Source organism: Nyctibius grandis, chromosome 10, assembly GCF_013368605.1.
Source record: "Nyctibius grandis isolate bNycGra1 chromosome 10, bNycGra1.pri, whole genome shotgun sequence".
Taxonomy (NCBI): Eukaryota; Metazoa; Chordata; class Aves; order Nyctibiiformes; family Nyctibiidae; genus Nyctibius; species Nyctibius grandis.
The window spans coordinates 10825717-10967507 of record NC_090667.1 but is presented as its reverse complement, the minus strand read 5'-3'; the positions used below and the strand labels follow the sequence as shown (position 1 = coordinate 10967507).

At 43.0% G+C, this 141791-nt stretch overlaps 5 protein-coding genes across 11 annotated transcripts; all 5 read left to right on the top strand.

The window, feature by feature from the left end:
- Positions 1–26205: 26205 nt before the first annotated feature.
- On the top strand, positions 26206–87378 carry ERGIC1 (endoplasmic reticulum-golgi intermediate compartment 1). The gene is made up of 10 exons (XM_068409444.1): positions 26206–26299; positions 48899–48960; positions 55729–55801; positions 65855–65949; positions 66980–67104; positions 69642–69746; positions 73720–73780; positions 74895–74995; positions 77720–77842; positions 83594–87378. Exons 1-10 carry the CDS (start codon positions 26280–26282, stop codon positions 83699–83701), a joined length of 873 nt encoding a protein of 290 aa, XP_068265545.1. The 5' UTR covers positions 26206–26279; the 3' UTR covers positions 83702–87378.
- A 1333-nt stretch (positions 87379–88711) lies between these two features.
- RPL26L1 (ribosomal protein L26 like 1) lies at positions 88712–93056 on the top strand. Its single transcript, XM_068408938.1, has 4 exons — positions 88712–88816; positions 89971–90143; positions 90892–91032; positions 92885–93056. Exons 2-4 carry the CDS (start codon positions 89976–89978, stop codon positions 93011–93013), a joined length of 438 nt encoding a protein of 145 aa, XP_068265039.1. The 5' UTR covers positions 88712–88816; positions 89971–89975; the 3' UTR covers positions 93014–93056.
- Positions 93057–94355: 1299 nt separating this feature from the next.
- On the top strand, positions 94356–105306 carry ATP6V0E1 (ATPase H+ transporting V0 subunit e1). Its single transcript, XM_068408859.1, has 4 exons — positions 94356–94558; positions 96738–96785; positions 102079–102206; positions 104810–105306. The coding sequence occupies exons 1-3, from the start codon at positions 94455–94457 to the stop codon at positions 102170–102172; spliced, it is 246 nt and encodes an 81-aa protein (XP_068264960.1). The 5' UTR covers positions 94356–94454; the 3' UTR covers positions 102173–102206; positions 104810–105306.
- Positions 105307–108009: 2703 nt separating this feature from the next.
- CREBRF (CREB3 regulatory factor) lies at positions 108010–134185 on the top strand. Of its 7 annotated transcripts, none has more exons than XM_068409078.1 (10): positions 108010–108099; positions 117134–117311; positions 118289–118414; positions 119258–120341; positions 120870–120968; positions 124671–124865; positions 126778–126967; positions 127414–127487; positions 127893–128015; positions 128254–134185. In XM_068409078.1, exons 2-10 carry the CDS (start codon positions 117303–117305, stop codon positions 128367–128369), a joined length of 2016 nt encoding a protein of 671 aa, XP_068265179.1. In that variant the 5' UTR covers positions 108010–108099; positions 117134–117302; the 3' UTR covers positions 128370–134185. The 7 variants fall into 7 exon arrangements, with proteins under 7 accessions (XP_068265179.1, XP_068265175.1, XP_068265180.1 ...); XM_068409074.1 differs by having other exon boundaries at positions 120867–120968; XM_068409075.1 differs by lacking the exon at positions 108010–108099 and adding an exon at positions 108266–108651 and having other exon boundaries at positions 120867–120968.
- Positions 134186–135173: 988 nt separating this feature from the next.
- Positions 135174–141328, top strand: BNIP1 (BCL2 interacting protein 1). The gene is made up of 6 exons (XM_068409032.1): positions 135174–135266; positions 135409–135501; positions 135712–135803; positions 136301–136402; positions 137131–137249; positions 139347–141328. The coding sequence occupies exons 1-6, from the start codon at positions 135183–135185 to the stop codon at positions 139541–139543; spliced, it is 687 nt and encodes a 228-aa protein (XP_068265133.1). The 5' UTR covers positions 135174–135182; the 3' UTR covers positions 139544–141328.
- Positions 141329–141791: the final 463 nt, after the last annotated feature.

Here is a 141791-nt window from a genome sequence, read left to right as displayed (position 1 = left end):
TGGCTGCTCTGAGACAGTGCAGGGAAGACATCCAGCTGAGGCCTTTGCGCAAAGGGAATTTACCTCCACAACAATGATAATTGCTCTTCGATGGACTTATGTAATTAGGAGACTTTTGAATCTGGTCTTGTTTACACCCAGTGCAAATCAGGAAGAAAAGAATTAATCATATGTGGCAGTGTGTACTTAATCACTTACAATCCTGGACTAGCTATTTCCTTGCTTTACTCTATTTTTGTTTTCTTTTCTTAAATAAACCTGCCATAAGAATGAAAGAAAGGAAAATACAAAACAGGGCTGAGGTGGCTTTTCGGAGCTCACTCTGACCTGAATGACTTTCTTAAGGGTTAGATTTCCTGCTTTAACAAAAGCCAGGAAATACAAAATTAACCCCTTCCTCCAAAACAATCCATGTTTGCACTCGGGCCACAATGTCATTGTAAAGGTAATAATAGAAACAAGAGCACGATGTGTGGGGGTGGGAGGTGATGCTTTGATTTGAGCAGATGGGACCCACTGCCGGCATTCGGTCCCCTTTATCCCCTGTGCTTTAACAGTTCCCATGTTGCTCTGCCAAAACATGTACAAGTCCATAACAACACGAGAGCCCCAAGAGTGTGAGCCCTCACTCGTGGCATCAGGGACTTCTTGGGAAAATGACTGTACAGCAATTTCATCATGTCACAGCTGAGCGTGCTGGCTTTGTCTCAGTGGAACCGGAGACCTGGCTCGCTTTCTCCAGAGGCCGCGGGTCTCCCAGTGTAACCTGGTTGATGTTTATCTCAGGGGGTAATAGAGGGCTGCAGACAGCTTCTGCATTGACTGACACTGATGCCAATTTGTTAGCAACTTGGTGACAAGTGTAGATAACCCCTGGCCTGGAACTGGCCCATTGCACAAACCAGTTACCCAGTAATCCTGGTTATTCAGGCTTTTTAACTAGTCACTCATGGCCAAAATCAGTGCTGAACTGTTCCAGCGAAGCCAGAATTACAGCACCATTGGACCTGACGTGAGCCTGGGTCTCGCTGCCCTTGATACAAGTTTTGTCTGAATAAAGATATGAAGGATCAAGCCTCAACACTTGAGACACAGAACAAAAATGCATGTGGGAACATTTGGAAACCGTGCTGGATGCATTTCTTCAGCATGTGTAACATTTTCTCCGAATTCAGTTTCACAACCCAGCATTTCCTTTTGTAAATATTTGGACAGATTTTACAGAGACAGAGATTCACAAGAAACAGAAGGAAAAAGAAAGGAAAGATTGGGGGGGAGGGAGACAAAGAAAAAGGAAGGAAGGAAGGAAGGAAGGAAGGAAGGAAGGAAGGAAGGAAGGAAGGAAGGAAAATAAAAGACAGGAGAGTGAGAAAGAGAGAGAGCAAGAGAGAAAGAGAGAAAGAAAAAAGAGAGAAAAAGATAAAGAGAGAAAGAGCAAAAGAAAGAAAAAAGAAAGAAGGAAGAAAGAGAAAGAACGAAAGGAAGGAGACAAAGAAAAGGATTCAGATGAAAGGTTACAATAAACAGAATACAAACAATATAGAATTACTGATGACTCATACTACCATGAAAACATTATTTTTTATGCATTTAAATCCTGAGATTTAACCCTTTTGCCAGGTTTTGGCTGAGCTCAGACTGCCTCAGATTCTTCATGTTGGAGTTGATGAGGTGGGGGAATGGGGAGGCAGAAGAGTCGGTCCCAACAGCACGAAAACCAGCTCTGGGCTGGGGTCTCAGTCCTGGAGAGACAGGCTGAGAAACCTGGTATGGCCTGTTTCTGTATGCCCCGTCCAATGCATCACTGTTTCTTGCTGAGTGGAAAACAGCTGGTGTAGCAGCTTGGGTATTTCGACTGAGGACACATCCTGGATACAGATGGACACTGAGGAATCAGGAAAGCCCCTTTCTCCCAGCCCTGCCTAAGGAAATCTCAGCTCACTGCTTGCCTGCCCACCCCGGGCTGCTCGCTGCCTCCTGCTCCCCGGGCTGTGGGCAGGGGTGGAGGGACAGCAGGCGCTGGCAGCAGTGGGTGCCTTTCCTGCACACGCGTGGACCCTCATAGTCACTCCCTGGACTCCAGGCTCCTCACCACGAGCCTTTCTCTGCTGTACTTTCATTGCAGAGCCATGAGCCCCCCATCGCTTCGTGATGCCGCAGGAGGCAAGGCACGCGCTGCCAGCTCCAAAATGTGACAGCCCCCGGAGCCAGACCCACGCTGCAGCTGGGGGCTCGCGTCAGCTCCGCATCTGCCGCTCGGTGACACGACCCGAGGCGCCCAGGCAGCACGCCTGGCACCATATGACCCCGTACATGTGTGTGTGCCTGTCACAGGGCCCGACACATGGCATCTCATGGCCTGAAACTCAAGATATTTGAGAAGCCTGCAGCACGGACAGTCCCCCATCGTAATTTTGCAAGTGGCTCCATGTCTGCTTGAGCAGCTAATGCAAGTCAGGAGTTCTGCTTTCTCTTCCAGTGACTCACCGAGCTGCCTCAGGCAAGTTGCTTAGTGCTGCGTTTTAACATGATTATAGGCATTAGACAGCCAGTCTGGGATACCATAGATTTGATATTCAAAATCATTAAATACCTGCCTCCAAAGGAAAATCTCTGGGAATTAGTGGCACTGATACAGTTCACAGCACTAGGATCATCTTAGTAGGGCAAATGGTTTAGGCAATTTAATCTTACATTTAATTGCCTCTATTAATCTGCTATGAATCATGCCATGCACTAGGCATAAGGGTATTTATTCAATAAAATCACTGTATTTGTGAAGTTCTCATATTTCAAGATGAAAGGTATTAGATATATAATAAAATATACTTATGGGAAATTATTCTTCCTACTGCTTGAACGTGTATTTTCTCAATTACATCCTCTAATGGCTAGTACGGCAAGGCAAGGCTTCTGTGGGAGGAGGATGAATTTGAATAGAAAACAAGTGACGTATCTCACACTAAGAAGCAGGGAGAGGCGTGCTCTCCTATCCAGAAATATGAGAGCTGGGTTTATTGCTAGTCATGTGATGTTTTGTGGGCGCAGTGACTATGTATGAGCTTCACATTCCCAGAACCGTCACCTTTCATAAAGATTGAGATAAGAGCTGCTGAGGCATGGCCATTTGCAAGTTTTTCTTCTGTTCCTCTAATCTATGGTATCTTTACAGAGACATGAAGGCTTCATAAACGTACATGGCACACAGTAATCAACAGAAGGGCAGAGGTGCTGATTTTGAGCCTGGGATTACTCTGGCTTGTGCCCATTAGGATGGAGCAGAGCTGCGAGGGATACAGCTGGAGTCTGGCACCTTGTTACCTGTCCTGGAGGGAGCGCAAACCTGTTCTCCATTACCTATAGCTACATCTCTTCCCACCAGCTCATGGGTGTGAGGGTCTGTAAAGCCAGTGCAACCAGCTACCGTGGGATTTCCCCAGCGTAAAGACCCTGTCTGGGAGAGTTTCATGCTTGGAGTCCCCGCACATACTAACTGCTCCCAACTCAAGAATAACTTTAGGCGGATGTAGGCAGCTTGGAATAATTCAGGACTGTCAGGGCTGAAAGCTGCAGAGGTGATGGAAAGGTACTTCTGCCTCCTCCTGCAGTCCTGTGCTACATGCAGGAATCAAGGACACAGGAGGCAGGTCCCCCCCCGGTGTACTCACGCTGCTCATCTGTCCCATTTCTGCCATCCACCAGGTCTAAATTTGTCTCACCATCTAATGGCATTGAAAGGGGTTGTTTGCTGAGGCGACAGAAGGGGAGGATGTAACAGCAAAAGCAACTGTAAACGGTCTGAAATAATGTGAGGTTTCTGTTAGCAAAAGCCATGATTCCCACATTTTTGGACTATGGAGTAACTCAGTGTGGAGACCCAAGAGTGACACTTCATAAGAGGAGATGCAAAAAAATAAAGAAACTTCTAAGGGAAGCAAAGCACAAATAAATTCCAGTGGATATTACACTGCACATGCTGCATCTGAGTCCCTTTGTTATGGATGTACCTTTTTCTGTGCTTTCTTAGTATGAGCTTCCAAGGTGTTTACAGCCAATCTTTGTACTTCATTTGTAACTGTTCAAAAATACCCCCATATCGGTAAATACAGAACCGCTTATTCATTTTCTGCTATGTAGTTTGTTAAAATATTTGCAATATGACAGGATTCTCTCATGTGATAGAGTGAGGTGATGTTTGTGTGTAATAGCGGTTAGTGAAAACACAGTATTACTCATAGGAGAGAATAACACTTGACTGTTTTGAATATGAAAAGCTTTAGGCTGTGGAAAAAGCCAAACTTTGGCCCACTGTGGTGTTTTTAGAAGTATATGAGAACATACGGGGCAGAGTGACTCACAGTGTAGTGTCCTCTGAGTGTCACCTTGAGTGGGACAGGGTGTAATATCCAGGAGAGGGATCTAACCACCCATTTCTTTGTCCATGAAATGCCTTGTCATGGCCACCCGTGACTTGCCAGCGTTGCTCATGCCCCATTTGACTTGATAAAACTCAGCGTTGAGCTGATTTCATTGCCTTGCTGTGAAAACTTCAGGTGAGTCTAGCAAGCGTTCGTGCTGTCCTTCTCCAAAGCGTTGGACAAACTGTTTCTTGACAGAGATGAATGAAGAGTGAAGTCATACAGCAGCGTTGGCTCCAACGAATTTGCCCAAACATGGGACGTTTCTCCTGGGGGGTGGCCACACGCGTGGCCAGACGCCCTGCGGCTCTTGGAGCCCGTCACAAGCCATGATTTCACCTCGGCCGCCAAACAAAATGCTGAGCTCTGTTTAGGTAGAGGCCCAGCCAAAGGGATGCTCGCATGAATACACTTCTTAGAGAGTATTTTTTTACATCTGCTGTGGTGTAAAAAAATCCCTTCCCAATATAGGGAGAAGGCATCCCATAAAAGCAGCAGGCTGAGGGGAGACCTAAAATGGAAGGGGTTGAAAGCTGGAGGAGACATTTCTTCAAGTGTGGCAGCTCCTGGACGGCATGAGCAGCCAGAGAGCCCCACGATGGTCACAGCTTTGTGTGGACGGGGACCCTGCCGAGCCCCGACCTGGGGCAGCAGCCACAGAGCCCTGGGTCTGGCAAGGGGCTGCACTGGCAGCAATAGAGGGAAGGCAGAGACGCTCTCCGATTTTAAAACTGATCTGATTACCCCAAGGTTACGCTGAGAAGCACAGTGTCTCAGATGGAAAGCGGGGACAAGAGTCCAGGTGTTTTCCCAAGGCCTGCCATAAAGGTTTCCTTATCTTCTTATATATCTTATGGTCATCTCCGAGAACAAAGAGCTCTCCGTGTAATCAGGTAAATCAATACTTAACCCCACCCACCAGTTAATTGGTTGAGCCAGTCACAACCATAGTCAGGCTTCAGAGAAAACAAATTAGAATTGAATAACTAAATAAAATAAGGGACTTCTTTCAAATAAGCAAAAATAAGATCATTATACTGGGTTACATTTGAACACAACCCCCTACTTGAACATCCAGAATTTCAAAAACATGAGAAATGTAAGCCAGGGGCTGAATTTCACAGTTTGAGCTCTGATCAATTTAGTAATTCAAGGTGTTTTTTCCCCTCTTTTTCCTCTCTGTCCAGTTCAGGTTTAGGTCACATGCCAGGTCCACCGGTGGGATATGTCACATCGATCAGCAATCACTTTGCTTTCCTCAGCACTCCTTTTTTTTTCCTTGAAAAAGAGGAAGAAGAAGTGAAATTAGCTAAAGAAATCGGGCACATTCTCAGATGGTAAATACAAGAGGAGCATGAATCATCTTATAGAAATGATGAGAAAGGATGGAAAAGGTAGCGGTTTGGAAGAAGCAAGTTGTGTTCTACATGGCTGATTCAGCTCTCTGGACTGAAAATGAATCATCAGAATATTTAAATCATATTACCAGTATTAACACACACAAAACCCCCAAGCTGAGGAAGCCTTTGTTATGAAACAAATTTGATAACGGGTAACAAAAGAACAAAGGGACGGCTTCCTAAAAACCCTGTACTCGCTCAGCTCTGCTGCATGTCCCAGCCTGCAGAACCCTTGGAGAACTGGAGTTCGCTGCGATGCAATCGCAATGCCCTAGCCACAGCAGAGCACTGCGGAGCCTTACAACCCCAAATCCTTCAAAAACCAAAAGACACTCTCCTTTACCTTCTAGAGCTTTTACACTTCAGCAGTGACATGAAGTTTTTAAAACAAAGGAATTGCCCACTGGAGAGTACCCGTTAAAGGGTTCGTTACTCCCGAGTAGAATACCATTAGCTGATGATACAAACATCTCACTGGAGACCTGAGTAGGAGGTTTGACACTGGAAGCATGGCTTTTCTCATCTAATTGTACCTGAGCCTAAGTTACAGCATTAGTGAAGCCGTAACACATCAGATTTCAGGCAGGCTCTAGGCAGAGATAGCAGAAAGGTTAAAGGCTGGTTTAAAATCCCCTTATTTTCCTTCCACCATTCTGGCTAAGCTTAGCTCAGCTGGGGTAAAAAAAGTGACCCATGTGTCCAGGGATGTTTTCCTTCGCATAGGAAAGGCAGCACCAGGATATAGCACAGCAGAAGCAGCAGAGCAAACCACAAGACTCTCTTATATAATGAGTTGCAAAGGTTTTGTAGGGAAGTATCTTGTTCCTATAAAGTACATCTGTATATTCCATACAAGTTTATCACATTAAAAACTCTCAATACCAACATAAATGTGTTTGTTCAATAGCTGGAATCCTCAGAGGGATCAAAATGAGGTAGAAATACATCTCCAACTAGGTTTTTTGTGTGTTTTTTTGTCTAAATCTTTTAGCTTCCTTCTCAAATCTCCAGTTTAGCCTTTCAGCACTAACGCTAAGGAATGAAAGCTTTCATTCTCCACTAGCAAGCAAGAATCATAATGAAGATTAGCCAAAATCCTGACAAGCTATTTTTAACAAAAGCTGTTTCAATAAAAGAATGTATATTCCTGCAGTAAACATGGACAGGAAAGGCAGAAAGGGAGAGTGACAGGCAGGGAGACAAACTCTTCTTCGCAAAGAAGCCTTTGAAACATCTGGAATGTGGCAGCGAAAGGTTATTTACCAGGAACGTCAGCCAGTCCCAGCGCAGATGGTTCCCATTAGTGTAAGATCAAGAGACCAGCAAGGCTAAAAATATGTGTTTGCTTTTTTAGAAACTGGACTTCGTTTTCTGTACTTTAAAAATAATAATCACTCTTATGCAATTTCTGTAACTTAGAAATATTTTCTTGGAATATTGTTTGGCATGCTGGTTGGGCTGCAGGCGCTGTGCCCGTTGCTGTTACTCACAGCCTTTCCCCCTGAGGACTTCGTGATGTATCTTTTACTTAGAAATAGGAGGATGGCACATTACGCTGAAACCGATGACTTTTGTTTATAAAGTGTCAGTGACAAAATATCTGAATTACTGCTTGGGGCTTGTCTCTTGCGTGGTGTAAACATGTGGAGCTCCCCCGGCATCCATCAGAGCACTGTACAGAGCCATCACGGGACTGCAGGGACCACAGAGCCAGCTGTGGCCCCCGCAGCACCAGACCAGCAGCATGTGCCGTGCCAAGCAGTGCACCTGGGGAAGGTTGGGAGTGGAGCGCTTGTAGTCTTCCTGGTAAATCTGTTTGGGAATAGTGGGTTAGAGTCAATCGAAAAATGTTGATTTACACCAGGCAGGAGTCAGGCTCGGTGAAAAGGAGAGCAGGCAGCTATGGGAACAGATACTTGCCTCTGTAACTCTAAGTAGAGATGAGAGGTTCTGATTTCCGCTGGCATTGCTTACGAGGCACATGGTCACCTACCCAGAAGTACACCAGCCTTGGAGGCATTTGGGTCTTAAATAAGAAAAGCAGATCTAGCATTACCCATCATAACATATTTTATGTTGAAAGCCCTGATGGTCAGCTAGCGGTCTTCAGCTCCGTCCAGAGCACAGGGAGAGAAAAATTTCATTCCATAGGGAAAGGTTCAAAGGTTCTCATTGTCACCTAAGGTTTTGCACCTTCAGTTCAGACTTTGAAAACAAGTCTGTCTTCTCCCTGTTAGGGTGACAGTGGCACCTGCCATCTCCGAACCTAATGCATGGTACAGCGAGAAGCATGGCTCAGTGGTAGATGGCAGAGGCACCGCGGGCCACAATGATAACGCAAGTAGTACAAGCAGAGAAACGTTGCCTTGACTGCACCCATTTGAAGGTCCTGAGCACATTCCTCACTGCTGGCTTAGCTCTGCTATTGGGGGCATGCAGCTTACTGCACGGTCTGCAAAGCAAGCGGAGGTGGGCTCCATGTGGACTCCAGGTCCACTCCTCACCCTCCTCTCTCCCCCTGACAGCTCTGTGCTGAATGACCCACTAGTACATGGAATTGAGGTGCCTGAATCTATAGGCAATGGAGCTGAAAAAGCCCGATCAACACTGCAGCCCCCTAAGCTGTGAACAGCAGTAATACATGATTTGGGGTTTGATCACAATCCCTTCTCTCTGCAGAAGATCAAAGTGGGCACATCCAGGACAACAGTAGCTGCTATGCGTTTCCTAACTGCTGACCTCCCCCCGGGGTGGAAATGAAAGGAAAATCTTTCCAGTCGGCCATACTACTTCTTTAAGAAAATGTCAGTATTTACTCTCACAGAGGGAAACCTCACTGAATAGATGGATTTGATTTCCTTTTACACACTTTTCTTTTCTTGTCAGTGTATTGCCTTTCCTGTAGTAAAATACGTTTCTGCTTTGCTTTCTCAGCATGGGTTTAGCCCAATGCAAGGAAGAAGGAAAAGGAAGGGAAGGGGAAGGGGAAGGGAAAAGGAAAGGGAAATGTGAATGTGGTCTAATGAACAATTCTTAACTAAAAGATTTGAGCTCTCAGTGGAAATACTGAAGAAAATTGTTCACATCTTTCCTATGGACACCAACTGAAAAACAGGTTTTGAAAGAATGCATTTGATAAAACGGTTCCCACTGTCATTGGTCTTCCAGTAGTAACTAATCCTAAGCAGAAGAAAGCAACAGGAATGAGTTCAGCTTACTGGAACTTGTTACTAAAGTCAATGTTTTCAGTTGGGAAAGAGCATTTGGGAGGGGGCCTGAGCATGGAGCACCAGCAGAGCCTGTCCACCAGCCCTGGCTTTGCCAGCTGTATTGTGTCCTGTCCATGACTGGCAGCAGACCCTCAGGAGCCTGGACACCTGGGCTGTGACTTGATGGCTCAGAAAGCTTCTCCCATAAGCCAGCAACTTTCAGACTCTGCACACTGCGGGCAGCTCACAAAGCATCACCTGCCAATGGCATTTTTGGCTGAGTTAGGGTATCGCCGTACAAACACACGAGCCAGTAAAACACAGTCATTGCCCAAAGACCTTGACTTTTAAGCCAGAGTAGAGCAAAGTAGTGTGACAATCAGCAAGAAAGCTAATCAGATGATTAGATGAGTGCACTCTGTCAGTTAGTTTTGAATCATTTCCTTTTTTCGTTTGTTTTTTACGGTCAGCACTAACAGAAAAAATAATGTTTCAAAGGGGAAATATGTGATCAGTAGTTCTCTCATTGAAACTTTTATATGTGGAAGACGATTTCTCAGAGAGGCTAGCTGCTACGGGACATGCTGTTCAGGTCTTTCCTCTCGGACAGGTGATCTACAAAAATGAGTTTGTGAGTCTTTATTAGTCTTTTTTTTCTGAGCAGTGTAGTGGAAAAAGCACCTGCTGGTGTCTTTGTGTCAGTGAAGAAACCTAGTTCAAGTAGGCTACAATGAGAGCAGGGAACTCTCTTGTCTCCCTAAGACAAAACAGAGGCAGCCTTAGCAGGCAGAGCAAGGGAAATCTGCCACTGCCCACACTGCACCTCCTGTACAGAGGGAGCATTTGAACATGTAGGGATGATTTATGGCACATATCAACAGCATCAAATTCACCCCAGGAAAAGAACAGAAGCAAATGCAAAAAACCTGAAAGTCAGAGCTAGCAGGAGAGTGGTGCAGAATGAGTAAATAACCCCCCAGAGTATTCAGTGACAAATTCCAAGTCCTCTCATACATAGAGCTGTTTCTTTTTGAACCCAACCCTAACCATTTCTTGAAATAACATCAGCCCTCCTCCCTCAGCCCCCATCTAGGCCTAGGCACGGTTCAGCAGGGCTGTCAGCTTGGCAAGTGGGCGACCTCCTGTGTAATGTATAATTCAAGTATCCAATACACAAACGATTGCAGCAGAGTCAGAGAACATGCAAATGATGTCCCACATCCTGCTGTTAGTCATCCTCTTGGGGGAACTCACCCCTACAAAGCCAGTATCCCAGAACACACTGTATGTTTGCTAATCCTCACTTTCTAAATGTTTCAACAGCAGCAGAAATCTCACAGCTCTTTCTTAAAAATGACTGTAACCTAAAACTGCCGGAGTAAAATACTCAGTTCTTTCCCTAAAAATAGCAAATGAATTATCTGTATTTCATTTTCCTGCTGCATAACAATTAGAAGTATTACTTTAAAATATGATAGCAAATTACATAGAATCTTTCATCAAAGGGGATCAAAGCACTTTGCATATTAATTAAATCCCAAAATAAGACTCTGAGCTAAGCTTTATTATAGAGATACTGAGTTCTAGGGATTCATATGGGTGAAAGGAAATCAGGACACCTGGTGATTTACTGCCTGTGACTTGCTACATAACTTGCTACATAACCTTGTACAAGCCCTTCAGATTCTCTGTGCCTCAGTTTCTCTGTCTGTTGGAGAAGGATAGTTATATTTAACTTCATATTTAAAGGCTGAAAAAACAAATCCTCTGGCAAAAGTCATGCCTGACGGTTTATGTGGCAATTACAGTACCAGGGCGTTATACGTAGGTAGCTAGAGAGATGAGCTGGCAGATGTACCCAGTGCAGTCCCAAAGCTGCTGTCTGCCAGGCAGTTTCCCACTGCGTGAGAGGGCTACCTGAGAGGTGCCACCAACACTCCTTCCCCCTCGCTCTTTCGAATGCTCCTGAAGGCAGAACAGAGGGCTCTGCCCCAGGCCACCTGAGCAGCACTCACTGTCACAGTCCCAAGCATCTCACAGGCTTGGGAAGCTGCCACTTTCACTGTGACTTTCCAAGATATCATCTGCTGTTTCCATTTGACAGTTAAACACAGTCTAGGGATGAGATTGTCAAGGTTTTCAGGGGCTATCAACAGGAATTAGGTAACAGATCTCCTTTAAAATTTCATTTGAGAGTGATGTACCAATCCAGGCTTCAACCATGCTGCCCTGCTAGTGCTCTCTGCGCTCAAGAAACCTTCTTCCCTTCTAGGAGAGACTGGAGGGGCAAGTCCTGCTCGTTTCTTAGAGTAGCTGGGACAGAGCAATTCATAGGGAATGGATCTAGAATCAATCATCTCCTTCATTAATGTAATGAAAAATCATCCCATTTTACAACACTGATTAACAGCGGCTTATGAAAAAAAGAATGAATACCAAATGCCTTGAGGAAAGGTTACTTTCAGTTGGACATTATTTAAACAAGCCTTGTAGAATGATAAATGCACCTATGACTAAACCTGAACTGCTCAATGTCACGAGACCAATGATAAAATTATGAAAATCAGCAACAGAAAATCAGCCTGAGAGTCAGGGAGGATGGGCCAAGCAGCATTTTTTTCTTTGTTATCAAATATGTGAAGAATAAACCAAAACAAACATTCAGTCCAGTACATGATTAGACAGGAGTGAGCAGAAGTATATTCTAATCCCAAATTACAGCAAATACCAACTTCCATTTGCTTTTTAGCAGATAAAGAAATATTTTTGAGTGATACCTGAGTGCACTGAGATGTGTTGAATTTTATTTGCTCTCACACACCAGTGTTATAGGTCCATGCATTGGGGGAAGGGCTGCCCTGGTATTGCCAAAGCCTATTTATCTTGTTTAATGACTTACTGGAATTAAATTAGGTTTCCCCTGCAACAGCGAAGGCGGCATTCCTCTGGACATGCCAGTGCACTGAGATGCTTTTTAGTCTTCTCTTAGAAACCAGAATGGCCCATTCCGCACCTGGGAGGAAGGGGAGTGCAGCTGGTCCCTTTTTACTGGGGGAGAAACAGAGGCAGCAGAAGCTGATCGACTGGGGAGGAGAGCAGCGGTCTGGGGTGAGACCAGCCTTTTTTCAACCAAAGCAGTGCTCCCCCGCAGGGCTGCCCTTCCTCTTTTCTACCTGAAGCAACGTGGCATGGCAGGCAACGCGGCCAACAGAAAAGCCACAAACGTCGCTGCGGCCTTGCTTAAGTCACGTTTGGCAATTGGCAGAAAGCCACTTCCCCAGACAAGGGTTGTGCACAGTTTGGGGCAAACGCTTTCTGCAATCAGCCCTTGGTAACATGCTCTTGCAGACTCCCAGTCCCTACGGGAAGCAAAGGAGATATATTCAGTGACCCCATCTATTACTAGCATGATGTGACAGGGGCCTCTCCCCCTCTCGTCTCATCCTCATGCAAACAAGGCACAGCATGACTGGCAAAAGCAAAAGCCTCCAGGCTTCTGGGTTGCCATTGCCACCACTGTCAGCACTTGACAGAGCTGCTCTGAGATTTGGCTTGCTAATGTCTGAGAAGTTGAGATGAGAACGATTATGGAAATCAGAGACAGAAGTCTGGGACAAATGCTCCTGGATTGCTTCTTATGGTGCATGTTCTCATCTGCAGTCCTTTGTAATTGCAAAAAATGGTGCCTTGCAGATACCTTGAAGAGACTGGAGACAGACATGCATCTCATCATCAGGAAGTCTGTCTTGATAGTCAGCAAAGATCCAAGGGGAGCGTGCATTATTTATTATTATCATCATCGCTGCCACTAACCTAATTTCCCTAGAGATTTGACTCCAGTATAAATGCATGAAGCCATATCCTGGGGTTGTTACTCCATTTTTATTAACCATACTGTCATCCAAGTCCCCTCGGTCTTCTCTCGGAACTTTCTGCATAAACAATGAGTTACACACTGGCAAAAGTCCTCCGGACACTGCTCTATCATTTTATTGCAAGCTGCGCTTGAAAGCCATATGATAGGAAAGCAAAAAACTGGATGTACTGCAAAAGGTCTGCAGAGACTGAGTGACTACCTGGCTCCCCACAGACATCAGCTTTATTGGAGAAAAGCAGAACAGCAGAAAATCAATAGCAACGAGAAAAAATTGTTTATTTGTGCCAACACTGAATTAGGAACCCTGAGCTTTTTGCATATTGCATGTGCAGGAACATGATCTCAACACCACCATGCTGCAAGAGGAAGTGACAGATAAGACTTGGTGAACCATCAGCTCTTCCTGAGCACTGGCCCGTCGCTATGTTTTTGTTTATGTTATGCTTTAGGAAGTAGAGGTTACCAATACAAATGATCTTTTTGGCAACTTTAGCCTTTCTTTTGTTTCACAAACTGTTTTAAGCTATTGCCAATACATCTTTTATTTCTAAATACTTGCCTAATTTTTAGCAAGAGGCATGTATACAAATGCTACGCTAGCTGCGCTTTGTGGTGTATGGTCACAATGTAGAACTACTGTCCCTTGACTGGATGAGAAAAAGAAACAAATCAGAAAATGATGTGCTAGTCATAATCAGCAGGCGTTTCACAATATACTGCTGGAGAAGTTATTTGTCCTAAATATGCGTACGCCTTCTTTATAATTGTCAGATGACTATGCAAATATTAGCAGTGACGTGACAAGAAATGACTTTACCCCACATATGGAAATGAAGCAAAATCTAAATTTACAAACTCTTCATTTTCATTATTCATCTAAGCCTAATCACAAACACTGGGAAATATTACTGTAAAATCCAGTGAGTACTTGTGTTTTCTTTTTTCCTAAACCGAAAATCAGGGGGCTGTCTCCTTATTCTGAGAGCATACTGAATTTAGCACATGCCACTGGTGGTATTCTCTCATCCATGGCAGCTGAACTGAGACGTCTGAGTTTCTGGGGTACTGATGCTTCACAGCACAGGGAGCGATGCCCCATTACGAGTATGGCAAGGTCCTCTGTACTGCTCATTGGAAGGAACAGCAGCCGGCACAATGGAGCCACTGATTAAGGAGGACAATCATGGAGGATTTCCTATTATGCCAAGCTTCAGAGGGAAACAGTAAGCAACGTAAAGGAAATGAGTGCATTTGCTCAAAATGAAAAGGTCAGCCAGCCACAAATTTTCAGCTTTGATACACATGTAACATTTTAACTCCCATTTTTATCACAAATTATAGCTTCCCAAGGTCTTCAGGAAGTTGACAGAGAGATTGTAAGGTTATTGGGTGGTGTGAGAACGGAACTGACTATGATTTACAAACTTGTCATTGCAGCATATCCACTTTTGTGTAATGAAGAACAAAGCAACCACCCTAACAGCGTCCCTTTTGCACCTTCATCACACAGTTTTAAATAACAGTTCCTGTCAGTATCAGAGAGATTCAGACCTCCCCCCTCAAAATACCCTGCAAAGCTAGTTTAAGAGAATACAACATGGATAGGCAAAAGCTGGTACCCTCCTATGAACTGCAGACTATGTTGCGACTCGACACAGATTCTGCCAGATGCTCATTCATATTGATATCACTCAAAGTAAAATAGCAGTGACGACTGTAAATACAGCAAAATCTTTGATACAAAATATTGTTGCATTGAAAAAAAAAAGGTACAGGACTCCTGGGTTCCACCCACAATACTTCCATTGCCTCCCTACCACCACTTAAATCTCCCCCAACCTTAATTCCCTAGTTTATAAAATAGAAATAATAGCATTCAGCTTTCTGTCATGGGCCATCGTGAGAACTGGTGAATCTTCACTGAATGTCTGAAAGATCACCACATTAGGGTTGCCCGAAGAAAAGAACTGTTTCTATTAATGCAATACCAGTGGGATTCATATTATTTCAGTTACGTCCCAGCCTCCTCAGCTTTCACACAGCTCTGAAAAACAACTGTAAACTTTTTGTGTTGGGTGAAAACAGATGCTGAACATGTCATGATGCAGGTGTAAAGGGAGTTTTATAGGGTTTTAGCTAGGGAAGATCACAACACACAAAGAGTAAACCATGGCACTATTGAAGTTAATGGGAATACTGACAGCATATAATATGAAACAGCTACTTGTACAGCATCTATTGTATCTCACGAAGCCTCACTGAGACATAGCTAAAATACCAAATCAAAAAGACTTCCAAACACTACCTCAGGACTAGACTGGTAAGACAAAATTTCAGTCTATGGTACTTGAATGTATAATGAAAAATCCATTAGTGACTCACTTTTTCTAAAGATAGAAGGCAGCATACCTTATGAGTCAGCTTTCTGCTCAGAAAAAAGTCCTACCTTCAATGGACCAGGAGATACACCATTGAAAAGAGCGTAATTATCAGCCATTACATTGTGGGACAGAGTGGAGAACAGGCAATGAAAAGAGCAAAAATATATGAAGGACTTAGCTCATGGAGGAACTCTTAGCATCATAAGACTGACCTTTAAACTCAGTGAGAAATGAGAGTTGAATCAATTCATCACCTGTCTGGGAAGCTTACTGCAGACTTCTCTGGAAGTTAAAGCACACATTAATTCTGTAGCTGCAATACTAAGAGTAGGGTTAAAATAGGTAGGACAGGTTGCCACAGAAGGATGTCTGAATCAATTAGAAAAGGAAAAAATGAGACAAAGGTAAATAAACTAAATGTACTGAACATTATCAAATTAGGATGACTGTAACGGATGAGAAAAATTTTGTATAGTGTTTCAGTCAGATAATATCTACAGATAAAGAAACAGATTCATACATAAGTAGAAACGTGAGAAAAAGCGATATGGACTCTGAAACGATTTGAGGGAAGTTACTTGCATCTGTCCAAACAGAATTACATAGAGTAAAGGCAAGCAGTCACTCTTCTGTGTGCTCTGGGCTAGCAAGGTAGATTTTTTTTTTTCAACTCTCATTTCAGCTCCTAAGTCCTTACTCAAGCAAAACTCCCACTAGAGTAAATTAAATCTTCCTTCTGATTTTAAACAACATATCTAATGCAAGACAAATCCATTCTAGTTTGTCAACTTTTTCATACCTTTTGGCTCTCTGCAGTCATCTGCAGTAGTCGGGCTATGCTATATCTGCCAGCAATATACATACACATGAGTCATGGCACCCTAGAAATAGGACAGCTAAGGAGGTCAACATTTTGGAGGTTGGCATTCTTTTCTCTCATATTAGTTTTACACTAGATTAATTCCATTGTCTTCAGTAAACTTCAGCATGATTTTTGTGTGGGTGAGTCAGAGAATTTGGCCCTCCACCTGGAATAATATTATCTGTGGCTTTGGATAGATGCAATTCAACCGCACTGCTTTTTCACGCTTCCACTCCTCCTCATTCCTCATGCCTAGGACATGCTGCCTACATGAGGCCATTAGGAGAGGCCGTGCAGTATTATGCCACTTAGCAGCAGGACTTTTTCTCGTGCTTTGGATAAGCTAAATGAGTTTATTAGCTATGTCACAGATGACCCATAAATCTTACTAAAAGTGATTAATTCCCAGGGAGAGAACACTTTGCCTAAATTCACTACTTCCCCCTTATCTGGTTCCCCCTCACAATTTACAGTCAGTGGCAACAGGCTCAATCACTTTTGCAATTGACAGCAAAAAGCAACTTTCTCCAGGCATTGCTGCTGGGAAAGAATCTTTAGCCTGATGTTCCAGGGGTTTCACATTCAGGTTCATTACCGGTTTTGAGCTATTGGCCTCTCTGGGGGAACCACACCTATCTTACCCCATTTCCCTGCTCTGCCTCAAAGGCAGAGGGGACATGGGAATGCGACGTCACTGACGTGAACTTTACGTGGCCTCATTGGTACAACAGGACGCAACAGAAGAGGTTCCTCATTTACATAAAGCCCCAGTCATGAGTCATCTCTATCTTCTACAGCTCCAACTTGTTACTCTGACGAGTCTCCGGATGGCAAATGAACGTACTGTACCATTCGTCAGTCATATGCTCACAAACGTCTGCCTGGCTGTTTCAGCGTCTGCAGTGGGGAAATTGAAATATATAAAATGGGCACAAAATTTCCCTGCAGTGTGGGAAAGTTTTGTGTCTAACTTCTCATGCAGTGGAAGGGAGCTATTCATTAATTGCTAACCCATGTTATCACAAACCAATGTCTCAACTTTAAGCCTTTGCTAGCTATAGTTGAATGCCCATCAGCTGTCCATCAAATCTCTACCCTCCTGGAGAAGTCTGATATAAATTAACATAACGACTTACATCATTTCCCATGCAGAAAATCTAAGGCCAGAGTCAGCTGCAGAACTGGGAAGAGAACTGAGGGATGTTATCCTGTACAATAAACCAGAGGTTACCCAACTGAGAACATCTTTCTCCATGTCAGCACAAAACTCCAACACATCTACAATAGCATGACTGGGTATATGTCTGCTGTAACTCCCCGGAGGACAAGAATGGATTGCAATCTTTTTAAGCTGTTAAATTTTAGGCTCAAGGAGTTAATCTCTCTGGATGCCCTACGCTCTCCATGGAATGAGATTACTGCTCTGAACTGCCTCTGGAGGAAACCTTTCCCTGCGCATAGGCTTGAGAGGAAATCTAGGAAAATTAGTTTCATTAGCCTAATGTTAGCCTTTGCGAATGCCCTTGTAATGAGGTTTTTCATCTTCCTGACGCTGTTCACACTACTGTCACTAGCAAAAAACATCCAGTGATATGGAAAAAGGGCAGCAGGGAAATTCCATTGAAGTAAGTAGAATTGGAAATTTCTCTCTTTTTTTGCATAAGGTTGTTCCCATGACAATTTCAGGGAAGAGAGTGCGTGAGTAAGAAGATAAAGAAGGGTCAGGGAAACACCAAATACTTTGAGCATACACCCTCAAAGACAGGATAAAATTTGAAAATAGTTACCATAGAATGGAAACATTTGGGAGAGAAAATGGAAGAAAGTGAAACACAAATGATGAGAGACTCATGTTTCAGTGCTGGAAAAATCATGATGAACCAGACAGTCATATTTGTTTATGTGTTTGTTATACCCATACTACGAAGCCAACGAAAAGGAAAGGGGCTAAATATTGTACCACTGAACCCAATCTAATACACCAAGGTGTATTATCTTGGGGGCAATACTGTGATAACCAAAAGCTGTATATAGATTTCAGAGCCAGCACAGGCCAAAGAATTACCCTGGACATTATAATTTTGGCAACCAATATTGCAGAATGATAAAATATGGATTTCAGGACAACAGAATATGGATGTTTTCTAGGCCTTGTCTTACTCATAGAACCACACCAAATGCCTGTAGATCACACGTCAGGCTATCACAATCTGCCCATGTCCCTGACATATTCCCTTTAGTAGCCTCTGACACCAGAAATGAAAGGGTACAGACATCCTACTTTACACCATAGGATGCAGCAGAGCCAAACTACATTAACATATGGCAGCTAAGATTAATGTTTGGAAGCAGCCCAGTCTCTGAGTCAGACTGATCCTTTCCGTTCGTAAACTTTAAAGTGCCAGGAAAAAAGTAAAAAAGTCCAATTAAAATAAACCCCGGCTAACTCCACTGCAGGCATATCACCACGGCATGAGGAGGGCAGTATTTTGCTCTTCTTCTGCGAGAAGCTTGAGCAAGAAACCATGAAGTGGCCTCATAGGAGACAGGGCGAAAGGGGTCTCCTTTGGTGAGGGTGAAATCTGGAGGCTGCTGGGCCTGGCTTCCTCTAAAGGCAGGGGGAGTTTTCTGTAAGTGTTTGTTGCTTTATTCGGGTCACTTTGGTTTACTGATTTCTGATTATGAACATTGTCATTTGAAAGGCACCTTTCACTTGAGCTTTGTTTCTGATGATTCAGCTCCTCAGATACATCTTAAGTAGGTGTTGGTCTCTTCTCCCAGGTAACAAATGATAGGACGAGAGGAAATGGCCTCAAGTTGTGCCAGGGGAGGTTTAGATTTGGTATCAGGAAAAATTTCTTCACCGAAAGGGTTGTCAAGCAGGAACAGGCTGCCCAGAGAAGTGGTTAAGTCACCATCCCTGGAGTTATTTAAAAGACATGTAGATGTGCTTAGGGACATCCCTGGAGGTATTTAAAAGACGTGCAGATGTGCTTAGGGACACGGTTTAGTGGTGGACCTGGCAGTGTTAGGTTAACGGTTGGACTTGATGGTCTTAGAGGTCCTTTCCAACCAAAACAATTCTATGATTCTATGATTCTATTATCTCCTCTTAGCTTCTGCCATAGTCTGAAATTTCATATCCTCACCTCGAAGTTCCTGTACAAGTCTGCCTACATATCTGCTCTCATTTCTTCCCAGTTCCCTTCTGCTAAGCATTCACTTCTCAGGCAGTTTCTCCCTTAATTCGTTCATATCCTTCCATGCTTGTTTGCATGCTCTGTGTATTTACAGCACTCTCTCTCTCCATCTCCATCTCATATATGCTAGAGCGAACGCTTTGAGATAATCACCAGTTTGGAGTCTCTGTTTGGCCAAATGGCAGCTCGCTGAAATCAGCATCAAGGATAGATGATTGGATCGCAAGTCGTCTGGAATTGGCCACCCAAAACTAACCTCACTCCAAATCACAGGCCAGATACTGAAAAGTCATATCCTAACAATGACATTTCAGAAATGCTGAGTGCACAGGCTCAGCCTGTGAAACCAACACAAGGACAGAGACAACGACCTCTGGCTTCATTCGTTAGAGGGTTAATAAAACCTCTTTTTAAAGGATTTTCTCTAGCCGCACCCTGACTTCTGCAACAGATTCTTTAGCACTGAGAAAGCCTCCCCCATCCACTGACCATCACAGGACTGCCAAGCGACCAAGCAAGAATGATGAAAACACAAGTGTTACTTGCAGAAGAGGCAGCCTGCTAGCAAATCACAGTAGCAGCAATTAAAAATCCATATCCTTACTATGAAAAAGATGAAAAAAGAGTATGTATCTCTCATCTGAAATGTCCCACTGGGCTTACTCAGCTCCCTGAACACTACACAATATCTAGAGGAAACCACTGAGAAAGCTGATAAGGCAGCACGGACGAGCATGCCAAAAGCAAGTTGGTGGAGTGCTATTCAACATCTCACGCACACGGCCGGTTCCAATGGGTCAAATGATGGGTGAGAAACTGCTAAGCTGCAGTAGAATGACTGGCTGCCCACAGATTGCTGCAGTAGGATTTGGCAAGTCTTCCAACAAAGCTTCCAGCACCTTCTCTGAAAAATTCCTCCTTGTCAAGGTTTTGGTTTGGTCAACTTGTTTACTGCCTGAGGGCTTTTGTGATGACCCATTGCTATTGAACCCTCACATACTCATTCTGCTGAAAAATGCCGGTTTCCATGTATTGCTGGCCACAGGATAGTATTCCCTCCTGCTAGACAGAGACCTGAGCATAGCCTGACCTTGCACTTGGATGCCTGAGCTGGTTTCCATAGCTCATACCTAGGAAGAAGCCACCCATTCTGAGAAGGTCATTCTTGATGCAGCAAGCCAGGCACTTAGCATCCCCAGCCCCTGCCAAGCTTTCGCACTGACTCCCCACTGAGAGCATGCCAGTGCAAGGTCTCTGGGAGAGATCCAAAATAGCACTCAGGCACCGAAGTGCAACTTATGCAGACTGCTGGCGCCTGTGCTCATGAGAGCAACCCAGGAAAGCTTTGCCTCCCCTCCTCAGCTACGTCAGATGCTGTAAGTGCCTACAGTTTCTGCTGAAAGCTTCTTCAGGCTCCAAAAGGTCTGGTGCCTTTTTGTGCCCAGCAGCCCCACTGCTCAGGGTGGGCTGAATTCTGCCAGCTACATCTTGCTTAAGTCCATCCAGAAATCAGATGAGGGGTTTTGGCAGTAAGGTCTTAAGGACACAATTTCCTAGGCATGCTGTGACTGAACAGGGCTCAAAGTACACGGCAGAAGGGAACTCGTGGAAGTCTCATGTGCTTATAGGTATTTAACAAGAGTAAGCCATGGATCCCTTACCAGTATCCCACTCCCAATATCGCCACTGTTTCCCAGATAAGTGCCTTAATCAGGCACCCTATTCTGACACCAGAAATTTTGCACTCCTGTTTACACCGTGGCTCAGCTTTCAGAAGCTGGGCAAAGCACATTTTTCTCCCTTCCCCTGAATGCCCTAAAGTTTCTCACAGCACTCCCTGTTCAAAGGTCCAGAACTGGCTTCCAGGGCAATGCTCTTCAGTGCTTGGTGAGTATTTGAAGTAGAGAGGGTGGCTCATCTCCCAGGCATATTTTCACTTAGAAGACTGATTCAGGTGTCCATGCCAAAGGTGTTACTTAAACCCATAAGCAAAGACTTTTTGGTCCTATATCAGAGTTTCACAGTGAGATACTCAGATGTTCCCTTCTATAAAGCATTTCCTACTGGCTGATGTAGGCATCTCGCCACTCGGTGTACTACCTAAGGGCACTTCAAGTCCTTAGGTTCCTAAATATTCTTCTCTAGTGCACAGGGAATTTAGGCATTTAACACACTATAGAGCATTCCCCCTTTGAGAATCAGGTGCTAATCCTTAACTCTTCTTTGCTGCTAATCCCAAATCTCTTTTAGATATGGCCTTCTGTTTCAGTGTTCAAAGTCCTCTATTACAGGATTTCCCTCTAGTTAACTGTTAACTTGCATCCCCCTTTGGCCATGACCTTTTGTGTGTTTGCAGTCTCCTGAACTACACTAAACACTAATCAATACAGGGATGCTGTGAAAGCGTGAGGTAAGCCTGTGACAGGAGTGGAAACTTCTTTGTGGAGTTCATTTCCACAGTGGAAAAAGAAACGAAATACAAAAATGTTCTGCTCACTGTGACTTTCCCACAGTAAATTCCTGGCACCCAAAAGTAAAGCAATAAGCAAACAACGAGAAACCATATTAAAAACAGGATAAATTTTCTAGGGACTTTAAGAGCGGCAGATTCCCCTTAGCATTGCCCAATGATGGGCTTGCCCACTGTCACAGAACAAGGAAGAGCCCACGTGGCTGCACAGACCCCCTTCTCCATACTCAAACATACACATGGCAGCTGTATCCAGCCCCGTGATCTATCATATAATCAGATTATTTCTTCTGCGTATTGAGCACGAAGAAGAGAGGTGGTTGTTATGCCTTCTTAAGAAAAAAGCTCAGATACTTGATAAAGAAGGACCTTAGGTAGTAAGTTGAGTAGATACTAATTTATTATACTGTCCATTTAAAGTCCAGTCTCACAATAATAGATGGGCAGCATAACATATGTGATAACGATAAACACATACTACACTGCAACAAGACTTAAAGCTTGCTTTTTTGTTCCCTGGTATTTGGAAACTACTGTCAACATGTAGCTTACTAAAATCCTAAGAGGAAGGGCTGAGTTTTCATTACTGATTATACTTAGCACGGCACTTGTATTTGAATTCTTCACCTACATGCGCATCCTGTTCCTTCAGAAAGACTTCCTCACAGACTGTTATTTATATTTTTAAATGCTTTATAACATTTTCTTTTCATTCTCTAAAATGTTTTTTCCTTTTCCTGAACGGCAGTCGTGTTTAATGCTTCATGCAGTCAGCGACACACCCTGCGGAATACAACACATCATAACCAAGTAAACACGCCCTACAAAGCAATGTGCTCACTTCAGTCCCCAACCCACCCTGACACAACCGCTACAAGCATATCCTGTGAAAAAATGTACAAGAGTAAAATCTGGCGATGCGTACCCTGCCACACAACATCCCAAACAAAAAGCTACACTTCAGCGGGGAGCAAACACACCTCGGTAGCAGAAGGGGCATAAATGAATAAGCACTGCACCTTCCTTAACAGTCACTGCACATTCCCAATTGATGAACGAAACCTAATTGACCTCAACGATGACTGTATGTACCCAGCTTTACCTTTAGCAAACAATGCTGCTCATGACCCAGTCACAGCGCTTACAACACATTCCCAGCGCAAGAGCTGTAGCACAAGCCAGAGGCTACCATAAAACTCAGCCAGGTGTGAGGAATCACAAACAAAACAAAAGAGGAAATCATACATGAGTGTTACGAGATGTTATATTATCCAAACCCACGCTGAATGGGTAAGGATCGAGGTTATGCTTTTCTGGGAAAGAAGAAATTCTGAGATTACAAAATAGAGATAATCAAAATTACCAAGGATTAATATAAACTGTATGAATGTGAAGTTAAAAGTAAAGAACAGCACATCATCTAGAAATTAGGAATATCTAGGAAACCTGGAGGAACAACAAATTTATGGAGTAAATATCCAGGAAGATGATTCAAATAAAGCACTTTTTGGCTACTTTTTTTAATAGGAAGGAGGTACCAGTTTTGTTGCTGTGAGGCATTAGTTAGGAATCCAGATAGAGTCATCCATGATCTGATTTATCTATAAGAAAGTGAACTGGAATGAGGAAAATACTCTTTTTTGCAAGAAGAATTATGAACATAGAACTAGGAAGGAAGGGATTTGTTTGCTAATTTTAGAGCTGAAACTGATCTTATTCTGCAGTCTTAGGTGAGTCAATTCATCCCTCTGCTTCAGCTTCTTTATTGATAAAAGTGTTCTGAAAATATTTACGTCCTGATTTCAGAGCAGCAGTTTGGCTCAATTAATGTTCCTAACGCAATTTGAAGACAACCAATAGATAGTTTTAGGGCTACCATTGTCAGGAAAATGTTAGTTTATTGCTCACATGAAAAAGAGAGTTAACTTTTGAATCAGTTGTCAGTATCAGTTTACTCGTTCCAGTTCTAATGATGTGACAACCACCTCGAATAAACCCATGCTTTTAGTTCCCATTCTAATACACAACATGATCTAAGCAGCCGCACCCAGCTGGACTGAAGACAAGTTCCTGTTCTTATCTCAGGCTCACTAGAAGCCTTATGTAATTAAACAATATTGTGACGAGGGTCTTATCTCAGGGCATTAACTTCTTCTTCCCTTGGCAAGGATGTAAGGGAGCTGGACCCAATTGGAAAGCTGTCCTGGCGCTGCTCTGAGCCCATTACTTTCTTCAGAGTTTGACCTTTTAGATGCAAATAAAATCTTCACAATGATGTGAGCTCTTACTGTGTTGTGTTCTTGAGCCTCCAGCCTGACAAAGGAATGACTCTTCAAGGCCACCTCGAGACTTGTCTACCGTACAATTGAAGAGCTTTTGTAACCACTTCAGCACCCTCTTGGCTCCTGAGAGAGCTGATGCCTTTGCACAAGACAGTTAATAATAGCTAATGATACTGAGGCCTTGCCAGGAACCTAGATGAACACTTGGTTGTGTAACTCTAACTTGATAAGCACTGTTTTGTTTGTTTTTTTCCACTACAGATAGTACCCCCTGGCTATGCCTATGTAATTGGTTTGACCTCATGAGAGATGAGAATTGTCTCATTAATTTCAGTGGGTTGTTCAGTTTTGGAGCACAATGCAAAGTGCAGCAGGATTTCGTGGCTGATCAGTTAGCAATCTGCTGAATATGCTTGCACCATGCGGTTAGATAATGTAGATGTCTGAGATCAAATAAAAAACAATTAGCTATTTTTATCTATTCCCTGGGGGCTTCTGAGGGATTGTGCCTTGTTATCTCATCCTCAGGATTCCTCCAGTTTAGTTTGAATATTCTCAGCATGAATTATTATTTCTTGCTTTGAAAGACTATGGCATTGATTAACAGCTCTGACTCTTCGGTAGTTTTTCTCTGCTTACTTCAATCTGAATTTCTTTTTTTATCCAAGTATGGGCCTGGTTTCTGGGTGAAATCAAAAAAATAAAAATATGTGAATCTCTAAGGACAGAGATGATGACAGCAGGAGGAAGAAGAAGAAAGCTGCAGAATCAATTAGAAAAGCAGTATGTTGCACACAGCATATTTAGATTGCTGTCATTTCTCTCTTTCTCTTGCCCTGCTTTTAGACTTAAAAGGCAAGAGTAGTTGTATTTTGTTCCTGCACTGTAATCTAACGTGCACCATATGTGACTCACAGCACTTCTTAATACAGCAGTGGTCACAACTTTACCTGCAGCGAAAAGTCCCTGACTGATGCTATTAGCTGGTGACATTATTAAGGGAAGGACCCAGGGTGGTGTATGGAGCAGCGCAGGATTAGCCATGTGCATTGCGTTAAACCCAGCAGGGATGCAGTTAGACAAAAGCATCAGTACTTCAGGCAAAACGGCAAGACTGGGGAAACGTCTCGCCTAAAGAATGTGGAGATTTTTCTTTTTTTTAATTCCTTGGCCTCCGATAAAACTGCAGAAACATTTTCAAGAGAAAGTGAAAGAGCCATGCTGGCACCAAAGGAGTTCATCCTCTACCAGGGAGGGGTGTATGTCTCAGTGGTGCAGGGGTGCTCCTCCTTCCTTTATGGGCACTTTGAAGCATGAGACTTTCCCCAGTCTGCCACTGTGGCTTGACGCTGTCTTCAGACAAAGACTATGCTGCAGACACAAACGTAAGCTGTTATTATTGCGATGCTGAGAATGCAAGAGATGCCCGACAAAACCTGAAACACTGCACCCGCGCGAGCTGCCACGCTCTGGCCTGCAGGCCCGGGCAGTCCCGCTGGGATGGCTGGCGCAGCCCATGTCTGCAGGCAGCTCCGGATTGCTGCAGAGGAGCCGGCAGACTCCAACACACCTTTCTAATGCGGGCAGCGACTGCAGACAGCCAGCCACACAGGGCTGAGCCTGCTCAGCCGGGCAGGATCATCTCCGGGCAGCCCTGGAGGCCAGGAGCCCTGTGGCTGTGGGGCAGCATGTGCTGCCAGGGCCCGGACAGGTGCCCAGAGGGCCCTTGGGGCGCTGTGGCACTGAGGGCCGGCTGAGGGGGCCATGTGCGGGCTGAGGGGACCATCACGGGGTGCTGGCAGGGCCTTCAGAGCTGTGGGGCACTGCAGGCATCGAGGGGGCCCTTCAGAGCTGGGGGGGCCCTCAGAGCTGTGGGGTGCTGAGGGGACCCCTGCGGCCACGGAGATCTCGGCGGGCTCCGGGGTGGTGCCAAGGCGGCGGGCTGGGGCGCGGCGGGGCAGGCGAGGCCCGCGGGGTGCCCCCGGGGTGCCCGCAGCCCTCGGCCCCGCCGGGGCCCGTAACCCGGCGGCGGAAGCGGCGGCCGGCTCCAGCCGCCCAATGGGCTGGTGCTGCGCGGCGGCGGGGCCCGTCACTTCCTGGCCCTGCAGCCGGCGGCAGCGAGGCGAGAGCCGGGGCCGGGGGCGGCGGGGCCCGCAGCCTGCCCGGCGCCCGCCACCAACATGCCCTTTGACTTCAGGAGGTGAGTGCGGCCGGGCGAGCCGCCCTTCACCCCCCCGCGGCCACCGGCCTCGCCCGCTCCTCGGCGGGGCGGCCTCCACCCTCCGCCCGGCCTCCCCGGCCCCGCCGCCCCCGGCCGGGGCAGGCAGCGCGAGCGGCGGTGGGCGCCTTTCCCCCGGGAGCACCCGCTTATGTGAGGCCGCCCCACAACAGCGAGGCGAGGGCCGGGCTCGTGACTGGCTGCGAGCGAGGTGAAACCCGCGGGAGGAGGGATGGGTGGACGGATGGAAGAAGTAGGTCTGGGCAGGGAGGGGACGTGGGAAACTGGGAGGCTCTGCCCAGCGGGCGGCTGTTCTTATATAACGCTGTTGTGCAAAGCAAAAAGGAGGTGTGTGGAGTTTCGAGCTCCCTCAGGCAGGAGGGGTGGAGTAGCGGGGCCTCGGGGGTGGCCGCGGCGGGTGTTGCACAGGCCCCCGCAGCGGGTGGTGAGGTGAAGGCGCTGGGCCCTTCTCCTCCCACGGCTCCCAGAGCAGCAGGAGGTCACTCGTTACGGTGAGGCTACGCGTGAGTAAAGCCAGGCGCCCTGGCTCTGATGGCTGAGGAACATTTGTGCCTCCACCTTTGGTTCTGGCATTTTGAGCAGGTGTGGGGTTTGGCCTTGCTGCAGGGCGCCTGCATCCCGTGGGCCGTAGCAGTCAGCTTCAGGTACCAAAGCAGAAGCGAAAAAGACCCCTTTGGCTCAAATGGAGCTGAAATAGTAACTGTGGATTCATTTTCTTTTTGAGCCATTCCTGAACCAAAGATTTGTAACTTTCCAAATTCATAGATGCCATGGGGAAGACACACAAATGAGTTTTCTCATATGGATTTTATCAGAGTATTAGCATGACAATAAAAAATGCACACGTTTTTGGGAATTGAGAGATCCAGTTGTTGGTTGGTGCTTCTCATGTAGGACCATCATGAACCATACATTTGGACTGCTTTGAGATGATAGGGGAAAGTGGTGATATTGCACTTTTTTAGTTTTCTCCCAGACAAAAGTTATGTATTGTATTTTTGCTGTAATTCTAAATCAGGCCTCTCATTTATACAGGCTAACAGGATCTTGTATGTGATCCATGAGGCACTATTGAACATGGGGGCAGTTGCTTCTGAATGAAAACTTGCTGAAGCTGGAAACAGCATCTGCTGGATCATGTGGGATCCGGGGCCCAGAGCCCTGTTTCTGCTTTTGTGTAAAATTTGGTAGAAAAATTCTTCTCAGCTTTGGAGACATTCTGCCAGCTGCAAATCCCATTGCCGTCTATTTTCAGACTTGCACAATATATGAACAACAAGGGATCCTGGGTTGTGGCTGTCACTTCATAGTAACAGATATCTTTGAAAATGTAATTTTTGTTGGGTCTCACAATGTTTATGTGGAAACACTGGCTCACCAAAAGTAATCATCTTAAGAGACAGCACTAGTGCTTCACTTTGGAGTGGAACAAAGACATTAAGTAAAGGCTGAGTTGCAGAGTTTGTGTTAATGAGTTACAAAAACATAGAGGCATCTGTTCAGATCTGCATTTTAAAGTTTCACAATTGCAAATAACTTCTTTGTCATTCAGATTGGAGGATTAGAAATAGACACTTCAAAGCACCTTCTCAAATAATGTAAGCTTACTGAGGTTCAGCTTTTCTGCAAAGATGAATTTTTAAAAGACTGCTGTTGATAACAAGAACTTTATAGTTACAGGTACAGAGAAACTATTGTCACATGCAACAAACCACTTTCCTGTTTTAGAAGCATGAACACAGTTCAGGACCAAAATTTTTGCAAATGTTAGAGACTATCTTTTAACTGTTGTGGTTTTTGTTCATTGTGCAGTCAGTGGAACAAAATCTGCTGAGGTTGGAAAATTTTGCTGTCGTAGGTAAAGTATGATGCATACATTAAAAAAATATACCGTTGCTTCCTGACAAGTGTAGAACATACAATACGGTACTCTTAGAGAAATAAGGTTACCACCTGTATTAAGTTTCTGAATGAAGAGGTGATGTTTTTCATCATGTAAAATGCACGGGTTTTCTTTCAGAGATTTCAACTGGATGTTCTCTTTGGCAGGTACAGTTTGGCACCCTGTCTTTAGCACACACTTTAAGGTGGGTGTTGTGCCTATGTATGATTAAAGGGTTGGATAGTTAAGAAACTTTTAAAATTGCCCCTATGTATCTTCTAGAGTCCAAAATTCAGAGGTTCCAAGTGGAAAGGCATTGTGTTCTTCTGGAGGCCACAGATTTCACAGGTCTGTGTTGCTAATGCATCTGAAGAAATCACTGCCCTCAACTGCTCTGCTAGGGCATTTGGGAAGGCAAGTTCTTTTTTTGTTGTGTCCTCCCCTCGCTTAGAGGTTTTATTTTTAATATTTTAGAGTGGCAGGACATTGACAGCTAACATCAGTTGTATAGAGGGGCATAGTAGACCAGCTACAAGTTTGGGACTCGAGCTCGTTTCCACACAAAATAGCTCCAGGAGGAATAGGTTGCCACCGTCTCCTCTGGAAAAGATAGAGACACAAATGACAAGTAATGAAAACAGCCCATGACCAAAAAAGTCCCTATTCTTCACCAACTAAAAGTCAAAGAAAGCATTTCCACCCACGTGACTAAATCTCTTTCCTACCTCATAGACTTATGGGTTTATACTTGGCCAGACTGAAGAACCCAAAGTGCTTGAACGTGTTTCTTGGAAGTTGTCTCTGTGGGTCAGAGTCTGAGGCATGTTGGTTGGTATCAGATATGGAAGTAGCTTGTTTTGTTGCTTGTGCTTTTTTGTACTGTTTTTTTTTTCTGTAGGACTTCTGTTTTGTTGGCTTATCAATGGTTCCCTTTGCTAATATGACATACATTTCATTTATAAATAAAACAACATTTTCACATAAAGTAATTTCAAGTGAATAATAATTATTCTGTCCCAAGTATCTTTAAGGTTTTAATAATACTTAATACTTACCTAATGCCTTTCATTTTTCAAAGCATTTCATTCGCACTAATCTCTACAGTCCTGCTGTGATGTTGGTAAGGAACCAAGTTTTCAGCTTCCAGATTGGAGCCTTCAGTACAGGTCTGTTCAATGCGTGTCACAAGACACCAGCCCTCCTACAGCACTACTAAATCAGTTTGTATTTCCGGAAGACCTGGTTCTTTCTTTTTTTTTAAAACCTATTTGGCTGCAAGAGAGAGACAGACTTTTCCTTGTTGCCTCTCCTCCTGGTTTGTTAGAACTTGTGTCAGCAAAGCAGCTTCATACCTATTTGATTGGGGATTTTGAGGTATATCGCAGGAGCTGAAAGGGTATTTCCCCCTTGAGCCTTTAAGACCCAGCGTCACCTGCGTACTTGCAGCATCTGTGGATGGTTAAAATCATAATTAGATTAAACTGTAAGCCTGGGTCATCTTGAACAGTGATTGTGGGCCAGAAGGTTTCTCACATGTTGTGTGATCCACTTAGGGAGGCTTAGCTTCAGCAGCGAACGCCAGTGCTGGACTTTAGACTGCTCTGGTGTTGAGAATTATGGAAGTAAAAATGAAGTGACTCCTGTCTGCTGGACGTGGACATGGTAGAGAGAAACGTTGCTGCAAGTTCTCTTGAATCTGTTGGCTTTTCTTGGCACCTGCCTATTTGCATGAAAGAGTTACTGGTGGCTTTGTAGCAGATACTGAAACTTCTGAACTATTTTGGTAGCTTTAGCTGATTAGACTGAGAAAAACTAAAATAGATTGCTCTGAAATCAAGCTTTTGTTCTCGTTGTGGGCAATTCTCAGTTGTGCCCTGGCCACATTTTTGGCAGAGTGGCAAATATCCGTGAATCCTTATTTTTATATTTAACTGAGAAATTCAGAATTTATTTCCCACATTAATGATCATGATGTTTTCATTAGGGCTTTCTTTTTTTGATTGGTTTTGGTTTTTTGTTGGTTTTTTTTTTTTTTACAGCTTGATAACCTGAATGAAGTAATAGTATGTTATACGTGGATTTTGGAGGTCATGGGAAAGGAGCCAGGCTTAGAAGGGATTTAGATTTAAATGCTGATTTAGAGTGGAAGTTCTTTGCGGCAAAGACTCTTATTCCATCTGCACAGCACAACGGGCCCTCACAGTCAGCTGTTCTTTGGCACACCTGTGATAAGTAATACTTTTTATGTGGGTATTCTGATTCAGATATAAACATTTTTGTTCTTTTGGGACACAGGCAGGTCTTTGCTTCAGTTCCCATATGTCTTTTTTAAATCAAGTTATCCAGTCTTAACAGAAGCTGACACACTTCCAACCTTATTGCTTTTAGGAGAGGCAGTGTGTTTGGTTTTAATTTAGACCTAGGAGTTGTGATGGCTAATAAGGCAAACTGATGCTCAAGACATCTGACCTGGCACAGTTGTGAAACCAGTGATACAGACTGCTTCAGCAGCATCAGGGAGGTCTGTTTGTCCACCTTCGATTCCTGACCAGATTAGTGAGGGCAAACAGGTTGCTTGTAGGCGATTAGGAGAAAAGGAAAAAAATCTTTTCCGAGCTAAGCCACCCCTTGGACAATTTCTCATTAACTTATAAGCCTAAGGAAAATATCTTTATTTTAGTCTTCAGGCTTAAGAAAAGAAGGAACAAAGCTGTCTTTCATAAACCCACTGTTTTTATTTTGACAGGTTTGTGAGGGTCATGACTTAAAATCTTTCTGTAACCTCTCAAATCTCACTTAAACTTGTATGGGATGTGTTCGGCCTGTGTTTGAACATTTGACAGTGGTTAAGCAGAAATGGTGGCTACATGATGTTTTGGTGCTGCCTAATAAATATCAAATGTTCATGGAAATGTACATGTTTGCTCAGGAGTTTTAATTTTGAGTCTCAACTGGCCCGGCTCTTCTTCACGGTGCTCTGTACACCATCCACCTCCTTGCTCTCACCCAGCCCATTGTTTAAGCAGCTGCATTTACACACACTAGTTCATTTGGCAAAATTACTCACTGAACTTACTTTAACAAAGGAGCTCACGGAGCCTCTCCTGTAGAAGGTACATGGTGGTGATAGCAGCAGGTAGGTGTGTTCTTGGCTGAAACAGTGTGGGGAGGACAAGAGAGAAGAACAAACAGCTAAGGCCGGCTGGTACGGCTTCTCCTGATTAGAGGAGTTGTGCCTTCTGGTTTGTGTGTAGCAATGGCTTATCAAAAAGTTTTGCGTGGGCCCTGTACTAAGCTGTGCATGGTCACGCTCACTTCCACAGCCATAGACGTTGCCACTTGTACAGAGATTCTGTTCAAAATCTTAAATGCTGTATGTGATTGAGCTGGTACGCATCACTTCCGAAATTAATGTCTACACGTGTAACTAGTGGCTGTAACGTTGTTCTGTGTTGGTTAGATAGTTTCCTCTCTACACTTTGAAGGGACCTGCACTTTTTCTCTCCAGCTACTGAAGCGATAGCTTACCCCTTCAGAGCGCCTGGTAACTCTGCCAGCGTATTTTCATCTTGAACTGCAGCCACATCTGGCAAGCATGTTCCACTTCACATTGTGCAATGTCGCTGGTAAACAAGCCTTCCGAGTGGTATTGCTGCCACCTTACGTAATGACCAAAGTTGATTTTGGTGCCAGGCAGTACCGTGACTAACTTTGTTTCAACAATAGCCCTTTGAGGGCACCTGAGAAATTATTCTGCAGTCACCGCAGTCAGATGGGCAAGTGGAGTTGTACAGACAGAGTCTATTGATGTTTATGCCACAAGTAACTGATTATACATAGTGTGCATGCATGTAAATATTTCTTCCTAAGTCTCCCTAATGCATTATTTCTCCTAAAATATAGTTGGAGTAGAAAACATTTATTGAGTAAGTACAGAAGAATTAAGGTCTGGCTTTGTAGGAAACTTTTGTATTGTTCCTTCTGAATTTTAACTGCCCTCCTTTGTTCACTCATTGATGACACAGATGCTTTCTTCATGCCATCATAGTTCGTTGCTGTGAAAATGACTGAATCACACTGTAAACAGAGTTGAAGCAATACCACCAGCGTGGAGTGAGAAGCTATGGAAGTTGTTGAGCTTGTATTTTGAAGCGTTCGTGTGTATTTTTTAGGCATGTAATTCAAATGGTGGAGGTGGTGAGAAAAGCATAGTCTTGAAATGAAAGAAGAAATAGTGGAATCACCTGGGTTTTTTTGTCTTCTATCCAAGCACAAGCCCTGAAGTGTTGTCTGGATATTCCTGTACTGAGCCAGCTGCCCCCAAAATGGAAAACTTGTTCTGCCAAGAAATTATTAACCACAATTTTACCACAATCTACAAAATGTTCCTTACACTGAAATGTTGGAGTATTTTAGTAGCAATCATGTGAGACACACACACACACAAGTAGGGACTGCAATTAGATAGGATGGACAGTGCAATTGACTGCATTTGAATTGTGTGTGTTTGGATGTTTGCTTTTTTGTTTGTTTGGTGTTTGAGGATGTTTCCAAATGAGATGTATCTAGTTTAATCCAGAGAAGCCAGAAGATTGGCATTTAATAGAAGAGCCTTCAAAATGCTGTGTTAATATAGACAGGCATGTATTAATACTAACAGGATTTCAGGCAGTCATGGTTGCTTAATATTTATTTAACAGTCATATCCTAAGGTAGATTATTTGTCTCCCTAATTGCTGTCCGTTTCTGTAGACCACTGTGTGCTGTGAATGAAACAAGGTTGGAGAGCCTGCTAAAACACCAGTACAGCCAGTAATGTAAATATGACTTCGTGTTTTCTGATAAAGGTGAAGTCTCAGAGCCTCACTTGGATTCTGTGTCACTCTTAAATCAAATGTGACCCTACTGAACTGAAATCTGAATCCGGCTGCTGCATTATAACAAGTTGTATCTGGACTAACAAACACTGGTAAACCTGGTCCCCAGCCACAAGTTGCAGCTCTGTCTTGAGTCTGTATCAGTCATGTTTTTGTAGTGGGGTAGCATCAATACAGATGTTTTTTGGAAACTAAGTCAAAACCAGGAACTTGGAAGCCAGATGATACATTTGAGTTGTACTTGCTTGTAGTTAATACAGTCATGTGCAATGAAAAAATAGGACTGCGTTGTAGAAGCACATACAGAAATTCTTGTCTCCTTAGATTGGAATATAGATGGGAGAACCTGAGCTGGTCACTGCAGGTTTATTGATATTAGGTTAGATACCGAAAAAGTACAATATATTTGAATCCCTGCTGGATGCTGTGGGAAAGGGTATATTTATTGCCCCTAGATCTTGTGTATTAAGAATGGCTTTTGTCCTATAGAAATTGCTCTGGAGGAAAAGGAAGACTTTGTGTTGTGTGTGCCTACAACAGTGAATGCCATTGCCTACTCTCTCAAGTCAGGGTTCTGCTATTCTTTAGTCTTTTCAGCTTCAGGCAAGGTGCAATCCCCTTCTGAGCCTCAGTTACCGATTTGTTTCAAGGGGTCCTTACTTTGTTCGCCCACTTCGCAGAGAAGTGGCTGAACAGTTTTTCCTTGGAGTGGTTTTCTTGGCCTTGTCCAGCATGAGATGATGAGTGTAGCAGATGTCTAGGAGTTTTCCTTATTGATATGGAGAAATCTCTGTCGTGCAGTAGGGTATGGATTGGCGTGTGTGCTTTTGAGAGAAGCCTTATAAAGATGGAGCTATTTTCTTCACACCCCCCCTTTTTTTTTTTCTTCTCCACATGTTACATTTGTTCATGCTGTTTTGTACCAATCCCTGATTTGTGTGTTGTCGTAGTGCAGCTGGGACATAAAGCTTTCAGAAGGCAGCATCCACAAATAAAATTTACATGGTTCTGATGCTAAATTAATCTTACCAGATCTTGTTTCAATGTGTTGAGCAGTACAAGGCAGCAACAGAGTCCTAATGTTTTGTGATTCCTAGAAGCTATGGGAAAGACTATGGTATGACTCTTTTTTTCCGTAGCTGTGTTCTGGTTTTTCCCTGAGTTGTGTATAGGTAATTTCCTGGAAATCAGAGTCCAAGTTTGAATTTTGTTCAGTGTTTGCTAGAGATCAGGACTTTATGTCTGTGGGGAGGGCTGAGGAGATGGGGAGGGCTGAGGAGCTGGCTGCTGAGGCCAGTGGCACTGGCAATACTGGGAACCAGCAGCTGTGGGCAGCGAGATGGAGCTGGAGGAACACAACAGGAGGTAGAGGAACCCTGAGCTGGCAGGTCTTGAATTGGGAAAGGGAGAGATGTTCAGGACTGGGGAGCTCAGAAAGGAGGGAATGGGTGAGGGATGGCGATGGAGCAAGTGTCTGGGGGATGCGATGGTGGGAGGCACTGGGATGTGCTGGGGAGCTGCAAGAGCACGAATCTCTGAGTTTAAGGGGGATGAAGGCTTCGGGACAGGAAGGGTTACAGTTTACTTAGGACATTCAAGTATCTGAACAATTTACTTAGTTTGGGGAGCAGCCATATATGTTCAATCCTGTTCCCTCTTCTCTCTGCCTCCATTCTCTCTTTCTGATCTCCAGAATACGGTACTACCACTCAGAAGTACAATCTCTCTTGCTTGCAGTCCAGTGAAGGGCTGGATCTCTTTAAATACCAGTCCCCTTACTTGAACATTTTTTCTTCATGACACTTTTCACCTGTGTTGAAGAAGCAGAGTATAGTTTGCTCACTTTATTAAAAATACATTTCTCTTCCATCCATCATTTTGACACCTGCTTCACTGCCTAAAAGGAAATAAAATGCTTGCTGGCAAGACTCCACCATTGAGTATTTGAGAGATTATAAATACTTTCCTCCCCCTAATTACCTTTGAAATATGTTTGAGCCTAACATTTTATTTTGAAAAAAAAAGTGATGTACCGCTTCCTCTCTTCCATTCTTCACTGCCACATTTGCACTTTTGGCATAGTTCAGCAATAGTGATTGCTGTGTATTCTTGGGCAACAGAGAACAAGCTTCTTTCGCACTGAAGGAATAAGAGCATAAAATTTAGAACATGGTTGACAAAAAGGTTTATGCAGGACAGCACAATGGAGTCAAGGAGGCTGGCAGAAGAGAGAAAACAGGAGAACTAGCTCCTTGGAAATAAATCAATTTAAATGGGAGCAGAATGTATTAGTTTTTTGTGCCCTCTTTCTGCAAGTGTTGTGGGGATTCATAGTCTTTTGTCCTCGAAATAAACGGGTTTGGTTTTTTTTTTTTTCTATACAAAATCCTGTACCTGCTAAGTCCTAGCAGACCAGATGACATCATGCTGCTGAGGCTGATGCCTCCGACGTTCTCTCAGCCCCTTTCCCTAAATGTCCAGTTACCCAAAGGCTGGATTATATAATGAATGACAGTCCTCCTGGCTAACCTTGTTTTCTTGTTCTCAGTACTCCTCCTTGTTTCAGAAACTTCCTCTGTTAGTTTCATTATGTTCTTGGAACTAGAAGTAAAAGGGAGGAGCTGGTTGGCAAGGAAACCTATTCCTGCGTTTCACTCCTGGGCTTAAAAGTGTGGAGAGTCAGCAGGTCAAAAAATATTATTTGGAGGATCATGCTTTGAAAACTGGTGTGATGTTGTGAGTGAAAAGTCAGTCATACGGAATTTGAAAATTGCAATCTTCACCTGCTTGCAGTACAGACGAACTAGTTTAAAACTACATTAGGCCCTCCACCTCCTTGTCTGGTCCGGCACATATCAGAATTTACTCAAAGTAGTTCAGGATTAAACAGTTTCCAATGTAATTTTGAAGCCTTGAGAGTTTGTCCATTAAAGCTCAACTTCTGCAGTATGTGTGTTAATATTCTATTGTGTGTAAATGAGGACTAGCTGATTACTTAATGATGTTTGTATATTATCTGCTGTTATGCAGGCGTTAATCTTATAAAATGTGTTAATAACTGCTTGGTATTTACAAGTATCGGCTTATTAGTCTTGCTTTGAATCTGTATTTGCATCTCAAACTCACATTCAGGGCCAAGCTTTGTATTTTTATATTCAGTGTTTACTTTCCCTGTGAAACGGAGATTAACAGGATCACTTATTTTACTTCCACTTGCTTCCAAGTTTGTGTCCTAATTCATGAAACTATTCCTGATCAAAATTGTTCGTAAACATGCACTCTAGGCACAACCCTGTTACTGAACCAAGGCTTAGCTCGTGCAGTGCACATCCAGTTTGTTTTCATAAGCCCATCTTCCAGCAGCTTTCCTTCTGCAGACCTTCAAAGGAGTTGGAACTTTGATCAGTAATACTTCATATATTTGCAGAGTTTTTTATCCATAGGTTTCAGTGTGCTTGATGAAATGTGGGCAAATGTCACCAGGTGCCACTCTGCAAAATGAAGAAGCTGAAGAAGAAATATTTAATTGACTGGAACAGAAATGACATGGTGAGTCAGTGCTGGGAACGGAACAGAATTCAGGTCTGTTGGCTCCCACTGCTGCATCCCATCCGCGGGATCGCAGTGGGGCTGTCCCAGAAGCTGTCCTGAGCTGCTCTCTGCACATTATGTTCTCGTCTGCCAGCAGACAGGAAACATAGAAATTTCATTTAAACAAAGAATTAACGATCGCAAAATGAAGCACTCAGAGTCAGTAGTTCCTATTTTCTTCCCCTGCTGCTGGCTTCTTGCCATTGTTTTCCCACTCTGTAAAACAGGGTGATAGATTTCACCTACTTTGTTGGAAGAAGAGTTATTACTTTTTATCTGTGCTGGATTGGGTAGGAGGTGAGTGTTCTTGCAGAGTTGCCAGAGCATGTGCTTGCCTTTGGATGGGAAGAAAAGCAGTATGATCTAAAGAAAGGATTTCAGAATGAAGTCTTGAACTAATAATTCTCCATAAAAATAGAAAAATTAGTGCTTCCTATATCTGTATAGAGGAAGGCATTAGAGTAAGGTACCTCTACTTCCTTTGGACTGTTTCAGAGTGAATTTACTGGTATGTAGAAATCCTTCTTTCTTCGATAGATCTATGGAACAAAATTCTGGATTTTTGTCCAGAACAGGTACAGCAAGGACCATAAGAAGTTGAAAATGGGAGTTGGAAGTCACTGCTTTTTTAAAGTAGGAGAGGTTTTACTTAAAAAGATATGCTGTTCTTGATGTTTCCCCAATTAAAAACAAAACAAAATAACCCAAGAGAATTAATTCTGACAGAACTTCTACTCTAAATCTTGTTTGATTTTAATGCTTTTTCCAGTGTCCCTGAGAGAAGGAGACCCTCTTGCGTTCTGACATTACTTTGGAGGGAACACAATGCTTCAGATAGCTTCCCTCTCTGTTGTTTAGAGGTCTCCAGCCCTCTTACTCCGGGATTGCATCTTCTCTCAAGCCCATGCTTTCCTAGTTTACGGACTTGCTCCAAACTTCTGGACAGACCAGGTCTGACTTTTTTTTTTTGTAGCAGCTTTCAAGCGTCTGGCCTACATAATCCAGCCCACAAAACTGCTGAGCAGTCTCCTGTGTCACCAGCCCAGCCGTCTGCTCATTCCTCTCCTCTCTCCCAGGGCAGTCTGATGATGTCCAACCCCTCTCTGGGTCACTAGGCAGAGGGGAGTATTGCCCCACTTGTTCCTTTATCATCATTGTCCCAGATACTAGATGTTCTCCAAGGCCATGTTCCTTACTCTTTTGATTATTTCAAATATTCTGTCGCTAGGCACATGGAATGGGGTAACTGGTCTTTCAGGCCATCTCTGCATACCCTAGGAGTCAGCCTGCTGTTACACTGTTGAATGAAATCCATTTAACAAGTAAAGAGGTTAATCCTTTTCTCTCTGGTCCTTGTCACAGCAGTTCTAGGTATGTGAACAATAAAAGTCCCCCTAGCAACTTCAAACAGGTGCCTGGGATTTTGTTTTTATTTTTTAAGTACATGGTCTTTTGTTAATCAAGAGCACTCTGTGTGCAAACTTGACTCAGCTCTGCTATTTGTTCTGCCTTTACATTTCCCTCAGCTTGAACAGTCACGTTGAAAACTAAATTGGTGTTTTTAGATTTATCCATTATACAAAAGTAACAGCTTTGCTTTTAAAGATCTTTCGTACTGCAAGTGTCTGATGTGCTTCGTAGGAAGGAACAAAGCCAGGCAGGTACGCTCTATGTTAGAGATATCTGTCTGCGTTTGGTGGAGTGAGGGCATACATATAGGCCTCCTTGTTTTTATTTGGAGTTAAATGGCCTCTGAAGAGGTTAAAACCTCCCTACGCCTGAGTGCCTGATGGCTTGTGCTGCTCAGTTGGTGTGGCTGGCCTGCTCCTACTGCCCTGAGTTCAAAGGCTATTAAGGCAACTTTGTTGACAAAGCGGGGATGAATTGTCCCAGAGTCATTATTTGAGAGCAGTGACCCAAGGAAACAGAGGAACAGCTGCTGCCTGTTAAAACAACTTTTTTTTTTTAAGCTATTAGCTAAGTGATTTGATTTTTTTGGTTTAAAATCTTTTGTTCTTCTAGTAGCATTGGAGTATTCTATATGCCTTCCTAGTTTCTCTTAGTTTTTCTAGCACCTTGTAATCTCTTTTTTTTTTTTTTTTTGAAATGTCTGTCTCAATTAAAGAAGCACTGAGAGATAAAGTTCTGGGGTAGTAATTTCTTCACTTCTTAGTCTAGTAGCTACAGCCTGAGAATCTGTTTTACTTCATATTTGTGTTGTGAAGTGTGGGGAGGTGGATGAGGAATGCCAGGTACTGGCTGTTTCAGTAAGTGCTCTCTGTAAGCCAGATTTTTGTCAAGTTGCTTCATGAAACCTCTAAAACGTGTCAGTGAACACAGACCCCGTGGTACCTTGAGCTTTTGGGAAAGCAGATTTTCTCTTATGTACTTTGTACTTCTGATTCTTAAGCTCTGGTTAGATGATGGAAATTTCTTTGCCTGTGCAGTCAGCACATTGCAAAGATACAAATGCTCCTTGACAGAAAACAGCGTGCCTTTGGTGGGCAGGTTTCTCTAGAAATACCACTGGGTACTAAAGAAAGGGTGTTTGCCTTTTGCTGTTAGTCTCCAGCCTGAATGATCTTGCTCTGACAACAGTCTCTCCATAGCTTCCTTTTGATTCTATTAATTCACATAGAAGATACCAATATGGCTTCCTTTTTTTTTTTTTTTTTTTCCCTTCTGCTTCCAAGCTACACTGATTTGGAGGGCCAGAAGGAAGCTTCTGAGACAGATGTGGTGATTAAATTCTGATCTCCCCTTTGTAACACCAACCTCCGCTAAAGTTTTCCTGGAGAAAATGGAGTCTATTTGTGCGTAGTCATCTTTGAATGTCAGATGGACTTAATCCAACTTACATTTATCATGACTGAGTTTCTTCCTGCTTCCCATATCCTCCTTAGAAATGATAAAGCATTTTATGCAAAGTGAATTGCTGGATTCTCAACTGTAAGTGGTATCTCTGTTAAGAGCCTTAATAGCAGTAGGTATTGAATGAATCATAGTCCGTAAACTCTCCTGCTGTCTCTAGGGATGCTTCTTCCAGAGGTGGTAGCAGCAGTAATACGAGGAAAGTCAGTTGTGCGGTGGCTTGTACTGAGGACTGGTTGAAAAGTCTTCAGAGCCATCGTTCCAGCTCATTTCGTGTGCACTTAAACACGTTTCCTGAAGCGGGGTTGAGGTTGCTCATGCTCCTCTCCCCATTTCACACCCGCCTTGGTTTCCTGAACTGCTAATGCACCTCTTCTGTCATGAAATGACAAATTTAAAAATAGATACAGCTATACAAATCTTGTGGGAAGAGTTGGTTGTCTGTCTCTGCATCAGATCTATAACTCCTGTGAGGAACCAAATAAAGGTGACTGAACCAAGCATGTCTGATCTCTGAATCATCTGTCTGTAATACAGTGATAAAACTGAAATGTTCAAGGAGGCAGATAGGAAACGGTAAGAGGAAGAATAAAAGTGTGTAGAGTGACAAATCCCAAGGTTATATCCTTGTCTCCAGGGAAAATTAATCCTTCTCAAAGTTAAGGATGTTTCATCTCTTCAGTGGCACCTGAATAGAAATAGTTGGCTGGATTCACTGATGTCTACATGAAGTAATTAAAGTCTGGTGTAATTCAGAAGGATGTGGCCTAAAAATGAATTTATTTGGAATGTCTAAATGGTAGATGCTCTCAAAGAAGAGAAGGCACCAGATGTTTTCTAACCTGTTATCAGACAGAGATGCCTCAAGATGACTCTTACAGAAGATGAAATGGGTACCTGTATAGGCTTGACTGTCCAAGGTTGTGTTTGGCAGCTGCCTTACTCTTTGTGTACCTTCCACAGTGTATGTAGTTTTCATCAAAAGCAGTCTGAGGTTGTTGTTTTGAATGAATATACATTCCTAGAAATGCACCGTGGGGCAAAGTTTTTTCTATCCACCTGAAGAAACACCCCAGTCTAATTAACAAATAGAGTGCTTTAGCTTTTAAGAAACTCATTCTTCCAAAAAAAAAGGTGCTTTTTGTCAAAAGAAGATAATGTGTGTAATCTGCATGGGATACCTCTGTGGTGGTATATTTCTTGAATGTGGCAAGTACCATGTGTAATGGTAGAAACTCTCTCTTCTACATTGTAACTCCATTTTGTGGTGAGTACGTAATGAATGGACTGTGTAAGGAACGGGCAAGCTCTTTGTTACATTAGTCAGGAATTGGCGTGTGTGTGGAGAAACACTGACATCAAGCCTTCTCGGATTCTTGATATTTGAGGCCTGCAGCCATACTCTGATTCACTTTTCTTTGGTTTGCAAGAAGGACTTGACAAATGGGAAAAAACAAAAGCAATATTGCACTTGAATGTATCTCCATTTTGCAGGAGCTGTGCTACTTGCTGTTAAACTGGGTAAGGGCATTACCCGCACATGGGCAGAAACAGAAGGGGAAACAAGCTTTGAAAACTGCTTTAACCATCTTGCATTCCCCGTTGCAGCGGCAAAGAAATATTTCTTGCATGAAATAGTTCTTAAAAGGCCAGCCTAATATTGTTTATCTTTATAGAGCAGAGAGCTTGGCCTACAAATTCAGTGTCAGCTGGCGTGCCTGGTTTTAGAGCTTCCTTTCTGAGTACACGAAAGGGTCAGTGGTTTTAGTGTGACACAGTTGTTTTTTTGAAAAGGTTCTGAAAAGACAAACTTATTTCTGGTTTCTGACTTCCACAGCTGTCTTGGGAGTGAATTAACCTGTACTGCAGATACGTAAATATTGTGTGAGAAGAGGGAATCTCAAGAGAAATCTCAGTGATACAGCCCGTATCAGTGCCCCACAGCCTCCCGCTGAAGTGCCGACTGCCACTGAAGACAGGCTTTACTATTTCTTTGCTCCTTTGTGCTGTGATTTAAACTTGAGCCCTTGACCAAGGGCTTTTGTTGATCCAGGAAGCCATCTCACCTTGGGAAGGTGTATTATTCTTCATTTCTTCAGACAACCAACCTGTCCCTCTGTATATGTGTCATAGGTGCCTTCCTTTTCTCTTTTTCAATCTGCAGCCCCTCTGTTTCTCAGAGCAGTCTTGTTTCTTATTAAGAAGGAAGCAATCAGGGATGGAGTTTTTGCTGACCCTAAAAGCCTTTTGGGACAGTTCAGGCTGTGAGGCTTCACCAGTTGGCTTTTTCTTCTCTGGGTTTTCTGCTGTATCTTGAAAACCTTAGGGACAGTTCCCCCACACCCTTTTTCTTCTCTTTGAGAGACATTATGGTATCTGATATATTATGATGGAGATGTTGCTCCCTACTCATAATGAATGAGCACTTGTCCAGCACTGGGTCTCCAACATGCAGCTTGTTGGAATACAAACACTGGCTCCACAGTTCTCCAAATTTCTTATTGCAATAACAACATAATCTTTATAGTATTTTCAAAGTTAACTTTTTGTATCTATACTTGATAATTCCCCCTTTGTCTAGTTTAGTCAAATCTGAGGTAGAATTATCCATTGTTTGGTTAATTTAATAGTGAAGTTACATTTCTGCTGTTACATGTGGTGTTCTTGCAAGTCACTTCAAGTAGGGTTATTTGTTAATGAAGCAAATTGGTTCAGTAGCACCAGGCTGTCTCTTTATTTCAAAGAGATCTCAAAGCTACTGATGTGTAATAAAATTAAGGTAGTTGTTCACTGTGCACTGGACTCGTTATTGAGAGTGAGTAATGTCACCAGGAATTAGTGACCTCAACTTCAAATGTGATATCTGCTGAAAGATAAATGCCAATTCTAAAAGCTGGTTTATATGGGAGGTGGAGAATCAAGCGTTATTTCAACACGCACATTCTTCTGTGTGAATCACAGCCATGGACCCTTGCTGCTAAGACAAGATGACATGATGTATTTACGCCACCATTGACCTGCTAAAGAGGGAATGTCAGCCATGATATTGATTTTTTTTTTTTTTTTAAATAATCTTTGACATCAGTAATGTAATTTGCTGTAATGAATGATCATGTCCTGTAAACACCATCCCCTTTCAGTATGTGCCGCAGAAGTACCTATGATAGAGCCAGTATGCTTCAAAAAGAAGACTAATGTTTAAATACTCAGTTCTTTTGGGGAAAAACATGATCTGCCTGAAGAACAAAAACGTTTTGCCCCTGTCGGTGAGCATTAAAGCTAAATTTCTGAATCATCTGAGGAGTGGAAAGGGATGAAAATTAGTCTGTTTGCTGCTGACTTACGGGGCCTGAATTCTGTTCTGTGACCAAGAGCCACAGGTAAATGTGTTGCACTTTTGCCTGGCTGCTTGATTAACTGGAATCCAAAATATAGTCCAAGAGCTGCAAAACAATCTTTCCCTTGCCCCTTAGTTAAATCACTAAAAATAGTCCTTGCAGAAGGGTACATGAAAACATCCCACTGCCACTTGCTCCCGAGCTGTGTTTCAGTGCTCCACAGACAGAGCTGAAGCATCCACTGTCTCTTTGTGGTGACTCCACGCTGTGAGGCAGTCATATAGGGAGATTAAGCTGGGCTCTGAATATCTGCCCTAGGTGATGTGGCCAATGCATTGCTCCTTTGTTTTCTCCCTCTTATGTGCCATGGAGGGGTGGGCATGCTTGAGGGTTGCAAAAATGCTGTAAACTGAAGGAGGAATTAGCGCTCTTCCTTCTCTGATATGAACTTCTTTAGGTATCAGTTTCCCTTTGCTACAAGACATCCAAATTTAACCACCATCTAGTTAGTTCTACTTACAAGTATTAATTTTTTTAGTTGCCTCAAGTTCTTTGCTTCTTGCTTATGAAAAAGTTAACAGCATCTTAGAGATGTTACTTTAGTATTTTATTGAAGCTCTTTTTAGACTCCAGAGGTGCCAGAGAGGACTTTTCTGTTTGGGGAGGTGGTAATCTTCAGTGAAATAATGCATTTATTACTTAATTTCAGGAAATATTTCAGATCCAGACTTGAAACTGTTCAGGTGTGTATAAAACACGCCCTGGCAGGAAGCCCTGTCCATAACAGCTTCTGCTGCTCATCCTCGTTCTCAGGGCAGGCATTTGAAGTATCTACTCTAGGACAAAACACAGTGTTTGGGTACACCTCTTCTGCCCTCCCTGTCACCCATCTTGTGTTGCCAATCAGATATATTTGAAAGGAAAGTCAGGAATCACCTCAGGGCTGATGATGTCAGCTTGCTTCGTTCTGTTGGGTTGGACTTACCATTGCCTCTCCATAGCCAGCCTTGGACATGATTGATTGTGGCTGTCCCACTCAGATGAGCACTACTGCATCTGCCTCTGGCTTGTTAAACACTTGGATGCTTTCAGTGGCTCTAGGAGATCCTGAAAAGTGAACACGAAGGGCATATACCTCTGTCTGAAGAAAAAATTTTTGAATAGCAACGGCCCATATTATTCTAGATACAGCTTTTGAAGTCCTTTTAATGCTTAGTGGCACTTGAAATCTGCCATCCTTTTGTTTGCCTCCACTGAGGTGCACCCATCTGCAATTTTACCTCACTGTCCACTTGTGCAACTGCAATAAGGTGAGACCAGACACGTAATTTCTGTGTTTCTGAGAAGGCTGTTGCGCACCTGTCCGTCAGACAGCCGGAGTTCTGCCTCGGGCCTGGCTTCATCATGCTATGGTTTGTGAATTCTCTGTTTGAACCTATTTAGGAATGAACCTTGTGCTGCTCTGCTTTACCATGCTGTTTTACCAGTTTGTTGACATTCCCGTCAGGGAGGTGAGAAAGTTTTTTGTTATGTCCTTTCAGCATTGGATTGAGAAAAAAAGTATTGTAGCATTCCCTCATGTTAGTTATAAATGTTGGTTCCTGCAAAACTCTGACATTGCCAAACGGCTCTTTTTTATTTCTTTGTTTGCAACCATGCTCTCCATTGAAAGAAAAGACAATAGTTATACTGAATGTGTCAGGAAATTCCTTTGTTATACTGATGACAGCCTCGCTTTATCTTTAGCCTTGTATTCTGCTATTACAAGGTCCAGCCCTCCCTTTATGAGGACACGTATGACCTGGAGGAAGAGCTTTCCTAGCAAAAGCTTTGTTGTTTTCACTCTGCAGCTGTGTCAGTTGATTAACTCAAAGATATTACTTCGCCTTGTGAGTCTTGCCTTTCTGAGCAAAGGAACAAAGCTGCCAAAAGCTGTATATAAATAACGTGCTGGTTGTCCTGTGGAAACTGTACGTGTGCATGCTTTGTAAGTGTAAAGTAATGTATCCTGGCGTGAAAGCGGGGTAAACTGCTGCACAGTGCTGCAGGTTAAGAGAGCTCACTTAGCAGTTGATGAGTGGCAGCGAACGGGCTGGAAATCTACACCCTGGTTTCTCGTGGTCATTTCGGATATGACTACAAGACTATCAAAGTGAATATTCATGGTGTAGTACAGTGTGTCTCATTGTGTTACGAGCTGGCTGGTATGAACTTTCTGAACATCCAGTCTTCCTCCAGCATTACTAATATCTTCCACTGCTTTGAATGCGCCAGTATCAGAAATCTGTAAGGCAGCTTTTGCAATATATAGAGCACGAGGTTCCTCTCTGTTCCCAGGGTACAAATACTCTTCCGAGTGACCAATGCCTCAGGAACCTGGAGGCTTATTGGAATTTTTACTGGAGGTGCTTGCAGGAACATCTGACCTGAGGGCAAGTAAAACCTGTTCCCCTTTACCATGCATACAACTCCATGGCCTCCTCCCTCATACATTACAAATCATCTGTGGTGTCTAATTCTCATTCTTTTCTCTTCCCAGGACAGTGTAAGTGATTCCCTGAAATTGCTTTGAGCTCTGTGATGTAGGCAAGAAGCCGGTGGCAAAAGGAGATGGGTTTGTCTAGTGGAGTCTAGAAGTTAATCAGATTTTTAACCCTTAGGTCTGATAGGAGCTATGGCTTTCACAAATCTCTGATTTCTTGGGGCTTAGGGTCTCCTGTTACAGTAACTCCTGTCAACTTCACGAATTTGTTTGAGAAGTTTACTTGATTTACTTATTTAGTAGAATTATGTGTAATGAATGAGGCCACCTTTGAGGTTCCTTCCTCTGCTTACTTCTGGGATCTCATATCTCTTGTGTTTCACAAACATACTTTTCCAGCTGTTGAATCCTCTGCAGTTTTTATCTTCTTTTAACTCAGAGTTTAAATCAGAGTTAACATGATAGCTCTGTTCCCTGGACATGCCAGCATCTCCATCATTCGCTTCGAAGTTTGATATCTTGCTATCCTTTTGGGCTTCCGGCTTGCCCTTCTCTGAATGTGTAAACCCAACTACTGTTTTCACCATCCTGGATGAGACTAAATAGATTGTACTTTCTCAAGCTGTGGCTGGTATCAGATGTTTTATGGGAAGATGCCTGGTGCCCTGAAGACTATTTTTCCTTTAACAAAGTATAAACCCTCCTAATCCAGAGCATGTATTTTCCAAGCAGATTAATATTGTGCCAGGATACATGCACATACCCAGTCCTTTTTCTTTTGGTTTGGTAGTCTCTTGGACTTACTGGTGTCATGCGTAGTGAGCAAAAGCTAGTCAACAGTGTTTGTCTCTTATTCCAAACCTGTCTCTTTCTGTTCCCTTCCTGTTAATGTTAATTGTTTTGATCATTTCAACATCCTTTTGCAAGCTTAAATACACCTCCCCTGCTTGCCTTCCCTTCTGCTGCTTGAGTCAGGTTCTGGATGTCATCCTTCATGCTTCTGCATTCATCCATGAGATCTCAACTGAGCTTTCCTCCTTCCTCCCTACCACCCAGTCTGCTCTCACTGCCCCTTTTGGATGCATTGTCCACTCTTGATTCAGTGTTATTCCTAGTGTCTAAAAATGTGTTAATTCTTCAAAACGAAGCCATTAAAGCGTTATGCAGTTCTCCTGGTTTGTTCTGTACTCTTACATGTGCCTCTAGACTGAAGGTTCAAGGCTGGGACGCTGTTTGCCTGCTGTTCTTTGCCTAGCAAGCTGCGTGCGCTCACTGTGCTCATATGTTAAGTGATCCTTAAAGTGCGTTAAGGGCCTCATGTGACAACTGTTGCAAGTGTGCTGTACTGTGCTTGCAGGGAGGCTTGAGCCTGTAAGTATAGACCCAAGAGTTCTCAAAACTCCAGGCAAATCAGATCCAAAGGCTTGCTTAAAGCCCTTTTTAGATGTGTGTCATGGTAGCAGAAGAGAGAGGGAATGTAACATTATAGTAGAAGAGATGGGAACCAGAATAGCACAGAGAGGGTGGATTGCCTTTTAAGCACTTAAAGCCAGACGATAAATGTGGCTGGGGGCCATTGATTGCTTTCTGTAGTGTCTTTGCCTAATCCTAGCTTACTTACGCCATGTAAAACTTAATTTGTGGGGTTTGGGTGTTACTTGTGTGATTAAAATGGCAGCCTGAGAGGAGAGAACCCTGCCATGACATCAGCTTTCCACTGAGTTATTTAAAAAGCTAGATTTTTATTTTTTTAATCCTGTGATGGGTCATCATTTAATACTAGTAAATATTTCTCATTGTAAGAACAAACTTCCTTTTATAGTATGCACATGCTGCTGTTTTTACTGAATCCAGCATAGAGCTATTTCCTATTTCTAATTGTTCACTCATACTCAGCAGCTCTTGTGTGTTCATGTGCTCTCTCTCTCTCTTTTTCATTCTCTCTCAGCTTTTTTAGCCTTGTTGATCTATTATTGTGAGTTTGGCTAGACGACGCCAGCTTTCAGCATTTAATGGGCTGTGAGCAGGAGCGATCAGCTACTTCCTCTGCCTGTGAGACCATGATGTCATCAGCTACTCTTGGTTGCTTTACCATCCGCTGCTGCTGTTGCTTTGGTGTATGTGGAAAGAATGTAAACAGCACTTCCCAGATGTTCTCAGAGCAGCTGGAAGCCATAAATGGACTGTTTGGTTCAGGAATATTACTAATCTATTTAGGAGATGGCAGTGAAGAGTCATAAAAACATAGAGCTCCAATGCATATCCTGTGCAGCGTGCTCTGTCAAGTGTGTCACAGTGGGTTGTTGGAACAGTTAAGTGATTACATAGTGTGTTCAGGACTTGAGCTGGATAGGTGAACTATCTTTATACTCGCTCTCCTTCCCTCTCTCACCCACCCTTCCTCCAGCTTCAACTCCTGAATGAAGCACAGCAACAATGTCCTCCTGATCTCACGCAAGGCAAATGCTGTTTTGTTCACCCAAGTTTTAAGTGATCTCAACAGATGAAGTGTGAAGAAAAGAAAGATGGTCTAGTTTTTAAACTCTCAATATAATATTTGGTGTAGTAGGAACTACTGAATAAACATGGCGGGGTTTCATCTTGGTGCAGTATAGTATAGGAATTTGGAAGCTGATGTCTCTCATGCCTTTCCAGGGCTGGAAAAAGCATCGACTCTCACCCACTTGTGGTCAATCCGAAAAAAAAGTCTGTTTGGGGGGAGAACCAGTCACTTCCTTCATTAGGGGGTGTGTGTGTGTTTTTAATGTGTTAATTAATTTTTATTGAGTGGTGGAAAAACTGATGTCAGAGCTGCATTGCGGCTGGACGTGCAGGAACACAAGGTTGTAGGAAATAATACAGCTAACATCATAAGGGCAGCGAAAGTTTAACCATGGAGGGTTTAAAATAGCAAAGCTGAGCCATATGGGTATTAAAGGGTATGACTGAATCAAAACAACGGTCTAATATTAAACTAGGTTTTGATGGGGGAGTAGCAAACTTGTGGAGTTAATTTCTCTTGGGTATCCAGTGTCCAAGGGTAGGTTTCTTGTCTCAACACCTTGATTTCTGACTTTGATGTGATCAGTTTCTGGCTATTGCAGGATACAAACTACAAGGGGCAATATAGGTTGTGTCTCACTGTTTTTTTTGCCAGGCCTCTTTATTCAGGAGTCTGTAGAGTATCCTTTTCCTTTTACGGCGGTCAATAAACTTGTCCAGCATGACTTCTTCCCTGGCACCTCTCACAGTTCAGATTGCACAGATCCATGACAGCAAGGCGGAGAGAGGCAAAGTGCTTTGGAAACTGGAGCCAAGAAGGAGTGCAGTTACATAATTGTACAAAAGAAAAAGGATTTTTTGTTTTGTTTTGTTTTTCCTTCTCATACCCTTCTGTGAACTGGAAAAATATTTTTGGAAAGCTGAATGGAAAAATGTCGACATCATTCATCCCTCTGGGGACATGAAATGTATTGAAATGTTCCACCTGTTTTATGGCTGTTGCTTTTCCTCTTTCAGGTTTGACATCTACAGGAAGGTGCCAAAAGACCTTACACAGCCAACCTACACAGGGGCTATTAGTAAGTAATACTTCTTTTTGATGTCCTAGCATACCCCTGGTCTGAAATTAAAGATCTTTTCGCTTCTCTGTTTCCAGGGAATTTTTTTAAAGGGCTGTTAAACACTGGGAAGCGTGTCCTTTGTTGCTGAGACAACTCATTTTGCCCAGTCTGTCAGGTCGTACTATTTGGCAGAGCAGTTTGCATGGACTCAGAATCTCAACAACAAAAAGCAGTAAAGATAAATTGTCATGAAAGGGAGCTCCTCAGTACAGTAGCTACCTGAAAAGCTAGCTACTAAAGTAGCTAGAGAGCTTTTTGCTAGTGTCTTCCCATGAACAGAAGCTGTTAGTCTGCTCCAAACACTGATGGGGTGGGATGACTGCAGATTTTTTTTACCTGGTAGGCATCCTCTCAGTCAGTGTGAAAACAGCCGGTAACAGTTGCATTCACAGTTAATGTACCCAGGTGTTTGGCTTGCTGAAGAGACTTGAGGAACCAAACTACTGCAAACAGAGAATCCCGGTTCTGGATTCTGGGTCAGCGAGGAGCAGCGTGGGTGGCAACATGCAGTGGGCAGCGGTGAGGTGATTTGGGAAACGCGTATTTCTCTCACAGTGTACTCAAGAGATTCATCTGATGTTGTAGGTGGGACTAATGAGCAGAGATCTTGTTTTGTTGTTATTTGTCATGCTTTTAAAGAAGAAAAATTACTTGGTCAGAAGCCACTGATAGCAATCCACTCTCACTCCTGTGTATCAATACATAGACTTTGGCTGATAAAATCTCTTGCCTTGGGCTCCTTTTCCTTCCTTCCCCCTCCTGAGGGACGCTACAGGCTGAGTAATGCAATTTCACACAATTATATGCAGTGAGTGCACTGTGCGGAGTGGTAAACATTGATCAGGTTGATCCTGCCAGGCCTGTAATTAGACGCCTAATGCAGCTTTCCTGTTCCATTGAACAGTGACTTCCTTTGATCGTGTAGCTGTGCTCCATTCATCCATTCTTATAGATGGGTCAGTAGCCTTGTATGTCATTGCTGACGTGAGTGATGTCATATCCCTTGGTGACAGCAGGCATCAAATAGAACTGAGTCCGTAGCAGTGCGTCAATGGGCACAAAGGAAAGCCCTTTGTGAGCTAAAGAAACTTCTCACTCCTTACTGTGAGGATGGTCGAAGACTGGAACAGGTTGCCCAGGGTGGTGTGGAGTCTCCATCCTTGGATACTCGAAACAGCTAGACTCGGCCCTGAGCAGCCTGCTTTAGCTGACCCTGCGTTGTGCAGGGGAGTCGGACGGGATGATCTCCAGAGGTCCCTGCCAGCCTCAACTATTCTTTGCGTCTGTGAAGATAGCACATTACTCTAAATATTTATTTTAGAGAGTCCTTGTCATCTGTGTTCTCCTGACCACTGAATTACTTGTATGTTGACTCCCTTTTAGGTTTGCTGAAACTGTGAACAAAGGGCTTGAATAAAACTGTGCGCTAATTTAGAGGCGTATGAGATTTAGTGTTTTGAAAGAACACTTTGAACTTGTCGGTGATCCTGCCTTCTCTTCTGTTTTGGAAACTAAGAGTTCCCACACTATAACTGGCTCCCTTTGAGAATTTGTCTTGCTATGAATCACCTGCAAAAGAATATGTTTTAGAAACAAAAAAACCATCAAAGGCCATCCAGTGTTAGGCTTTCTGATCTGCAGTAAACAGCTCAAGTGATAAGTCTGTTGTGGGAAGGCTTGAAGGCTGTGACTCTTACTTAAAATTATTAGCTGGCTTATTTTTCTCTATTGTTATTTGCAGCTTCTCAGGCTTTGATTTTCTTCTCTAACTGGTTCTCCTTCTTTTTGTCAGAGTGTTTTTAGACAGGCTGATATAAGCTTTTGAACCACACAGGCAGCCAACAAACACTGGTGGCTTTGCATGTGAGGATCTTGTGTGCAGCTTTCCTAATAGGCTTTCTGTCTGACCAAGCCTGTGACTTGTAATTTGAAAGCCAGTAATCTTGCCTGTTGTAGGAGGCCGTGAATGAGACCAGCCCATTGCCATGCCAGTTTGAAGCCTGGAAAGATTGCATGTTTTCATGATAAATGCCTTAGGGAAGTCAGCTTGTAGTAATATTGGGGGCTTGAGGGTAGGGGAAGGTTCTGCCTCTCAAAAAATCTTTTAGGCTCTAATAAATACGTGAAATGACTATGGCTGCAGTTGTACTTTGGCTTTCTTCAAGTCCTCCAAGTTTTACAGAGCAGATATAAAATAGCCCATAGTAGCCAACTGTTAATTTAGGCCCTTCCCACATGATTTCTGCTGAAACTTTAGTTCAGTTTCACTTCTGGTGCTGAAGGCTTTCTGGAATAGGAATGGATTTGCTTTTGGATTTGTAAAAAGGCCTTTTGTTTTCTTTTTGAAAAGTTTGAGGTTTATTAGGGAAGGCGGCATAGATCAGATTACAGAAGACAAGAGATGGAAAGTACCAGCTCTGCTTCTGACCACCATGGCTAAAGTGGCTGACTCCTCTAGGCAAGAAGCAGCTCAGGGAGAGTAAGTGTGAGGGAGAAGAGCAGGCGATCTTGAACACAAGCAAGTTCAGAAGCCAACTGGAGGGTTATTGAGGCTTTCTATTATGTATGGTTTTGTAATTTCAAAAGTTGCAGTGAACGTGGCATAGGGGTATTTCAGATCTGTGTAGCAACCCTTCCAGCTACTAAAAATTAGTAGGAATGAAGGAACCAAGAACAGTCCACTGCAGTTTACGGGAGTGAGGTTTGTGTAGAACAACATACCCACTGCTGTGGACTTCTCTGAAAAGTGTTCAGAAGTTGCTCATTCCTTTTTCTCAACAAAAACCTCCTTTCAGGCAGCATTGTGATCCCTGTGCCACTCAGCCAGTCATGCCATTCTTGTCCCTCTTGCACCAGATGCTTGTGCCAGTCTTTGCAGGCCTTCCCACCCCTGTGTGGCGTGTCTGTGATGCCAGCACACAGCCGTTTTAACAGACCTGACTAATGTGACAACTTGGCCATGTTTGGGTATGTAGGCAGGAGCAGCACATGCCCTGGCTGGCTGACAGTTGGCATCTGGCTGGGCAGGAGCAGTCTGACTTCTTGAGAGAGGGGCTTGCAACTCGGACAGCTGCTGAAGCAATCCTGCTATTTAACAGTCAGTGTGGATGCATAGTTTGCGTGCACATGTTGTATGCACACATGGTAATGTTATCCAGAAATACTCTATGGTGTTTGGAGGCTGGAGTTTTAAATACACATCAGGAAATATCAAAGTTATGATTCACATGGCATCTGTAACAAGACCCGTTCCTTGCACTTCGTAGCAGTTTGCTCCATTGAACAATAAATTCTATTAATTTTATGCCTTAATATAGACATGGATCCACGTTCTCAGTCTGTATGATATATTAAACACTTCACGTTTCTTTCATTTCTTGTGGGGTGGGGAAAAAGAGTCAGGAATGTACATAGATGGGATATGCATCAGAAGGGATATGGACAGAAAGGTTAGGTTGTCGAAGCTAGTGTAGGAAAAAAAAGCTTGGGAGAATTTTCCATCCTTTGGGGATTACTGATTAGCCAACAGCAGTTTGTTTAACACCAGCAACCTTTGATATATTGATCATGTTATCATATTAGGGTTTTAAGGAACCTGTCTTAGATGGTACTTGGAGCTCTGTGGGAATATTGCAGTGCTCTTGCAGTTAAGCTAAGCTTTATGCATTAGTTGTTTTATTCTGTCTATCTACTTTTCCAAATGTAATACAGTTGTCAAATGTGGGTGGCAGCAGCTGCACATTTGCATGGAACCAAGTAAAGACCTTCGCTATGAAACAAGTAGCTGAAGCACTGTGTGCGTAAATTCTTATGCTGGAAACATCATATATGCCTGCAGCTCCACGCTAAGGAGAGGAGCTCACATTCTGCATCTGGAAAAATCATTGGCTCAAGAGACAGTTTAACACATAAGACTTTCACATAAGTCTCATGCCGAAGACAGCCCCCTGCCCTGAAAATGCCTATGTACAAGAAGAGTTTAACACAAGAGTGGCCATGGTCAGTGCAAATGTCCATGTAGCCTGGTATCCTCTTGTAGGAGTGGCCAGCAGCAGATGCCTGAGAGAGAGCATGAGGACAGGTTAAACACATCGCCAGGCTTCAGTCAGTTGGCAGTTCTGAACTTCTTGAGCTAGAGGTGGTTCCTTTGTGTTTAGTAGCCCTCAATGGATTTCTTCTTCAGGGCATGTCTGATTCCTTTTTGAAATCTTATAGACCTTTTTTTTAAGCATCCCCAACATCCGTAGTCAAGAATTTTCAGAATTTAGTTAGGTGTTGTGTAAAGGAAAACCTCCTCTTGTTTTTAACCCCTCCCTTCCCTCCCATTCCCATACAGGAAGAGACAGTGAGTGGTTGTTCCCCATTCATCTCCTTCAGGCTGCTCATGATTTTATATACCCCTCTCATGTCCACCCTCAGTAATCTCTTTTACAGGTTGAAAACTGACTATGCAGTTTGAAGGCTAGCAAAAGCGTTGAGGAGCTTTGAAAGTCAGTCCCTGACAGGTGTTTCGGGACATTCTTGCAGGATTTTTTAGATATAGGTTAGTGGAATTTTACTGTACTGTGTTTGGTAAGTATTGTCACAAGCCTTCACTCCAAGAGCTGAATTGGAAGATGGACTTGAGGGAGCAAATACTTTGTATACTGGAAAAGGAGAAGATAATTTGATGTTGTAAATGGCAGAGAAGAAAGTTACAAAATTGGAAGAGAGAGAAAGCTCTGGGAGAGAATTTGCAGTTAGTAGTACCAGGCTTGCATAGAAGTGCTGGAGAACAGAGAGGTCTAACTGATGCTGTGGAAAGCCTTTACAGGATGATAACAAGCAGAGAGGAATATGGGAAGCAATTAAAGAAGAAAGGTTTGTCTCTATGTCAAATGCTCTCCTCTGCATACTGCCAAAGATCAGACATCTTGTGTCTCTGCTGTTCCAAGATTAGCAGTAAGAAACACTGGATCAACTAGTCTTCTGCCTAGGTTGCTTTTTTTGTGCTCTTACGTAGGTGTATATGTTCTCATAAGAATTTGCTGCTATGCTTTAAGCAGACCTTTCTCCTCCCCCATGCTGCATGGTGCACCATGCCAGTGGCTTAGCTGGGTTACAGCAGTGTTGTTCTTCTGTGTCTTGACATCCAAGACGTGGAAGCAACTGTGTGATCATCTGAGGTTTCTCTTTAGAAATTAGTATCCCCTCTTACTTCCCATTTTCCTACTGGTCTTTGACTTTGTTTTTCCGTTTTCTCTCTTTCTTCATCCTAGCTAATGGATTTTCTGGCATCTCTTATCCCTTGCACTTTTCAGAGGGTCAGTAAATTAATCTACCCTTGAAATGACTCTGATGAGGAAGGGGAAACAACACATTTCCTTTCCTCAGAACTATAAACTGACTAATCTGAAGAATGAGGCACAAGGCTTTAGGTCACTTGAGGGTCTGTATTGGTATTTACCTTAAGTACCTCCTGTTTCCTTCCCTTGCCTCTCACATTCTCTACAAAGGGAGTTTGGACAGACCCAACTGTATGATAAAATTGCTCACCAGCCAGTTGTTGCTTGAGCTTCCCAAAGGAATGAGTATTCAGGCTGTATAGGTCATGTGGAATAAAGTTGAGGAACAGGGTTTTTCTTACGTGTTTCTCAATCCTAATTAGTGGTCATTTCCAAAGAGTGCTTGGTCATTGTAACTCTGCTGAGGGGTGAGCCAGATTGTACTCCTGTTGTCACAGCTGAGGAAGAGCATGCCATTTCCTGGTTTAGTCCTTTGTGTAGTGATTCGTGGTGAACGTAGGTATTTTTTTTTAATACAAATACAGATTGCAGCCCTGTCTCCTTGAGTTGACACATCCTTGTCTACTCCAGTCATCCCTGCTCCATAGGATTTACAGCTGTCCTTACTTACAGCCCCTCCTGTGTCGGTCAATGACTCTGTCACTGCTGCGTGAATGTCACTGTACAATGTTTTGAATAGTTTCCTGGTGAAGAGTAATCAGTAATGTGCCAGTTACTTTGGGTTCCCTCCTTTTAACTCTGGGTTGGCATTCTTAGATAAGACGTGGTATTTGTTGTCCAGGTGCTTTGCAGTTCCTTCACTGGGAATTTTCCCTCTCTGAAGAGACAATACATTGGCAAATGGAGAAACTAGGGCAGTATCAGGCATTGGCTAGACTAGTCCGCTGTTGCCATGTCTCTGCTATACCAGCTGTATCTAGTGGGTAGTGCAGGCTGTGAGATGAATTACACATAGCCTTAGAACTTGACAAAGAACCAAAATGTCTCCTAATCCACAAAACCCTGTGTCACTGACTGTATGCTTTTGAAGCAAGGAGATGCTAATTCTTTTTCCTTTATGGAGGTTTTAGTAGTAATGAAATCACATTTGGAGCAAGGGCTTCAAAGAAGTCATATTGTCCAGCAGCTTTGTCAAGAAGGAGGGAGAGCTGGCAGACCAACGTTGCGTGCTGGTGTTGGAGTATGCAGGAGCCATGGGGAAATGGAAATCATGGTGGAAGAGGTGGCCCAAGAATTAAGATACCCAGCAGGATGTTGGATATTGGCACACCATTGAAGGCACTGCTCTGATGGCCCCGTCTGGGTCATTGTCTCTGAAGAGTGTTAGTTGTCAAGTGTGTCTGGGTGGCATATCCATGGGGGGAATAATATGCCTGTGTGAAAAGTTTGTCTTTGTTAGAGTTATGAAACTAACCTTTTCCTCTCCTTGCCTCTTTTCCAGTCTCTGTCTGCTGCTGTCTCTTCATACTGTTCCTCTTCCTGTCTGAGCTCACCGGATTCATAGCCACTGAAATGTAAGTAAAAATCATGTTTTCCTTTGAATGTATGTGTGTATATGATCCTTCACAGCTTTACTCTTGTTATCTTGGAAAAACATGCCTGTAATTTCACTAGGTCAGTTAGTTGTCTAATGGTTTTTGGAATCCTTTTGGTTGAGTCCAAATTCTCAATCATTCATTCAGCTTTTCAATTTACTAAAGTATGCTAGGCAAACATGGTTCTAAAATACTTCTGACAGAGAAAATGGTTCCAGACCTGCTTGATCCTTTATTAGTTGCATACTGGATTTCTCTGTTGAGCACAGTGGATATTTTTCATGTGACCACAGATCACATCAAAAGCTTCTGACCCTTTTCAGTTCTCTGGTGATCAGGTGTAAGGTAGCGTGAATGCTAAGAAGATCAATGCCAGTCAGTTGTAGTTTCCCTCTTCCTCCTTAGGCTGTTGATTTCTTGTCCTCATCTGAGATTTGTTTCCTCTCTCCTCCTGAGTAGGCACTTTCCTCTATACTTGTTTGTAGTAGTGAGAAGTGATTTTTGAGAAGTGATTCTCAAAAACTACTGTATTTTACATCGGTAATACCGTATGTTCAAATGTGTGGTGCCTACTGGTTGAATCCATGTGGTCTGTGCTGGGAGGCTGTGGGGTCTCATTGCAGATATGGTGAGATCTCTGACAAGACATTTTCTTTTCCCCTCACTTCCCTGTGGACAAAATGGGTGTCACATTCTGCCAGTCTTCACTGGATGTTTTTGGAGATGCTTTTTGGGAAAATGAATTGCATAAAATATGAATAATTATAAGTTTAATGTTAATGATATCTTTTTTTTTTTAAATGTCAGAGCTGAATCTCTGATACACGCAGATAGCTTTACTCATGCGTGAGTTTTATCTTCTTTCTTTTTGCCTGTTGAGCCGTACTTGGAAACTTTGCTGACAGGTTTTGTGCCTGAAGACAAGTTGTCCCAGGTAACCTCTTTGGGACTTTGCTTTGAGCAAAATGGAAATAATTTCCGTTTTAAAAAATTGCTCATAGAACAAGTATTTTAGTTAATCAGGTTTTTTTCCCCTCTGTTCTCATGCTCCTCCTGCCTCAAAGTAAGCTTTTCTTAGTAACTATTAACACAGGTACCTTTGATTGGGGTTCTAGAAAGCATTCTCCATCATCCTGCTGATGTGGCAGTGAGCTCACTAGACTGTGATGCGCAGTTCCTGGATAGTTAGGAAGGGTGGAACTTCTGTCACACTTAGTGATGGTCCAGATAGAGACAGATATCACTGCTGAGCAAAAAAAGCTCTGAAATGCGTTGGGCTCATGTGCTGTGTTTAGATTGACCATGCTTTATGTGGCTTCTGATAACCACGTGGTTTTTGTGCAGCTCTGACTTGGGTCAAGAATATAGTTTCAAGTGTAATTTTAACCTTGAGTAATGTTTAACCTTAAGACAGTAGTGTAATCTAGCTGGAGCTCATTTTTTATGCCCATTGCACCTTTACTTCAGAGATGGTATCTTAGGTTTCTTACTCGCTGTTTCTTTGAATTCAGTTCCATGCATTTGCGTGTAAACTACTGGGTCACCTTATCAACCAGTTCTTTTAGGAGCTGGATTTTCTTCATTTTCTTGTTTTAAAAAGTAGAGAAAAGCTAGACAAATTGCTTCAAGTAAAATAGTACTTTTGCTTCTCTCCTCTTAGATCTCATTCTCTCATCTCTTGTGTGTTTTTTTTTTTTCTTTTAGTTAATGCTTTACCAGAGGAATTAGTAATATTTAGCTAATTTTGATCCAATTATTTGAGTGCACATGCCTTTATGTAGTGGTAGTTTCCTGATTAGAGATTTCTTTCTGAACAGCAAAATTGTATGATTCTCTGAGGCATCTTTATGCTTTTTTCTTAACAAGATGATGCATTTTCCGTGAAGATATTAGAGGTGCTGTAAGTTCTTGCATACTCAGCTGACAGGTTTCTCATTAAAACCTCAGAGAGTTGGTAAACTGCCTTTTCCAGGAGGAACTGCGTGGGAAGGAGGTGTTTGTAAGCAATAAAGCAGTAAAATTTTAGAGAGGATGTCATGGAAGAGACTGAGACAAATGAATGCAGGAAACTGATTCGTCATGGACGGTCCAACACAATAGCTCACAGAATATGAAAACCTCCTCCTGATGAGTTATAGGTCATCAAAATCTCTCTTGCTGGGAATCGATCACCCCCAGTATTTGTGAATAGGCTCCTCCTGTAACAGCGGAAATACTTCAGAAAGTCACCTAACAAAGCGCTTCCCAGTTCAGCAACTTCTAAAGTAGAAACTTTTATTTTTCCATTTCTTACTCGTTGTTTTCTCTTTGGGGAATCCTGGTGCCTTAAAGGTGTTCAAAGATGTTGCTAATCTCTTGTGCTTCCCTTTCAAGTGTGTATTACTGGCAGTGCGCCGTGAGGCAGTATAGTCTCATCATTCGGAATAAGGGTGCAGAAGTGTGGAGCTCTGCATGGTCTGGAACAAACAGTGTGAGAACTCTGTACCACCATTTAAATGGGGTCGTAGCAAGTAACAGGGGAGATATTATCTCACAAAGATATTTTGAGCCTTGTTTGCCCATGGATCAAATACTTTTGAAGATATAGAAGACTCCTTATGTGTGAACTGTTCAATTCCCATCAGCTTTTATTGCAAGCTTTAAGTTTCTTTTGTATTAAGAGTCTCCAACAACAGATATCTCTCACAGCTTGAAATTTCCTGGTGTCAGCCAGGATCTGAATGATTAATTAGACTGTGCACTTACATGGGGTGAGCTTTCCTGCTTTGCCAGTGCCCGCTGTACTATGAGACCGCATCAATCTTTCTCCTCTTGTGTAATATCTCCCTTAAAGCAGTCGTGCTTGACAAAAGCCGGATTGCATGGGGATAGCTGCACATTTTTGATGGCAAGGTGAAATCGAGAGCACTTGGCCTGGTGCCTTACATCAGAGTCGTACCAGGTTCGCTGATGTGGACTCATGCTTACCTCATAGCCCTATTATGCCGAGTAATTGTGCATGGTGTGTGTGCATTGACAGCCTGCTTCAGGGCAAGTCAGCAGCAACCTCAACAGCAGTGGTACCCACAGGATTAACTATCTAACTCTCACCAACAGGAGGTTTCTTTGGTATCTGTGTCTAACGTGAGGGGTTGGTGTGGTTTGTTGAACTCATGCTGTAACATGAGAAAATAAGGTCGGCTCCACACCACACTAGCCCGTAATACTTGCTAGCTTCTGCCCACTGTTGGACTTTCTTCTACATTCATATGACTGTAGCAACTTAAATTCCTGGTATTACTAGAAATCTCAGTTTGGTCACTCTTGCCCAACTTCAAAGCTATTTTTCCTTGGCCAGCCCATTGTCTTAGCGTTTATAGTCTCAACTGCTTAAGACTTGTCTGGGTGGCAGAAGGCCAAGAAATTACACCCTCATCTTGAGGATGACAGTCATAACACTAAAACCAAACAGATTACCTATGTAGGGAAGACAGCGTGCATCACAGTAGCTATGTCATAACTCGTGTGGGCATTTCTAATGAGCGCTAAGATTGCGTCTGTGCACAGGAGCTTACTTCAGTTAGGAAGCCAAACTAAGACGCTGTGCACATCACAGCAGACATGCAGGAAGTTTGTGGGGCGTAAGTAACACACAATAAATGCGCATCCTATTTTGCTGCTGAATAGCTTCCTGTGCAGATGAGCCCCGACTAGGGTAGAAACCTTCTAGTTTATCATCTTCTAGATTTATTGCGTGACCCTAACAGGCAGTCCTCTGAGCAGCCATGAAGGAAATCGAAGCTTGGTTCTTAGGTGGAGCTACATCCTTTTCAGGAAAAGCACAGTGAAGGGCTGCTGAGGGAAGAGGTTTTTCTTTCTTTGCTCAGCCACAACCCATCATTGCAGTTAAGGGGAGGGTGGGTTTAGCTCTGGAAATCAAGAATCTTCTTGATTTTTTTTTCTTTTTTTTTTTTCCTGTCCAGACTGAGAGTGACTGAAGACTTAGTCCAAAACAAGAGCCTAGATTAACCTTCTCGATTCTGTAAAATACAGATAAAGGAAAGAAGGTTCATGCCCCACATTTGAACCGCTGCAAAATTGACAGTATCAAACATGGTTGTCCCACTGAGCAAATGACTCAAATGGCTGAAGAAATGAAGCTAAAGTGTTACATGTGTCTGGTATTTCCTGGGAAGGATTGGTAGTAGGTTGAGAGTTGAGAGTAGATTGAGGGCTAGAAGTTGCTTGGCATACCTTTAGAAGCCTTCCTTATTCATCATGCTGTTATGTTGCAAATCAAGAATGTAGAAATTGCCTATCTCTTTTCTAATTAACTCAGATCATCGCTAGAAATTAATAGCTGGCAAGATGATAATCTTGCAGTTTTATCACCGTAATTAGGTCATGAATTATGTTCTGTAGGATCAATAAGAGTTTTCCAAGTATTCTATCATTAAGGAGGAAAGATGTAATTAACTAATCTAGTCTGCCTTGCATTGGCAGCCAGTGGAAGGGGTAGGAGGGTATGAATGTGATACTTGTGGTATGAACGTAGCTGCTCAACAATAAATATTCTGCCACAGCACACTGTAGAAAGCAACAGACCGTTCCTGGCAGCAGTTTCTTTTTCTTATTCTTTCTTCTTTTTTTAATGTGGTAGCAGGCAAAGAACAGTCTGAAGTGACAAGTTCACCACTTGGAAGGCTGTGCCCCCCTGCAAGGCAATTAACTACTTAAGCAGAATATCTGTAATAAAAATAGTGCCTTTGCATAAAAGCATAAATCATGAGGAATGTCCAAATCATTTGTTCATTTAAGGTGACTAGATCATTCACTGGAGGCACCTACTTGCTTTAGTCCTTATGAAAAATGCCTTAGCCAGTCTGTGAATATCACACAGCCCAGCTCCTATGCGGGGGCCGCATCACGTGCAGCACAACTAGACTGTTCATGCAGGCTGTCAGGTACCCTGAATGTGGGAGAAAGCAAAACACCAGGAGCTTCTGAGACCAGCATTGCTTGTTCACATTGGATTCATTTGCATGCTCAAGACCAATCCTGCAGTGAAGCAGAATTGTTATCATACCTGCCTTCAGAGTTTTTGTGTCCCTTAGCTCTCCACGGTATGTGGAATGTGTCTTCTGGCTCTTGGCCTATGAAAATTTCTCATAACAACCTGCAGGGTCAAGCGGCATCTGCCATAAGCAGCAGAGTGTGATCCTGGTATAACAAGAGTTCCTTCTGCTGGAAACCGTAACTTCAGAGCATAAGCCATCTGCACCAGGAGCACAATGCTACAACTCATACATTCTGACACTAAGATGGAGATGCAACTCCAACTGCACCAGCTCATCCAGTTGAGGCAGATGAAATGCTGGAGCAAACTAGACCAACACAGGGAGTACAGCCTAGTAGTCAGAGGGGAATGGGAGTTGTAATCCTGCTCTTGCCATGGACTGACCTTGAGACAGACAGTTTTCTGTAGAAGGATGTAATACTTAGCTGCCTACCTGTCAGGGGTGCTAAGAAGCTTAATTAATGTTTGCGTAGTAACTTGGAGATTACCTAATAAAAGGTGTTATATATTTGTGAAGTGTATGCCATTTGTCCTACTGTACATGTGTGGGTTAGCAGGAAGCGGAAGGTCGTGTCATGATGTCATTTGCAATTTCTGACTCAAATCTACATTGACGTCTTTCGAACCCTTCTCCTTCTTCCTGCCTCCTAGAGAACTGTAATTCCTTCCTTTGTAGGGCAGTGTGTTTTCTGTGCTTCACAGATGAGCCAAGACCTAATCTGGGACAAAGACCTTCTCAATGGAGAACTGATTGAGATTCAGGGCATAGAAGGAAGATTACGAATGGCAGAGCAATAGACGTATGGACCATTTATTACAGAGAGAGTTTGCTGACCTGCTTGTTGTTTCTTCGCACAAATTGAGAAGAAGATGGGTTGTTTGTCCAATGTTGGTTCTTCTCTGGTCTGGCACAACGGAAAAGACGGTAGTGCAGGAATCTGCTTTGGATGGTTGTGTTTCTGGAAGGTGGTTGATTAGAGCTGAAATGGCAAGCAGAGCCAAGAGAGCTCGTCTGAGAAAGTCCTTTGAGAAGCTTTGGGCTCCTTCAAGAAAGAATAATTCTTTTCCCTCTTAGGCTTAGGGACCTGGAGACCAGAGAGTGCCTCTAGGGAGTTGGAGGACAAGGTAAAATGCATCTTGCTGGAGTAAGTGGTTGTATGTTCTATATGGCAGATGGCTGGCGAGGAGGGTGCCTGGTTGTTCGCTGTGAAAGAGGCAGAAAAAAAACTAAAGCTTGAAGCAGAGAGTAGGACAAGGAGGACAGAGGACAAGGAAGATGTGTTTAGAGAGCACCCAGGCAGTGTGTGAAGCTCTGACAGGTCAATGTAGTGTGTCTCCTCTTGCATTCAAAGGGCTGCAGGCTCTTCAGCTGTTAAAGTGCTGAAGTATCTAATGTTAGTGGCCAGGGCTGCTGGGTGGAAATAACTTACTGGGGAAGTTTTGTTTCTGAGGAAACAAAGCTGTTGTGTCATAAATCTAAGTCCTAAAGCATGGAGAACAGGTCTGGCTTTCTTTGGATAAAATCTTAAAGAAATGCTGAGCCGTCTTGCTGCCGTTTCCCCCTTTCGTTCTCTCTTGCGTGCCATTTGCATGATCTGTGATCTTAGCGAAAGAGTCCCTCCAGCTTTTTCTGGGTAATGCTACAAGTTTGTAAGCAAATGGGATAAGCAACTGAGAAGCCCAGCAGCACCGCTCAGGAATGTGAGGTATTTCGAAGTGGCTCTTTCTAGAAGTCAAGCAGATTCTTTCTCTGTGGATCATGGCTCCTGCTGCGTGGAGAAACTTTCCTCCCTTTCCTTGAATTGGTGGTGGGAGGCCCCACGGGGGAAGAGGTCCGCCTCTCACCTGTCCTATTGCCCTCATTGTACTTTCATAGCTCTTCACCTCACCCCTACTTTATTGTGCCGCTTTTATTCAAATAGTCCTTAACAGCAACAAGTAAAATACCAACTCCTACGTGCTTAGGGTCTTTGGAGGAGGTACGTGCCAGCTTTGGTGACACAATACAACTGTAGAGTTGCCTTTCTAAACAGCCATAGAAGCAGCTGTGTTCAGTGTCCTTCAGCCTGATCTCGGGTTTTGTTTCCCTTGTGAGCATCCCAGATTCACTGTTAAACACTGTTACTCCTGGGACACTTTGTGTTCCAGGAGGGACAGCTATAAATTAGAGCCAACTTCATTTTTTCCACTGGAGATGTTATCCCTTCAGGGAGGGTTGCTAGAGGTGGTAAATAATGCTTTTCCCAACATCCCATGATTGTCCGATTAAATAATAGGAAGGCTTTGTGCAATTTGGCTTCTTGGCCCTGGAGAGGAGGACAGCAAGGGAAGTGTGAGTGACAGTTCTCTGCTAGCTCCATCCAGACTTAGGTGGTAATGGCTCACAGGGAGATCCTGGAAGGAGTAGCCTTGACCCTGGAAGTTTGCTTTACCTGTGAGGTTTCCAGAATGTATTTGGGGAGTGAAATTTCCAGTTTGTTGAAAACGATGATGTTTCTTCTGAGGTTTGCCCCAGCAAGTGTAGCCTGTGGTGTGTTGTCATTGTGCCCTTGCTTCCCCATAGTGAGAGGGAACCTCAGTAACAGAGCAGGTCAGCACAAAGAGTGCGCTTTGGAGCCCCTGATAAGAAACCTTGCTGGGCTTGTTGGCTTGGGCCCTCTGCAAGAGCTGATGCTGCCAGGAGGAGGCAGTGGCCAGAGCTGGGAAGGAGAAGCAGGGTTCAGCAGGCAGTGCTCCATGGAAGATGGCGCTGCAGGTCCAAGGGAGGGGAAGGAAGGACAGACTGTCACGAGCTGTCAAATGTTTGAGGAGTGATAGATAGATAGGATTATGAAATTGGGCACGTGAGTAGGAGAGGGGCAGGGGGCTACTAGGTAAAGAGGAGGAGGAGGAAGTGGCCCTGAGCCTTGCCCAAGGGACAGGTTGGGAACCGTTGGTCCACTGACCGGAGTGCAGGACAGGAAACCAGTTTCCTTTATCTGCGACTAATGGGCTGTGTGACGTGAACAAACTGGCCTACTTCTCTTTGCCTCGGTGATCCAGTCTGCAACCGAGTGACCTCACCGCTTGCCTTCCTATGTAAGAGCTTCCAGAGGCTCCCTGTGCACAGTTCATCCTTTGACTTCCACCAGCAACCACTTCTCACTCGCTTATCACTGAAAGGCTTTCGTGCCTTTGCTTATGGACCACACCTGACCACGCGTTTTCTGACAGGTTCAGAACTGGAAATCAGAAAATACAAATATCGACCTTCCTAGAGCTTTCCTCCAAAGAGCTGGTGTGTTCAGCTGCGCTGCTGAACCTGACGCACTTCTCTGCCAGCCCTGGTGCGAATGCTCCTTTTTGCCAGTAACATCAAGTTGCCCGTGGCGCTGGCTGGGCATGGCCCACATCTTGGATGGCAGAGAGCAGGGAAGAAGCCAGGTGCTGTTGCAAAACAGGTTGGCTGGCAACTGGGATCTTGGTGGGAGGACTTGGAAAGCGCAAAAAGGTACATTGCTCTGGGGGATTAATGCCTGTCCTGGCTGGAGCTGCTCCTCACAACCATATTTGGACATATGACTTAATCCTGATCACTACCCAATCTGCCAGTAATAAACATGTAGAAGAGTTAATGCATTCCACCCAGGAGGAGAGGGCTCAGCCAAAAAGCTTGTAACTAGGTCACCGATGAGCAATCTTTCCCCTCCCTCTGTGTCATTTTTATTAATCACTTGAAAAATACGTTGAGTAATGATTGCAAGGAACTTGTCAAGCCAATTAAAAACAGAGAAAGGTAGGGCTGTGAAGCTGAAGACAAATGCTGTGCTGGTTTTAAATGAGTGTCTGTAAACCCCACTGACCTGTGAATAATTACCTCCAAAAAAATTGGCAGCTGTGTGTTTCTCAGTGTGAAGGCTTGTTTCTTCTGAATCCACAGGGCAAACAGTTCATTGTGGTCCTGAGATGTATCACCAGAGCAAAATCACTTTGAATCTGTCTTGTAACTGCCCTTAGTCTGGTTTGTCTATTAGCATATAGACTCTTCGGCAAGGGCTTGTCAAAGGGTTTCATGCACTTTGAGCATTAAATAAAAACAGTACAGAGCACTTAGTAGGGAAGGTAGTTTATTTTATGTAGCTTGAACATAAGTTCCCATAGCTTTATAATCTGTCCAGCTGGAAGATAAATTGTCAAATCTTGTTATTTGATGAGGCTGAACAGTGTTGGACTTTGAGGGAGAAAGAGCTACTAGGTAATCTCTCCATCTTCTCAGTGCGGTGTGGTGGGTTTCCCTGGAGTGGATTCTCTAGGACTGTTCAGCTAATTCGGCTGTGCTTGCATTGAGTTACATTGAGTTTTTTTGGTTTGTATTTTACGTGTCAGAGGGATTGTATGTGCCAACAATAAATATTTATACTCTTGTATTCCTTTTACTCTATATCTGTATTTTGTCTTTGTGAAATATGTGCCAGGACTGTGGGTTCTGTGAAACAACATTCCTCTTTGGGAGACTGCTGCATAGTGTGTTAGATCCTGCTGTCCAGGATGTTTCTTCCCATCTGTTCCTGGCTCAAATCCTCTCCTCCTCAATTTTAGTCATTGCTTTTGGTTACCATTCATAGATTGAAATGAGATATTAAGGAGGGAGATACAAGTGTGCCATGCTGCCTTCTCTTGCCACTGCTCTGTCAACTGGGTGGCAATAACAAATGGCAATGAGTTACACAAATAAGCTTTCCTGTGGGATAGTTGAGAGTGGCCTCTCTAAAACTATGTAACAAATTGAAAAGCACATGCTTCCCTCTTTCCTAAAGGGAGTAACAGCCTAGGTATGCAGAGGGCTAGCACACTAGCCTGCCACCTCCTCAACATTAGGTTCTTGTTTTGTATCACCTCTGGAGACTCAGGTTAGGGAAGGGGTCGCATGCAAGTTGTTGGTTTTTTCCTGTGGAAAGTAGCTGTGTGCCTGAACCCGCCTGTTTTCTGTCCTCCAGAGTTAATGAGCTCTATGTGGATGACCCAGACAAAGACAGTGGAGGTAAAATAGAAGTGAATCTGAACATCAGTTTGCCAAACCTGCATTGTGAATGTGAGTACTCCTTTTCACTTACCAGTTTTTCTTTGTATTTTAAGTAATACTTGAAATGGGCCCAAACTGGTAGAGTGGCCCTTCTTCTCTGATAGGGTGGGTGGAGATCAAGTAGCTGCAGCCTTTGCCAATACCCTGTCGCTTTCTGTTCCAGGCCAGGACACCTGTTTTCCTGGACTCTGTGCTTGCTCTTCAGCTTGTGTTAGTGTTACTCCCTCGCTGGCTTCTTTCTAAATCTCATTTCGTTTTTTCACAGTGACCTTTTTGTCTCTGGGAGCAAGAAACCTCCCAAGTTTCATTTGTAACTCTGAATGCACCAGCTAGTTGTTGGCTTTTCACAAATCACCTGCCTTGTCCACCTGAAGTTTTTCTATTTATGTAACTGAAATTGCAGTCAGCTGGTTGAGAGAGCCGGGTCTGTTCAACTTGGAGAAGAGAAGACTGAGAGGGGATATTATCAACAGTTACAAATACCTTAAGGGTGGGTGTCAAGAGGAGGGGGCCAGACTCTTCTCAGTGGTGCCCAGTGACAGGACAAGGGGCAATGGGCACAAGCTGAAACATGGGAAGTTCCATCTGAATATGAGGAGGAACTTCTTTACTTTGAGGGTGACAGAGCACTGGGACAGGCTACCCAGAGAGGCTGTGGAGTCTCCTTCTCTGGAGATATTCAAAACCCACCTGGACGCGACCCTGTGCAACGTGCTCTGGGTGACCCTGCTTTGGCAGGGGTTGGACTAGATGATCTCCAGAGGTCCCTTCCAACCCTTAACCATTCTGTGATTCTGTGGCGGGGTATGGGAGGTATATTTGTGTCAAATAGACAATCTGAAAAGTTTGGTTGCAAAGTCCTTTCTGAAAAGCTGGTATAACAATATTTGACAAATGACGTTACTAGCACAGTTTAGTCAAATATCAGGAACAAAGATGTGGATTTTCTTCCAGTAAAAGCAGTGCATGCTTTTCCTATGCAACCTTCCTGTTATTTCTTTTGTTTTGATTTTTGTCTGCTCCCCTCCCACCCATGCAGTAGTTGGACTAGACATCCAAGATGAAATGGGAAGGCATGAAGTGGGTCATATTGACAACTCAATGAAGATACCTCTCAATAATGGGGATGGCTGCAGGTTTGAGGGCCATTTCAGCATCAACAAGGTAAGCAGGAATGACAGTGGGTGTGTGCTGTCTGGGGAAATGCTAACAAGATCCATTTGTAAAATGCTCATGGAAATCCGTGTGTCTGTGTGTCAGTGTCTCTCCTGTAGAGAGAGTACATTCATGTCCCTAATCAGTGCTAAGGTTAAGTCTCTCGGTGCTGCAGAACAGCGAGGGCAAAGTTGGCTGTGTGGTTAGACCCATAGAGAATATGTTAGATCAGGCTTTTTCTTCTTTCTCCAAAACAGGTAATCAAGACAGCATTGCTTAACAGGGGAGAGCAGCTCTGTGTTGTGGCCAGTGCTGTCTCTTTCAGCGTGGCTGCCTGATGTTTAGGGGATGTATGAACACCCTACAAATGCCGAATGGCTTCTGTGTTTACTCCTCGAAACTTTTGCACCTCCAAAGTGTGACTCAGTGTGCAGAGGTCTTTGGCATTGTCTCTATCCAAGTGCTCCTTTGTTCTGAGAGCCACAGAATGCCAGGAATGTTCCCTACTAGAGGGTGCCAGCGTAACAGAAGCAGCTCCGTGCTGAGATGTTTGGAATACATGCATGCAGCCTCTGCGCATGCTTTGTCGGGATGCTCCGCTTCTATCTCAAAGAATGAAAATCCAGGCCTGGAGGAGGCTCCTCTCTGGGACGGGTGTGTTCAGAATTGAATAACCTTGCTATGTAATGCTGGAGATGACTAGCTGGGGTGGGGGAGGCAATGGTGGGGCCCACTGATGTTCTAAGAAGGGCACACCCTTTATTCACGCCTCCTCATGTACCACAGGCTACAAAATCCTACTTCCTTCTTTTCCTCCCAGGTCATGTTAAATCGCATCTAAAAATAACAGGCAGAACCTCTTACTGATTCTGTGGCATGGAAAGGATTAGGGACTTAAAAAGAGGACGTTTCATTCCTCGCCTCTAAGCCATCAAGATTACTGGCAGCTGATAGCCCACAAAACTGGGAAAGGGCTTCCTGAAAGGTAGTTTTTGTTTTGTTAATTCCCAAAGCACAGAGCTGAAATGCTTGGGGTTTTGTCTGCTGGATGTGGTGTGTTCTGCTCACCAAAGCCACTCAAAGAGGGGTTGCTGTATGTGGCAGTGAGGAGCTCCCTTCACTGCTTAGTCTGTCAAAGGCCACTCATATAGTGGTTGGGACTGCTGCCAGAGGTAGGGGACCTGACCCAGGACTTCTGGCTCTGAAAACCTGAACCTCTTGTGTATGAGCTTGAAGTCTTCACTCCCTTGGCAGAAATTTTACAGGCTTCTGTATGAGCTGATATCTGGAGTGGGACACGGCCAAGCTGTAAAACTTGACCAAGGGTTGCACTTGGGTGTTATTCTCAAACCTGAAGAGGGAGGACAAGGTAACAGTGAGATGATTGTGTGTACTTCTTACTGCCACCCTGTTTACTGAGTTTGTCTGTGACACAGCTTGTGTCCACACCTGAAAGTGTTCCCAAGAGTGCACTGCTATTCCTCAAGTCATTTAAATTAGCTTTCCTGAAAGCACATGGAACTGGCATGTGGCCTCCCGTGGCCCTGCTGGTGAGGTGTCTCTGCAGAGAGCACAATGGGCACCAGTTGTATAACCGTCCTCCCACTCTTGTCTTAAGCTGTGTCAGATTGCTCCTCAGTGTTGCCAAAGGGTTTGCAAATCAAAACTGCTTAATTTCCAAACCTTTTCTCGCTAGGAAAAAATTCTTGCACCTTCCATAACAGTGATTGAGCTCAATCTACTGAGAGGCTTCAGAGAGTAGGGCTAGTGACCTGAAAAGTGCGTGCACGCTAGAGTGATCCCATCAGAAAGATACCAGTGCTCATTTTTTATCTTGGAACTGAGTCCTTAGGTGAAATCTGTATTTTTCAGAACTTTATATTTCCCTCCATTTGAAACATTAAAAGCCGAAAATCCTGTACTTGGAAGGGCTGTTGCCACGCCTGCAAGCTGAAGATCTAGCTTAGTTTGTATAGGAAGCCCCATAGTATTTGGTGTTTTTTTTTTTTCTCTTTTTATATAAAACTCATTCTTATGCACAATCTTCTCAAAAGTAAGGTTGCTCATGACCAGTACTACAATAAGAATATATCCACAGCTTTCTTGGGTTGTTTGGCAGAAGTGGGCCCATTTACAAATGCGAGATGTGGGAGTAAAACGTTAAGCAACTGTTTGTTGCCTGTCAGAGACATGAATCTTATTTTAATGGGGATGAAAGACATAGCCTTAAGTGTCAGGAATCCCTAAAGTTGGGAGTGATCCACTCATCACCTCCTAGTCAGCAGCAGTAGCAATGTGAGGGTGCCAGACTCTTGGGCTGCGGGATGTAACCGATCTCTGCTCCGTATGCAGTATGGTGGTGTTGGTCAAGTGCAGGAAGGTATTTCAGAGCCTTTCTCTGACATGCCAGAGGCTGTCCACTGCTAAGTAGATACAGCCTGCCAGGCTGGATGGATCCAGGCATTTCCACTTCATATCACAGAGCCTAGCAATGCCTTGTGGGATAAAATGTGAAATCCTGCCTTCCTTGTCTTTACTAATTTTAGGTCCCTGGTAACTTTCATGTGTCAACGCACAGTGCCACCGCGCAGCCGCAGAATCCTGACATGACTCACGTCATCCACAAGCTCTCATTTGGGGACAAGTTACAGGTGAGTTCTCTTCCCTGAAAATTCCCTGGCTCTAGGGGAATGAATGCAATGAGAGTGACTTTAATATTAGACACTTTGGTTTTATGGAAGGGCCATGTACAATGTGGGGAGGACATAAGAAAGGACTGCCTGAGTAAGCAAGCCTGTCCCTTGCAGTCATGCAATGTACACTCAGTCCAGAAGAGTTGGCAAACTGTTTACATGCCACACTTCAGGAAAGAGCGGTGTTCGGTCATACAGTAACTTTGCTGTTTTCATCTGAAACTGAAAGGGCTTTTGGAAAGCTATGTGGCTATCTTCCTGCAGGAGATAGAAATGAGGATTCGTGGCTTTGCAAAGTCCTATGCAATACTGTTTTCAGTATTAATACAGCAAGGAAATCTTAACTGCCTTTGTAGAGGAGCAGTGACTATACTAAGGGAGGATATGTGCTTGCTACTGTCTTTACCATGGCACCAGTCAAGTTCTTTTTAATTCACTTCACTGTACTTGTATAGCAGACACCTATTAGTCAAATTTGTTCTGTGAAACATAAGTTAGACTTAGAACTGCCAGTTCCCTGCTGGCAAGAAGCTGAATGTGTGCACTTGCCCTGTGGATAGAGTTTCACCAGGTATTGCAAGTTATGTAATAATTCCTGATTTCTCAATAAGGACAGATTACAGCACTTCTCTAGCCTACTTCCAAGGAGCTAGCATCACAGGTGGGAGTTTTATATGTGCACACCCAGTTTGCGACTCACCCTAAACATTGCTTACCCATAGTCTCTCTGTAATCTTCTTTCCTCAGCACAGACGTCTCATTAGTCTGCTTCTTGTACACCCACTTCCAAAACCCTTTTTCATGCTAACAAGTCTAAGCGTTGCTTTGTAGTCTTCTGACTCTGCTCCCGGCTTCTTTTAGGAAATATCTTGTGTGGGAACGCTGAAATATTAGCATATAAATAAGCTTGGCTTAATGTCTGTAATGCACTATGAGATTATGAAAAATATTAGGTAAGTACTAATAGGGAGTTCTACAGTTTGCGTGGGAAATCAGTGCTCTAAGGTAGTGTTCCCATTGTTTTATCATGGAGTCTTTGAGTAATGGAGCTGAAGAGCGAATCAGAATGAATGAGATGAGAAGCCTGGACAGATGGGGGCAAAGGAGCAAACGTCTTCAGTTCTGGTGGTGAGAAACCTGTCTAGCAAACATGTAGTTGGCTCCTGATTTGGACAAGTTCTGATTAGTGTTTTCAAAGTTCAAAATAACTGCTCATCATCTCCGTACACACGAATGGAGCATGTAGGTGCTGCTGATTCTGTAGGCAAACATGAATTCAACAGCACAAATTAAAGAAAGATATGTTCACTAAACAGGTGCTACCAAGACTCAGCAAGCAGTGTGGAGAGCCAGCAAGTACAGAGTGCTTTAAATCTGTCTAGATACACCTTTGAATATTTTGGGTTGTCTCCACCTGCTTTGATGTAATATATGCTCATGTCTTAAAGGGAGTGAGAAGCTTCTCATTCATTTGTGTCATGTGCTAGGAGTGAGTTCTGTGTAGGTTGTTACCAGCTCAGCCAGAATGATCCACTAAGGTACATGCTGTGTTCTCCAGAAAAAACAGTCTGTTTGAAATAGAGATTTCAGTCTCATCAGGAATTGAATGAGCTTCAATTCTTCAACAGTAGTTCATGCACAATAGTGGCAGACTTTTTGTAAATTTTTCTCTCATGTAGATGAGATCAAAATTCAAACCAATGGGGTTCTTGCATGTCAGGTAACCTAGTAAAGAAAGAGATGTGGAGAGTAGGAGATTATGCATTTTTAATCATAGAATTCTCTTGAATGCTAGATCATGGTGTTGAATAATTCTAGTTTTAACCTTTGTGAGAGGTCTTGTCTTCCCTTGATAGTTGCAAGGTTGGAAGTTAGTTTAGCCTGCTGTTGGCCTCTGCCTGAGTTATACGTCCAGTTGTATTTCTTTGCATGTATTTGTAGAGGTTAAAGCCTAGGGTGCTCAAGGCCCTGGCAAACATCTTTTTGAGGACCATGTTGCAGGAGAATAAAGTGTTGGCACTGTTAAACCACTGACTAGCTTTCTGTGCCACTACTCCAAGCACTTGATTTGGCCTTGGCAGTGCAGCACAGTCCTGAGAACATCTGGCTAAACAGGCTTGCTTAAGTTCTCTGTTGCAAAGCAATTTTGTTACTGTGACCAGAAGCTTACTGCTTGTTGAAGTCCCTCCAGGTACTTAACAAGGTACGAACAAGTATGTTCCCCTGAGGAACACACCTGTGCGCTTTGTAGAGCAGAGATTAATTAGCAATCTGTGGACAGCAAGTATTGCAATGGGAGTCCAGAATATTCCACAAGGAAAATCAAGGTAAAACATCAGACCGGGCGTTACAAGTGCCATCCATGTTGCAAAGACAAGAGAGGCAGATGCACCAAAGCACCTGATGGCACAGAAACAGGCAGCTGTGGAGATGTCTGGTGGCTTTGTCTGTGTGGAAGCTCTGTAACTCACAGCTTTGCAAACTCGCTGTGTAGAGAGATGCAGAGCAGACAGCTTTTACATATAAACAGAAGTGTGGATTCTGGGGAGCCAAGGACAAGAATGTAAGTCCAAATATACAGGTACCTCACAGGGTACAGTTGTTTGCTGAGCAACAGCTCAAATATTTACTGTTAGAGTGAAGTGGACCTTAAAGTCTCTGGCCCAGATATGCTATAAGAGACTGGCTTCTCAGCTGCATCGAGAATGAAACAAATACTGTAGCCCAGTCCAGGGGCTTCTCTTTCTTCAGATGCTTTTTACAATGAGTAAAGAATATGTACAGTCTGCATGTGTAGTTCGGAAATGGTTGCTGTTGTGTAAAATATTTGAAATGCCAGCAGACTGAAAGGCACTGTAGAAGGTTCAGCTGTTGCTTTTGCTCTGTTACCAGCACCTTGCCAGTTAACTTGCTGATGAGTTTCTCTCTCTAGAATTTCCTTTCTCAGGAGAGAAACTGGTTCAGTTGCTGCTTCCTCCAAACCATCATCCACTCCGTAGGGAATAAGGAAACAGCCATTAGGATAAGACAAACACATCCACATGCTATCAGTTGTTGAGAGGGTCTGGGAAGGAGATTGCATTCCCCTGCTAGTGAGGTGAAACTCTGTCACACCCATGACCAAATACTTCTTCCAAACTCTTCTTCCCTGTTATCTGGTTTAAAGTCAGGAATTTCTAGGTTGTGGAGTTATTTGTGCTTTCTGTATAGCTTACTGTACATTATGGGAATGATGCAACCTCTAATCTACCGCTATTGCTGTGAGGTTTTCCCTGTCTAGAGAGTTCACAAATTGATTATTCTGTTGGTGGACATCAGACTCCAGATCATAGTATGTGGGAGGCATGGGATGGAAATCCTGTTATTCTGGGCAAACAGATACTTACATGCCTGGGACCAGCTGCAGGAAAAGCTGAATGGATGTCAGTGTTGGCATGTGTCCTTCCGATCTCCAAGGGCATAGTGTGCATGGTGTGAAAGCTGGGCTAATGAGTTAAAGCTGTACAAGCCCAACTGCTCTGGCATGAGCTACCTTTACAGGAGAACTCTGAGTTTTAACCTGAGTATGACTCCCATTTATTTCCCTTTCAGCCTGATAAATTAATTTTGTAGTTAACTATGCAAAGCTCTTAGGAAATGTCTCACAATGAAATTTCACAACTGGCCTTTTCCAACTGCAGTTCCTTTAGCTTTGGAGTGGTTTTGGAGTTTCATCTTGTAAGACATTGTGAAATCAACTTTTTTACTTGGAACCAATCTCTGTGGTGATGGTCACTGAAAGATATTTCAAGTCATCTTTTACTGGGTTGAGGCTTTGTTTTCAGAAAGGTTGAATCAGGCTGATCTCCTTGTAACAGGATAGGATAGGGAAGAAAAGATCAAGAGTACCAAGTCGGAGCATAGTTTTTTCATACGCCTTTTTGCTTTCCAGGTCCATAACGTTCATGGAGCATTCAATGCCTTGGAGGGAGCAGACAGACTCAGCTCAAATCGTATGTATTCTTGGTGATTACAGGTCTTAGCCACTCTCTGCAGGAGGGAAAACAGGGCCATTCATGCAACACTGGTGTATCCAGAAGTCTTTAATTTGCCTCTTCAACCAAAATGATCCAGACATTGCTGACTGACATTTCCATTTTCTCCAGCACCATAAGGAAGGTTTAGCCCAAAAGGTCCTTTGCAACCCTTCTGCAACCTGGACATTGTCTCCAGCTCTGTTATGACCAACTCAGATTTACTAAGATTTTTATCCATTCCTATAGCTCCCCTTGGCTGTTGTCAACACCACCAGAGCTTTTCCTTGTTCTCATGTTGCAGGTTAGCTCTTACCTTAAGTTCTACCCTGTGGCTGGAAGGATCAACATTTTCATTGCCCTTCTTTATGACCAGCAACACAAAAAGAAATTCCATCCAGTGCATGCTACAATTCAGCGTAGTTTCTCTCCTTCAACTGTTCAGGCTGCTGCAGGGTATCAGTCTTGTCCGCTTCATGGAACAAAATTTCTATGGCTGTTCCTGAAGCTAGACAATTGTGGGTTTAGGGTTTTTTTCCTCTCCAGGAGGCCAAAGGATCCTGCAGAGAATTTAGAATTCTGTTTTGGAAGTGTTTCAGCAGACACAAAAAATGGCACAAGCCATTTAAATAATGAAAAAAAAAATTGTTAAGCAGCTGTAGGAGAAGGAGGAAGAGAAAGAAAGCTTTTTCTGTCAAAATAAGCTCAATGAACTAGAGCTCACTGCAGTTAGCTAGTTCTTGGTTTAACCAGCTCAGCTTTTTGTGGTGCTAAGCCTTATTATTTATAGTTGCAAGCAGTTAGGAAGGTGCAAGTGGCCCAAACACATCTCCGTGGGTTGTGGTACTACAGAACTACAGAATGGTGGGCAGGTTCTGGTGTCATCCAACTGCCTTACAAAGTTTTGTACAAAGGACATAAATGTAGGATGTGAAATTGTCACTGTGTCACAGAATCTGAGACAAAGAGGAGGGAGATACCTTTCCTGTGAATTACTCGTTTTAGTTGATTTTGCACATTTACTTTGAAACGTTGTGTAGGCTGTAATTCCTTTCTCTGAATGCTAACGTATACTTTCATTTCCTGACCACAGCTCTTGCATCTCACGATTACATATTGAAGATAGTCCCAACAGTGTATGAAGACAAGAGTGGCAAGCAGCGATACTCATACCAATATACTGTAGCAAATAAGGTAAAGAAGCAGGTAGTTCTCAGAGAAGCTCCTCATTGCAGCCCAGTGGATGCATGGAGGATCTTCAGTCGTCATTCCTCCTCCCTCTTGCTCCTCTGCTCTGCAGCTATGTACATTTGTTTGTAGGTGAGCAGTAGCCTCTGCTGGGAGAAGGAGGAACTGAAGCTCTTTAGAGTGGGGCTTCGTGTTGCTCCTGGTGTGGGCATTTACCAGGACTGGGATTGTGAGGGCTTGTCAGAGCGGGTGGTGGTATTGTTTTAATTCTAGAGAAAGGTCTTCTTACTCCTGACTTTCTCATATGTCAGTTTAACAAATCTAGATTTCTATAATTGTGTGGAAGGTTTTTACATGCTGTAGGAGTTCTTGTGATTTGTGTTAAGATGCATCTGAATGGAAACTGCAGTTCAACTGAACATACAAAACAGCACTTACTTGTGGTTTTATTAATAGAACAGTCTCAATTGTGATGGATGTATCAGACAAATAAGTTAGCAGAGTTTTTAGCTTTTTGCAAATGTTGGTTTCAGATATTGAGCCACTGAACCTGCAGTAGCAAATACATACTGGTTGAATATTTCACAGTGCCTGCTTTATTACAGTGAATTATGATAGTTATTGTAACTTTATAATTCTTAGATTAATTCACATTAAATGTGAATATATTTGTATTTTAATAATACAATGTATTGAACTTTTAAAAAAAAATGTAAGGTAAAAAGCCTCTTTCAATTTAAAATGATTTGCCAGTCAGGTGCTAAATGAAAGTCAAGAATCTGTTTACAATATCTAATTACTGCTAGTTTGCCATGACTGAGAATCAAACACACACTCTCATGGACTAGTTCTCAGACTAATGTTCCTGTCTAGTGACTTTTGGGCTTGCTTGTACAGTGTGTCCCAATGATTTGGATGTCTCCCCCTATTCAGATTACAATGTATTTGTTCTGCTTAATGTCACAACTGTTGTTCTGATAAGACTCTTGCGACGCAAGTTCTGAAAGTAATTTGGAAAATAGCAGGAGCTTTTGACACTTCTGTGAGCATGATTGCAAACTGGGGCATTCGGCCAAGCCTGAGTCATTAGGGCAGGATTGCTGGTGGGGAAAAGGGGAGAGGAAGGAAAAAATGAGGTCAGATCTATCAGAACTGAAGTGCAGAGAAACGGTGCTGCCTCTGCATTTTCTTCTCATTAAAAATAAAAATTCTCTTATCGGTGCTTTAGTCCTTGACTCCCATACTGATTGGTGGGAAACAGAAATCGGAAGCCATCAGAATAGTCTGGCACAGATTGACTAGTATAAAGAGATGAATAGAGTCTTAAGTGTCGACTGTCTGTCTCCTCTCCCTTTTTGCCTCCTAGAACCTCTGTTTCCTCATTTCCCCAGATAGCCACTGCCCCGAGATATAGTGCAGAACTTCTGCAATAAGAGCCCTGAAAATATTACGACTAGGGACTTCAGCTGCATTCTGCTTCTCTTGTCATCCATGGGAAAAAAAAACCTAAATAGAGGGGAATTTGGGATTTATATGAGATTAATGAAGGAGATGGATGCTGTTGCCCTAGCTCCCTCTGAGCTCACAGAGAGAATGATCTTTTTTGTATCGTGCTCAGGGTGTCCTATTGCTTGTCCATTCTTCATCTTTCTGAAGTATTTGAGGTTGTCTTTGCCTCTGTGTGAAGGAGAATTAGAACAGAAGAGGTCATCTGAGTCAGCAGGCATGTCACAGGGCTGCAGAAGGGAAGAGCAGCTGGGTAAAGAGGCGGTGTGTGCCATGCTGATGCTGATGGCTCTCTTTGGACTGCTGAGTCCCCAGCCTGCTTTTCTTTGATGTTTTCTTCAGTCTGTCAAGATAAATGTCCTGATCCTTGAAAATTGATATATATTTCCACTGAGAGCACAGAGAAAATATTAGCTCAAAAAGATGTGACTTTTGATACTAAGTTGATGTTAGTATCTGTTCTACACTGGCATTGTGCACTGTCTTGTTGGGGTGTTGTCCTGTGTCTGATTGATTGCACTGTACCTGTTATTAAAGAAATTAATTAAAGGAGATTATCCCTGGCAATCTGAAGATGTCGCTCCCAAATGAGCTTGGAATATTTTTTGAATCTTTGCCAGTATTTTTCTGTATAGAGTTTCATTTTGGCTTTCAGCATGATTTTTAAACCTGGCTCTATGTGATTCATACTGAGTGGGCAAAGCATTCACATTGTTGGTCCCAATGCGAAGGGGGCCTTGCAGATGGGAGCTGCTGCTTGCTATTCTGAGTGCAGGGACAAGAAGGGATTTTCAGGTTCTTGCAAACTAAATTCTGTTTGTTTGGAATATCCCAGTATACGATTTACATACTGACAGTACAAAAACTTCACCGGCAACCACTTAGAGACTGCTTGTGTTTAGACAGAGCAGATCTAAGCTAGAGAAATCAATGACAGCCTTTCTATTGATTTCTGTAAGTTTGAATGAAGGTGAAAGTAACACTATCACTCTCTGTTCCCAGCTATATCATTACGAGACTGTAAAGAACTTATTTTCCTATTTGATAAGGATGAGGGGTGGGCAGTCATACAGGAATTAACTGTTTGTGTCTTTCAGTCTGATCATTAGTACAAAACAGTGGAGTAAGGGCCAGATCCACAGAAGCAGTTTTATTGCAGACACTCTAGCTGGAATGAGATTGCTCACATTTTCTGCAATTTTTTCCCCCCGCTTTCTTTTCTAGGAGTACGTAGCCTACAGTCACACTGGCCGCATTATCCCAGCTATCTGGTTTCGTTACGATTTGAGCCCCATCACAGTGAAATACACAGAGAGGCGACAGCCTTTGTACAGATTTATCACATCGGTGAGTTACTCTAAACCTCTAATTCTCCCTGCTCCTGCCTGGCTTCATTTCTCTTCTGAGCCTTTCTTGTCCAGAAGAATTGAGTTTCTGCTTCAGAGCATTGTGACATGATTGAAATAAACCAGTACGTCACCGCAATTGTACTGAAGTGTCAGTGAGGTAACTGGTAAGCCCTGTGCTCTGACAATTTGATTTAATAGCTAGGCACAAGAAGAAAGAAAATTATCCTGTTCCAGAAGTGCCAAACTCTGTCTAGGCAGGATGGGCACTATTGCAGCATGCCGGAAACTTGGAAGTAAAGCTAATGTGGTATGCAGTAAGGCATGCTGCAATAAACCGTCTCTCTAATGATGAGATCTAACTTGCAGAGAATGCAGGGCAGTTGTTTTACTCTGTGCTGCTGCTTGGCTTAATATGGGTATGCCAGGTCCAGGCATTTACCCCTGGGTAGAAGTGGAGGAGAGCTGCATTATCAAATTCCAGAGGTGTTTTCCTGACAAGTTATGTTTTGATCTATCCAGATAACATCCTGCAGTACTGATCTCAGCATCTATAACAAAGCTGTACTGTCCAAACTGCTAGTTAGGCAAAGAGCTATTTAAAGATCTTCCAGAACTTTAAAAAATGTGTCATGAGAGAGTTGGCATAAAATTTAAGCTGCAGTCTGCTGTGCCAGTGAGGCATGGTAGAATGTGAAGTAGTTGATAAATTGGCTGGAATTAAGACCTCAGATTTTGATTTTTAAACTGTTTGAATATTTTAATTGGAAGTAACATAAACAGCGTGGCTGTGTTGCACGTAAAGATTTTAATTTTGCAGCTTCTGATAAACACCAAGTTTCCTTCACTTAACTTTAGAAATGCGTGTGATCTCTAGGGTACACAAATGCCGAGAGAAGGGACTTGAAGCAAAATCTAAATGTCGTGGTTTAAGACCTTCTCTTCTTAGCATGTCTGTTTGGTTTCAAAACATAATCCTAAAAAAAGGTCAGACATCAGCATTTTATGACTTGGCATCACACACTGCCTCTGCTTCTCTCCCTAACAATATGCTTTCCTATGTTTCTCACGCATCTTGTTAGGGGTGAGGGTGTGGAGTTGTTTTTAACTGGAAACAGTGTTTGGAAGTGATTGATAGCTGGCATTATTCTTTGTCACGTCCATTGCTAGCATTGATTTACTGCTGATATGCCATCATATGCATATAAATAGCATCTTTGTTGAACTTGATACTGTGCTTCAGAGTTTACAGAAGGAGTCCACAGGAGAGGCTTTCCTTACTGGTTGCCACAATGACATTTTGGATTTGAGATGGTCCCAGATAGAATTTTGCCCTGTCCTGTCTGTAAAGTTAACCAGGCACGTGCTGGCTGCTGGACTGCTGAAGGAGAGTTGTACATTTGATTTTTGTCTACTTTGTTTGGTCTCATAAATGGTTATAGTCTCAAGCAGCTCACTTGGGGCCATTCCAATTGAATGTCCTTCCTATGGAGTCATGTGGATGACACTGATGTCTGCAGTAGCTGTTATGCAGTGCATCAGACAGGTGTGCCAGACCCTGGTCAGACGTGGCTGACTTAGAGGCAGCTCCTTGTTACAAATGCTATATTGTCGCTATCAGTCTGGACCATCTGGCCTGGTACAGGTGACCTGCTCTTGCTCTCGTTTAGGCTAGGAGCTTACGGTACGGCAGCCTTGGCTGTGGATGTGCTACACTTAAAGCTTTACAGCTTTCAAGGTGGTATTGAAAAGGTTGGAGAGGGCGAGCAGTGCTGCAGAGGATCAAAAAACCTTTTGTCCTAGGTTTCCTTGCCCTGTTTTGATGACATGATCTGTTCCGTTGTCCTTTCTGCTGCTTTAGCCCCTTCCTGTATCTCCAGTGTGGCCTTTTGCATCACAGTTGCTCTGGAGACCAGTTGGTGATGATCGGCACTGGGCTGAGGTCCAGACAGAGATTGTGCTGGGGCATCTGGAGTCATTGCCGAATGGGGCTGGCCGTGGAAAGCATCAGCTTTTTTTGAGCAGCAGATGCTTAATTTAAAAACCACAAGAGGGGCTCTGGGGTACGGGGGGGATCACCTACAACTCCTTTTAGTGAGCAGATTGTTTACTGGGGCACCCATGTGGCTTTCAGTAAATTTAAATGTGTCCTGGGGATGGGGAAGGATCCTGTGGGCTTGAAAGAGCCTTTAGGGGGGAAACGGTGTTGATGTTGGAGGGAAGGATGATCCCATATGGAGAGATCAGATGAGAGAGCGGGGTGTTGGCTGTTCAGCAGAGAGCCAAAGGAATCTCATTCTGCTGCTGGAAAGGTTATCTGATGCTCTTTGTTAGTAATGAGTCTGCCGTCCAAAAACTGCAACGCCACCAAGAGCAGCATCACAGCACCATAGCAGTGTTCCCAGGTCATCTGTGTTCCCAACAGACCCACTCTAGCTCATGTCTGCTCCTTGGGTTTTTGTGGTATGAAGAATTATCCTAATTTTCTGTACCACGTGAGAGGTGCTTCCTGTGCAGGAAGAAAGGCACTGGTTTAGCATAGATTTTACTTTACATGTCACGCTTCAAAAAATTCAGTACTAAATAAGTTTTCTATTGCTTGTGGGTCAGCGCTGCTGCTGTCACTGTGCTGTAAATTTTCCATGGATCCTGGGGTTAACCACAGACACTTGGCATAGTGTTAAACGCAATAGTTTTTGCCTGTTAAACTATACTGCTTAAAATCAAGGCATCTCCCCATAAAGAGAAGCCATTCATGGCCTCATGGTTGAGGTTATGGAGCAAGGGGGAAAGTTTCACTGCTGAAAAATTTATGAGTTCCTGTAAGTGGCCAAACTGAAAGAAGGTTTTATCATGAGGTCAGTCCAGGGGCTGGGAGGGAAGAGCAGGCAGAAAACAAGCCAAAGTTCTGCTGAAGCATTCAAAATCCAAAGAAAATAATAGAATTTTTTTTTCTAATGTGAGAGGACTCATCTGCTCTCTAGGTGTGAGAAAAATTAAAATGGAAGGAATGGGGGTGGGGAAGTGGTTGCAGGGAGAATTATTTCAGCCACGGAACCTGTTACCGACAGGTATCATAGACTCAGTTCTGTGGGGTTTTTAAAACCAAGACAGTGTTGTTCTACAAGATGTGCTGCAGGTCAGACAGAAATCTCTGGGTGGGATTCTGCAGCTTACCTTCCTAGAATTACCTGGGGTCCTACCGGTCCCCTCTGTCCTTAAAAGTAATTTTCAAATTTTAAGACATCCCAGAGGTCCACAGTCACATGTCTGACACTTGCTTTTCTGTCATCTTGCTTGCATCCTTGCCTCTTCCTACATACCCACTTGTGTTTTCCTTTAGACTTGAGCCTGCATCCCAGCCACTATCCTATAGTCGTATTCCATTCAAAACCCTCGCGTGTACCCCACGTTGCATGCTCTCTCACTGCTGTAATTATTACACTTCTGTATTTCTTTTCCTTCCTCCTTTAATGGTTGTGCCTGAGTCAAACTGTAACCTCATGGAGCCAAACGCAGATCATTCCCAGTATAAAACTCCATTAAATATAAATAAGTGCATGATGCCTAACTTCCTCCAGTGCTGCTAAGGAGCAAGGCTCCATACGTATTAGAACTGTGATGATAAAGAAACATGGCGTTGCAGCTTCTGTGCTGACCTAGAGACCAACCCTGGTGCTGCCTTTTTTTTGTCGCAACGAAACAAGAGGGCTGTGTGCGTGCTGGGAGGCAGGCTCCGAGCGAATGCCAGGTGTGTGTGACTCATAAACACTCAGCAGTACAGAGCTGTGCAGATGAATATATATTTTTTTCTATTCCCCACCCCCTTGCACTGCTGCGCTGAAATCAGATTTTCCTACCATATGATGCAAAATCTTAGTGTTGGACGGTTTTTCTGTTGTTTGCGGTGTAACATCTCCCGTCAGCTGAGCTGCTGTGGACTGAAATAACCCAACTCCATTGCGGTCATTTTCCCTGAAAAGTCACCCTGCGTCATGCTCTGAGGGATAGCAAGGAGGGGGGCACAGGGGGCAGGAGCTGGACTTGTCCCCTAAAAACACTAACTTTGCCTTTATCTGCTGGAATGACAGCTGTCCTGCAAAAGCCATGTTTACTGCAGCACCTCATTTCACCAAGTTCACTGAACACATCTATCCTGTTATAAATACACATGTAAATGAGTGCTTTATTTCTTGCTGCCTTCACTCACCGTTAATGAACTGTTTGTTCTGTTGCCACTGCTAACTCCCTGCTGAGTTGAACGCTGCTGCTGTTACGTTGCTCTTGTCTGTAACTTTGCCCATGGGCTGTAGTGCCGTGTGGGAGAAGAGACATGGCACGGCAGGTCTAGTGTGGCACCGGTTCCCTTCTGTGTTGGTTGTATTGCATTTCCCTGATACCCTGCTACATTGGCTTACTGATTTTGGGTTCTTCCCTCTCTCTCGGCTTCTAGCTCACAGCAAAATCCCCCTTTCACTAGGCAGACCCTTCTCAGGAGATAAGCTCTGTGTCTGTCCCCTTCTCACTGACCCAGTGCCTCATTCTCAGAGCCACCTAATCCTACGCAGTGTAAAAGACCAAATTAAAAGAGCATCACAGTTATGAAGTAAAAAATGTGGGAGTTAGGAAATGCCAGGTCCTGTGTAATTGTAGCCTGTAACGTTATTAGGTTACAGTATTGTGTATCATACTTTCCATGTGAACCCTGCCTTGTGCAGCGCGTGGGGTGGGGTGGCACCCTGTGAGCAGTGTGTCTTCCCATCCTACGGTATTTGACTGCTGCCTTGTTACTGGTAAGTGGTTAGTATTAACCCAGTCCTGAGTACAAGTCATGTGTTTCCACAAGGACTCTGAGGTGGCTATTGTCATGGTATTGAATCCTTCAAATGTGTTTTCCATCGCAGTTTCCCTGGGAGGCAAGTTTGGCATTGTCCCCATTTCATAGATAAGGGAATTGAAGCAGCATGTTGCAAAGTCCGTAACTGGTGCCCCCTGATTTTCAGTGCTCCAAGCCAAGGTACCTTTGGTTTGACATGTCAGAATACTTTTGTGTTTTTTTATCACTTGAGAACTGAAGTAGGCTGTTTTGCTGATCAGGAGATTAATTCTTTCCTTAACTCTGTTCTTGAAAATGATTACATGTTTTTACTGGTGTTTAAATAACTCAACCTGAGATGTCTTGCATGGAAACCTTTGGCCCACAGAGAGTTAAGCTGGCAGTGCTTTTGTAAGCAGCCCTTGTAATGGAAAGTGTTAGACAGACTTAGCTGTAGGTGTCACTGGTAGCTGGGTTTCTCTGTTAGTCACGGTCCTTCACATGCTATTTAAGTGTCTTTTGCCTGTTTGCAAATGCTGTATCTTGTGAAATAGGGAAAAGACTACAAGGCTGTGGTATTTATAATAGAAAACAGTAGTAGGAAGATAGGAGCAACACAGAGCTTCTAGAAAGCTTTGTTAGGTGAAGTTTAGCCCAGAAAGAAACAGCATTCATGCTGTAGGCTCCTAGGAGCTGGGATTTATGACTGGCTGAGGCTATGATGAGTTCAGGACAGCTCTAAGTTATTCCACTGTAGGCAATGGTCTTCCTGAATGATTGTCATGTAATTACATCCCTAGTACTGTTACCCAGTTCTTACAATGCTTCCAGAAAATACTCTAGCAGTAGGCAATAACATCCTTCCCCCCAGTTTCAAGCTGCGTAAAAGTTTCCCTCATCACTGACAAACCTGTTTCCTCTCTCTGTGCATTTCAGATATGTGCCATCATTGGAGGAACATTTACTGTAGCTGGGATCCTCGACTCCTGCATTTTCACAGCATCAGAGGCCTGGAAGAAGATCCAGCTGGGGAAAATGCAGTAACGGTGAAACTCTACCCTAGTCTCCAAGGACAGGAGCAACGATTGAGAAATCTACCACTACCTGTTTTTGTCTGTATTTTCTATTTGATTGAATCAGTAAGTTTTTCTCTAATCCGGCTGTTCAGTGAAGATGTCTTCAACAAATCAAAGAAATCTCCGTGCATTTCAGAGCTCTGAGAGTGAAAAATCAGTGGAATCAGGGCATGGATTTTGATTCTTTCCCCTGAGAGAGATTGAAATGTCACATATGAAATACACTATCAGATCTAAGTAAGGATGACAGTCTTCTCTGGGAGGTTCCTATGGCAATGTACAAACTAGGTAGTAGATTGCAAAGAGTTGAGCTGTCTTGTGGCACTTTTTGGAATTCTGTTGGATTTGCATGATTAGACAATCGACTTTTGTATAAGGCAAAATTATACATTAGGAAGAAATTCCACCCGTGGTGCCAAAAAGGTGATGTATCTGTTGGTGAGGAATGGAAAGTGTTAGTCCCCGTAGCAAACTTTAGAGACAGAGGGCAGAAATAACATCAAGAAATGTTTTGTGCTTTTATTGAAAGCTCTTTTGTGCAGATACGACCTTTCTAATGAAATGAGCAAACAAGAAGAGGAGGCCTTCATCCAACTACCTTTTCCTGGGTTATCTGTGATCCAGGCAGCAGAGGGCCTTTCTTTTACTATGGATGTAAAAGTGGTTTCATTTCTTCCCAGAAACTGAATATCCAGTCTTGTGTTTACAGGTGGCATGAAGTAAAAACCAAACTGAGCAGCACAGTTTTATGTGGCCTTTGCTTTGAAAGGGAATAGTTGTCTTTACAGCATTAGCTTTTATTCTTTGTTATGTTTTTTAAACACAGACCACCCAACAGTCTGGATTCTGCACCTCTGCTTTATTATTATTATTGTTGTTGTTGTTTTGAAATGGGGTTGTATATTCTATTTGTTCACAAAAATGGTGCAGTCTTCTGGGTGGATGATGAGCACAGCTTACTGTCTTGCTTTGTGTGTGTATATTGAATACACCTGTCAAACACAGAAGTCTGTCTTTTCAAGGTTTGAGGTGCCTCCCTTTTCCTTTAAGATTGCAGTCAGGCATCTTTTCTGAGCCCTAGACTGACACTGTTCACCCACAGGTACACCAGTAGCAGGGCAGCCATTGCCACAAGCTGGCCCCTGCTAGTAGTTGTTTTGTTTTATTCCTTAAAATGGTACCTGAGCTTCCATGCCCATTCATTCAAGCCTTGTCTTCTTGTACTCCAGTAAATGGAGGCATGAAGGGAAAACTACTGCCAGTGTGGCTTGCATGTAATGGTAGACATGAGTTCACTAAAATTAGACCAATACCCACCAGCGCATTTTCCATAGCTTCCTAAATGTTCCTTGAGTAGTAACAGTCTGTGCATGTTTTGTAAATGTCTGAGCTGAGGATACACAAATTTTAAGTGTTCCAGGATGGATAAAAATAATAAAATAGAAATCTTTAACTCAGTCAATGCTGTAAATGCTAAGACGGGTGCAGGATTTCTCTTGGATAATATCTGCTGCCCACTGCCCTTTCCTGGAGGCAAAAGTATCCAAACATTGTGCTGTAATAATATGAACCTTTGAATAGTCAGTGTTAATGCTAGAGTCAGATGCATTTCAAAAGTATTCCTAATACGTGTCTGTTGAAATTGTCTCATTGCTTTGGAAGTAGGGAAGGTAGCCAGTTTTATCCACACACCAAAAAGGAGAAGCCAACCACCTTCCCCCTGCCGCTGCCCTGTAGTGACTTCGGACAAATTACAGCATTGGAATTTTTTCCCTGTTCTTATTATGGACCGATTGCTATTTCTTTAGGTGTAAAATGGATTGTGTAACTTCCTGTATCTGTTAATGTATGGATAGATTTTATACATTTTTTTCCATTTACAAAAATCAACTTGAAAATGAGATGCTTGTCTTCATTTCGGTGCGTGCGTCCGTGTGCCCGTGAGCGGTACCCACTGGATGGCGGCAGCTGCCCAGTGGGAGCTGGGATTTCCATTGCAATTGCTTCTCTTAGTGGCTGAAGGATTTCCTCTAATCCACTGTGACCACCTGAAACTTACAACAAAAACGTCCTAGTTTTCCCTCTTGAATTTGTTGAGTCTTTGCTCACAGCTTGTGAACGCAGTGGATTACAAGGATGTCATCTTTAATATCTTAGCAGTGCATCCTTCTCCTGAGCTGTGCAAGAGATCTTTGTAGCGCGGTAGATTGTACTGTTGGTTTTCTGAAATGTCTTCCCTGGTACAGTTTCTTCAACACAAACAGGCAAAGCTGGTTGCAGATTCCTTGTGTCCCCTGGTGTGTTATTTCTGCCCTTCTCCCCATCCTCTGTCTGAATTAAATGCTGCCTTCTGTGCAGTCCAGGCCAGTTCTCTAAACCAGACCAGTGAAATTGTTTGGCTTTTTTTGGAAATAACAGATGCATACTTCAGCGTGCGTGCTTTCTCTGCCAAAATGTCCACTGCAATAACCTAATAAATCACATTTTTTTGCTAGATGTGGAAATCAAATTGTATTCAAGTTCTGGCAAAACTCTGCTGAAGAAACAGTCTGCGCCTTAGTTCTCTAAACCAGGTCTAAGCCTTTGAGTACTGCCAAGCCAAGGTACCTTCTGGGTCTGCTCCAAGTTGTGGCAAGCTTGTCCCTCAGACGTGGCTGGCCTGGGTCGTGTAATGATGCTGCATCGTGTGTTTACAAAAGAATCTGCTCTTCATCTCTCCCAATGTGAAAGCGAGGTAGTTACTGTTCTACCAGTCTTGCCCTGTGCATACATGTCTCAGTAGATTTCACTTTTATTTTCAAACACTTTCTAGAGACAAAATGAGCTTAGTTATGCTTTTAAACATCAATGCAAACAAAAGTAATTTCAAGACATAGTGGAAGGAAAACCATCAGTCATAGGTGTTCATCCATATTCCTGACTTTGCTCTTTCAAGTCAGTATTTTGACAGAAGTATTTGTGCTTTTCCAAGACAGACATCCCTGTAGGAAGTAAAATAGTTAGAACTTGTGTATATTCTAGTTTAAGTAAGTCCCTCTAAAGCTACACTCTGTCATATGGTGAGAACTTGTGGGGTAGGATGCTTTGCAATGGTGGAGTTAAAATGTTTAGCTCTAGGGAAAGCTGTGCTTAGGTATATTCTAGGCAGTATGTGGACTGCTGAAGATTATTTTTTAAGAAAAAAAAAATGAAATGGGGTAAGAAAAAATTGGAAGACATGCATTTGTGAATGTTTGATCTGATTTATCAAATACTTGCACTCAATTACTGCTCTGTAAAAAGTGAAATCTGCAGTGTAGATGGTAATGTCTGTAGTTCATTTCTGAATATTTCTCATTTAAAGTTTTTTTATTTGTGTGATACACAAACTTTCAGGCTGAAACTGACTGATGAGTATCTGCTTTAGAATAATCGTCTGCAGTTTCAGATTAAATATGTCAATAAGGTATTTCTCAATAGACCTTGGAAGAAGGGAGAGAGGGGCAGGGGAGGGAGGACATAGTCCTGTAGTATGTTATGGCGATGTTTAAAGCACAAGTGTTTTGCATTTTTACAGTGGAGATTATTAAGGAGTTCTGGCATTTCTCTTTTAATTTGCAAACTTATGTTAATAAAATATTAGCCTTTTTAGTTCTATAATTAAAACTCTGGTGTTTTGATTGGCTTCTTGTTGCACTACTATTACAAAATCAGTCTAAAAGGGCTTTTTTTCTTTTGTTTTTAATTATTTCAGTGAACTAAGCGTTATCACACAATGAAATCACTGTAAGCCAGGTCACTGTGTAGAAAGTTAACACGAGGCTCTTTTGTAATCGGCACTGAGTCATGTCTGGACATTCAGTGCTTGGTTTTGAACAGTACCAAGTGTCCTAACCTCCCTTTTTTTAATGAGAGGTGAGTGGACTGTGCTTGGAGCTTGCTGGGTTTGACTTTAGTCACTGTGCCACTTGGTACATAAAAAAAAAAAAACGGTTTTTGTTGCCCTCCTTCTTTAATTTCCTTTTAGCCTTGCTTCGCTAAGTATTTAGACATAAGTGTCTGGGGCAATTATTAAAGATTAAATAGTAAAGGGTTACAACACAGTGAATTTGGGCACTATGTATCTGCACCATATTAAGAAACCAATTTCTTTTAAGGTCTGGTATTGCTTACTTATATTGGTGTCAGCTGTACAACATCTTCATGAAGGAAGAGATCCTACCCACTTCCAGTTAACCTCAGGAACAGACTGAGGGTTAAAAAAAAAAGTCAGGTTTCCAGAAGTGGCAGGATGGTGCTGAAGGTTCCTTACTCTGCGTAAAAGATGAGTAAAGGCACTGGGAAAGGTGTTTGTCCAACTGCTGCAACTCAGCAGTCCCGAAACTTTTCCAGTCTGTCTTTATAAACCAAAACCCAATCAAGTGTCTGTACTGCTGCTCACCTGGTTGATTGGTTCATTTCTACCAACATGTTCTGCCATAAATAATTTTCCTTGAAAATAAATTAATCTGTGTCCTGAAAAAATGTAATGGCACCTAATCGACCTGAACTGCAAGCGGTTTGTGCAGGTAAGTTAAGTTTGTGGAGGCGGGGATGCAGGTGACAGTGCACACAGGCACAGGAGCAGGGTCTGGGCTGAGGAATTTGAACTAGGCAGAAGGGCCAGGAAAGTGGTGTCCGCTGTGGCTGAGGGACACGGGCTTCCTGAGCTGGGCTGCGGGGGGGGAGCGAGTTGGAGGTTTCTCTGGATTTGGAGAGTAGTTGCTGCTGAATAGCTCTGGCTTGGGGCACGGAAAGGAGGGGATGGGGGAACAGACGCGGAGACGCCCGAGTGGGTACCGGGGGGGATGTACCCGATGGGTACCGGGGGGGATGATGCCCGGTGGGTACTGGGAGGGGATATGCCCGGTGGGTACCGGGGGGTGCCCGCCCCGCCCCGCCCCGCCCCGCCCGCCCCCAGTGTACCTGTGGCCGCCGGCCTCCAGGGGGCGCAGGTGGCCTCAGCTCCGCGCGCAGGAGCTCGCGAGATCCCGGCGGCTGCTTGAGGAAGCGGAAGCGCCGCGCGCTCCTCTTTCCGGGTGACCGTCGCGGCGGCACTAGCGCGGTAAGGGTGGCGCAGCCTGGCCTGTCCCTATCCGTCGCCATCCTGCGTGGGGCGGCCCTGCGCTGTCTCCCCGATGGCCGCGGCGCGGCGGGACCCCCGCGGCGTACCCGCCGGGACCCGCTCGGGGAAGCGGGAGGGGGGCGGGAAGGGGCTCGGTCGCCTCGGGCCCTGCTGGCGCGGCCGCGCCCGGAGCTCTGGGGCGGCGCGGCCCGGGCCCTTTTCTCGTGGGAAGGGGCTGGTCGCTGCCTGCGGAGGGGAGCGGGGTTGTCCTGGGCTCGGCGGCCCCCAGGCGGGTGTGCCCCCAGGGTGAGGGCGCTGCTGACGTTCGTGGGTCGGGCAGAGGCGGCGGGTGAGCTGGTGTGGGAGCCCAGCCCTGGGGTCTGGCTGCAGCGGGGTCTGGGGGGTCAGGCCTGCCCCGGAGCTGCGCTCGGGTGTGCCGTTGGGAGCTCAGACTCCAGGTAGAGCTCATACTCCTTTGGTCTGTTGTTTGATAGTAGATTATTCGGTTAATGCGTCTTAGGCAGCGTATGGTGTTCTGATTTGTAGCGTGCCCTGACTTGCCATACAGCCCGGACTAGCGTGCACGGGTGGTGCAAGTGTGTAGTACTTGAAAGTTGCAGAGCTGAGCAAAAGGGTCATTTAATGGACCTGCCTTTTTCAGTCAGGATGAATTGTGCCATGCCATGACAGAGAGTCTCGTGGTGCAGTTGTTAAGATTTAGGGAAGGGTAAAGGTATCTTGGGTTTACAGATCTGTAATGTTTGCCAGTCTGGTGTTAGGCTTTATTGGAGATACTGAAGCGGTATAAGTTCTCTATGTGAGAGTCCAAAACATACCTTCACTTTATAAATGAAAGCAGTGTATCCTACAGTGCAAAATTAAGACTAGTCAATAAGGTGTCCTGACTTGTGAAACCAGCGAGCTTTGAATTAGAAAGAATGGTCTGATGTGCATGTGTGTAGCACATCTGTCAATCACAGCATCATTGTCAGGGAGGAGGCTTAAACCTTATTTGAAGTCCATTTTTTAAGAGTGTATGTACTGGGAGTGGGATTAACGATAGTTAATAATAGCATACTTTGTGCTGGTAGATGATAAAGTGCAGTGTGTATGAGTTACAAGCATTTCTCAAACTATTGTTTTTCTTTATGCAGCCAAAATGAAGTTCAATCCATTTGTGACCTCAGACCGCAGCAAGAACCGCAAACGACACTTCAATGCGCCTTCTCACATTCGAAGAAAAATAATGTCCTCCCCACTCTCCAAGGAGCTGCGGCAGAAATACAATGTCCGCTCTATGCCCATTCGAAAAGATGATGAAGTGCAGGTAGCTGCGCTGTCTGTCTTTCAAGTTGTACTGTCACATGTGAACTTCTATGAGTGTTTTGGTTTTCATGTATAGCCTGTGCAAAAGGGAAGGGCTAGACAAATTCAAATTGATGCAAGAGCTTTCCCCTGAGTCTTGCAGAAATAATACAAGTTAATGTAGTCATAGACTTGGCCTGTTGAGTTTTTCTTGAGATCACATCAGTGAGATGGAAAATACAAGGAACACAAGTGTACTGGCAACTGTACTGCACTTTAGTTACGTGCATTGATTATCACGCTGAATTAAAGGCTTTTAACAAGGAAGCACAAAACAAAGGATTATTTCTTTTCTTTTTTATAGACTGTTTGCTGCCTGTGATACTTGAGAGATCAGCTTAGAATTTAATCCAAGTTTAGTGGCTTTTTTGATCTAAAATGCAACAATAGGTGAAAAAAATGATTAAAAACTTGAAGTTGACCATTATCCTTCTGGTTGAAAAGATACAGAGTTGCTTCATTAGGGTTTACTGCGGGGAAAATGAGGGGAAAGTAGGGTTCTGATCCATTGTATTTTCCATTTTAGTGATTGCTGAAATTGTCCAGTAATTGATGTCTTTGTAGCATGTGTATACAAAGAGCAGAGTTGGGATTTCAACCTGTGCAGTTCCGGTTTTCTGTTGGGATAATTAGTGTTTCTTAAAGTCTGTTAATTGTTTAAGGGGTAGTTTCGAAATATGGGACAGTGTGCTTCTTATGTTTGTGTTTAGGTTGTCCGGGGACATTACAAAGGACAGCAGATCGGCAAGGTGGTCCAGGTGTACCGAAAAAAGTACGTCATCTACATTGAACGTGTTCAGCGTGAGAAGGCTAATGGCACAACTGTCCATGTGGGGATCCATCCCAGCAAGGTACAGTGCGTGAACCGAGATCTGAAATGCACGAGGAGACCTTGTCGTTGGCAAACAAAGACACTGCTACTGGCAGAGTAGAACTTTGTTATGGTACCTGGAGTAAGGGATTGAGATACTACAGCATGGGGGGGGTAATAAACAAGGAAATGTTACAGTGTCACGATAGTAGAGAAGTGACAGTTGAAACCAAGAACTCCTCGTTTCTGCGTTTATTTGGTGGAGAAGCTGCTATAGACTTTGGAGTCTTGCTAAAGTACTTTTTTGAAGAGCTCGATGTTTTTAAAGCAGATGATTCAGAACAATCCGTCATCTTTGCTATGTGGCATTGCACTGATGAAGGAGGTGTTAGGAGTGTTTAGATAGATGCTCAGAATCGTGATTTGTTCTTCTGGACTATTGTGAACTAAGTTTGTCAATCTGGTTTTAGCCTGAAGCGATGTACAGTGTTTAGAGTTTGTGAAAACCAGGCAAAGCCTGTTTAGATCATAACAGGAAAACATTTCAAACTAAACAGAACTAGCCAAAACCTGGTTTGAAGGAGATTAAATTAGTCTGCTTCAGCCTTGCCACATGGGCACGCATACTGAAGTGTTGGTGGGAGAAATCCAGCTGTAACAGGTTTTCTGATCTGAATGGTTGGTATGTTCAGCAGAGGGAGAGCAGAATTATTCCAAAACAACATAATGACTTGTGTGCAGTAATAACATTTGAGGGACAAGGTGACATTGCGATGGAACCAGTGGGCGTATTACTTGTGTGGTAAATAACAGTGGAAGAAACTGTGCTGGTCCTTTGTTTCTGTGAAATGTTTCTTGCAAACTTAGAGTGGGGTGGATGAACAGTTTCTACCTCTCCTAGGTAAAGAGCTAGGAATTAATTACAATTAAGAGAGAACTGAATGCACAGTGGACCTGAGCAGGAGTGTGCAGCCCTGCTGCAGCCTATATGGTTTTTCTATGATTTGACTGTGTTAGTTGTATTTTTAAAGTACTCCTTTCAGTAATAGCAAAGTGTTTATTTCTTTGCCAGTTTTGGAGGCACAGAGAGCACTGAAGGCTGCTTATGGGCTGAAAATCACAGCTTCAGTTTGCTGCTGCTTTGTTAGGAAATACCATTACAGCTTTGGTGGCAAATGGTCTGTGCAGAATACCTTTATGTGTCCATGTTAGTAATGCTTGGTAACTGCCTTGGCCACTTTGCAACTGATAGTGGATGGGTTCTTTTAAAGTGTCTTTATATGGGTCACTGGGACGCATGAGCTTTTACAGTTGCCTATAGTTCAGCCAGATGTATTGGGTGTTGCAAACGGTACAGCGATGATGGGATAATGGCCAGCAGCAGCACGGTTTTCCAGTGTTCCAAAATTTAGGTAATATTGCTTAAAACACGGAGAAACTAAAGTAATGATCCAGTACTTGGCCTTTGTGCTGGTGGGAAGAAGACTCAGCTGTGAGCTGTGTTTTAGATGAATGTGGTGTCCATCATGCTTGAGCAGCATAATGGAAATGAGATTTACTTCAAAGTAATTATTTCATTATGTAGATGGATAGAAATTTGGCTGTTCTTCAGTTTGTCCAAATGTTGTGGCTGTGCATTAAAAAAGATGTCCCTATGTTCTGATCCCTGATTGTTCCTGGAAAAATCAATATAGCTCAGTGTTTCGAAATACAGAAGGCAATTCAGTACCTCTGTTCTACTCAAACTAAATTAGGTGGTCTGTGGAAATAAAACTTGGGTGTTTGGTGCAGTCTGTCAGCAGTGATCTTCCTGGGCCGTGCTGTTACCACAGTTCTGTCAGGTTGCTGTACGTTTAACACTTAAGAGACTAAATTCTTTGTCCTTTCTCTAGGTGGTGATCACTAGGCTAAAACTCGACAAAGATCGCAAAAAGATCTTGGAACGTAAAGCCAAATCTCGCCAGGTTGGCAAGGAGAAGGGCAAATACAAGGAAGAAACAATCGAAAAGATGCAAGAATAGATGGTTTCCTACTTGACACCATTAAAGAACTGCTAAAATGAAACCTATTGTTGTGTCTTCTCCTTTAGAAAATCTTGATACAGTGTGTCTGGTTAGTGTTTAAATATTCATTCTCATGTTTTGATGCTGGCTATGTAAAAAATACTTCCACTAAATTAAAAAGCTTTTTATACTTTTTTTACTTTTAAGAAAACGAAAGACTTTTTCCCCATAAAGGAATGTTTCAACCAACATTAGAAAGAGCAGTGCGATCCTGAAAACACACATCTAATGACCGTTGTACTTCTGTCTCTTCCACTGATCTTTAACACTCAACGTGTACACGGTTTTAAACGGACATGTTAATTCTGTGCACCATATATATTTAATGTTTTATCAGGCATTTGAAGTAACCTGTTTCTGGCCATGAATCTCTTTCTGTAATCCTCGTAAATTACGTTTCTTCAGCTATCTGATGTGTTCAGTGGTACAGGATGACATTTTAGAGGTTCACTAGGCGTCTTGTGGCCAAACACAGTGCTGAATTCACTGAGTAATGTCTCGGGGTCTCACGTTAATGCCGGGGGTTGAGGATGGGGGGGGGGGGTTTACCTCACCAGTGCTTGTTGAGGTGGAGCTGTCTGGTTTGAAGAGGGTAGGAGTGGAGGCAGTCTCAGTGCTGTTACTGACGCTGTTTTGGATGAACTTTTCTGTAAGTGGAAATTAGGGTTTTAGAGCTTTATAGATACATAATTGAGAGCTGCTGCAGCGCATTGAAAACAGCCCTGCAATGAAGTGAATTTACAGGCTCGGTGAATGGCACTCTAATTGCTGATGGAGCGGGGAAGACACGCAGCTCCTGCCTGAACAGCAGCGTAACCTGAAAAACGGGGTGCTGAGAATGGAGCAAAGTGACATCTGCAGGGCTGAAGTCCCTTCTAGGCATTAATACGATGCCCGTGGGAGCAGGTGGGCTTTGAGTGTTGCTGCTTTTGCGTAGGGTCGGAGGTTCGATCCCTCGCAGTGTGCGCGCGTGCTGCTTAATGAGGTTTTTCTTCACCCGGACCCAGCGCACTGAGCGCGCCCCTCGGCTCCGCTGCTGCCCCGGCACCTTCCCTGGGCGCCGCCGCCTCCCCGTCCTCCCCGGTTTGGATGAACCCCGAGCCAGCCCCGGCAGCCCGGGCCGTGTCCCCCCGCCCCTCGGTGCCGCCGTCCCGCAGCGCGGGCTCCCGGCGGGCGGGGCCAAGCGCTCGCGCCTCGCCGCACCGCTGCGCGCGCCCGTCGCGCTGCCAGGTGCGCCACCGCCCGCCGGGCCCCGGTTACGTAGCGGGCGCTGATTGGCGGAGGCGGCGGGGCGGGGCGCTGCGGCCGGCCGTGAGGAAGGGCAGGGCAGGGCGGGGGAGGTGCCGCGCCGGGTCGGACCGAGCAGCTTCCCTCCGCTACCGCCCCCGGCAGCCCGGCTATGGCGTACGGTGGCCTGACGGTGCCGATCATCGTCATGAGCGTTTTCTGGGGGTTGGTCGGCGGCGTCCTGCCGTGGCTCGTACCCAAGGGGCCCAACCGCGGGTGAGTGACTGGGAGGCGGCGGCGGGAGGCTGGGGCCGCTCTGAGGAGGGCGGCGGGCCCCTTCCCTTCCCGCTCAGGCGGGCGGGGGGGGGGGGGGGCGGTGTGTGAGGAGGACCCCGGCGGAGGCGGGCCCGGTGCCCCGAGGCGGTGGCGGCCTGGCCGAGGCGCGCCGTGCCCTTGCGGGCCTGCCGGGCAGCAGCGGCCCTGCGGCTCCGGCTCTCTCGAGTTCCCCTTTCCCCCGCCGTCGAGGCCCGGTGGTCGTCGCGGCGGCCTGCAGCGCCATGTCTGCCGTGCTCGCCGCTCCGCCAGGCCCGGAGCCGCCGCCTCCTGCCGCAGTCGTGCTGCGGGCTCCTCCTCGCCGTACTGGCGCAGCGCGGAGGGCGGGCGGGCCCGGGGCCCAGGCGGCTGTGCCAGCCGAGATGCAGGCAGCGGCGGAAGGCCCGAGCAAACGCCTGTGGGGCTTCCTGAGCGTGGGGCCGAGAGCTGGAGCCAGGAGCGGCGTCTCCGTGTTTTAATAAGCCGTCACGGGTTTAAGGTTTTTCTCTCAAGCCCCGTAAACGCCTGCATGCACAGCGTCCTGTGGCAAGGAGATCTATTGTTAAGTTAGATGGTGTTTGAGCAATAACTTCCTTTTTCTTTTCTTACTTGACCTCTTCTAACTTATTCCACAATCCTCTAGTTCCACACTGCATGAGAGTGAAACAGTTGCTGTAGTAGATCTCCATTCTGTGCTTAAATGTGTGCTAGTGGCCTTGTAGCTGTGGTGCCTGAGGACATACGCGGGGCATCGAAGCAGAGACATTTTTCCTGCAGTGACTGTAGCTCCTCAGATTAAAAAGTAGACAAGTTTTTGTCTTTCTCTTTTTCCCTAGGAGATAATGACTTCTTAATTTCTCTTCCTCTCTCTGAAATCCTCTCTACTCCACAGGTACCAACTGTCTTTTCTCTTAGTTGTTTATCTAAACTTGGAGGAATTTTCCTCAAGTTCTGTTTAGGTCTGATATTTACTGCCTCAAACCTGAAGTGTGTTTTGTGCCTGAAAACTTGCCTGTCTTCAGAACTACCTTCGAAATATGTCTTCCAGGCATGTCCTTAAAGTATGTGGGTCACCAACAGATGTTCTGTTATCATTCCAAAATGTGATTGTTTAACAAATATGAATAGAGCACTGCTGTGTTCTGATTTTATAGCATGTCTATAGTAACACTGTGTAGTCTGTTAACTTCTTATCTTGTTAAAAAAAATAAACCAAAAAAAACCTACCCAAAGCCTGTTTCTGAATAGGATTGTTCTTTTTCTAACAAAAGAAGTCAATGCAAACTTTAACTGACCTAAGAATTCACATCGCATAGGTTAAAACTCCCCAACAATGACTCTGGGACTCCCTGGAAAGGAGAGGGGTTCCTGAAGCTTAATCCAGGCTGTGTTAGCTTTGTAGACTTCACTTGAAAGTTGACAAGGTGAATGTGTATTGATAGATGAAAAATATTGAATGTTATCCATGTCACAAAAGGATCAGAAGTTACTCACCTAGCATGAGTTTTTGTTACTCAGTTTGGGGGTGAAATACATAGCGGGGAAATACCTTTTTACAATTTAAAAAAAGAAAAAAAAAAAACAAACAACCAAACAAAATAAAACACCTCCACTTAAGTTCCATGAGCTGCATAGATCACTCACAGTTAGAAAATGTCATTTCCCTCCTCCCATTCCAAAATCATATTTGCAAAACCCTCATTCATTATGTAAAATTAAAAGATATATTTTGATACTGAAATTTTCTTGAGCAGAAATTTGCAAATGGAGAAAATGTTTATTGTTTACTGTTAGTATTAGAACATCCAGCTTCAGTAGTTTATTGCCTTGCTGGTAGAAGTGACTCTGAAATGGAGCAAGGACACTGACTGCGTAAGATTTGCTCCTCATGGGGGTGATTTTTGTTGAATACAGCTGTATACCTCTGCTTGCCAGAGCTGGGTTGGTTCTTCTGCAGAGTCTTCTTAGCTGTGCCTCTGCAACGTACTCAGCTGGAAGAAGTTAGAACACTCATGTTGAGTCACCTTCCATGTGATCAAAGTTGAACTCGTTCTTGTTTAGGGCTTTTTTTTTTTTCCTATGTATCTTGTGGTCAGTCATAACATGACACCTAATCATCTGTTCCTCTCCTTCCTTTTTGCAGTGTTATCAACACAATGCTGGTGACATGTGCTGTTTGCTGCTACCTGTTGTAAGTATAAATAATGTCTTGCCTCTTAATCAAAGTACAGTTTTGATGTAATCAAAAGTTCCTTTTGTATGTCTTCAAGATGTTGAGGAAGAAGATTTTCAAATGTGTCTCAGAGATTTACACACATGGTATTCTTTGGCAGCTCTTAGAATTCTTAGTTCTAAAGACCTTCAGCCTGCTGAAGAAAACATTTTCCCGTTGATGGATATTGAATTAAAACGAACCTGAATTCCTCTTGTTGTCCTCTGACACATAACTGTTGAATAGTGTTCTGCGTTGACTTGATGTTCCTCCTTTCCAATTCACTGGCTTGTTTGCTCACAAGTATAATGGCTGTTTGTCAATTCTAGAATGTTTCTGATTCACAGTAGAGCAATGACTTTTTGCCTTTTTCATTCTTTATACCCTTGCATGTATTTCTAAGGTGATACTAATTTAAACCTACTGATGAGTTTTGCTTTCCTTGGTTGAATATATTCTCAAAATCTGGTAGAGCAGTGGGTGGAAAACCTTATACATGTGGTCTTTTGATAAATGACAAATAATTTTTGTGACAAACTTGTGATGCTTTCATATGTTAAGACTGTTTCTTTTTAAATGCACGGTATATTTTGAGGCTGCCTTTCTTCTGTAAAAGAATTAGTAGAAATAACAAAATGGCTTGTTGAGGAACTCGTCATACCATGTTGGATTTTTTCTCAAGAGGTAAGCCAGCTGTAGCTGGAGTCTGCAAGAGAAAGCATGGTTGTGTTTTGTTTTTTTTTTTCTTTGAAACTGTAGAGCTTGTCAAAGAAAGTGCTATGGCTGAAATAACTTTGAAAGGTGTTCAGGAAGAATTTGTTATGGAGAGTAAATTGGTAAAAGTCTGGTTAGATCTTTACAGTTAACTTGTAACAAAATCATTATTCAGAGTTCCACTTGAACCTGAGTAGTATTTGTACTTTCCTGGAGTATTTAGGCATAATTTATGCTACTCTTAAGGAGCTTAACATGAATATTTGGAGAAATGTATCTCTAATGTCACAACTCCTTCTTAAGAACTGGCAGCCAAAAGCCATATGATGCAGTGTCGGCATGTTCCAGGAGAGGCCTGTTTGGTTCCATGCTGAGTTGGCCTGTGGCCTGGGCTTTTGCAGGTTTGATCTAGTTTAATAATGTGATGTTCAGGTTTTATACAGGTGAGACCTATTTAATTGTCTTTTTTTATTCAGAGTATTTCACATGTGAAGTCTTAAGAAACCATTCTTCTGGATAATTGTAAAAGTACAACAAACTTGGTTCTGTATTTTGTATCTACTATAGCTTTTTAAATTAAAGTTTTACTGAGCAGATGTAGAAACTTTGAGAAGAGCTTTGTAGTGCCAGCAACTTGAATTTGGGATTGGAATTTGGGAATTTCAGTGCTACGAAGGCCTCCTTGCCTGCACATAAAGTACGTAGCAGCCCAGTCTCGTGGTAGATCCCAAATGCTGGGCTAAGAAAGGGCAACTGAACGCTCATTTTTACTAGGTTACAGTAAGGGCGAGGGGCATGGTGTTTCAGGTTTTGCTTTGGTTTTGTTTAAAGTTCTCACTTAAGTTCTCCGTACTCTGTATTTGAACAGAAATAATGTCCTACTCTTCTAAAAATCCTTGAAGCTTAGGATTTGTTTTCTTTATTGTTTGAAAAGGGACAGTTTCCTTGAAGTCAAGGCCACGTGGCATCTGCAGAATGCTCTGGATTATGATGTGAAATGTATTTGTTGTAGAATTTCTTAACTTTGGCTGAATGTTGTGAACTCCTCAAATGTACAGTCATATTCCACTTTCAAGTTTAGTGATTTTTTTTTTTATACTGAAACAGATCTATTATAAATCTAGTGTCATTAACGTGACTTATAATCTGTTCTTGCATGTCCAGTGAGGGGGTTCTTTTGTAATCTTGTGGGCTCTAACTTGTTTTCTGTATTATCTTTGTTTTTTTCCAATTACACCTTGAAAAAAGAGAAACAGCAAAATCTTACTATGTTTTAAACCATCAATAACTATACCCAACCACATGAATTACATATATAGTGCCTGCTTGCCACAATACAACAAAAAGCAGATTTTTCTCTTCATGTTCTAAAGTAGACCTTGCCTCATCACTCAAGTCGTCTCCCCCCCGCCCCCCTCATGAATTCTGTGTAGAATCATAGAACAGCCCTGGTTGGAAAGGACCTCGAAAGGTCATCTGGTTTAACCTTTCTTTCCTCTGTTTTATTCAAATATACGTTAAGTTTATTCTTGCCACATCCTTTTCTTTTTTTGTGGAAGGCATTGAAAAAATTTCAGACCTTAATCTTGGTGACTAAAGAAAGAGACTCTTATTTCGAGCTTCCTTCAAAACTGGTATGAAAAATTAAGTTTCTGAGGATTCTTTGTTGGATATGTTAGGATTAAAATAACTTCTTGTGTTGTCCTGGGTATAGTCTTCTGCGTTTGTGTGTCCTTAGTAGATAGCTGGTGCTGTTACCTACTCCTTTTTAGAGTTGTTTAGACCTGCTTTCATACCCTTGGAGTTACCTTTCCAGTTGAAAACAGGAAAAAAACAATTTCCTGTCTTCATTCAACACCACTTGCTTGACAAATTGATTTGCATCCGGCTGAATTTGTGCTAACTAAATTTAAAGTCAATGACATTTCAACTTAAAGCTGTTTCTTCTGTGTTTAGATTTAACAGTGATCATTTTGAATAACCGTATTGATCACATGGTGTTAATTTGGTTGTTCTATGGAAAATTTTTGCATGGGTAAGTGCATCATTTGTGTACAGAAATTAAACCTAGCAGCCTTTTGAGGGAGAATACACAAACCTCAGGAACATGATGAACTATAAGGCAAAGTATAAGGAGTTACTGCTGCAGAAATTACAGGCTACACCATGTTGTAAGGTACTGACCAAGTCTAAATCTACTTGCTGTTTACAAAGCAGTTCCTGAAACAGTACCATGATATTCTACTAACAGAGGACAGGGTCCTTGAAAAATGGTATTATTTGCCACTGATTCTAAAAGGATTAAAATATGGTTGCCCAATTTGACATTTAAACAGAGATAGCAGGACCTTAATTTGTAATATGCGGCATAGACAGATGGCAGTTATGGTAGAAAGACCTTTCAAAAAAATCTTTCTGGTAGAACATAAGGGACTCTAATTTCCTTGTCTGAGCTGCATAATTAACACTAACTGTTTTAAGTGGTATCTGGTAGAATTTAAGGACCTGTGGGTGGCTCGAATGCTGTACCTGATTTTAGCAAGTCTAGAACATTACACATAGGATACAGAGACTTGCTTTGTTTTATTTTGAATGCCACATTTTGTTTTGCATTATCATGATAGATTATTGTATAAAGCAACATTGCTTAAGCAAAATGTGGGAAAAGCTTTTTCATGACTTACCTTGAATGCAAGGGAGTCATAGAGTTCAGTGCCTAACTACTGCTTTAAATTACGAGGTCCTAGCAGAGCAGGGAGGAGGAATATACTATTGACCTGTTATGCCACTATGGCTCGGAGCTTGGGTATCCAGCATGGTCCCAACAAATAGCTTTTGAAAACTGCACAGTGCTTGCCTAAAGGGTGGTTATACAGCTGGGACACGTCAATATTTTGAATGTGCTTCCAGCTCATTTAATTCACAGCCATGCTGGGTCTGAACTCAGGAAGCATAGAGAGGTGAGATATTTGTGCATACGGTTCCTTCCTTCTGTACAGTGAGAGAGAGTAATGTGCTTTAACAGGCTTTTGGTGTTCCTGCCCTCCTCCCACTCCTGTTAGCTCAGGATGCTAAAGGCAGATGGTACGATGCTCTAGCACCCCTTCTATCTGTCTTTTGTATCTGAAAATTAACCCTTGTAAAAGAAATTCTATGATATTTTTAAGAGCTAATTTGCTTTTTCCTTAAGTAAATTTAACATAATAATTAACATGGTTTCAAAATACATTGCTGTCATCGCTTTGGACAGCAAAGTAGAAACATGTCAACCCTAAAGGTTGTTGGCTCTTCTTGGTGGTGTCTTGCTGATGTTTTAATTGCTTTGTAGACCCTACTACATATTTCACGGCTTGCATGACTGATAGAGTGCTGCAGGCTGAGCACGTCGTTTTAACTGGAGTCCTACTTTGTGCAAAACTGAAAGCGGCATTGAAAATAAATATTTGTAAATTTTAAGAAGATTGATGTGTTTTCTTTAAGTCTGGCCCACATCTTTTGCCCCTGGCTGTTCTAGCCATTTTACAGCAGACCTGCACTTGGTTTGCTGGTCAAAGCATCAAGGTTTGTGTGGAATTTTCCATGACTGCCTAAGCACTCTGATACATTTGTGGCAGCTCCCATTACAAAGCTGCTCTGCTTTTTCTCCTCCTTACAAAGCATTCTAGAAATAGCAGACAGATGAGCCAGTGTGTTCACTAAATGTGTTTATATAGTTTAGTATTTAACATAGATTTAAATCCATGGAAGCATCCATTGCTTTTCTGAATCTTGTAATATTTACAAAACAAATACATCTTTTAACAGTGGAATATTTATTTCTGTTTAGCTTTCCCAGATATTTTCCACAGACTGCATTCCTCTTGTTCTCGCTTCTGGCTATGGCTTCTGCAGTGTTAGTTTGTGAACTGCTCTGATGACAAGGCTGATGTTGCTGATGATCGGGGGTTTGTTGTCATATTGGTTTTGTTGTTGCGGGTTTTTTAATTTTGTATGTGTGTTCCCATAGCATTGTACCCTTTTGCTTCAGGCCCCTGTTTCTTGACCTCTGTGCCAGGTTTAAATTTACTTTTTTTCAAATCTCTGATGAAAAACATACCATGTCTGCAAGGGTAGGTTGTCATACACTGAAAATGAGAGCAAATGAGAGAGAGTGTGTTTCTGGGAGGTTTTTGTTTAAAGGATGCTCAAAGGCACTGAAAAAAGGTCTATCTCTCTTATATTTCTGTCTTCTGAGCCCACAGGTACCCGAGTTTCATATGTCTCAAAACACTTTCCTGTCAAGGTACAAGAGAAATGCTGTCAGGTGGTTTTGCGTTGCTTTAAATTGAACAGGACAATTTATTGTTCCAGTTGCAAAATGATTTGGTACCAGATCTTCGTAGCTGATAACTGGTCTTTGTGTATGAGCTTGAGTAAAATTTTGATTTGACACTAGACCTTCCTGAAAATAGTCTTTTCTTCTCTGATAGTACTTGTGCTTTGGACAAGCCTTTCTATTATCATAAGCTTCATAATTTGGCTGATGTTCTCTCTTTTGGGTTGGGGGGTTGTCTTGCAGTTGGCTGATTGCGATTCTGGCTCAACTCAACCCTCTCTTTGGGCCGCAGTTAAGCAATGAAACAATCTGGTATCTTAGATTTGACTGGCCTTAAGGATGTCTGTCCTCTGCTGCAATTTATTGAGTAGGTGAGTATGATCAGATTTATGAATATATTTGGTATGTTAAAGCTTCAGGAGAAATTGAACAGTAGTGTAAGCAGTGTGTTCAGAATTGCCAGCTGTTTTGCAGGGGAAATCTATCTTTCTATAGGGTGCAACAAAACATAATTTGGATGTTAATCTTGACTGGATACTGTGAAAAGCTTGGACGGAATTCTTGTACAGTTATTTTTCTCTGCTATCATGTCATGTGGTGCTGTGTTCAGTAAGCAGGGGTTTGTAAGAACAGTACATTTCTTCTTCCTACAAAAAAAATAGTCGGGCTGGGGTGTCTTTTAATAGCTAGCATAAATGGATTTCCTAATCTTTAACAATTGTTAAACCTCTCTTCAAGCCCACTACCATTTCATCCAAGACCTGTCCTGATTTCCAAGGCAGTGTACAGTTGCTGTGGTTCATCTGGGAAGTCAGAGAGAGAACTGCAATTAGAATGTTTTTTTTATCTCCTGTCAGTGTATAGCACTAACACTGAGCTTATAGATTAATGTTTTATTTTTTTTTAATGATAGCCTGTGTGCAGCTTTAATCATAGATGAGCCTGGTGGTTGCTAATCTGGGTAGGGCTATTGGAATGCTGTTGTGGTAGTTCTTGGGCATGCTTTCTGACATGACCAGCAAAAATACAGTGTCTTGTACTGGAAGTACCATGATGACTTCAGGTTTCTCTAGAACGGTAGCATTTGGAGTTGAAGGTTCAAACGAAGGATAGCTGTGGAAAGAAGTACCCATGATTTTAGTTTTTATGCTGGCAACTGAATAATTAGACTTGGTTAGTTTTTTACCTGGTTTTTTTTTTTTGTGCTTTTAGGTTTAACTGCCTACCCCCTTGCTGGTATTACTTTAACTTCTGTTTACAGAAGTCTAATAGCAGCAGACAGATGACAGTTGATGTTATAGCTCAGCTAAATGCTGTCTGTAAAGCATCCTGAACATTTACCTTGAAGCAAAGCTCCGCTGCTTCAAAATAGGCTTCATCTGAACTGTGGTGTTGTCGGGCTATGGCATGTGTATATGTCTGCATCTTCTCTTTTAAGCAGCAAGCAGAAGCTAAAGGTAGACTTGACCCTGCTTCAAGTAGAGGCCTGTAATTAGCGAAGTCAGTCAAGCTGAATTTCCTAGGTGCATTTTCACTGCTCATGGGTTAACACATAGTTAGTTAGCTGAAACAGAGACCAATGTATTCTGGCAATGAACATACAGATCCCTGAATCCCGTAGGATAATTCAGTTGCCTGGAATCTGCAATTGAAATATAGTTACCTGGACAAGTGGATGCCTTGGACATAAAAATTGGACTGACTTCTGATTGATAAATGGTCTGTGTGTTGCAACCAGCAAGGACAAACTGGAGATGAGATACAATTCTTGGACTGTGAGAGCCTGCTGAAAGAATCAGGGCTTTCCCCTTACCTTTCAGTGAAGGATTTTCTAGAGAACTGGAGGTAAATTTGTACCAAGGAAGAGAGGGAACTAGTGTGTTCTAGGATGGCCAGAAAGTTTATGTGAGGAGCTGTCATTTTTAAACTTATTAATGGAGAATTTGAGATGCATATAGCACATGCTGTTGTGTTATATGAAGCAGTTTGGTTTAACCTTTGATATATCTGATTTCATTGGCTTAATTTTGGAATAAAGTGAAGGTTCTTGTCTTTGTGAAAAAGAATGCTTTATAAAAGTAAAAGTATATAATAATCCTCAAATATCATAGTTAAATATTATGTTCTTTCTTGCTAGAAATGTGCTATTACAGGACATACTGTTTTCCACAGTCCTGTTTGAATTACTCGTGTTGAGTGAGCTGAGTGTCAAGGAGGTGGCTACCTTGGTCAGGCTGCAGTGTCCTGTCCTTTGCTGTTGTGTGCCGCTGCACTTGGAGCCTCCTGTTGAATTTCTCACTAGACAGGAGCTGTGAATTATACCCCAGCTCTTTCAGATGGAATCTATCTCTGATGCTGCATGGAATCCCATAAATACAGCTACCATTTCTTGTTTGAACAGTTACTTTTGGCTTTTAAGATGTGCTTTTCCAGCACTCAAGGTGCACGTACTATACTTTCTTTTGCCTTCCATTTCTCTTTCAGTTGAGGTTTGGATGGATTAGTATGGACAATGCAAAGAGAATGAAATACGAACTCCCAGAGTGGAGAGATCTTATTTAAAAATGAGGGTAGTCTAAGCAAACCCATTTTACTTGACTAATAGAGCAGGCTGAAAATGCACATAGAACGCTACTGCATTCTAGTGAGGAGCTTCTCCAGCTGCTGATTTGATTGATCTATGCCAAATTATAGAACTGTGGTCTTTTCAGTCAGTATCCCTCCAGTTCAAGTGATGATGATGATGTATCAGATGACTTGTCTATATAACAAGGTCGTGGCTTGGATGGCAGTATGTAAGAACATGCCAACTGCTGTAGCTGTGGTCAACATAGGGTGTAGCCTCTTATCTATAGTTCTTGACCAGTTCTCAGTGCACTTATGGAATGCAAATAGTTTTGGTTAACAACCAGGTCTTCAATTAGTAAACTGTTCTCGATGGAAAGGAATAATTAAGCTGCCTCTTGCTTTGCAGGTAAAGAAGAAATTTCCTCCAGATGAAAAACTCCACTGACCCAAAGATGCCCTTAACATAGCTGGTTGGATACCAAATCTGCATTAATGCCTTAACCTTTCTATTGTGCTTCAAATGGCTTGTTCAAAGCCCTATATTTTTTCCTACTATACTGTTTAATGGTGTGCCTAATGCAATTTATACTCCTCTTCGGTACTGTAAATTTTTTGTCTGATAACTTCAGATGTGATGAAAATTTCTAAAGTTTTTATGGGTCATAGAGTTCATTTTACTCACTCTGTAGGAACACTGTATATGTCTTACAGGTGCTGTTCACCCCTGTTCTGTTTGACTGCACTTGAAAAAAAAAGTGTGCAATGAAACTGAAAGAGGAGAGGAGAAACAGTGGTGCCGCATGTTGATGGTATTTATTTTTTAAAATGAGTTGTATTCTTGGGAAATATGGCCTTAAATTTCTCATGCCTGGAAATAAAACTAATCCTCTGCTTTATACAAAATGTTCTCCTGCCATGTTTAACTGTTATGATATGCTTTTCTGTGGTTTTAATCAGACAATAGTTAGCCAGAGTTGAGCTGAGGAAACTTAGATGATGTGGATAAACTGTAATAAAGTCATATAGTGTGATCAGATGAGCACACTTGCTGCCTGTGTCAAGATCTCTCAGGTAGTTCTAAAATAGGACTAAGTTTGCAATCTAAAATTGCTGAAAGGTCTGCAGGAAGAATTGAATGCTTAGCTCGAGAGCCTCTCCTCCATGAACTGCCCATTGTCTGGTACTAGGGAGACTCAGTAGCAGAGATAATATGGCTAGTTTGAATGAAGCGTAAATAGTAATTTTGATAGGAGATTGATTTACTCCCTGGCCTTTTTGGAGGATACATATAGTAACAAGCAATTTGAATTGAACAGAAAATACAGCAGTTGTTTTATACTGACTTGACACTTGCGTGTGGAATTGCAGACCTGGTAAAGCACACGCCAGTGTAGGCCAGAGATGAAAGATTGCTGAGGCTCCTCAGTGTCAGCTGAGTCCGTGGGGTTGGGAACGAATCTAGTAAGGCATTTGCTAAGGAGTGGCTTCAAAGGATATAAATACTGCTGCATGCTCAGGACTCTTCATCTATACTTTCTTACCTCCTTAAATCATGTCCAGATAAATTGCAGTTATTCCTTACTGTGCTTTATTGTTATGCACAAGGACAAAACAGAGCGGTTCATTTTTTTTCCTTTTGGATAGCACTGTTAACTTGTTCCGGGGGATAGTACTCGTTACTATGCAGGAAATTCCGAGATCCTGACAAAATGCTGCAACTTGCAGTGATCAAAAACTGGACAGCGTGAATTGCAAAAGAAACAAGAATGTGTCCGCTGTTACAAATAAGCACGGCAACTGTTAGGACTGGAGTAGTGAATTTTTCTCAAGTTACCTAGTACCGGGAGCTGTATTTTAACATGCAAGAAGTTGTACACCATAATGCTATAGAGTCTGTGGCAAATAATTCCTAAGAAAATTGGAAACCAAATGATCTTGTAAAAACTTAGGTTGTTGTTTGTGTTTTTTTTAACGTGTGTGTAGGATAAGATATGTGGACGTCATATGGGGAGGGGAGGAGAAATGCTTCAAGACATTGTTGACAATTTTGAATGTGTAACGGTTGTTTAAAATATATTGATGTGCCTGTCATGTTTTCCCTAAAGTGAGACATCAGAAAAGAAAACATCCAGTGACAAACAGTGGTGTTAGTATATTGGTATTACGACTTTCTTTAACACACTTTCTATTTTACGTTTTAAGCTGTCACTCCTTGTAGAAGATAGAGGAGAAGTAACCCAGAGTTCACAGGGCATGTTTCACCGTTGGTGTCTTTAATGTAAAGAGCTATTCAAAGGCTGGACAAACAAGCTGTAGTTCAGTTGTTATTTAGGTGCTTTCCAGATAAAGAAATTTCCCTTTATCCGAATAGTTACTGTTTTCTCTGAAACAGATACTAGGTAGTAGCATGATTGAAGAAGTTGAAAAAATAATGTTTTGTTTCTGTTCTGCTGAATGTTGTGTGACCTACTGTCTGCATCGTGATTGTGGAACAGTCTGCTCCATGTGTGCCAGGAATTAACACTGCTTCAGATAATTTCTTTTTTTTTGCATGACTGCAGGAAATTAGAGCAGACAGATTTAGCCACTGGCATTTAACAAACAATGCAGGTATCAAAGCCTTTAACAGTTTCCTCCTGCTTCGTGACAACAGAAGAGAATGCAAAATGTTCAAGTATCTATGAAGGAAGTTTGCTGGGGCTTGCAACAGATGGAAAGTCTGGGTCTGCGGGAAAACGGTCTGATCTTCGTATGGGTACTTTGGGGGAAGGTAAAAAGTGAGGAAGATTAAGAAATGGACTCCGTAGTCAAGTCTTGAAGACTTCAAGTCATAAACATTGGCAGCATGTAGAGCAAGTGTTTAGGTCAGGGTCATCTCAAATGCTTTGAACTTCTTTTGTTCGTATTGTTTAGGAAATTCAAATACCTGCATCTCTGCCTCTCACTGGAAATTGTGCTGAAGAGTTCGTGGAAGATTGCTATTCCTCTACTGGAAATCATGGAAGCATTTTACTCATGTAAAGGGATTTAAGTTAGTTGCCAGAGGTGGGTGGCTGGTCCCTTGTTTCCAGAATCCTGTGTTATGAAGTCTCTGGGGGGGGGGGGAAAGTTGTTTTTTTTTCTTTGTATTATCAGGCATGATGTTTTAGGTACAGTGGGAAGAAGTTCTGTTACCAGAGAGGGGTGAAATGCAAAAACTCATCTATAAGAACTATTCTTTACAAATAGTAAGATAAAGAGAATTACTTTTACATTAGTAATTTCTCCAGTTGTGTCTTCAGTGATGGAGGCCAACCACCTGTCACTGTGGAAGGAGGCTGTGTCTGTAGCTGTAGACAGCAGCAAAGACGAAGCTGCAGGTAGAAGATGAACGGACGAACACTGCGGGCTCGGGGCCAGGACCCACCGCGGGCACCCGCCACCCTGCCTTAAATACCCACCGCGCGCCTCTCCAGTCACGTGACGGGGGAGGCCCCGCCGGGGCGGCGCCCCATTGGCCGGCGAGGCGGCGGCCGGCGATTGGCTGGCGCGGCTTTCCCCCCCTCCCCGCCCGCCCTCCCCACGTGAGGGGGGCGAGTCACGCGATTTCCGGGAACCCGTCAGGAAGGGACATAAACAAAACAAACCCCGAAGCCGCATGGAGGGTCCGGGCCGGAGCGCGCGGGGCGGCGCCCCCTGCTGAGCCCCGGCCGCCCGGTGAGTGCGGGCCGCGGGGGGCGGCGGCGGCCCGGCCTGGCTGCGGCCCCGGCCGGCAGCTGCGCCTCGGGGAGGCGGGAGGGCAGCGCGGGGAGCTGTGGGGCGCCCCGGGGCCGCCCGCGGGGACGCGGCTGCCGGCCCGCTGACGGAGCGGTGGCGGGCGGGGGGCGCGTCCCGGAGGGGAGGAGGCGGTGTTAGTGGGTGCGCGCCGGGCAGGGGGCTGTGGGGCGCGGGAAGGGGTGTGTCTGCCCGGCTGCCCGGCGCCGAGGAGGACAGGGATGGTGCCCAGCGGGAGCCCGCCGCCCCCTCCGCTGCCCTCGCTCGGCTGGGGGGTGTGGCTGCCGGTGCTGCGGGAGAGCTGCTGTGTGCGGGGGGCGTCCGGCTGCCGCCGGCCCCCGGAGCTGAGGTTTCGGGCCCGATGGCTGAGGGGGCAGCACCGATGTGGCATGAGGGCGCGGTGAGACGGGCTACGGAGCGCGGGCTTGACACCGAGCTGTCAGCGTCCCTTCCAGCCCCCGTCCGCTGGGAGCGGCCCGTCCGTGTACAAGGAAAGTGAGTCTCGCAGCGGGCACCAGGGAAACGAAAGCGCCCTCCTGCCGGGGGAGCCCGGGCGCGCTGGTTGTGCGGGTAGAGGGGCTGCTCGGCGGCCCGGGTGCGCGGCGCCGGTGCGGTGGGGTGCAGAAGGGCTCGGCCGGTCCTGCGCTCCGTTGCTTTTCAGGCTCGTAGTCGCCTCCTCCGCTTTCGACCTGTTTGAATGCTCGGGACGGCCAGGGGGTGACCCGTGGTGTGGGGGGGTTTATCTGCCTGGGGCGTGCTGGTGTCCAGCGGGGCGGCTCCGGTCCGTAGGGAAGGCAGCGGGGCCGGAGGAGTCGGCGAGGGGTCCCGGGTCGGCGGGCGGTCTGCGAGCGACGGGGCAGGGCAACGGGGCGGGCTCTCCCCGCTCCGGCACGGCGTTTTATGTAACTGAGCGGGGCGGGGGGGTATGGAGGCTCACCGGCGAGCGGCAGCCCTGGCTGCTTGGGAAGGGGCTTCCCTCGGGCAGCGGGGGTGCGCTCCGGCGGAGGCCGCGCCGGCCGCCCCCAGCCCTGGCGGGGGCCGCAGGGCGGGGGCTGCCTCCCGCGGGGCAGGGGAGCCCTCTGCGCCCTTCCCGCCACGCAGGAGCCGGGGAACAGGCCGGCATGGGCTCCCAGCGCCCCGCAAGCGGGCGGACTTGGCTCGGCTGCGCTCGGGGCGGCCTGGGGGGCCCGGGGCCGCGGCCGGTCCCCTCCGGAGCGGCGGAAGGGGGTTTGTTTACATGTCGCCTCACCCTAGCTCGAAAGGACCGCTGGGCGGGTGAGCGGCGGGGGCGGCGGCGAATGGGAACGCGCGTGGCTGAGGAGCGAGCCACTGAGCGGGCGGGGGGGGCGGGGCGGGGAGGTGGCGGCCGGGTTAGGCTGCGCTCCGCGCTGGCTGGCGGGGCGGCCATGTTGGCTGGGAGGTGTGTTAGTGGGTCAGGGGCGGGGGCGCGGTGTGGGCCGGGGCCGTCCGGGCCGGGCGAGGGCTGCCCTGCCGAGAGCCGCTCGCGGCGGGGACGGGGGCTGGAGCGGTGCCGCTGGTTGCGGAGGGTGCCCGCCGCCCCGTCCCTCCGGAGCGCTTTACCTCAGGGCGTCTCTCGCTTCTGGGGGTCGGCAGGCGGTGCCCGTACACAGGTGGTCCGGTGCCCCCGCTCCGAGGGGAGGGCGGGGCGCGTTCCCGCCTCCTGTTGTGAACCAGTTCCCACAGGCTTTACTTATAAAATACCGATAACTTCCCCGGGCCGCCTTAGGAGCTGACTCCGGGCGTATCTCTGGCTTTCGGCGTCTCCCCACACGGGTCTCCAGCACCTCTCCGGGTCTGGGTTAAGTTCACGCAGGTTTTGGGTCGGGGGCAGCTTGCCGAAAGCCCCTCACGTCACCAAGGGCCGACGCCTGAGGTTTATTTCCCCTCCATCCTGAAGGTCCGCAGCTTGGGCGTTATTTCTGTGACGGTGCCCGCTGGTGTGCCCTAATCCCATCCCCGTGAGCTGGCCGAGGTTTAACATCGCCGTGCAGCATGGCCAGGCCAGCCCACAGTGCTTGTCAGGGCATCGTCTAATGTCACTGATCAGATATCAAAGATAATTTAATGACCAGAATTCACTGTGTCACGCTCCAGTATAAAACACATGCTCTTTTTCAGGCTTCTCTACGCAAACAGGCTGAACAGTTTCAATCATTCAGCTGTGCCAGCTGAAATGTTAACTTCTCGTTTAAAGTAGGAGTAATCTTTATGTTGTTGCTACTTGAGGGTAACTTGTTGAAATAATGCAATAAATAACGTGCAAAACAGAATCAGATTCTGATATTATCTTTCAAACACTTTAAAATGTTTTAAAGATGGTGATAAAAGGTTGGTTAGCCTCTGGCCTAAGGTCACTTAACCAAGTGGCTTCTAAAGAGCCTTGTGAGGAGGATTAATTATTATTATTACACATATGTTTTCGTAACAAGAATTATAGAGGGGCAGACATGGGTGTTTTAGAAACTTTGTCGATTTTTATTGTTGGTAACTTAAATGAGAAGTCCGAATTTCTATAGGAAATATATTGGGTGATTGTTTTAGCAGGAAAGGTTAATTGTAGAAATATCAATGCTAAGTGATAGTACTTTTTAGAGGCGTGAATAATAACTCAGAGACCTCATACAGTGCTTTGTAGCCAGTAGTTTACCTGAGCAAAGAAAGAATTGTTCTGTGTTTGATGGGAGTTTTAAGAGAAATCTCCAGCAGAGGCCTCAAGCCACAGAACATCCTTGCCGTGTTTGTTTTAAATAATGAGAGTGGCAAAAGAGCTTTTTGAAGGACAAAGGTTTGAAGTCCCTTCAGCCTAGCAGGAATAATTGGGATAAATAGAAGCTTCTGTCGGACTAATAGACTGATAGTGTGGTATAAATAAGGGAACGCACTGGTTTAGATCGCCGTGACTTGCATGTTCATGCTGTGCGGTTTGTGAAGTCTAATTTAATGATATTTGAAAATAAAAGTTTGAGAAGGGTATTTGGCACTTCTTATGAAGTGCTTGAAAGTTGGCATTGGCTTGCAAGTCAAGCCAAAAGTTTTCTGAAAATCGTAGATCTTAAAATTTAGACCTTGCTATAGTAATTTCCCTGGTTATATTATTATATTTTTAAAAATCCTTCTGTTTTTGAACTCCTGCGCTGTTTTTTTTTTTTTTACTTTTTGGACTATTTTGACTGATGTGTTTTTCTGATTTGTTGCTGGCTTTGAAGTATGCTGTACTGATAACTCATTTCTAACAAAAGTATAGCAAAACATAACTTTACAGTATGAAGAGTAGACTAGATTGTACCATTCCCTTCATCATAAGAGGTTTTTTTGTAGGAACTGTAGAATTAATTTTTTTCTTACTCTGAAAGACTTTGCACTGTCAGGAAAAAAAAAAAACATGAAAACAACCATCATGTAGGGATGTAGCATATTGCTGGAGATTGTAAGCTAAATTGTCTAGTTTTGCTTTTGTTTTCTGTCTTTGCTTTGGCCACGTTCTGCTTCAGGGGAAAACTTGTCTCAAAAAAAAATTTTGAATGTAAGTCTTACTGCTAGTTCTCTTGTGCAAACAACTCTCCTAACTCTATAGTGGTATTTTAGTAAAGGTTTATGCAATTCGTATTTTAGCTATTAAAAGTTTTTTAAATGATTTGAAGTGTGTTAATGTAGTTCTAGTAAGTTTAACGTGCTGCATGTCGCACCCTTGACACTGAAATAATAATAAAATTTCAGTCTTTGTTCCAGAATGTACAGAAAAGCTAGTGCTTCTAATAGGAATATATTATTCTGGGCATAGTTGTTACAAAATACGTAGATGCAATACATTGTTTGTTGGTTTAAAAAAAAAAATCACTTTTCTTCTGCCTCTTGCATTATGATCGGTTATTGGCACCTGCCTGTTTGCTTACGCAGTCAAGCTGCAGTGGAATGCCCCTCCGAAGCTGGGTAACTGGCATTGATGGGTAGCGTATTAATTCAAACAAGGAACGTAGTGCTGTATTCTTTTTGGTAGTTCATCAGCTCTTTTACCTGAGGTGTTGCACGTGTGATTGGAGACCAGAGCTTCTGTTTAGTGGTATCACTTCCAGATCTTGAAGTCTGTCTGCTGTGGGCAAGTAAGATTAGAAAAATAATATTGGGGGGAAGGGAAGGTCGGCAGAGGAAAAGGAACAAAGACATTGAAGTAGCAGTTTCCCTCTCCTGAAGGGAAGAGGCTTTAAAGAAGTGAAACAGTCTTCGTATCTTTAGTTCTTTCAAATGGCTTTGCTCCATCAAATGTAGGATCTGTATGTCTTAAGCAGCTGTTGTTTGCTCTCCAGGATAGAGAAAGCAAAGAGCATAATGTCTTAGATGCTTATGCTGGCAATTTAATACAAATACATCACTGAGAAGTTAGAGGGACTTGGCTTCTTTGGATGAGCAGGTAAATGAGGCTACAGTGGGTGGAAGCAGAAGAAGACCTTTTACAAAAATGTCTTTGCTCGCCTGCTACAAAAAAAAACCTCAAAAAACACACAAAAGAAAACTTAGTGTCTTTGTGGTAGGGGAGAAAAGTAAAAGAATTTTTTTAAGTCTGGCTAACAATTGAAGAATCATGTAGAAAGAAGAAAAAAAAACCCAAGAACATTACACTTAAACAAAACTGAGAAAAATACATTCTGCGCTTGAAGACCACACTGAGCAGAGTATGTTCTGTAATAGGAAACAAATTGACACAAACTGTGGAAGGAAAAAAAGTTTTGAGAAGCGTAGGAGAACAGTATCTCTAACTGTAGTACTTCATAAAATGTTGAGATACAGCAAACACTGCACAGTACATAATGGTTCTTTTAAAATACGTGGCGTAGTTTTTGCACTTTCTCTGAAATTCAAAGTTTGGCATTTTGAATGTTTTAGCCTGAGTTTATAGGTTTAATATTGACAGGCTCCCGTGACATGATACTTTTTTATCTGCATCAAAAATGTAACTTTGACAACTGTGCTGTGTGATGCACAGTCACCGTCACGAGAAGGGTAATTGTTCATGTAATGTATTTATAACAGGCATTTAGCTGCTGTGATAATAAGCACTGTACAATCAACAAAATGGTATAGTGACGCTCTGCGCTTTTCAGATTGTACAATATGCGCATCTGAATTGAGACAGGAATAGCAACTTTAGCTATAGCTGCAGTACAAATGATTCATACAGGTGACTGAGGAAGACTTTCAGAGTTGTCAAGCTGAAAGCTGGTGGTTTAGGTTTTTCTTTTATAGGGACTTCGTTGGAGATAATGTATTGTCACAGAAGGGTGTTTCACTAGTCTAGGGAAGTGGCACATGCATGGTAACTGCCATGCGTCTCCTTAAAGCTGCATGTTTTGAGTTCAGGTCCTGCTGTCTGCCACTTTAAGTGTACTGCTGCATCAGTAATGTCACATAACAAGCCTGCCATTAGATTGTTACAAGTTCAGCCTTCCCGGGTCTCTTGGGACCACTGTTAAACTATTTTAAATGTACGTTTCCAAAAAGCAAATATAAACAGGGAGGATTTTTGTTAGGATTTGTCCTTAGATTAATGAATTATTAACTCTATAGAACATGTTTTGGTTACTTGTTGATGACTGATGAGGATTTTAACCAATGTATAAATGCATGCCTCCATCAGTACCCCAAATTCTTAGATGAACGTAGCAGTTCCTCAGATGTCTTGCCCTTCCTAACGCCCAAGCGAACGAGCAAGCCATCTCCCAGGAGCAGCGGTGCAGCTCTGCACTGATGTGACTCGAGAATCTGCAGACACAGAACCAGCTCAGGGACTGGTTCCTTAATCACCTTAATCTGATTTAACTTGCAGGCTGCTGCCAAAAGGAGTGGCGGCACCCTGCCCGGTGCCTCGGGCTGCGTATTCCACCTGCCGTTCACTTGCTGGGAAGCAACGACAGGATTTCACCTCTGCATCTCTGCATTTGGGAAGGGCTGATGTAAGGCTTTAATGAAAATTGTCCTAAAGTAGATATTCCTGCTGTATTTATCTTCGGTAATTCTTATACTGCTGTTCTTGAGCTCTGCCACAGAGCTTTCAGTTCATTCAAATCTGTATTCATTATAAATAACGTAACAACTGTACTATTCTGTTCTAACTCAGCCTTGAGCTGAAAGTGCCAGTAATGATAAATTCTGTAAAAACGGGACTTCAGCTGTGGTCTACAAGGTTGCTTTCCTTCACAGTGAGTTCAGATTTTACATCTGTGCTTCCATATGTGTCGTTGACTTCTACTGTACATCTTTACCAGTTCGTGAAAAAATACTGGTAGCTAAGTGTGAACACCGGGAGTCTTTTCATTAAGATTCTGACAATTCTGGGAAATTTAGAAAGCAGTTGGAAATAGGTCTGCTTTGTTGGGAGCATGAAGCATGCCTAGATTGTGCAGCTCCCTGAGGTGCAGCGTCTTTCTTTTTATGGCCTCACCATGTTTCCTGCCTCCACAGAGCTACCAAGAAAAATGTTATGTTGTAGAATACTTGAATAGATTCTAGTGGGATTCAAATCATATTTAAATATTAATATTATAAAACATTAGGAATGAAATATAAAGAGAATTAGGGAACAATCAGATTAGCTGATACACTGCTTTGACCCAGGAGGACATACACTGTCATTCTTAAATGGTGCTATAAGTTTACAGCTAAAAGATTGCTCCAGTCTTTGAGATGGTAAAAGTATTTTGAACGTTTAATGTCTGTTTTGAGGATTTGTAAATGATCCAAAAGCTCCCTGGTCCTGACACATGAAAGCATTGGTCAGTTGTTACTGAAATCAGCGTCAGTACAGGTTAAGTTTCACCCCCCTTTCCTAGTTGTGTATGAAAGACAGTGGAGTGGCTTGAGGAACGTGTTCTAACAGAAACGTAACAAAGAATAACCGGTAAAGAAGCAGCAAATGCCTCCTTTCTTCCCCCTTTATATCATGCAGTGGCAGAACTCTGGCAGTCTCCCATGTGAATGCAGATGGTGGTGGTGGTCTGGTGTTGACGTCAAAGTAGTAATCTGATGTTCTGTTGAAAAAGACATCAATCTCTGCCACTCTGTATGGAGAGAAAGAAAGATACTACTTGGGTATAAATTGGTATTAAAGATTATATCCTTCTTGCCTCTTTCTTTGCATATGAGAACATAATTTATTTGTTTTAAAGAACAGACCCTTTCTCCTAGATCAGGCCAGGTTGAAAAGTGAATTACTCATTCATGCCAAGCTAACAGCATAGGTTAGGTAGGTCTGCTGTGGTGTAGCCTTTGCTTGGTGAAGGGAGACGGGGGTTGTTGAGGCACATTGCCCTGGGACACAACTTTAAATGTCACTTTAAGATAGGTAAAAAGAGTTCCCTGGAAGTTTTAGAGCAGAAAGAAAATTTTCTCAGAAGGAACTGGCTCTTACATGACACAGGACCCTACGAGGAATGGCTTGCTTTGGCAGTGGTAGCATGGTTTTACTGAGAGCTTGTGTATAACTCTAGTTGTTGTCCTTTATGTTGTAGCTGCTATTTGAAAAGCAGTATGTTTTGATAAGTAAAGGCTTCTTTGTGTAGTATCTGTTTTTACCAGTGTGATATGTGCTGAATATATCAAAATAGCTGAGATACTATCTGAAAGTAGGAATAATCACAGGAATGCTGTGATGTGTTGGTGGGAGGAGGGTTCTGAGCGTAGCTCCACTGTCGGAGAACACTTTTACTTTATTAGTTGTTTTTCAAAACAAGAGAATAAACATTGCTTGAGCACATTGCACCGAAGTCTGACTTAGGAACAATGCTGAGTGAAGAATTCTGCTCAAAAGAAACAAATATATTTTAACTGATAATGCTGAAAAACTGTACAAGTATGATGGTTCAGGTTTTTTGATTATGCTTCTCTAATGCTGCTTTTGTGTTAAAGAGACATTTTATATAAGGGTAGGGATCTTGCAGGGAATCAAGACATAAGAAAGCAGCATCCTTGAAGATGATGTAGTTATATGAGATACTAAGGTTTGATACCATGGATGTTTTTTTTGTTACTGTTTTTGATATAACATTGTTATTTTTTACTTCCTGTTACTTATTTTGTGAGTCTTTTGTCATATTTTTAGTGTAGATAGATACAGTTACTGATGTTTGTGCTAGGGTGCTTGCTTTTCTACAGCTCAGTTTTTCCTTATGTTGCTTAAAAATGTAGGATTAAGCAGGATATGAGGCTTGGAAAATTCTTTAGATATATATCTGAAATAGCAATGGGTCTATAGAAACAACTAAACTGGTAACATTACTAATAGATAAATTGGACCAATTTAAACATGTGGCTTACTTGAAATTAATAGAGAAGATATTTTATTAGGCAACTCTGAATTTGGCACAATTTGGGGAAGCCTGTCTCTTCCCTTCCCTGGCTGCGGGACAGGGAGCGTGCCTTGCTGGAGTCTCCACCGCTAGATGTTGCTCTATGAGTGATTGATATACTCTTATCTGGTGCTGGATGGATTCATCTCTTAAGAAAAGGAGGAGATATCGCTGAAACGGTATTACTGCCTATTCTGAAATGAGTATATTGAGACGTTTGCCTGAGACATTTTTAGAATTTATTGGCTCTGTTATATTAGTCATAAAGATTTTCTCTCTTGTATACCCAGCAGTATGCTAGTCATTATTTCCAATTAGGCTGGCTTTTCTTTTCATGTGTCTATAGAGCTAGTGGTCTTGGCAGTGAGAAAGAAAGGCAACAAAATGTAACTCAGCCAAAAAGGTTTTTGCAGGAACTGTTTTCTGTAGCATCTGTGGCTTTTCATTTGATGAAAGATGGCAGGGGAAAAAAAATTGTTGTACAATCCAGCATGAGGAATAATTACTTTTCAGGGGAAATTTTTGTCTTTACTTCACTTTGGCTGTTTTTTAAGCACTACCTTTTTGGTGAAGGATTACTGACCTCCTTGGGGGTTTGCTGTGTTTATTCTACACAGAAGTCTACAAATAGAAGAGCTCCATCAGGGTGAACTGAAGTTATCCTAAGGAAAAATTTAATTGCATGGATTGTGTAAACTCACTGAGACTGAAGTAAAGCTGGAAAGGAATCTACAAGTAAATAAAACAAGACGTTTGGAATTGTATTTGGGGAATCTGGGCTTGGAAATGCCTCAGGTAAGTCTGTTATGATTTTATTTGCTTCTGTAAATAATTTTGCTTCCTTATTTAAAAAAAAAAAGTTTAAGAACAAATTTGACTGGCATTAGCAGAGAGAATTTATAAGAGATTAAATGGTGTGTATTTTTTAGGGTCCCAGTAGTGTCTATGGTGGAAGCTGTGTTGCTGCTCTTGGTACTTATTTGTTCACACAGCAAGATTCAGCCAAGTTGTCGTCTTGATGAGGGTGGATGCCTGGAGAGCAGCCTTTTATTACTGCAGTGATTCACACATCAGCACACTGAATGACTTTCAGCAGTACAGTGTTTCTCCCTTCCCAACCCTCAGGGCGAGTGTGTCTAGAAGACAAATAGAGGTCTGGAATTAAATGTAGCAGAAATCCTTGCTGCCCATTCCCTGCATGCCCAGTCATCCTGCATAATATTTTTTTGCAAACTTCCAATTCGTTCTCGAGAGATACAACACTCTTGATTTAGTTGTAATAAATTTTGCTTTTGTTACAATCTCAGGTGGAAGTTTTATGAGTTCTAATGGTTCTAAAAACAGTTGACACTGCTTTAGTACAAAATGGTTTGTATTAGGGTGAAGGCCGTGCAAGCGTGGAGTGCCTATTGATACTCACAGACCTTGCCAGCACTCGCTCTCCTCTTCTACAAATGCTAACATATCCCTAATCTTGGCAGACGCATGAGAATTTCAAACCAACAGAAAAGAATGAATGAGCAATGCTCTTGCAGCTATATGATGAATACAAATGTGTCCTTTGATTAAAGAGCTGCATGTTAGTGGCTCTTAAAGCATTCTCTGGCTCTGAGAAATGACATGCTTATCTGTGCAGGTAAAAACCTTCCAGATGCAAGTACAGCACACGTTCAGAGATTTGGATAAAATGGCAATGCTGTTTATGTTTTGTTGAAGAAAAGAACGTGCATTTTTGTAGCATGCTTCAAACGTCAGTATGAATTTTGTTGTAGCCCAGTGTGAGTGGAATGGACCCTCCTTTTGGGGACGCCTTTCGGAGCCATGTGTTTTCAGAGCAGACTCTGATGAGCACGGATCTCTTGGCAAGCAGTTCAGATCCAGACTTCATGTATGAACTGGTAGGTCATCTTTCTGTGTGTGTGTACATAACCCTCTCCTTCACTAAATCACGGAGTTTCTGTAGTAATAATGGGGTATTTGTTCAAGAATGCTAGATTATTCATTACTGCTAGCTGCTGATTAGAGAAGAGCCTAACTGCTTGTCCAGCAAATGTGATGCTTCCTCAATAGCCGCTTGTTAAAGCTGGCCATCAGGAGAGGCTTGATATACAAGTCTCAGATAGAGCTGTGTTGACATTATGTAATGGTACTTGAGACTCTTCCTTACAATCTTTTCTGAAAGAGCAGCTATATGCTATTTCACCCAAGCTGTGAATGCAGGGGAAGCAAAACAAAAGTTGACTCATGAGCTACTTATACTAGCATTCTTTTTTTTCCTGCATCAGAGTAGAAAGGTAGCTCATAGTTGTTAATTGATGATGTTAGAATGAGGTTTTCCAGGAACTGGTAAACTTGAGCATGTTCTGCTAAGCACACAGCAAAGATTGACCTAGGTTAATAGAGACTAGAACAGCTTGCCTGTCATGTCTTTCATATTTTACATACATGGATGTTGGTACTACTCTAGTTCCTCGTGACCAGATGAATTTGCCATAGCAGAAAAAGAAAGATACAGCATTTGACTTGTATCTTTAGCAATCTCTTCAGAAGGATCTGCTACTGAAGCATGGAAGCTGGACTTCATTCTGACCCTCAAAAGAAGCTTTTAGTTGGAAGTTGAGGTATCTTCATATGTTATCCCTACACTTCACTGGAATTAAGCTCACCGTTAATTAGGTAGAGGACAGAGATGATTGATACTTTTTTTGTATTAATTTTTAACTTGTCTTAACTATGCACAGGACAGAGAAATGGACTATCAGCAAAGCTCCAGAGACAACTTACTTTCAATGGAGGACTGCAAAGACCTTGAGAACTTGGAGTCTTTTACGGACATCCTGGACAAAGAAGCTGCTCTCACGTCAAAGTGGGAGCAGTGGGATACCTACTGTGAAGACTTAACTAAGTACACTAAATTAACCAGCTGTGACATCTGGGGAACAAAAGAGGTGGATTACCTGGGCCTTGATGATTTTTCAAGCCCATACCAAGATGAAGAGGTGATAAGCAAAACACCAACACTGGCACAGCTTAACAGCGAGGACTCACAACCTGTTTCTGATTCGCTCTATTACCCTGATTTGCTCTTTAATGTAAAACAAAACCCTTTAAATTCCTTGTTACCTGGCAAAAAAATTGCAACCAGAGCAGCAGCCCCAGTCTGTTCCTCCAAGAATGTTCAGGCTGAGGCACCTTTGTCGGACTGTGTTCAGAAGGCAAGCAAACCTGCAACTCAGCCTGCTTCGAGTACACAAATCATGGTGAAGACCAATGTGTACAACAATGAAAAGGTGAACATTCATGTTGAATGTAAAGACTATGTTAAAAAGGCAAAAGTAAAGATCAATCCTTTACCACAGAGCAGACCATTGCTGAGCCAGACACATGCTGATGCAGCAAAGGAAAACACCTGCTATTGTGGTGCTGTAGCAAAGAGACAAGAAAGAAAAGGAATAGAGTCCCCGCATAGTCACAGTACGCCTCCTGTTTTGCCTTTTAAAGAAACTCAAGAGCTGCTCCTCAGTCCACCCCAGGAAACCCCAGGGCTTGTTGCGGGGGAGAGCAGTCTTTCTGCCAGCACATCCGTGTCAGATTCTTCACAGAAGAAAGAAGAGCACAACTATTCTCTTTTTGTAACAGACAGTTTGGGTGAACAGTCAGCCAAAGGAGACCCGGAGGAAGATGATGATGATGACGACGATATTGAAGATGAGGACCATGATGAAGGATTCGGCAGTGAGCACGAGCTGTCTGAAAACGATGATGAGGAAGAAGATTATGAGGATGACAAAGATGATGACATCAGTGATACTTTCTCAGAACCAGGTATCAGCAATGTTGGGCTTTGTTAACGTGGACGTTAATGGATTTGTCTGCCAAGTGGGAAGGAATGCTTTTGAATGCTTTATAGTTACAGATGAGCAACACTGATCTTAAATTACAAACTTTCATCTCAGATTTTCTAAGTGCTTTGCAAAATGTAATTAATGAAAACTCTACAAGCTTTCTATTGCCCTGTTCTGAGAAAAACTGCATGAACTGTAGCCGTGCAAGAAAAATAATAAGACAATACAGGATACCTAGCTTGTAGCCTAAGGTCACAGAGCAACTACCTGCAATTGTCTTCTTTTTTCGCGACTTGATGATAGGATGTGCAGAGCTTTCTAGTGCTTCAGTAGGTTGCTGCTTTGAATTTATCCAGAGTTGTATCTCTTGATAGCTGGTATGAAATCATAGCCTGAGTGAAATAATTTCATAATTACTTAAGTCCTACTGTAGGTACAGTTTTCCACAGAATCCAAAGAATACCTACCACTGAAACTAATAGAATCATTTCTTGGTGGTTTTCAGCAGTAACACTTAGTGGGTCTTCAAAGGATACTGAATTCCTCTCTTCTGCATGTAGAAATGGAGCCTTAACAACAGAAATAAGAACTAACCTTCACCTAGAAGGTAACAAAGCGGTAACGTTGTGTAAAAATAAAGTCTGAAGGGAAAGGGACAGGACTGTAACCAAGCATTAGTTTAATTGTAGAAAGTATTATAATATCCGTATTTTATAAATGCTTTGTAGTAGAGTATGAGAATTAAGGTATTCAGACATTTGACAATATGTAATTTGGGGGGGGGGAAGCAGTTGAAATTTTGCCTTTTTAAAAACAGCAGCTTCCCGAAAGCTTGTCAGTGTTTGTCATAATGAACTCTCAGATTAAATTATTTTCTAAGTAGATTTCCTGAGCTGACATTAAACTTGTTAAGCATTATGCTCTTTATGTTACTTTTACATGTACATAGCACACTTCTATTAGCATTTTAAAACCTCTTCCTTCTTCTGAATTGAACTCCCTCTATCTGCTTTCTGGGGCTTTGAGTAGCTATTACAGCTCTGTAATGATTGCTGTACTGCACAGTGCTTTGCAGCCCACAGAGGCATGTTGCACAGAAAGCCTGGTAACCTTGAAAAGAGATGTCGTATTAAAATGCTGGGATTTCAGTTGGTGGAATTACATTAACTATTTGCCGTTTGTTCAAATTTTACTGACAAGTGATCTCTCTCGCCTTCTAAACACAACTACGTCGTGCGGTGCAGTAACTGAGGAAGGTGGCTTACACAAGCTTGCTAGAACTTTAAGTGAGTGAAGCCATTCACCTTGAGTATGGTGACATTAAAAGTTTCACCGTATGTTTTGATTCTATTAGAAGGTAACGTCTCCAGGTATTTTAATTATGTCACTCTTGTACTTTGTGTTGCTTTTTTACCTTTAAAGGTGCGTACTATGGATAAAGTTTCTAGAAGTAGGCATGGCACAGGAAGATCTAACCTTCCATAGTACTGAAACCAAAATCAGTTGATAAATTTAGTGAAGATGTAATTTACTGAAAGGACAAAAACTTGTTAGTTATTGCTGACCCTCTGATGTGTGTTATACAGTTTGCTTTTGTTTATTCTTCATGTATGTTTTTGGAGTGCATGGAATGCTTTCTTAAAGCATTAGTGTTGTCTGAGGAAATACTTATAGAGGAACTTGAGGAACTTGGAGAAATAACTAAAAATGTGAGTGGCTGTCAGGCAAGTTTGGGCAACAGTGTTTTTATTATCACCATGAGACAGATTTAGCAATTTTGGTCACCTGCAAAGGTAATTCATTATGGGAGTTATCAGCCCAGGCCTTTTCTAGCATTTAAACTTTTTTTGCCATTACCAGTATATTTTACGTATCTCATTTAATAGAAATATTTGTAAATGACTGATTCTCCCATCAAGTAGTCAAGAGATTCCAGAAATGGGAGATGCAACAACTGATTCAGTTTTCAGTAGCACTGGAGAAGAAGTAGCTGAAAGGGAAAAGTGCTTGTAGAGACATGGAGATTGTTTAAAGAAGTTGCATTGCATCTATTCTGAGCTCCTGGACCATCAGCTGGGGGAAAAAAGACTCATAAATGGTTTGACAGAAGTCAATATGAATAAATGGCAAAGAGAAGGGTTTTTTCTGGTTTTGTTTCGGTGGGGCTATTTTTGCTTTTAATCTGGCAAGATGCAGAAGTCGTGTCTATCCTGTTCTCTGTTTTACTTAATTTAACCCTGGTGAATTTAAACCTAAAACCATAGTAAGGGATGTGAACAAAGATTTTTAGGAGGGAGTTGTGAAGGGCTTGAAAGGTAAATACAAGAACCCTTTCAGATTTCTTAGAAGACCACCAAAGAAAGTGAGATTGCTATATGATCTTTGCTAAGAGGAGAATTCAAGAAAGGTGAATACCGTGCAGAAAAGCTAAACAGATTTGTTGCACTCCTGTGTGTTGTGGACTAGGTTAGGACATTGTGCACTAGATTATTCTATGTAACTTTAAAATGATAGCAGGTCATTGTTAGAGTTGCAAGGCAGGATGCATTAAGTCAGCATAATTTAAGTTGCTAACTTAATTATAGTTTAAATAAGCAAACAGTAAGTCTTGATTTTAACCTTGTACATTTGTACACATCAGCTCTTTAAAGAGATTGGCTTTCATTCGTTTGCTTAATTTTGTGTTATCATGAAGATGGGCTAAATTTGTACATATCTATATAATGAGTTCTGTAGTTTGACATGTTTTCAAGTGGAAAGTAAGTGGGTTTTTTAAGAGTATTTTGATACTTATGTCAAACAGCATTTGGGTAAAATGGAAGTATAATTAAAAAATATTTATGGTATTTGAAACTATAGTTAATGTAAATTGCCATAATCATTTTGGCTATCCAAGAAAAATGTTTTATAAACAGTGTTTCATTGTTTGATTTGCCTTTAAAATACTATCTTTTTAGTAAATTAGAGAATCAAAGTAAATGAGTTGATGAAATTATTAGAAACAGAACTTTAGAACGGATTTCATCCTTCTGTGCACCTAACTTTTATTCATACTTTGGGTTATGAGGCGAGAGTCGGACCAAAGCAAGAAAGTTTGTTTTTCCTCTTTCAACTGGTTTTTCAAGTGCAAACAGACTAATTGAATGGACTGTTTTAAAAAGAAGAAAGTGTTCTTTGTGCTACTGTTAAAAGATGAAGCAGGGCTTAAGCATATGGGGTCAAGGCTTGTTAAGCTTACAGTCTGTTCAGTGGTTGGCTTTTCTTTAAGCTTCATGAGTGTACGTGATGCTTTGAAGTGCGTTCTTTTTTAAGTAAATGTAAACTATTATATAGCATTTTAGTACAAAAGGCGATGCAGTGGTTTGGGTTTTTTTTAACCTTAGTATAGGTTCTCTTTATTTTCTAAAGCATGCGTAGGATTTTAAAAACTGTGGTTTGTGTTTACATAATTATGGTATAAATATTTGTACAGTGTGGATAGTGGCATTACAGTTTCCACGTGCTTCACGAACAGTTCATCTTATCAAGTGCATCATAATATACCTCTAAAATATTGCGTAGCTTTACTGTGGATCATTTCTTTTCATCCCACTAAAGAGGTGAGGAAGAGATTGAATAGCTTGTGCCCAGATCCCTTCAATTTAGATGGTCTTTTTTTATGGGCTTTAGGTCATTGTCCTGATAACAGAGCCCACTTCCTCTAGTCTAATAGAGATGGGTGGTTTGATTTATTTCCCGAAGGTATTCAGACTCACAGAAGAACAGGAGTTGGATTCGATGAGCCTAATGGGTCCCTTCCAACTCAGAATATTCTATGATTTAATAACTTCACTTCTTTATTAGTGTTTTGCTAATCCATCTTTATTATCTGCTTCTCTTTCCATGCTTTTTGATTAGAGATTAATTAAAACGTGGAGGTGAGTTAGGATTAAGTTCCTGCAAATTCGTGGAGAAAATTGTAAGGATGGAAGAACATTCTTCAACAGCTGTTGTCTGTACTCTGCAGTGGTGGGATTGTGGGGGGGAAGAGCAATAATAGAGCTTAAGGGGTCAGAGAACATAAAGGGGCTTTCAATGCATAAATAATTTGTGTCTTTTCAACTAATGAAGCACCATCACTGGCTCAATGTCTATCCCTGGATTTAAGGCAAGTACCCAGTAGTAGTTGGCACTGAAAACCAAGTCTGTTGGATAATGTAAGACAGGCCTCGTCTGTTCTTTTGCTCTTAACTTGAATATTCAGTCTGCGGTTAAAGGGCTAGAAACAGTTTTGTCAACATTATATAAACAACGTAATGCATCCTTTTAGGGTATGAAAATGATTCTGTGGAGGATTTAAAAGAAATGACTGCAATATCCTCTCGGAAAAGAGGCAAGCGAAGATACTTCTGGGAGTACAGCGAGCAACTAACACCATCACAACAAGAACGAATGCTGAGGCCATCTGAGTGGAATCGAGATACGTTACCAAGTAACCTGTATCAGAAGAATGGTCTCCATCATGGTAAGAATAGAGTCCTAGTTACAAATGAATGTCTTTCATTCTGACACCTTCAGGAGCCAAACTCCCATACTTGCAAGTGCTGAGAAGTTGTGTTTTGGCCATGAAAAGAAATCATTAGAACACTGTAAGTCTGTTGCTCAATTCGCAGAGTTCTGCATAGTGTCCAAGGAAGGCACAGTGAACATACAGTAGTAACTTTCAGTGTGGTTTCTTCCAGAGGAAGGTGGATGAATTGAGAATTGTAACTTCCAAAGGCTTTCAGTGGCAACCCCAAGAGTTCAAAATTTTCTCAGTGCAATACTGTAAACATATTGGATGGGTCGCTTGACTGATATTTGCTCCTTGTAGCTGCTAGTTACAGTCTTGCTTGTGTTAGAAGTAAGCTGGAAGTGATCTGAGATGCAAAGTTCACGTTAACTGCAGTATGAACTGAAGGACAAGCAATAAGGCGTAACTGTCTCTTTTTGCTCCTCCCTACTTGTTTCTCCCACCTATGTGAATGGAGCACAGTGAAGCAGTTACTCGCCTGTGAATAAACTATTTCTTTAAAATACCCTCTTACAAACTTAAATGAATGGTCTAATAACTGTGTGTTATTCCCATAACTTTTTGATTAGCAATTTGCTATACCACACACATGACTAACATCACCCAGAACAAACCACTCTTAGGAGTAATGTTTGTTTTCTTGTCACAGGACCTCTTTGGTAGGCTGCTCCATTTGATTTTGGCTTTGAAGGATAAAATGAATCCAGCTTCCCTGGTTGTAATGTTAACGTTCTCTTACAATTGAAAATTACTATCTTTAACATGGCAGTTTACCTTCTGTTGTTGTTGTTACTTATAGATTTAGTCACAGAAGAAAACTTTTTTTTTAAATCTCCTTAGTTTTTATATGCTTATTCATCTTGTAGTGAAATATCAGTACCTAAAGTTCCTATCACTGCTCCTTCTTATGAAGGCTTGTATCTATACTTGTTATTAAACAACAAATAACCAAACATACCTTGAGGACTCGGTCCCACCAGACACTTGTAGGAGCAAGTGACATTTGAGTCAGGTGCGTATGCAAGGGATTTGTAGGATCAAACACTACTTAACATCCAGGAGCTACAGAATATAAAACATGCGCAGGATTTTTTAATTTTCATGTACACACATGTACCAAGATATCTGCTACCTCAGATAAATCATGCTAAATTATCAGGTATCTAATAAATATTTCTGGAGCAGGTTTTGTTAGTTTTATTAACATTTTCATGAAAGTGTCTAACAACCAGCATTTTTAATAGAAATCTAGAAAAAGACACATAGCAGTGGCAGAGAATCTTAAGGAATAAAGATTTTGTCTTGAATATGTGTATCTCCTCAGGAAAACCAGGCCTTAAATAGCTTCAAATACATACAAAAGGGTTAAGTAGCCTTTATGTGGATCATTTAAGCTCAGTATCACTGAAGATTGTTTCAGTACCAGGCCTTGACACTCTTTCTTAATGCAGAACTTTAGCAATGAGATTATTTATGAATTTAACCAACTTGAGTGTGCAAGAGGATATATTGGCTGAACATGTGAGTTAGCAAGTTACAGTTGGGGCAAAACAACTGCATTTGAACTTGTGACGTACATTTTTTCAGCACAGTTGCGTGTATACTATCACATCCAGTAGCCTGGCCAGCAGTATTTGCTCTTATCTGATCTGGATATAATAAGAATTGTACAAAGCAGTTTGTCTGTAAATGCTCTTTCTATTGTGAAAGGCCATAGGGATCACATGATTCCAGTCCATTCTCTTGTGAAGAACAAAGGAACTTAAACAGCACCCAAAAAAATACATATTTAAGAATGTTTTTTCGCAGGTTTGTGTACATCTTGTGTCACTTCCCAAACCAATTTTCTGCATATTTAAAACAGGAAAATATGCAGCAAAGAAGTCACGGAGGACTGATGTAGAAGACCTGACTCCCAACCCCAGAAAACTTCTACAGATCGGTAATGAACTGAGGAAGCTGAATAAGGTGATCAGTGACCTGACGCCAGTCAGTGAACTTCCCTTAACTGCCAGACCGAGGTCAAGAAAAGAAAAGAACAAGCTGGCTTCCAGGTATATATTAGATAACACTACATGGATGAGTAAATTTGGATTACTACAACTGTACGATTAAGACCTAACTAATTTTTGCCTTGAGATCCTGCTTCATCGTGGCAGTTCCTGCAATGGGCTAATTACCAGTTTATCGAAAAGCAGAGCAGCTGGCACTTTGGAGATGTAGTTTGCCTGTTCCCTAGATAATGATGTATTTCCACTGGAAGCTGGCTTACTTAGCTGCAGGGCAAATGATTGATACCATGATAAAATCCCCATGTGTGAAATGTAAGCAAATACAGGTAGCGGAGTGCTTTCAGTGAAGGTGAGTGAGTAGATAGATGATTTTGTGCGTCACATCTCTGGAAGTATTGGTTGATAAGTTTGCGTGGCAAACAAACAGATACTCTTAGTATTCTGGAATTTTTGTTAGTGTTCTAATTCTTCCCCTCTTCTTGCTATAGGGCTTGTAGACTAAAAAAGAAAGCCCAGTATGAAGCCAATAAAGTAAAACTCTGGGGTCTCAACACGGAATATGGTAAATACAACTCTTCACATCTTAATTTTTCTTTTGTTCAGACAAGTCTGTATTTTGCACTATCGTGTAACCTGGGTCATACCTGGCAATTTGTAGAGAAAACAGGGTTGGTACAAACCCAACGATTTTGTTGGTACAAAACCAGTCCACTCCATAAAGTGTACGTAAATTGGGTTACCTGCAGTGTTGAGCTACTTTACAGATGTAAATTATGTAAATGTATGCATGTAATGTAAATATTTTTTAAAAATATGTTTACAGATGTAAACCATTATATCTTAATTTTACAGTAAGTGTGATGTGACACCTTTGACAACTTACAGATAACAGTGTGTGGACAACTGTGGATCTCTCTTGCTCCAGGGGGAATGTGCTGTAAATCTAATCCAGTTTTTTTCTTTGCAGATAATTTACTGTTTGTGATCAACTCCATTAAACAAGAAATAGTTAATCGGGTGCAAGTACCTAAAGATGATAGAGGAGTCAACATGGAACAGAAGTTGAACGTACTCATTAAAGAAACTCTTGGTAAGCAGTAAACGTAATATAATTGCGTGTATGTGAAGAGACATATAATCTATGATAGGTTAGATTGCAAACAATTTCTGGAATAGAGAAAGAAGTGCTTCCTCATTTCTATGTTGTCTGTGCCTTTTGATTGGTTACTAACCAACGTGTTCATTGGCTTTGTATTACTTGCAGGAACATACAAATACGTGCAATGAATAGTAACCTTACAGCACGTTTTCTTACCCTCCCTTTTTAGGACTACCTGTAGCTGGACAGACATCAGAATTTGTGAATCAAGTTTTAGAGAAGACTGCAGAAGGAGACCCCACCGGTGGCCTTGTAGGGCTACGAATACCAATGTCGAAAGTTTAAGACATGACTTCAGCTGTTCTCATCGGTCAGATTCTACCTGTGTTGTCAGTTAGTTCACTGTAAATTGCATTCTGGTCTGCATGTCAGTTTAGCATTATGTAAACACTTACAGTTAGGTTCCATTGTTTTTAAATAACAATGTAGTAAAACAAATCAAAGCATGATATAAAATGCTTAATAGCATTTTTGGAGCATAAACCGGATAGTTTCAAAGCTGCTTTAAGCTTAACTAGAGAGATGAGGATTCTTTTTGAAATTAAGTTGTGTAGGACCAGAATATATCACTTTTGGTTTAGAAGCAAAAACATGTTTTTGCTAGTAAAAATTTTTAGCATATGCCAGACATTGTGACAGGTTTATGCTCCAAGTAAAATAAGAGGAAGCGTTTTTTTTTTTGGCAAAGCTGTCAATTTAGGGAGTTTTTTCTTGGTGGTGTTTTTTTTTTTTTGAATAATTGGATTTTCTTTTGTTCTTCTTAAAAAAACAGTAAACTTTCTTTGCAACCATTAACTTGTACATAGCACACGTGGCATTAGAGCTAGTGTGCCATATAAGACTTTAATTTTCTGAGCTTAATGTAGTATTTAAATGTCTGTGCAAGCAAGAGGAAAAAAAGTATATTCTTTGTGCCTTGTATTTTGGGGAGAGAGCTATCAGTATAAGCTGGTAAAGTTTTGTATGAAGAAAACCCTGAGGGGAAAAAACAAGATGTATAGATGGTAAGATTTATAGGTTTTAATGTATTTGTTCCAGCTCTTAAAATTTTTGAATGTATATAGGAATATGTTGAAAATGTAGATATATGCCACAGAGTCTATGTATTGTATAAAAGATGGCTCTAGAAAACTCAATTTCGGTACTTTGGCCGGAAGAAAACAAATACTTGCACATTAATGCGATTGTTTATTTTTGTACCAAAGACAAATGCAACTGATACGGCGAACTGCCAGTCTAAGTAAAGTTTTGCACAGCTTATATGATACTGTACTGAATGTAAAAACAAATGAAAAAAGAAAAAAAAAATTAAAGGTCAGGGTTAGGGATCTTACTGAACTGTGAATTTTTTTGTTTGGGTCCAATTATCTACAGAAGGAGCATTCATACATAACAATATTATTTTGCTGTTCTTGTAGTTCGCTTCCATGGTAGATAAGTTGGTGGCCGTCTCGGAGTCTTTAAATCTTTTTTCTCTGCACTTACTGTAGGAGATTTTAATATATTTGGATTTTAGTAAGCTATTGGTAAAATAGTTTTCAACTTTGAGAATTTAAAAAAAATATTTAGCTTGTTGTAGTATACTTCCACCAAACAACCAAAATAAAATTATTTTTATTGTAATGTGTATATATGTAAAGAGAAAAAAGAGCTACAGATATCTAATTCCTTAGTTGCCACTTTTCCAGTTGATGTATTATTATGCATGTGATGTTTCCAAGGATCAACACAGGCTTCAAACAAAACAAAACAAAAAAATTTATAGACTTTTATATTTTTGTACAGGTATTTCGAAACTAGCTTCTTCAAACTTATATGTGACTTATTCTTGTTAATTCAGTAGTTTCTATGATTGAGGAATATTAACACAGTTCTTATTTGCTCTTCTGCTAATAAGAGTTGGCTTTGTAGTCAGTGTTAACGTACAGATTAAAAGCTTTAGCCTTTGATGAGAAAGTCCTTTATCTCAAGGCAAGATCATTCTCTGGTTTCATGGACCCCCCCTTTTCCTCCCTGTTCTTTCTCTCCCTATTTAAAGATGACAAAACACTGTTTACTGAAAATAGAAATACCAAATATTTTCAAATGTAGCTGCTGAAAAAAAAATGCAAAAGTCCATGAAGGCTTTCTCCCCACTCCCTTTGGGGAATTTCTCCACTTCATTTCTAGTTTGTCTAAGTTTGTTTGTACTGTGATTCCTTTTTGTTTATAAGTAGATTATTTTTATATCCAAACTTGTACTATTAAAAAAAGTCTGAGTCAGTAATAGTGCAGTAAGAGTGGCCGCTGAAGGTGGCACTCCTGCCACGTACTTGTGAGTGTGCACACAGCTTGCTTTGTATCTAAATATTTTCGAAGACTCAAAAGGGAGGAGGAGGCCAAAAGACCACTACTGAGCTGTACAGAAAGTCGTTCCTACAAGAGACTGAACAAATACCCAGGGCAATTTAAGCAAAACTTTGTAAATCCACTTAAGACTTGCAAAATCTGAGTGGAATGTGGGTGGTTTTGTTTCAGGTGGTTGTGGTGGTGGTGTTAGGGTGAGGTGAGAGTCGGCTGCTGCTTTACACAGTGGGTCAGATGTATTCCTGTTGTAATTCTTGCCGATGTTGCAGTTATTCTGGAGATGCATACGGCCCATAAAACCCCGACAGAGAATGTCTCTTGTGAAGTTAAGGCCATGTCTGTACCAAGATTTGAATACCGGTGTTCCTTTCTGCTGAGTGGTGTTAATGCACTGCTCGGATAGGAGAGGTCCTTACGCTGTATCCAAACCGTGTAGACAAGGCAGCATTTCTAAACATTAAGAGAGCAGTTTTGCAATCAGGCAAAAACTTCTGTGACAAATTAAACTGACAAGGTATTAAAAAGCCCCTTTTTACTGCTCAGAAATACTGGGCAAATACAACTTTATAGCTTTTTATTTTTGTCTGAAAACCAGAATATGATTTTGGTCTAGCATTTCAAAGTAGACTTTGAATCTTTAGTGAATTCCATACCCTTGCATTTCAGTGTTTTCTATGTATTATTTTAAGTTAAAGCTTTTAAATAGTTGAGCTTTTTAATGTTGACACTTTATTTTGTACCTATTTATATGTATGTATATCTTAGAAAAGCACTTTGTTTAAAAAAAAAAAAAAGAAACTGCGTTTTATATGATTCCTGCCACTTGCTGCTAACTCTGGGCTGGTCAGAATGCTGCAGCGATACTTGATATAAATAAAACCTGGCAGTAAAATGTAGAGTAAAGATAAGACCTTTTGCTGGTTTAACTTTATCATAAAGGTGACATAGGCAAGCTGTGCAGCTTTACATTTTAACCAGGGGACTCTGTGGCATTTAAACCGTCTAGAAATGGTTGTACTTTAATGCCAGTAACAATCTGCTTCCTTTAGTGTCATTAAGATATATACATTTAGTGTATACTTATCACAAACAAAAATCTTATAAGGGTATAAAAAACAACAAATGTACATGTTCTGTTTTTTGGCAATTGTGGCATGCATTTTTGGGTGATCTTTAGAGAAGACCATTTTCTAAAGATTTTCAGTGTTCATACATGGTATGTGGATCTTAATGAAGTCCTGGATTTTTTTTTTGTTTGTTTTTGAGTGTAGGCATTGTGAATATTCACTTTTAATCCTATATCCAAAAACAATTATACATTTTTGATTTAATACAAACAAAAGCTCTTCCTTTTTCTGATACACTGGATTCTTTAGAATTTGTTTCCACATTAAAAGCATGCTGTCATAACTGCTCTTGTTGAGATCTCGTCAGTCTGAACTTAGGTGCCACACTTTGAATTGATGGACCGCTTGTTCTACTGTACCATGTATGATTCTCGTCCTTTCCTACTTCCTTCATGACAGATGATGATGTGGCTTTATATTGTGCCTTACTTGTACATCTAGAACTAAATGTTTTTCATTCCCTGTGAACTCCTCAAACCTAACCCTTCTGAAATTGAATCAGAACTGATAAAAGCATCCTTAAGAAAGTCTGGACAGATCTGATTTCAGTTTCTCTCAATAGTCGTCCTTTTGTATTTATATGGAAGACCAGTTTTTGAATGGCCTTGCAAAATGTGGGGGTGCTTATGAAGGGTGTTTTTTAGCCCTAAACCCCTTTTGCTAACGCTTCCTTTTATGGTTGATTGAACACATTTACTGATACTTGGTGAGTACTTTTTTTTTTGGATGAGAGAGACTTGCTACTAAAGCTATGTTTACGTGTGGATGGGCTGGATTTTCTTATCATACCAGTTGAAATCATTGTGATTTAATGAAGTTGTATTGCTGTAAAGCTGATGTGAGAGACAGGCTCAGCTGTGTTCAGTTCCTAATTCTTTGTAGGTAGACTTTTTTCCATACTAAGAGGGCCAGGACTTTTTTTTTAAAAAAAACAAAAACAAAAACAAAAACCTAAAATGGATGAAGTGTCTTTTAACTAACATAAAAGCAATCAGACACTTCTGAAATACAGTGGTGTCAGTTTTGAGTTTATTTTAAAAAGATCCCCCGCTAATACTTATCTGATATTTGCCTTCAGTGATAAAACAGCTAGCTTATTCACAAAATATAAAAACTGGATGTGCTTTTCTTTTCCATAAATCATTTAAACATTAAACATCATTTAAAAGGCTTTATCAGGAGAATTTCAAAGGGTTGTATCCAAGTTGCCTTCAGCAGAAATAGCAAATGCAATTCTGTTCCTCAAACGTGCTTGCTAGTCTTCCTGAAATTCTGTTGAGGCATAACCCAATTCTGTACCATGAATGTTAGGATCTGTGTTTGGACTTGAGACCTGAATTTCAAGAATGCATCTGATCATGATTTTATTTTCTTTTTAAGTTGGAGGCTTCAGTTGGAATCATCTAGTTAAGTGTGCTGCTAGATGTGGTCTTGGCTTATTGACACAGCCTTGCACACAGCCGAGGTTTATTTTGTTTACCCCAGGGATGGTGTGAAGTACATTTCAAACAGTTACTGCTTCAGTGACTGATTCTTCTTGTAACTGTATTAAGGGCATTAGTATGTTGAGAAAACACCACTCTTGAATATCTCCCAATATAAACTGGGATTCTTAAATGTCATTAATAAAAGATGGCACTTCTAGGTTATATCTTCTTTGCAGCATACAAAAATGTCTCTATCTTTCTATGATTTACATTTCACAATATGCCATGTTTTTTTCCCCCAATACTTCTAGCATGGTAAGAAGGGGTGTGTGCACACTGAATTATAATCCTCAGCCTCTTAGACATTCATGAACTTCCACAAGAGCAAATACTGACTATGCATTTATTGTCTTTCTAATGAGCTGCAGAGCTAAAAGTAGAGCCAGAGCTATTTTAAGGCACACTTTTTTTTTCCATTAAAAAAATGAAACTCCAAACTTTTTAGATAACATGAGTGTTCAGAGTTTTTCCTAAGAAAATTTTGTAGTCAGGTATCTGTGTAAGTCAAATTTGGGTGAGTTAACTAGCTACTGTAAGGAAAACTTGTGGATTGGATTTGGAATTGGCAAAAGCACACTCCACCATATCAAAATCTTCTGATTAAGAAACAGAACCTAGTAGTAGCACTTAATTTTATTGATCTTTCTTAGGGTGATGGATATTCATACATTCTGGCTTGAATCATCTATCTTCCCAGAATATTATGTCCCCAGTAAAACTTTCTGCTCAGTATTTGTTGTTAGGTGAACTCTTAAGGCTGATGGCACATGGGGACGTAGGTGGCTGACAGGCAAAAGAAAAAGCATTTTAAACAAAACATGGCATCCTGTTCTGCCTATGCTTGGGGTCATGATTGTAATGCTGTCCTTGATATTCTATAATCAACTTCCAACTGGAGCTCAGAAAAACTTACTGAGAGTCTTGTCTCTGTTACAAAATAAATTTACCTGTTAAAAGCATGATCTGTTAAGAGTTGCAATGTTTAATGTTGGTTAATAGTTGTGCAGTTTTTATTTTTTTGAAAAGAGGCACAATTAAACTATTGACTTTGTTTACTCTGTCACCCTTGATCCCTAGCACTTCTGTTCAGATACAAATTCATCAATGTATGCAACATCCTTTGTAATTTAAAATAAAAATCGTGGAGGAAATACTATCTCAAGTCATTGTATGTATGGAGTGATAGTGAATGGCCTCGGCTCCCTTGTAGTAAATGCCCTCAGTGTCCTGGTATTGTCAGCAGCTTTCCTTTGGAAGGGATCAGAGCTAGGTAAGGAAATAACTTGTTTCACTCCCCAGTCAGCACTCATGCCAACAGCTGCCTCGCAAGGCTGCTGGGTCAGCATGGTGGGACCATCTGGAGAACCTGGACTGCAGCCCACCACGTCCTTTGACTGGCTTTCTGTAATGGCCATGAAAATGGTCTCCAACACCTGCTGGCTTTGCCCAAACCGGGTTTCTCATGCAGCACGGTCTGAGGGCAGAGGGGGAAGACACGGCACCAGGGGAGGAGTTTGTGGAAAAAGCAAAAGGGCCGTTGCGTTGCCTCCCCTTTCCTCCTGTCAGGGGTACGGAATGTACCTCATGTTGTCCCTCAGCCTCCTCACACTGATACCGGCCATCCTCGCTGCTGCTGAGGGTCAGAGCAAAAGGCCTGTCCACCCAAGAGGCTGGGGAGGGCTCTTGGGGATAAAGCTGTGCAGCTCCTGAGGCCGGAGCAGCCCTGATGTCACCATTGCTTGTCCCGGGTGTCACCATAGGTACTACTTGGGGCCCTGCTGTGAGCTCATGAGGGCTAAGGGACCCACCTTACCCCTCACCGGCTAATAACCGCCTTTTCCGGCTTTTGCATAGTGCGTGAAGGAACATCTCACTGCCCGAAGAGCTACACGACCTGTAACACCGGCAGCGCTGAGGGAACGCGATACGCGCGGTTCAGCACGGGACCGCCGCTGTCGAACAGCACCGCCGCTCGCTGTTCGCCACACCGCGGGGGTTCGGCACCCGCGGGCCCCTTAGCTCAGCCCCCGCCGGGGCTCTGCGGAGCGGGCGGGAGGAGCCCCGGGGCGGCGGCCGGGCCCGGACCGCGGCGGTGCCGCCCGCAGGGGGCGCCCGCGGCCTCCCCGTCCCCTCCCAAGATGGCGGCGGCCGCCTGCGTGCCCGTGCGGGTCTGCCACCAGGAGATCGTCCGGTTCGACCTGGAGATCAAGGCGGCCGTGCAGGTACCGCCGCCCGCCCCCGCCGCGGGTCCCCCCTGCCAGGGCTGCAGGGCGGCCGCCGCCTTGCTCAGGGAGCCCCGGCCGCGCCGGGCCGGGCCGGGCAGCGCCCGCCGCGGGCCGCACTGACCGAGCCGTTGTCTTCCAGGACATCCGGGACTGCCCGGGGCCGCTCAGCGCCCTCGCCGAGCTCAACGCCGCCGTGAAGGAGAAGTTCCGCCAGCTCCGCGGCCGCATCCAGGTGAGGCTCCCGGCCGGGGGCCGCTCCGGTGACCGCCCTTTGCCCCAGGCCCGCGCCGTGCGGCCTGCCCGGGGGCGGCGGGGACTGCCGGCTGCGGGCTGTTAGTTGGTCCGATCGATCTGCTGTGAATTCACTCCCTGGCCGGGCTGTGCGAGTTGCAGGTGGCAGCAGTTGTTGATCAGATTTTCGTGTTTCTGCTTTCCGCCAAAGGAGCTCGAACAGATGGCGAAGGAGCAAGATAAAGAGTCGGAGAAACAAGCGTTACTGCGGGAAGTGGAAAACCATAAGAAACAAATGCTCAGGTGGGTCGGTCAGCCGGTGCTGGTTACAGATCCCCTGTAACCAGAGGGAATCTGACTTCTCTACAGTGTCTTTCGGATCCTGTTTTGCAAATAGGATCGCTGACATGATGCTGTTTTGCCCAGGAGCAAGAGAGGATCAGGGATGGAAAGAGTAGGACTCCCTTCTCCTGTCCTCTCTCCTCTCCTGGCTCCCTAACCATGGTCTGTCCCTTTGAGGAGTTGAGCATGTAAGTAGGTGGCTTGAGAGTCTGTCATTTGACAGCTGATGAGAGTCTGTCGTTTGACAGCTGGCACAGTTTTCTTCTTCCCTTGCTCCATAAATGATACACTTAGGAGAAGACATGACCGGACGGTGTATTGTGACTCTGTGGTGTAATGTAGAGAAAGTCCATGCATGTATCTGGGGTGCTCAGTTACAGTGGTGATTGCTTTCTGAAAATTGCTTTCGCTTGAAGCTGTTACCGTTGTGTTACAACATTTTACTCTTGTGATTTCAGCAACCAGGCAGCTTGGAGAAAGGCAAATCTAGCTTGCAAAATTGCTATCGACAACTCTGAGAAAGATCAGCTGCTGCAGGGAAGAGACTCCTTAAGACAAAGGTATTAGACCGTGCGACTGTACGACTTAAAGTATGTGCTCCATTCATTAGTTTTAAATGGAAGTGATGCAATGTTTTTGAGTTACTTAATTGTATCTGGAACATAGCTTTTCTTTTATGAGTGCATTTACCTTTTGTGGAGATTTAAGCTGTGAAGGATTGTGGTTTCAGGTTTTCTTGGCGTTGGCATGTCTAAGCGGAAGAGGAGCTAAGTTAGCCTTCGTAGTTTTTCTGACCGTCTTTTACATTAATTCCAATCAGGGTTATAAACAAGTAATGGATCATTATGCAAGCTGTTTTCATGTGCAAAACTGGATTTAAGCTTATATAATTTCAGTATTGAAAAGTTCATTTATTTAGTGTCATGAAGCATCGAATGGGATATTCAGGATAATAAAGTGGTAGTTTGTATCAGTGCTTCCATACCAGCTCATGAAGTTGTACAGTCATGGATGAATAACTGATGAAATATGGGCCCCCATGAGATTATGAACCACTAGCAGTTGTTTTGGCTCATAACTAATATTTTGTGATTTTTTTTGATTGTTTAGTGAAGACAATATGAATTTCTCATGCAGTAAAAACTAGTTGTCTTTTATACATCGGCAGAGATGTTCGGTGCCAAGCTCTGTTCTAAGCTCCCTGGCAGCAGCGTTTTCCCTGCAGTACCCAAACCCCAGACACATAATTTTATCGATTCCTGCTTTACTTTTTCCCTTTCTTTTTCAGGAAGACTACAAAGGAAAGTCTGGCAGAGAGTGCAAGTAACATCACGGAGAGTCTGATGGGCATTAGCAGGATGATGTCACAGCAAGTCCAGCAGAGTGAGGAGACCGTGCAAACCCTAGGTACGGATCCTGTTTGGGTGGTTGGGTGCGGGCTGGATGATTGAAGCACCTTTCACTAGTTCTGTTAGGATGGGAGAGCAAACTGACGTAGTGTAGAGCACAGTGGAGACCTGCTTTGCTGTAGGAGAACATACTGTGATGATAATTAAACGACTGTCCAGCAGAACTCCTCTAACAGTTGGACATAAACAGGAAATAATAATGTACGTTGCGTGCAGCTGTTTGTTGGAGTTTCTGTTTCATGATTTTGAAAAGGGAAAGGGGGCAGGATGAGGAGCTTTTGTTTTAGCTTCACATAAAAGCAATTGTAAAAGCAATGTGAGCTCACATGGTGCTAAGAGCGTGTTTGGGTTACTCTGTGCTACTGTCCTGGCATGCGTTTGGTAAAAGCAGAGAAGAAAAAGCATAGGTACAAGTCCATACACAGAGGAAACTTAGTATGGCTGGAAGACTGTTTTCACCCAGGCTCCAGCTGGGATGACTAAGAGACGAGGAGATCAAGTGACTTGAACCCGAGGTCACTTGCTCTGTCAGCAGTGCATCAGGGACTGTGAAACCAAGATTTCACCCAGTTCTTTGGCTTAGACTCCTAAGACAATAAATCAAGTGACCTGTCAGAACTGGTGATTCATGAAGCGTTTAGAAGTTGGATCTGTGTTGCCTGGGCCTCTTACTAGCTGTGCTTTTGGGCAGAAGAGAGAACAGTTTAAAGACGAGGATAAATAACACAACTTTTGCTCTTCTTGTTTTCTGCCCCCATCTGAGGGTGGCAGCTGGGCACCATTTGTTCATGCAGAAGTAGCATGTTTCCTCTCCCGTTAAAAAGACAGTTTGGCAGACGCTTTTTCACCCTGTTTCTGACTAAACAGCACTTGGAGTTCATCAAGGGAAAAACTATCAAAGGTCATTTACAAAACCCAGCTGCAAATTCTGAATCAGTAGTTGGAATTTCCTTTTTTCTGAGCAAGTCCTTTCCTAGAATGCAGTGAATATACGTGGCTGTGAGGCAGGGAAGCTCTGCTTTGTCATTCACGATGGGAAACAAGTTTTCTATTTTCACTTGGATCAAAATGCCTCTTTAAGATGGGACGTAATGGTTTGCAAAATATTACAGATGTATTTCTGCTATGCTTGTTTTTGGGAACCAGACAACATGCTTGGGAGTCTGACACCTCTTTAATCAACCAGTTCAGCATAGAGTGATACACCAGCGTTCACTGTCGTACAGGGCATGCATTCTGTAATATAACAAAAAGGGGACTCCTGGGCTTTTGCTCTCATTTAGTAATTTGGAAGGAGGAAGGCTGAGGAGTTTGAGGGATTTGTTTGCTTGTTTGTTTTCTCACAGGGAAAGAGAAGTTGCAAGGGACCGATGTTCCATCTTGCTGTTTTGGCATATTCACAAATTCTGTCTTTAGTTGAGACCAATCAACACACTTTTCCTCTAGCTGATTTTCTCTTTTTTATTAGGAAAAAAACCCCACAAAAATAATTATGTTTATCAAAAATAACTATTAAAAACGGTTTAAATTGTTTGAGCTGAATAATTAAGGAAGTCTTACTGCTGCATGCTGCTTTTTCACTTTCTGCAGCCCCATCTGAATCACACTGATTCACTGCTCTGGCTTGGGGGAACAGTTTCAGTTGTACAATTAATATAGTCAAATATTGACCTGTCCTGCTGCTGCTAGAACTGATGCTGATCGGGATTTCTCTCTCTTAAATTGGTGGTTCTAGCACCATTCTTATTTCACTGTGCTCCCAGCGAGCTCTCAGGTAGCACTGACTTTGTTCATAAAAAATGTGAACTAGATTTTATCTGGTAACCTAGAAATTAAAAATTCAGGAACAGGACGTAGGGCCTTTAAGCCATTCAGTAGTCTTATTTTACTTTGCGTCTTTCCTTTGCACATCAGGACTACTGAGTTGTGAAAGCTTCTGCAAGAACACTGTCTGCATTTGTCTTACCCATAAGTCAGTCTGACCCAGCAGGATCTCACAGGCACTATCTGTATTGCCAGACATTGCATGCGTATGTCCTTTGTCATGTATTTTTGAAGCACAACCAGCTGATTTTTTTTCCCCCCTTAATTTCAGCCAATTCTTCACGAACCATCCTGGAAGCAAATGAAGAATTTAAGTCCATGTCTGGGACAATTCAGTTGGGGCGAAAACTAATAACAAAGTACAATCGCAGGGAACTGACGGACAAGCTGCTCATCTTTCTTGCCCTTGCCTTATTCCTGGCCACGGTGCTCTATATTTTGAAAAAAAGACTCTTTCCATTTTTGTAAAATTCCAAAGCTAAACTGAACTACTACAAAAGATCAGAAGGAGATGCCGTAATAATGGTAGGGCTTTTAAATAAAATAATAAAGGGATATTGCAATAGCTGAAAGAGCATTAGAGCAGGCATGACTTTATACTGTTCCCACGGAGCATGCGACCTGCCTAAGAAGAGCTTAAATGAGCACGAGTCGGGAAGAAGCAGTAGATCAAGGGGTGGAAAGAAGACACACCAATTTGCCTGTAGTCTTGGGCAACCAAACACTTGAGGAACTAGGCACTCAAGGGTGCCAGTCTTAACTTTCAACCTCTCTTCATTTTGCTTTGAAGTTAACTTTTGTCCTTGGCTTGGACTGGAAGACACTTGAACATCTGTGTGTAAGGTGCTGAGAGGAAGGATGGAAGAGAGACACTCACATACATTCCGTTAATAAACTATTTATTGCATCCATGTAATGGAGCTCTGCCTGAAGGGCTGCCAGCCGAGCCTTTCTCCCCGGGGGGTAACGGGACTGGGAAAGCTCTGCGCTGGGGTTCATACATCCCGCAGAGGGCACTGGTGCATGGGAGCCGAGGGCGTGTTCTTGCCCTGGGAGCCCTGTAATACGCAGGCGAGGCAGAATGGATGTGGCTTTTTCCCTGTCATTTATTCATCATATTTCAGTGCAGCCTTCCTAATAGCCTTTCCTGAGGTGCAGAATTACACAAAGATTGAAATAAATTGACAATGTGCATGTTCTGGTTTTGAATAAGAAAGAAATTACTCGGCTTAAAAAAGATAAATTGCACAAAGTCGACGCATGTGTGCTTTCTAATAATACTAAAAGCCATGCTTCGGAAAAAGTCTTCTGGTGAGCAGACTGCTACTCAAGGAGAGCGCTGTGTAGTCTGCAAGTTGGGGCCACAATGGAGCAGGTTTCATCCAGCTCAGTGATGGTGGCTGTTGCATTTCACACGTGTCATCTCTAGCATCAGGCTCCTGCCCTCTCTAGAGCCCGCTCCTCCCTGTGCCCCTCTGCACAGATGTGTACAGACATACAAAGGGTGATAAAAGTGTGTGCAGCTGTCCTTTAGTCTTGGAAAATATGGCTTTAAATGCAAATAATATTTAAGACATGAAGATTATTTAGATTAGAAATAATCTAAATGAATAATTCAAATGAATTGCTGTGGAGCAGTTCCTATTTTCCAGATCAGCAGTGCAATGCTGTTCTAAGCAACTTCAGTCAATAAAATCCTCTTTTTGTGGACCCCTCACTGCTCCTAGCCCAGATGTAGCAGCGCGGCTTTGTTTTTTTCAGCCAGCTTGAAAACAGTCTCGTCTTTCTGAAACGCAGTACCTGCAGGTGGTCACACACTAGCTGCCTCCGTACTTCCTCCCTCGTGTGGATGCAATACAAAAATAGGTTGTTGCTAATCTCAGAGATACGGGGACGCTAAGCAGAGGAGAGCTCTGCTGTAAGCGGTGATGCAGCCTGACTGCCTGCAGGAAGTTTCACGGGGTTTATCTTTGCGACGTGCTCCCGTCAGGACCTAGATCAACTTTAAAAAAAGCAGGAGCTTTCTCACAGTGCTGAGAATTTCAGTAACTTTTTTTTTTAAAGGGTTGATCTTTTTGGATGGGGATTGTAATGTAGCAGTTTGGGGGAAAATAGAAGGTCTGTTGCTGTATGTTGGCTTTTGCTCTGTTCTTATCTTGTTACTGAAATTTTAGCTTTCAGACCTTGACCTGCTGGAACACTTTGAGGGCAAAAACTAACTTTTAAGAACCTTCCTTATGACATTTGCTTTCTGTTGCATCCGGATTTCATTAAAAATAAAATCTAATCCTTTTGTAAACATACCTACCTGCTCTGCATAAACTGGCTGTCAATTTACAGTCCTTAGAGACAAGGGAAATAAGTAAAAAAAGATCAAGGACAACTGGACCTTTTGTGAGAGAGGAAGAGTAGGAATCCTCCCTGGGACACAACAGGTTGATCTGCAGCACTTGGTACTTGAACCGTTTCCTTCCACAGGCAGCCAGAAAGCAGCCAGGCTCCTGATGGGCCACAGTCCTGAGAAGAAATAATCAGTGGAGACAGCAAGATAAATGGTGTTTCCCCTTTGGGGTAAGAAGGGTGATTTGGTAAAGCACCATCACTAACATGTGGGGACAGCCACCTTAAGTGGTGCCTCAGTAGACACCCTGGCTTGGTGGTTGGGTGCTGGAGCAGAGCCAGAGCAGGGGGTAGGTCCCTTGGATCCCTCCTAGGC

Coding starts and splice junctions, on each gene's coding strand:
- ERGIC1 (XM_068409444.1), top strand. CDS start 26,280: ATGCCCTTTGACTTCAGGAG. Junction 26,300..48,898: donor ATGCCCTTTGACTTCAGGAG/GTGAGTGCGGCC, acceptor TTCCTCTTTCAG/GTTTGACATCTACAGGAAGG. Junction 69,747..73,719: donor CATTTGGGGACAAGTTACAG/GTGAGTTCTCTT, acceptor TTTGCTTTCCAG/GTCCATAACGTTCATGGAGC.
- RPL26L1 (XM_068408938.1), top strand. CDS start 89,976: ATGAAGTTCAATCCATTTGTGACCTCAGACCGCAGCAAGAACCGCAAA. Junction 90,144..90,891: donor GAAAAGATGATGAAGTGCAG/GTAGCTGCGCTG, acceptor GTTTGTGTTTAG/GTTGTCCGGGGACATTACAA. Junction 91,033..92,884: donor TGGGGATCCATCCCAGCAAG/GTACAGTGCGTG, acceptor TCCTTTCTCTAG/GTGGTGATCACTAGGCTAAA.
- ATP6V0E1 (XM_068408859.1), top strand. CDS start 94,455: ATGGCGTACGGTGGCCTGACGGTGCCGATCATCGTCATGAGCGTTTTC. Junction 94,559..96,737: donor CCCAAGGGGCCCAACCGCGG/GTGAGTGACTGG, acceptor TCCTTTTTGCAG/TGTTATCAACACAATGCTGG. Junction 96,786..102,078: donor GCTGTTTGCTGCTACCTGTT/GTAAGTATAAAT, acceptor GTTGTCTTGCAG/TTGGCTGATTGCGATTCTGG.
- CREBRF (XM_068409074.1), top strand. Junction 120,342..120,866: donor TGATACTTTCTCAGAACCAG/GTATCAGCAATG, acceptor GGTGGTTTTCAG/CAGTAACACTTAGTGGGTCT. Junction 127,488..127,892: donor GGGTCTCAACACGGAATATG/GTAAATACAACT, acceptor TTTTCTTTGCAG/ATAATTTACTGTTTGTGATC.
- BNIP1 (XM_068409032.1), top strand. CDS start 135,183: ATGGCGGCGGCCGCCTGCGTGCCCGTGCGGGTCTGCCACCAGGAGATC. Junction 135,267..135,408: donor AGATCAAGGCGGCCGTGCAG/GTACCGCCGCCC, acceptor GTTGTCTTCCAG/GACATCCGGGACTGCCCGGG. Junction 135,502..135,711: donor AGCTCCGCGGCCGCATCCAG/GTGAGGCTCCCG, acceptor TTTCCGCCAAAG/GAGCTCGAACAGATGGCGAA.